Genomic DNA, 103,140 nt, shown 5'->3' with positions numbered 1-103,140 from the left:
AAGAGCTAAGCTTTTGTCTCCTGATCTAGAAGAGACTAGATCCACAATTTCGTGCATGGGCTGAGGAGCCATGTTTTGGGCTGGAAAATTGAGCCAAAAACCTCATTGCTTCAGTCCACAAAGGAATTTTCAGTTGGAAATGACTTCAACAGTATTTTCGTCCACTTTTTCTCATCTGATTGGGTCAAGGCTTGGATCATTAGAAATCTCCTTCCGAGCCGGTCATTTTAACATATGGTAAGCCCAATTTCGAGGTCTGAGTCCAAAGATATGACCCGCGGAAGTTTTGTTGACTTTATGCGTTGTTTCTACCCGCGTTGACTTTGACTTTTCAGCTTTGACCGGGCTTTAAATAGGCTTTTTCTCCTTGGATCTTGGTATTTAATCATAGAACTTCTTAGCAACCAACCCTTGCTCCATTATTCTGCAGAAGGGATGCATTTCTGCACATATCCGGCTCCAATGCCTGAAATACATAAAATCACGTAAAAAACACTAACTCTTATTTATTCATCACATAATTGGTCAAAAAGCGATATTGTTAAGGGGTTAAAACTACAGTTTTGGGCTCTTATCAAACGGCAATCGAGTGATTTGAAAATAATGTTCATATGTTGTCAATATGATATTTTGATGTAATTTGGAATAAATGTAATTTGATTTGATTTGATTTGATTTGATTTGATTTGATTTTACTTGATTTTACTCCAAACAACATGGTCAAGTCGTTTTACCTTTGAACCAAACAATGTGGGCTGGTCGTTTGACTTTTAAACCAAACGGTCTGAGCTGGTCGTTTGAGAAAAGTTGTCAGTTTTTTCAGCCAAACGATATGAGCTGGTCGTTTGACCTTTGAACCAATCGATCTGAGCTGGTCGTTTAACCTTTAAGCCAAACGGTTTGAGCTGGTCGTTTGAATAAAGTTGTCTATTTTTTTAGCCAAACGATCTGAGCTGGTCGTTTGGGAATACATAGGAACGATGTGGCTGGGTCGTTTGAGAATACAAGGGGACGACATGGCTGGGTCGTTTGGACAAAAAAAAAATTAGAATTTCATTTTGTTTTTACAATACTTTCATATCCATACAACCATATAAACATCCATTCATTCCAAAATTCATTCATTCAAATAACAACAAATTCCACTTAACATCCATTCATTCCAAAATCAAAATTCATTCATTCAAATCAAAATTCATTCATTCCAATCAAAATTCATTTATTTAATCCATCCATTCCTTCCAAAGTTACAAATTATAAAGTTAACAAAGTTACAAACCCTAAACTGAAACAAATCATGAATTATAACACCCACCACTGTACTTGCACCTAGCCAAGTTGTATGCCTATTCGAAAGAGGACCTTGCTTCCTCTAGAATATTCCCAGCCAATTGCAGAGCTCTCTCTAGCATACGACTAGTTTCATCGATGACATTGTTTTGTCGAAAAAAGGGAAATCAAGATAAGTTACCAATCGAATGCAAAAAATCACAATTAGAGAAACTCAATTAAAAATCACAATACTCACAATCGGTGTACAGTTGGGAAGTGTCTCTAGGGAAAAATGAATAGGAGCACGCTTAAGGTTTTCCAATCGAATGTGAGAATTCTTCGCATACCAAATCATGTAGTTTGGATGACACTCCCATGGATAAAATGAGATAGGTCCTCAATTGCAGGGTTAGATTACGTGATTCTGCCATAACTCCCAGTAAGTTGGCCCAATATTAGTCCATTTCACCTCATACCCGCATCTTGTTATAGTTTTTGTCCTCCAAGTTGGTGTTGGAGGATCTATGGGTATAAGATGCATGTGACCCAACTGACGCACAACCCTTGTGACAGCGTAAAGCTTGACAATGTTGAAAAAACATATCAATCTCTCAAAAAATATAATGTCATCGATCGGGTTTGTAGCTCTGACATTATTGTAGGGATGCCAATCAACCTAAAACAAAATCAAATGTGTCATTAACAACTCCAATGATCAATTACTAAAAAAATATATATAAGCAAACTTAAATACTTACAGTGATAATACTGCAATGCATGTGTTGTATCGTTATAGTGTAGAGCGACTACTATGTGTCTATGAGCACGCACCTGAGACAAGCTACAATCCTTGTTTGGGATTGGTCTGAATACCGAGAAGTACTCATTGATCCACGCCTATATATATACACACACAAATAGTTAACATACTGATAGAGTAATAAAATTAACATTAAAAATAATCTCTAAAATACTAAAGTTTTACCTGTAGAAGAGTCATATAGCATGTAACCCCTTTCACCTTCGCACATGTGGCAACCCCAAGACCTCGATACAAAAACGCCAAAATTGTTGAACCCTATGCATACTCTCCTATCTCACTGAATTTCAACAACGGCCTCAGATAACATAGAGGCACTTCAGTCCTACACTTGTCAGTAAAAATGGACATCCAAAGAAAAATAGGATAAAAGCTTTGACATCCCGTCGGACTTCCTACAAACTCGAGGCCTTCTCCACCACCTTCCCAGCAGCGTTACATATGGGATTATCATGAACTTTGTTAGCAAAAGGCTTCCGGAGGAATTCTAGCCTTACTTTTAAAGTGAACTTGCTATCTTCCATCTCCACCTTAATCAAAGATAGCAACGATAGCTTCCAAAGAAAGCTATGAAAGATCTATAATAGCGTTGTGGTGCAAGCTATTGAAGCTCCTGCTATCTTTGCTGCCAAGTCAAACATAGCATCCCTGACAAGCTATGACTGCTGAACCACTTATAGCCTAAAGTGCAAGTCATTAATAAGATGGCTCCATCAAGACGCTTATCAATCGACTTGTTATTTGATTTTTTTTGGGTCCTGCAGTGGCTTCTGAATTACCCTGACTTGTTATTTGTTTTTTTTTTTTGGTCCTGCAGTGGCTTCTAAATTACCCTGTTCACTACAAATATTGGAATTCAAATATTTGCAAAGACAACTTAAACTCAATTCTAATTGTATTCATCACTAAAACCATAATATATGGTTATACACTCATATGTATATATCCTACAATCATAACAACAACAATAACAACAAAAATCTGACTTTCAAATGCTTTTTAGTGCTTGAAAAACAATGTTTAACAGTATCTGCAACTATGTTCCTTGACACAATACTACACTTTTCCACGAACCTCCACAGTGGTCAACTTAAAATTTTAGCAAGCAATAAGTTCCATAGAGGTCAGCCTACAGTTCCAGCAAGTCACAAATCACCGAAGTGGGTCAACCTAAAACATCAGCAAGCAACAAGCTCCACAGAGGTCAGCCTATATTTCTAGCACATATCACCACAGTTGGTCAACCTGCATTCCAAACAAGAAACATAGCTCTTAAACAAATACCCATTGCACTAATTGAAAGTCCTCTTGGTTATATGCTTCATATTCTTAAACCATATAAATTCAAGCTCAAACATACTTTCGAGAGCCTCGTCTGTACGAAATCTTTCAGTTACTTTATTTCCACTATCAACGTCCCAAAGCTCCACCTAAAGCAATAAAATGAAAATAATAACTTAACTAGGACACACAATAAATAAATAAATAAATACTGCATTAGAAGGAAGCTACAAATGCACGCAAATTATCCAAAAAAAAGAAAAGAAAAGAAGCATACCCATTTTAATAATATGATCACTGGGCCATGCTATCGATCTTGTCACAGCCTGCTCCATCGTTCGTAATCCATTGGATGGTTTCCAAACTTTTGCACTAGGTTCAAGCGCATTAGTTACCCAAACCTAGCAAGCACTTGGCCCAAGTTTGACACCGCCACGATTGCATTCGATCATCTCATTAGCCATGTTCCTTCAAAGAACTATATCCTCTTTATCCATCCCGAACAACTTGCACTCAATACCTTCAAAAGATGGCTATCATAAAACAAGAGCAAGAAAAACACAATTATACACAAAAGTTCGTATAAGTAGACAATCAAACCAGTTTCAAATATAAATCAAACTTAAGTACATCAGTGAAGGTTGTATACCTGGGGTGGAGATTTATTAGCATGGACAAATGATGAAATGCCCTGTTTTAATTGTAAATCAGTAATAATGTGACAAATATCTAAAACCGAGAAACATAAATGGAACCAAACTACTTTACACACTTGCCTGACTTTGCATAACCTTAGTCATTACTTGTTGCATGTTTTTCATTTGTTCTTGCATTTCCCTCTTTTCAATTATATGGTGTTGCATGTCCTGTCTCAAAGTTTCCATGCTAGCAACCTTCTCGTTTAAAATAGAAACTACTTCTTGTAGTTAGGCCACTGTTTCGTTGTTTTGAGCAATAAGTCATAACATCGATGGACATACACCAAACCCATATCCTCTCATTCGGCCATGACATTCAGGTCCAAACAGCTGAGAAATAGCATCGTCTTGGAGAGATAAGGAAGACGACTCTGCTTGGGTTTCTCTAGATTCTTGTATCTTTTCCTGAACATCCATATTTGGCTTTACCATTAATAACTAAATAAATGAAACAATAGAAAAATTCAAGTATATATACACAGTATTATTTTACCACTTTCGCAGCAACTGCATCATTGGCGAAACATAGTTATCGATACAGAGGAATGGTGTAGTATTATTTCACCATTCTTCTTAGTATGTGCTTTCTCCCACACATCAGCTCTCGATACAGAGGAAGGGTTGGAACTCTTTTCTTTCTACATATAATTTTAAACAAGTTAAGCAGTGAACTAGACATGTTAAGCTAACTATTCTCTTAGAAATGACATAATCATAATTGAATGATCTTACCATTTCAGCCTCCAATCTATCATATCCCTTTCGACTACATGTGTGTGGAAGATTCTATTTTGCTCTCATCTTCTTGAACTTCATACTTATCGCCTAGGGAAAAAAATAGTACTCCCTCTTAAGTTTTAAAATCTTATGAACAAAACTATTAAGAACAATAAACTATACATACTTGAAATTCTTTGGAGAGCCTTTTTCTCACAAAACTTTTCCACCATTCGAGCTTAATATTCTTAGGCCTTTTTTCCATTCTTTCCTCTTCATTTGCACATGATGCTATTATCCTTGAGAATCTGGACTTTGATGATCTCCACAAGTAACCCAACTCTCTCATGGTAATATGTCTTGCACTTTCAGGAACGACAAACTTTTGCTACAAAACAAAAAAAAAATACAGTAAATTTTAAGCACTGATAATAACCATGTAACATTAAACAAAATTTAGCAATATTGCATTAAACAATACCTTTGTTATTGTCCACAATGAATCTTTCGTTTCATTTGAAACTTTCTTTCAATTGTCAATATTTATATCAACCATCAGCTGTACTTGAGCTCCCAAGAAAGACACAAGCTTCTTAGACTCTTCATGTATAGGTTGACCCCTTTCGTTGTATGTGACTTTCAACCGTTTACTTTTTTTCAGTTGGTATGATATTGCATACAGCAGGCCCCCTTTTGGTTGAATTCTTTGTTAATCCTTTTGTAGATGGGTTCAACCCGCTTTCGAAAGAGTCACCTTGGTGAGTCTCATCATTTAATCGATGATTAGAAATTCTTTCAGTTGGTCTAATATTCTGGTCTGCATCAAAATAGTATAAAAAACTTAACATGAAATCAACAGTGAGGAAAAATCGATATAAGGATGCATGTATACCTGAAGTAAAGACATCATTGCGAGGATTTGAAATGTGTACACCACCGTCTGAATGTCCAAACAGTGCAGCAAGAATTGCATGTCTCTCTTTCTTAACTCTTTTACTTGCACTCTTTGAACTCTATAAAATATAAGTCAGACTTAGATCACCAAATGTTCTTCCTAATTCAGGTTTACATTAAAAATGCTTACCTCTGCCTCTGCCTCATTGGGTTGTGACAATATACTATGAGAACCAAGACATGCTACTCCTTTCTGCAATAGAAAAAAAAAACACACAAATAACACATTGAATTAACCTCATCTTCAAAAGCAATTTCAGTAAATTAGATTTAACAAGTACGGAACATAACCTTACCTTTTCAAGTTTTCTCTTCATGTCTGCAAGTGTTTCATGATTTTCCCCATTATCAACACCCTTACCTCGTTGTTTCATCTTCATGTACATCTCCTCCCCTTTATCACCAAGAATTTGCTTAAAATCAGCTCTCTCCTTCAAAAAAACACACACAATATAATGTAATTAATTAATTAATTCCATGCATCTTCAAAAACAAAACTATATATCACATTGACAAGTACCCTTACATAAACTTACCTTCTCACGCTTTTTTCCCCTGCTTGACAAAAAAAAAAACAGGTCTCTATCATCAATATTCTTACCTTTCTTCATTTTCTTCTTGTTCTCTTCCTCCTCATTGTCATGAGCCCCATTGCGATACAGCCGAGATTTACCCATGATGTCTAATATGTGAGCAGGGAAGAGAAGTCATTAAATAAAGTTCAACCAACAACCTTTAATATATATAATACATACACAAAGTTCATCAAACATACTTGTCAATAATACAAAATAGCATATAAGAAATCCCAACAAAAAGTCGAGACATAATATTCTATTACATTTCTTAACAAAACTAAATCGACCACCAATTACATGCATATACTATTATACCCATACGCCTTCACAATCCTTTCTCACATAAGTCTCATCATCATCATCATTGACATTGCAGTTACGGCTAGAAACATCTTGTGCTTGTGGGAAAATATCAGCAATGTTCTCATGCATCACCAACTCAATGAAACCTTTCGGCGGAACCTTCAATAAAACATACTAGGCAGATAAATCACTTTCCCTAGAGTAAAAGACTTTGTTAGCTTGTGATGCTAGTATGAAAGGCTCTTTCTGTTGGCTTTGTCCTTGGTGAAGGTTAACCAAGGTGAACTCATCATCAACTTTAACACCACTGGTAACATTTTCCCAATAACAATTAAACACAGGAATTCGAAAAGTATGATAATCAAGCAAAATAATGTCTTTTATATAACCATAATACGGAACCGTCTCAAAAACTTGGTTTGTATCCTTTGAACTAGATCGGCACAATGTTTCGAATTGATGCAAACGCCGCTATCTTGAGTAGATTTCTCTCCCTCTTTGGTATGGAAGCGTTGTCCCTTGATGATATAACACGAGCATGACATTGCTTGATTGCGAGGACCATAAGCAAGCCACTTCAATAAGTTGGATATCTTGGTTTTCTTCTCTTCATCTGCGACCTTTTGCCTCAACCAACTAGAAAAACTTACTACATGTCTTGCCCACAACAAGCTTTCATTCTTTGAGAGACGTGGCTCTAAACGTTTAAGTTCATCTAAGTGCAATCTGGTCAATTCAAAAACAATCATGCACGTGTTTGATGTTAAAAATTAAATAATAGAAAAGATTTAGTTATACATACTTTACATATGGTTCCACTACAGCCATGTTAAATAGCACATAATGATGTGCACTCTCAAGCATCTCGTCTGTTAATGAAACTGGTCTCTCCTTAGAAGTAGGGCGTCCTTCAAGTATCGTTTCATTATACTCTTCATGTCGAGATTCTCTTACATCCATTTCAGCTACTTCCTTCATATGCTCACTGCAAAACCTCATAGCTTCATCTGCAACATAGTTTTCTGTTATAAAACCTTCAGGACTTGCAGGATTCCTAATGTAACCTTTAAGCATCTTCATGTATCTAAAGAAATATGTAAGATGTAACTTATAATGTTAATTTTTTTATTATTTTGACAAAATTGATCTGAGTAAAGCCAAGTAATTACCTCTCAAATGCAAACATCCAACGAAGATGAACTAGCCCACCCACTCGTGCTTCCCGTGCTAAGTGAATAGTCAAGTGCACCATTATATCAAAGAAGGAAGGAGGAAAGAACCTTTCTAACATGCACAAAGTTTCAGCAACTTCATCCTCAAGGGCTTCCATCTCTTCTCTATGTATGACTCTTTGACATAACTTGTTGAAAAAAGCACAAAATTGAAATATTGCGTCCCTTGGACCTCTTGGAAGAAGCCCTCTCAAAGATACTGGAAACAATTGTTGCATTAGAACATGGCAATCATGAGACTTGAGACCAATTATCTTGCCTTCCACCATCTTAACGCATCTTTTTCCAATGTTTGAGCTATAACCATCCGGCAACTTTAAGTCTATCAATCTCTTTAACATGATATTTTTGTCCTTCTTTGATAAAGTATGAGGTGCAGCAAGAAGAAAGGTTCTTTTACCATTATCTTTTGGATGCAATGCACACCTAATTCCCATTACTTGTAAATCTTGGCGAGAATGAAGTCCATCTTTATATTTTTCTTTCACATTCAATAATGTCCTGACAATGCTTTCACACACGTTTTTTTCCATATGCATCACATCCAAGTTGTGTAATAAAACTAGATGCTGAAAAACAGAATGAAGAACTATTTTATCACACTGCAAAATGAATATCTATTACAAACTTAGGAAAAAAACATATGGACTATATACAAATAGAAGATAGTTATTACCTCCCAATACGGCAAGTCGAAGAAAATTGATCTCTTCTTCCACATGTGCCCACACTTCTTCTTTCTCTTCATTCCTATCCTGACTTTCCCAAAATCATTTTGAATGTTCTCAACCTCTGCAAAAACTTTTGGGCCAACCAATATACTTGGCTTTTCTCCAAGTTCTTTCTTCCCGTTAAACCAACTCTTTTTCTGCCGATAAGGATGGTTACTGGGAAGAAATTTCCTACTGCCCATGTATGCAAACTTTTTACTAAAAGGCAACCAGCATGAATAGGTTTCATTGGCACACACAGGACATGCTTTTTTCCCCTTAACTGTACATCCAGCTAAATTTCCAAGAGCTGGAAAATCACTTATAGTCCACATCAAAACTGCCTTCAAACTAAAAAAGCTTTTGGTGAATGCATCATAAACTTGAACCCCTTTATTCCACAACTCAAGCAAGTCATCTATAAGTGGTTGTAAGTACACGTCTATTTCATCCCCCGGTTGCTTATCCCCTGGTATTAATAATGCCAACATCATGTATTCCTTTTTCATGCATAACCACGGTGGTAAGTTGTATATCACTAGCATTACTGGCCAAATACTATACTTAGAACTTATACCACAGTAAGGATACATTCCATCAGCAGCCAAAGCAAGTCTAAGATTTCGGGGATCATTTGAGAAAGAAGGCCAATTTTTATTGATTTTTCCCCACGCAAAGGAATCCACCAGATGGCGCATGTAGCCATCTTTACTTTTATTATTAAAATGCCACCTCAAAAGTTCAGCCTTCTCAACCGACCCAAACATCCTCTTAAACCTTGGAATTATAGGAAAGTACCTCAACACCTTTTCCAGAACTTTCTTATAAATCTTATCCGTCTTGTCATCTACTTTCCATCGAGAAGAACCACATTTTGGACATGTACTTGCAAGCAAGGCCCAAAATATCGCAGATATATCCGATATATCGCGGTAAATTGGTACACTGATATCGATATTTCTAATATATATCCACCGAATATTGAACCCCTTTTTTCTGATATATATCAGAATTTCCGATATGAAACTTTATATCGCCGATATAATCGATATTTCCGATATAATCGATATATATCGGTTGACTTTTTGACCATTTTTTAATATAAATCCGATATTTCCAATATATTTCCGATATTTCCGATATTATATTTCTGATATATCCGATATTTCTGATATTTTAAATAGTTTGAACTGGTTACCAAAAAAATGGATATATCCGATATATCCGATATATATATCGGTTTTTGGGTACATCGATATATGAACCGATATCGAAATTTTGGGCCTTGCTTGCAAGCTCTAGATCACCCCTAAAAAGAACACAATCATTCACACAAGCATGGATTTTCCTCTCCTCTAAATCAAACTCCTTTAGTAGACTTTTCACCGAATATGGAGAATCTGGTAGTGTATGGTTATTTGGAAGCATTTCACACAATATGTCCAATAGCCTATTAAAACTCTTGTTAGACCAGCCACAATCGATAGCTTTAAGTTTGTATAAAACCATCATGCTAATAATCTCGTTAATGCGTTGTACAACCAAGATATAAAGGTGATTCAACATTTTCCATGTAATTTTAAACTCATCATTGATTCGATCATCATCAATTCCTGATTTCCTCTCATTCTCATTCTCTATATAAAAATTTCTACACAAGTTATATGTTTTTGACATTTCAAAATTTGGTATGACTTTATTTGGTTTCTCCCCATGACAAACGAAAGTATCATATGTCATATCCATCCCTTTAATTATCAGGTGATCCCATACAATTTCACAACTCTGACGCCTTATGTTCTTACACTGTTTGCAAGGGCATAAGATATTATCTAGGTCTTCTCCAGTTTTCAAAGCATTCCCCCTAGTGAACAATATAAACTCTCGAACCCCAGCTTTATACTCATTGGTGTTTCTACAAGTAACAAACAGGAATCAACAACTTAACTACTTAAGAAGTGAGAAGGTACTAACACAAGGTGTTGTTTTACCTGTCATATGACATCCACTCCTTGTCCATCTTCTCACATCACTCTCTCTCTCTCTCTCTATTCAATTTTCAAAGTCAACACAACAACAAAAGATAGCAACGATAGCTTCCAAAGAAAGCTATGAAAGATCTATAATAGCGTTGTGGTGCAAGCTATTGAAGCTCCCATCTATCTTTGCCAAAGTCAAACATAGCATCCCTAACAAGCTATGGCTGCTGAACCACTTATAGCCTAAAAGTGCAAGCCATTAATAAGATGACTCCACCGCACACTATCACCGACTTGTTATTTGGTTTTTTTTTGTCCCGCAGTGGCTTCGAATTACCTCATTCACTACAAATATTGGAATTCAAATATTTGTAAAGACAACTTAAACTCAAATTCTAATTGTATTAATCACTAAAACCATAATATATGGTTATACACTCATATGTATATATCCTACAATCATAACAACAACAATAACAACAACAAAAATCTGACTTTCAAATGCAACAAGCTCCACAGAGGTCAGCCTATAGTTCTAGCACATATCGTTGCCAAATAAGAGTAGATCCCTAAAAGAACAAAGTGAGGCATTATTCCTATAATCCAAGCCATAGGCTTCTCTCATCAGCTTCACGACACGAGCTGACAATTCAGTAATTGCGACATTTGTTGGGGCACATGCAAGTGTCCGGCACCTCATTTCTAAGAGGTTGAAGAGCAAAGTACTTACAGTTTTAGTTTTCCCAGTCCCAGGAGGACCCCAAACAAGTCTTACAGGAAATATGTGCTTGCACCTTGCATTGTCAATATACAACCACGCCAAAGCCAGCAGCTTGAGATTCATTCAAGATGGACAATCTCCCACCCAAAGTTTCAAAGATGCATGTCATCAATATGCTACGAGGAGATTACAAGTACCCCTCGACACGCAAGATAGATAAGAACATCATAGGAACCATCTTTTACATAGCTTAATTTTATTACTCTATGGAAAAGTCAAAATGACTTAGCAAAACAAATGCAAAACAAATCTGAGATATAAATCAACAAAGGATGAAACACCATATACTATAAATACTAGTGCAATGCCCATACAAAAGTGGGATTAATTTAAAATGTTTCATACCGCTGAATCAGGGCACGAAACCTCCTTGAGTATCACATTCCCTAACTTGTGTAAAGATTTCCATATTCTACTATTTGTTGTTGTATTTATTAGAAAAACTGCAAAGAGTGAGTTCCTCATACTTAAATAGGCTGATGTCCTTGATTTGGGTGCGAATCTAAAGTTCTTACTTAATATCCAATCTCAATAGTTTGAGTACTAACCTTATTCAGATATAGAATTAGATATAGCAAAATGAATGCAAAATAAATCAATCATGTTATTAACAGAAAAAGACAAGCAGTTTCAGCCTTTCAGGCCTCCAAATCCATCTGTGCGTGGACTTTATCATTGAAATTTAAAACCCTAGTTCTGATTCTTTCCAACCCCAAGACATTCAATGTTCCTTAAAGAATAAAAATGTAGCCATCAATTATTTGATGATTCACTAAAGAAGGCTAAGAGAATCCATAGGTCCAATGGCTTGTGACCAGGCCATGAAAATAGAATTTTCGTCGGACAAAATAACCACAAAACCCAACTGAAAGCAAACAAAAACATTGTTGTTTAGAACTACAGCCTATAGCAAACAAAGTCTAAGATGACCAAAATAATTTCTGGTGAGAAGAGCCAGTTCAGTGATGATGATCGTCATCGTCATTGTCATGTCCAAAAAAAAAAAAAAAATGAAGCATACCCATTTTAATAATATGATCACTAGGCCATGCTATCGATCTTGTCACAGCCTGCTCCATCGTTAAGAATCCATTGGATGGTTTCCAAACTTTTGCACTAGGTTCAAGCGCATTAGTTACCCAAACCTTGCAAGCACTGCCCAAGTTTGACATCACACAGATTGCATTCGATCATCTCATTAGCCATGTTCCTTCAAAGAACTATATCCTCTTTATCCATCCCGAACAACTTGCACTCAATACCTTCAAAAAGATGGCTATCATAAAACAAGAGCAAGAAAAAATACAATTATACACAAAAGTTCGTATAAGTAGACAATCAAACCAGTTTCAAATATAAATCAAACTTAAGTACATCGGTGAAGGTTGTATACCGGGGTGGAGATTTATTAGCATGGACAAATGATGAAATGCCCCGTTTTAATTGTAAATCAGTAATAATGTGACAAATATCTAAAACCGAAAACATAACTGGAACCAAACTACTTTACACACTTGCCCCGACTTTGCATAAGCCGAGTCATTACTTGTTGCATGTTTTTCATTTGTTCTTGCATTTCCCTCTTTTCAATTATATGGTGTTGCATGCCCCTGCCTCAAAGTTTCCATGCTAGCAACCTTCTCGCTTAAAACAGAAACTACTTCTTGCAGTTGGGCCACATTTTCGTTGTTTTGAGCAATAAGTCCTAACATCGATGGACATACACCAAACCCATATCCTCTCACTCGCCACGACGTTCAGGTCCAAACAGCTGAGAAATAGAATTGTCTTGGAGAGATAAGGAAGATGACTCTGCTTGGGTTTCTCTAAATTATTGTATCTTTTCCTGAACATCCATATTTGGCTTACCATCAATAACTAAATAAATGAAACAATAGAAAAATTCAAGTATATTTACACGGTATTATTTTACCACTTTCTCGCAAAGAATCGCATCATTGGCGGGTTCACCATTCTTCTTAGTATGTGCTTTCTCCCACACATCAGCTCTCGATACAGAGGATGGGTTGGAACTCTCTTCTTTCTACATATAATTTTCAAAAAGTTAAACAGTGAACTAGACATGTTAAGCTAACTATTCTCTTAGAAATGACATAATCATAATTGAATGATCTTACCATTTCAGCCTCCAATCTAGCATATCCCTTTCGACTACATGTGTGTGGAAGATTCTGTTTTGCTCTCATCTTCTTGAACTTCATACTTATCGCCTAGGGAAAAAAATAGTACTCCCTCTTAAGTTTTAAAATCTTATGAACAAAACTATTAAGAACAATAAACTATACATACTTGAAATTCTTTGGAGAGCCTTTTTCTCACAAAACTTTTCCACTATTCGAGCTTAATATTCATAGGCCTTTTTTCCATTCTTTCCTCTTCATTTGCACATGATGTTATTATCCTTGAGAATCTGAACTTTGACGATCTCCACAAGTAGCCCAACTCTCTCATGGTAATATGTCTTGCACTTTCAGGAACGACAAACTTTTGCTACAAAACAAAATAAAAAAAAAAGTAAGAAAATTTTAAGATCGATAATAACCATGTAACATTAAACAAAATTTAGCAATATTGCATTAAATAATACCTTTGTTACTGTCCACAATGAATCTTTCGTTTCATTTGAAACTTTCTTCCAATTGTCAATATTTATATCAACCATCAGCCGTACTTGAGCTCCCAAGAAAGACACAAGCTTCTTAGACTCTTCACGTATAGGTTGACCCCTTTCGTTGTATGTGACTTTCAACCGTTTGCTTTTTTCAGTTGGTATGACATTGCATACAGCAGGCCCCCTTTTGGTTGAATTATTTGTTAATCCTTTTGTAGATGGGTTCAGCCCGCTTTCGAAAGAGTCACCTTGGTGAGTCTCATCATTTAATCGATGATTAGAAATTCTTTCAGTTGGTCTAATATTCTGGTCTGCATCAAAACAGTATGAAAAACTTAACATGAAATCAATAGTGAGGACAAATCGATATAAGGTTGCATGTATACCTGAAATAAAGACATCATTGGGAGGATTCAACCGTTTGCTTTTTTCAGTTGGTATGACATTGCATACAGCAGGCCCCCTTTTGGTTGAATTCTTTGTTAATCTTTTTGTAGATGGGTTCAGCACGCTTTCAGAAGAGTCACCTTGGTGAGTCTCATCATTTAATCGATGATTAGAAATTCTTTCAGTTGGTCTAATATTCTGGTCTGCTTCAAACACAGTATGAAAAACTTAACATGAAATCAACAGTGAGGACAAATCGATATAAGGATGCATGTATACCTGAAGTAAAGACATCATTGCGAGGATTTGAAATGTGTACACCACCGTCTGAATGTCCAAACAGTGCAGCAAGAATTGCATCTCTCTCTTTCTTAACTCTTTTACTTGCACTCTTTGAACTCTATAAAATATAAGTCAGACTTAGATCACCAAATATGTTCTTCCTAATTCAGGTTTACATTAAAAATGCTTACCTCTGCTTCTGCCTCATTGGGTTGTGACAATATACTATGAGAACCAAGACATGCTACTCTTTTCTGCAATAGAAAAAAAAAAACACAAACAACACATTGAATTAACCTCATCTTCAAAAGCAATTTCAGTAAATTAGATTTAACAAGTACGAACATAATATTACCTTTTCAATCTTTCTCTTCATGTCTGCAAGTGTTTCATGATTTTCCCCATTATCAACACCCTTACCTCGTTGTTTCATCTTCATGTACATCTCCTCCCCTTTATCAGCAAGAATTTGCTTAAAATCAGCTCTCTCCTTCAAAAAGACACACACAATATAATGTAATTAATTAATTCCATCTTCAAAAACAAAACTATATATCACATTGACAAGTACCTTCACATAAACTTACCTTCTCACGCTTTTTGCCCCTTGCCGACAAAGGTTCGTGGTCTCTATCATCAATATTCTTACCTTTCTTCATTTTCTTCTTGTTCTCTTCCTCCTCATTGCCATGAGCCCCATTACGATACAGCCAAGATTTACCCATGATGTCTAATATGTGACCAGGGCAGAGAAGTCATTATATAAAGTTAACCAAGGTGAACACATCGTCAACTTTAACACCACTGGTAACATTTGCCCAATAACAATTAAACACAAGAATTCGAAAAGTATGATAATCAAGCAAAATAATGTCTTTTATATAACCATAATACGGAACTGTCTCAAAAACTTGGTTTGTATCCTTTGAACTAGATCGGCACAATGTTTTCGAATTGATGCAAACGCCGCTATCTTGAGTAGATTTCTCTCCCTCTTTGGTATGGAAGCGTTGTCCCTTGATGATATAACACGAGCATGACATTGCTTGATTGCGAGGACCATAAGCAAGCCACTTCAATAAGTTGGATATCTTGGTTTTCTTCTCTTCATCTGTGACCTTTTGCCTCAGCCAACTAGAAAAACTTGCTACATGTCTTGCCCATAACAAGCTTTCATTCTTTGAGAGACGTGGCTCTAAATGCTTAAGTTCATCTAAGTGCAATCTGGTCAATTCAAAAACAATCATGCACGTGTTTGATGTTAAAAATTAAATAATAGAAAAGATTTAGTTATACATACTTTACATATGGTTCCACTACAGCCATGTTAAATAGCACATAACGATGTGCACTCTCAAGCATCTCGTCTGTTAATGAAATTGGTCTCTCCTTAGAAGTAGGGCATCCTTCAAGTATCGTTTCATTATACTCTTCATGTCAAGATTCTCTTACATCCATTTCATCTACTTTCTTCATATGCTCACTACAAAACCTCATAGCTTCATCTCAGAACATAGTTTTCTGCTATGCAACCTTCGTGACGTCAAGGGATTCCTAACGTAACCTTTAAGCATCTTCATGTATCTAAAGAAATATGTAAGATGTAACTTATAATGTTAATTTTTTATTATTTTGACAAAATTGATCTGAGTAAAGCCAAGTAATTACCTCTCAAATGCAAACATCCAACGAAGATGAACTGGCCCACCCACTCGTGCTTCCCGTGCTAAGTGAATAGTCAAGTGCACCATTATATCAAAGAAGGAAGGAGGAAAGAACATTTCTAACATGCACAAAGTTTCAGCAACTTCATCCTCAAGGGCTTCCATCTCTTCTCTAAGTATGACTCTTTGACATAACTTGTTGAAAAAAGCACAAAATCAAAATATTGCGTCTCTTGGACCACTTGGAAGAAGCCCTCTCAAAGATACAGGCAATAATTGTTGCATTAGAACATGGCAATCATGAGACTTGAGACCAATTATCTTGCCTTCCACCATCTTAACGCATCTTTTTCCAATGTTTGAGCTATAACCATCCGGCAACTTTAAGTCCGTCAATCTCTTTAACATGATATTTTTGTCCTTCTTTGATAAAGTATGAGGTGCAGCAGGAAGAAAGGTTCTTTTACCATTATCTTTTGGATGCAATGCACACCTAATTCCCATTACTTGTAAATCTTGGCGAGAATGAAGTCCATCTTTAGATTTTTCTTTCACATTCAATAATGTCCCGACAATGTTTTCACACACGTTTTTTTCCAAATGCATCACATCCAAGTTGTGTAACAAAACTAGATGCTAAAAAACAGAATGAAGAACTATTTTATCACACTGCAAAATGAATATCTATTACAAACTTAGGAAAAAAAAAACATATGGACTATATACAAATCGAAGATAGTTATTACCTCCCAATACGGCAAGTCAAAGAAAATTGATATCTTCTTCCACATGTGCCCACACTTCTTCTTTCTTTTCATTCCTATCCTGACTTTCCCAAAATCATTTTGAATGTTCTCAACCTCTGCAAAAACTTTAGTGCCAGCCAATATACTTGGCTTTTCTCCAAGTTCTTTCTTCCCGTTAAACCAACTCTTTTTATGCCGATAAGGATGGTTACTGGGAAGAAATTTCCTACTGCCCATGTATGCAAACTTTTTACTAAAAGGCAACCAGCATGAATAGGTTTCATTGGCACACATAGGACATGCTTTTTTCCCCTTAACTGTACATCCAGCTAAATTTCCAAGAGCTGGAAAATCACTTATAGTCCACATCAAAACTGCCTTCAAACTAAAAAAGTTTTTGGTGAATGCATCATAAACTTGAACCCCTTTATTCCACAACTCAAGCAAGTCATCTATAAGTGGTTGTAAGTACACGTCTATTTCATCCCCCGGCTGCTTATCCCCTGGTATTAATAATGCCAACATCATGTATTCCTTTTTCATGCATAACCACGGTGGTAAGTTGTATATCACTAGCATTACTGGCCAAATACTATACTTAGAACTTAGACCACGGTAAGGATTCATTCCATCAGCAGCCAAAGCAAGTCTAAGATTTCGGGGATCATTTGAGAAAGAAGGCTACTTTTTATTGATTTTGTCCCACGCAAAGGAATCAACCGGATGGCGCATGTAGCCATCTTTACTTTTATTATTAAAATGCCACCTCAAAAGTTCAGCCTTCTCAACCGACCCAAACATCCTCTTAAACCTTGGAATTATAGGAAAGTACCTCAACACCTTTTTCGGAACTTTCTTATAAACCTTATCAGTCCCGTCATCTACTTTCCATCGAGAAAAATCACATTTTGGACATGTATTTGCAAGCTCTAGATCACCCCTAAAAAGAACACAATCATTCACACAAGCATGGATTTTCCTCTCCTCTAAATCAAACTCCTTTAGTAATCTTTTCACCGAATATAGAGAATCTGGTAGTGTATTGTTATTTGGAAGCATTTCACACAATATGTCCAATAGCCTATTAAAACTCTTGTTAGACCAGCCACTGATAGCTTTAAGTTTGTATAAAACCACTGTTGTTGATAATCTCGTGTACGTTGTACAACCAAGATATTTAGGGTGATTCAACATTTTCCATGTAATTCTTAAACTCATCATTGGTTTGATCATCATCAATTACTGATTTCCTCTCATTCTCCATATAAGCAGCTCTACACAAGTTATATGTTTCTGACATTTCAAAATTTGGTATGACTTTATTTGGTTTCTCCCCATGATGATTTAAAGTATCATATGTCATATCCATCTCTTTAATTATTAGGTGATCCCATACAGTTTCACAACTCGACGCCTTTAGGTTCTTACACTTGCTTGCAAGGGCATAAGATATTATCTAGGTCTTCTCCAGTTTTCAAAGCATTCCCCCTAGCGAACAATATAAACTCTCGAACCCCAGCTTTATACTCATTGGTGTTTCTACAAGTAACAAACAGGAATCAACAACCTAACTACTTAAGAAGTGAGAAGGTACTGACGCAAAGTGTTGTTTTACCTGTCATATGACATCCACTCCTTGTCCATTTTCTCACGTCACTCTCTCTCTCTCTCTCTACTCAATTTTCAAAGTCAAACAAACAAAAGTTCGAAGTTCAAACAACTAACAATTCTACCAATGTCAATGAATCCATGCAATACTAAGCATATAGTTAAACTGTTTCAAACATGCTCTCACTACTCTTGTTTGAACTAGCAATATTAGTATCAAAATAACAAAATGAAATCAATAACCAAATGAAATCAATAATGAAATGACATAAATATGAAATATGTATATTACCTACACAGCAGAAAATCAATCAACACAAACAGCTCGAAATCTCCTCGAATTTAATGAAGAAACATATCGATCTGCCTCGAAATTCAATTTGATCTACATAAAAATGTAAGAAATTAGTAATGATCAAATCTGAAATCCCTAATTATCAATTTATCACTATTGAAATCCCAAATGATCAAATCTGAAATCCCTAATTATCAATTTATCACCATTGAAATCCCAAATAATCAAATCTGAAATCCCTAATTTTCACTCGCCTCGTTTTAAATTTCCGAAATGAGTTTTCTCTTTCCTGTGTTTTTGAGACAAAATATAAATGGGTTTTCTCGATTTTATGTGAGGAGTAAAGAGTGAAAAAGAGGGGAAAAAAATAGCGACACTTGATTTTATGGGTTTTCTCGATTTTCTGGTCTCAAGAGTTTGGAAACCCGGGGAGTGATTTGTGCTTGTGATTTCATTTTTTGGTTTCACTTGCGGCACGCTATTTTTTTTATTTGGGAAGAGTTGAAATAGCGGGCAGGTTACGTGCACTACTGTTTTAATTGTGAGCAGGTTAAGTTCGCTACTATTGCTGGTTGAAATAGCGTGCCCATGAGGTAGGCTATCATGTGGTCGCTATTGCTGCTACTTTTTGTTGTAGTGCAAACAAACAAAAGTTCGAAGTTCAAACAACTAACAATTCTACCAATGTCAATGAATCCATGCAATACTAAGCATATAGTTAAATTGTTTCAAACATGCCCTCACTACTCTTGTTTGAACTAGCAATATTAGTATCAAAATAACCAAATGAAATCAATAATGAAATAAACTAGAAATCGAAATAACATAAATAAAATGAGTTCAAACTCCAATAACTCAATCAAACATCAATGAAATTAAATAAATATGAAATATGTATGTTTCCTACATAGTAGAAAATCAATCAATACAAACAGCTCGAAATCTCCTCGAATTTAATGAAGAAATATATCGATCTGCCTCGAAATTCAATTTGATCTACATAAAAATATAAGAAATTAATAATTATCACCATTGAAATCCCTAATTATCAATTTATCACCATTGAAATCCCAAATGACAAAATCTGAAATTCCCAATTATCAATTTATCACCATTGAAATCCCAAATAATCAAATCTGAAATCCCTAATTTTCACTCGCCTCATTTCGCTTGGTTTCTGAGAAATAAGTTTTCTCTCTCCTATTTTTTAGAGACAAAATAGAAATGGGTTTTCTCGATTTTATGTGATGAGTAAAGAGTGAAAAAGAGGAAAAAGAAAATAGCGACACTTGATTTTATGGGTTTGATTTTATGGGTTTTCTCGATTTTCTGGTCTCGAGAGTTTGGAAACCCGGGGAGTGATTTGTGGTTGTGATTTCTTTTTTTGGTTTTACTTGTAGCCCCGCTATTTTTTTTATTTGGTAAGAGTTGAAATAGCAGGCAAGTTACGTGCGCTACTGTTTTAATTGCAAGCAGGTTAGGTTCGCTACTATTGCTAGTTGAAATGAGGTAGGCTATCTTGTGGTCGCTATTGTTGCTACTGGGCGCCCTTGAAAAGAATAAGAAATAAAACGAAGAGTAATTCAAAAAAGTAGACGGATGAAATAGCATCTGTTGTCATTCTAGAAGTACATCGACTTAATGGTTGATTAGCATCTGGGACAATCACAATTGCTACTGTTGTAACTGAGACACGGTGCTGTTTCATCAAAACTACCTTATGGAAAAATTACAGGATGCTGAATTTTACGGTTGTTCTACTGTCAGGAGGCTTATATTATTTTCTGGGGAACATGACTTCTTAGCTTGCATTGCAACACTAGTTCGGAGCAGATTACAGGTATTGGGTACTCGTACTGTTTATTTCCAGGGTTGTGGAAAATCCAGGTTTCCTTGCAAAAACTTGACTCCAGTTCAACGTTCAACACAGCAAACTGCGTGTATGGTTTCCGACGCTGAGCTTAGTGGGAGCATAAAAATGGGAGTTGGCGGGGAATACGGTATCGGTTCTCCATATAAACGGATTGCCATGAATGGCAAACAGCACCAAATCTGATGCAGTCCTTGATGTATATTAGCTTAACAGCAATTAGAGAAAAAACATGATCTGGAAGATCCAACCAGTTCAGCAACATTGTGTTCTTCATTTTTGGTACCATTGTCTTCAATCAGATAACAAGAAACATAACCACAACTTAAGAAGAAAACAAAAGCAGTGCCGGTTTACAAACTTGTTTGCAAGAGATTGTAGAGGAGAGACGGAAACACAATGTGACAATGCAACTCGTTGCCTCCTTGGTAACTATTCAAGTGATGGGCTCAGGCTCAGGCTCAGACCCGAGCCCGAGCAGCTGGGCTGATTTGGATGCTGCACCATTACCTGAAAACGCGAGTGTTTCATTCATGTGAATTGAGATTTCTGCTGCCTTGTATGACAGTAGATCAAGGAGCAGTTATGCTTCACCTCAGTTTGTTCCGCTGCGTAGTTAAGTGCTCACTAGTCCTCATTGTCTTCTATCATTTTAATATTTTATAACTTAGGTTATGTTTCCTAAGTCCATCACTTACACCACTATTCCTACTATTGCTCACTGACAAAATTATTGAGAGCCTTTTATAGTTAAAGCATGCTGATATGAGGCACTCCTGTCATCCTGTGGTGATCCTTTATAATGGAACCATAGGGTTTGACAATTAGCAAGTAAACGCATACTCATGCATTTGGTCCTCTGCTTTTCCGTCGTCCAGCTGATACGGATTTCATCAGCCTCCATTTAATTGTGTTAACTATCCCTATCTGCTAGACTACGCAACATACAAGTCATATACCAGTCGCGCCTTCTGTTAAATAATTGGGTTTGCAATAAACATAGAGTACATTGTAAGTTAATATCGATGTCATTTGTAAGGTATTCTTCGTGTTTAATTTCAGAAGCAGTTCTTAGTACCAACTCCCAAGTAGCTTTATCCTTGTAAGTCAAAAAAATTCAGAGCTAAAAGCAATTTTCTTTTCTTACTATCAAAGTATCACTAACCAAACAATAATGTAATACGCACTGTGGTACTTAGTCACTTACACTTGTATAACCAAATAAATAAATGATGTAAAGATAAGATCTACACAAGTGCTCCACCCTTCACAAACTCGGTAAATACCAAAGCAACCAATCCCAACATAGCAAATCTACCATTCCACATCTCAGCATCGGATGTCATCACACCATTGGATTTTGATTCGACACTGACACCCTTAATCAATGGTACCAAGGAAGCCATGGATAGCAAGACGGTGGTTCCCACGAACAAGCCAAACCCTCCATTAGCTAATTGAGCTACCACATCATCCCCTATAGTTAGTTCAGCTGCTATTGCTGAAACAAAGCCTATCATTGCTAGTCTTCCATTGATTCTTTCTGGTGCTGCTCCACTGAATGCCATCAAGTCGGACAACCTTCTGCTGGCCTGAATAGGTGTGATCAATTTCAAAGGAGTTAGGAAAAACTTCTGACTTGTTGACCACAATGTCAATTCAGCCATTGAACTTGTAAGTGTGTACCAATTTTAGGATGAATCATAGAGGAATGCTAGCAACACCTTGTGAGTCCATTCATGGCCTTGCAGGCTGCTAGCATCCCTTTAATTGTAACTTTTACCTTTGAGACTTAGCCAATTACATCCATTAATCATCTACGATTTTAGATTGCAAAATCTTGACACAAGACGTATGGTTTTCATTGTACAGTGTACTTCATTATTTTGACATACGGTATTAGACATTAACTACTTGTAAGAGTGTAAGACTACCTTCGGTGCTGGTGGAGGTGTCTGTGGTGCTGTTGTAGGCATTTCTATTGGGGTCGAAGTTTCAGGCTTCTGATCCTGTTATAAATTACCATCAGTAAAATCTAGCATTGCAAATATTTGATCATCAATTCATAACTGCATTCAAATAATTCAGCTTTACCTCACTCATGCACTGCACTCGCAAGCTATTATTCTTTTGCTGGCATGGAAAATGCAGTGTAGGAGTAAAGACATTTCTCCCACTTGTTCTACCGACACGTGTTGTTGGGATCGACAAGGTGGATTGCACATAAACAGAGGATGAAGTCATTGTGTATGAAAGAAGATGTGAAGAAACTAAGAAAGTAGAATGCGTTGAGTGCTTTGAGTGCTCAAAGATGTAATTGGGCTTGTGTTGAAGTGTAAGATCAACTCTAAAGTGATATATATAGGCAAGTGTGGTGCAACAGTTGTTTGGGTGTTCGAAGATCCACGTTAAGTTCTCAATAAAGTTGAAATGGAGACGTGGTTTCATGGTTATGGGGAATTAAATGAGAAGATTCAAAGGGCCACTATTGCTCCACCCTTATATGAGCCTGCCTCTGTACTTGGTTACGCTGTGCTGGCTGGTTATGGTTCAAAAGAATAAAAAATAAAAAGGTAGTTTAATTGGGCAGTCATCAAATTGGATTGGGCAACTCCCAAAAAAAAAAGAAATTTTACAAATTTGTCATCAAAGCCCAGGCCCAACAACCACTTCAACCGGTCTCGCGATGTCGTTTAAGTATACACACTCAAACGGTTTTGTCATATCGTTTGAGTATACACTGAAACAATTTCGCCATGTCATTTGAGTATACTATGTCATTTGAGTATACACTCAAATGGTCTCGCCATGTCGTTTGAGACAAAACTATTGGGTTTTTAGCTAGATGATATGGCGAGGTCGCTTAGGCAGTCTCCAGGACTACTTGGTGGGGTCGTTTCGGCAGTCTCCAGGACGACATGGCGGAGTCGTTTGGACTTAAAAAATTCGATTTGTTTGTCATGAGTTTATTTTAAAAATCAACTTCCACTTAATCAACCCAAACTCAAACACAAACTCGAAACGACTTCATCAAGCTTGGGCAAACTCGAACTCAAGTTTAATCAACCCAATCTTCCACCCAAACTCTAAAAAAACATCAAGTTTGAAGTCATCAAGTTTAATCAACCCAATCTTCCACCCAAATTCAAATTCATCAAGTTTGTATTGAGTTTGATATGAAGTCATCATGTTTGTAATATTTGGGTTGAAGTCATCCAAAAAAATACTTTGTATTTAGTTTGAAATCATCAAGTTTAATCAACCCAATCTTTCACCCAAACTCGAATTCAAATTTTGTATTAAAGTGGTTAGATTGGGCAACCAAACTCGAAATTTTTTGGATGCAAACTCAAATTTCTTGGATGCCAAACTCGAACTCGCAAGAGAGATGATACCGATACAAGTGGTTACAAAACAAAACTTCCAACATGCGTTGAGGTGGGGAGGTGTAACTCAATTTTTGTATTTAAGTGGTTAGATTAGGCAGCCAAACTCGAAATTTCTTTCGATCCAAACTCAAATTTCTTTGATGCCAAATTCGAACTCGTGAGAGAGATGATACCAGTACAAGCGGTTACAAAACAAAATTTCCGGTATGGGTATGGGTTGAGAGGTATTGGGCTATTTCTGTTGGACTTAGTTGTTGTGCTTGGGCCGGAGGCTGCCAATGCAATTTCATGAGTACCCAATACAGGACCCAATTTCATTCATGGACTGTTCTGCCAAGTGGGTCAAAATGTCAAATACACTCAATAAACTTCCCTGTGCTGGCTGGTTATGGGTCTTGCGCCATTGAAAAGAATAAGAAATAAAACAAAGAGTAATTCAAAAAAGTAGACGGATGAAATAGCATCTGTTGTCATTCTTGAAGTACATCGACTTTTATTGGTTATTTTGCATCTGGGACAATCACAATTGCTACCGTTGTAACTGAGACATGGAGCTATTTCATCAAAACTACTACTTTATGGAAAAATTACCGGATGCTGAATTTTACGGTTGTTCTACTGTCAGGAGGCTTATATAGTTATATTATTTTCTGGGGAACCTGATTTCTTAGCTTGCATTGCAACACTAGTTCGGAGCAGATTCCGGGTAATGGGTACTCGTACTGTTTATTTCCAGGGCAGTGGAAAATCCAGGTTTCCATGCAAATACTTGACTCCAGTTCAACGTTCAACACAGCAATGAATTTATTAGAATCGATGTAAAGTCACTGGTATAAGCCTATCCAGAAGATTTGTAAACAATCGAAAAGAAACGAGACAAAGGTCTCCAAGAACTATGAACCTGTAAATTTGTAGTGTTTTCTTGTTTTTCCGCGTAATATACACAAAAAATGGGACTCGATACTGAAAAAAAATATCTAATCTAAAGTTCTAAACCGCAAGTGTTACAGAAATACAAGGAAGTGAAGGAACACATAACGAAACCCACACCCCCCCCTTATAAATAAATGGAATATTTTTTCTACAACAGACTCTCCACTTCCTTCTATCCAAATGCTTCCAGACTGCATTTTGTAGGACAAAAAAACACCAGAGATATTAGTAACAAAACTTCTGTTTCGTGGGGACATCGCTACAGCTATATCCTTTTACTTGAAGAGTTTCTGACAAATGAACTTGCTGACCCGGTTAGAAACGATCAACCATGGTATTATCCCAACCTACATTTGTAATAGCAACACAATAAGTGAAAATTGTGAAATGACTTGCATATTCATCATACAGATTGCAAAATATTTATTCTTGCGACAACTCTACAACATGACACTGATCACAACTCAAAAATTTGATGCCAACAATGACAGGATCGCTAGTTGGCATGAGAGTAAACCTCGAATTGCTTATTAGGTATTTTGGCCCACGATCCACCCAAAAATGCCACACATCAAAATAAACACTGATGACACTAGCATGAACGTGTTGGAAGCAAACATTACCACCAAGCACAAAGTCATTTTCTTTCATAAAAACAGAAGAACTTCCAACTTTACTTCTCTTACCATAATGTGATCATTATCAAGATCTCCGGCTCCCCAAGATAGCACCTTCCCTGCTAATAGGTCAAGGGATAACTATGAGCCAGGAACATTTTTTTCCATCAAGAAAATAACAAACGGGGAAAAGAAAACAGTAATACAGGTAAGCTAAATATCTTTAACAAATACCAGATGATGTGCCATGAGGACATTTGAAACAAGTTGATATTTGGTCTAAGCACACACTCCTCCCTAGCACTAATCAAAGCTAATAAGTTTTTACATTCTAAAGCAAAACCTCTATCAAGTTTTTTTTTGTTTTTTTTGTAGACATCCTAAATCAGTCAAACCTTATCTCTGTATTTCCTTACCAGATTATTGGTCCCTGTTTCACCTTCCAGGAGACCAATAAACTCTTATCATTGTACTTTATCGAAGGCCATCGAAAATGACCAGTAGGAGCTCTAAGGATGTATCTGAGCCAAACATAACAAATTAACTAAAAAGGGAGGCAGATATGATTAGCGTATACCTCTGTGAGTAGCTTGAGATATTCAGCAGAGACCTCTATTATAACTCAAAATCCATGGGATCGGCACCATTTCTTACCATATAAGCTTATGTTGTGAGGCAGAGGAATTCCTAACATCATTCTTACACTCTTAAACTGGAAATTTAATTATTCATGTGCAATTGAGTTTTGCAAAACATATGAAACCTGGTGAAACCGTGCAACTCTATATCCATGGCTTTAGAAACATCACTGTTTTAGTAGTACGACAATAATTAACTCGTAAACTAGTTTTAAGGAGTACATTACCAAAGGGTTGCAAGAGTTGCTTAGAAACAGCAGCAACAGGATCACCCCAAAACCAGACCACCAGCATAAGATGCGTGACTACCTATTTGATGAGAAACAACAAAGGCCTTTTATCAGAATCTAGGAAACATCTATAAATGGTGAAAATGGAGCAGATGCTACCTTCAATACTGTAAGAGCTTTGAAATATGCATCGTATGACAGTTTATACTCCTTAGAGTGCATCTCCTGACCTGGGATTGCACATTTGTTAGTGATTCCATGTGTAGAAAATTTGACAAGTTGTAAAATACAATTCAATAGAGCAGAGAAATAGGTAGAAAACGGGACAGTACAGGCTGGAGAAAATGGCCCCATTCTGCAAGGTTTCTTACTTATGAACTGAATCACCATCTGCTTGAATAAAACTTAAAACGAAATAAAACATAATCCACTACTTATTAAGGCTTACAAACCACATACATTAATTTCGTTCCTTTTTTTAGTCTGTTTTAGAGATAAGCCTTGGCTCTTGGAGGGAAAGCTTTCTCTTTCGAGCTTGGTTTGACCGGTCAAATCACTCTCTTCCGATCATTTTGCTCATGGATCCTTCTCCTTGCAACATTGGTCTTCAGAAAAACCCAAGCTGTTGTCTGTGGGGTTTCCTCGATGGGCTCGACACACGAACCCCTGCATCTGTTGATGTTCAAACCACTCCTCATATTGAACAATCAAATCTTGCTGATGCTCAAGCTTTACAGGTGGTACAAGCTACTATAGCTGATGCTACACAGGTAGAACGTGCTACAATTGCTCAAACTGTTGTTGCTGAAGCGATATCCGGTAATGATGCTGCCACTAAGCAATCTTATGCTAACATGACAAGACCCAAATATGGTTGCAATGTTGATATGTCTTCATTACCTACCCCAGGTAGACAAGGTGAGTTTCCCACAATTGAGCTCATTGACGATGAGGTAGAAAAGGGTTTGGATTTCTGCAAATTTTCTCTTGTTGGTAGATTAGATTTAAAGGAAATCAAATTCGATAGAGTCAAAGAAGTGGTTAAGCACCTGTGGAAACCAACTGGGGAATGGCAAATGACTCCACTTGGTAGGGGTTATATCATGTTCAGATTTGCAGAACAGAACGATTACTCTAAAGCTTGGCTTCAAGGCACCTGGATGGTAGACAAGCATGTTCTCAGACTTAACAAGTGGTCAACCAACTTCTCAACTGAGAAAGATCTACAATCTCACACTCTCATTTGGGTGGGCTTTCCTGGACTCAGCATAGAATACTGGGAGGTTCGTAACATCCTAGCAATGGGAAGGGCTCTTGGTCAACCTTTACATGTTGATGAGACTACTGCAAAAAGAGAACTTGGTTACTTTGCAAGTGTTTTGGTGGATATTGATATGTCTGCTAAGATACCTGATAGAATTTGGGTTGAATTGAAAAAATTTGACATTGCATTTTGGCAAAATGTTAAACTGGGCAGAACCCCCAAATTTTGCAATCACTGCAAAACCGTGGGACACTCAGTAGTTGAATGTTACCCTCTGAAACAATATCTAGCTAAGGACAAAGAAAAGAGTCACAGTGAAGTTAATGCACTTTCTCATGTTGACCCAAACATGTCAAAGAACCAGAAAAAAAAGATGGAAGAAGAAGAACAAGCCTAACACTTCAACTGTTGATGAAGGAACATCGGGATCTAAAGACAACACGGAAGTGGTGGAAGTCTTAGCTGAACCTGATACATCTTTTGCTGTGGAGGGAGGAGTCCTAGAATCTATTGTTGTTGCACCCACAGTTAGCATCACTACACTGCCTCAGAATATAGCAACTCCATTGGTCACTTCTTGTGTCGGTAGTGGTTCTATTCAAAACAAGCTAGTACTACTAGTAGTATGTTTACACAGCTCCTGAACTCTTTTGCTGTTTTATCCGATGTCGCTGATGATATGGATCCTGTAATGCAAGACATTTTAGTGCCATGCCACAGGGATGCTGAACCACACGTATATGTCTCTCCATCTCCAGTGAATATGGTTGAATCACATGAGACTATCATCCCAGTTGCCTCGATTACCAGAACAGCGGAGGAAAATCCTTCGGTTACTACTAGAACTGTTGAGGAAAATCCTTTTGCAGAGATGGAAAGCTCTGAACTCCGGAATCAAGTCATTCTGGAAGCTCAACACATATCCGATTTAATTGCAGGGGAATCACCAATTCCTTTTCAACAATGTCCTTTTCAACTTATCACTACCAGAAAAAAGACAAAGAAAGGGAAAGGTGGTAAGGCATCTTCTAGCGTCTCCCCTGGTTCTATCAGCAGCAAAGACACCCCCTCCCTGCAAATTTCCCAATGAAAATCTTCTATTGGAATATTATGGGTACTAGAAAAATAAAAGCTATTGCAAGACTTAAGCATCTTTTAAAGTCTTTTAATGCTGATATCTTATGTATTTCCAAGCCTTTAATAAAACCTAACTCAATCTCCCTTAGTGAGTTAGGTCTTGATAACTATGATGTAAGTTTTTTTCATAATGATTGTGATGACAAGCTTGGTAACATTTGGGTCCTTTGGAGAAGAGGCATTAATGTCATGAAAGCTGATATATCAAGCCAACAAATCTCTATCTGGGTGGAAGATTGTTTGATTTCTTTTGTGCACGCCAAATGTTCTTACCTTCAGAGAAGAACTTTGTGGACAAAGTTACAAGATCTGTATACTGACAAGCCTTGGCTTGTTATTGGTGACTTCAATGTGGTTCTTAGAAGTGAAGAAAAGAAGGGCAGAAGACCCATATTTGCTTCAGCTACCAATGAGTTTTATTCCACAATCAATACATGTCATCTTATGGAGAGTACTTACACAGGTATTAAATATTCCTGGTGTAACAATCAACATGGTACAAGTCGAGTTCTATGCAAACTTGATAGAGCTCTACTTAATGAAGCTTGGCTTGACAAGTTTCCAGGGTGGAAATACAAAGTCCCCTGTAGACTTGGATCTGATCATGCCCCTCTTGGGTCAACACCAGGTCGTACAAAAGCCTAAGAATATCCCTTTCCGCTTCAATAAAGTCTGGATCACTCATGACTCCTTTAAAGACTTTGTTAAACGCAGCTGGTTTCAACCTCTCACTGGAACTCCCATTCTTAGATTGGTTCATAAGCTAAGGAGACTCAAACAAGATTTAAAGAACTGGAACACTGAAGTTTTTGGAGATCTTGATCAGAATATAGCCCGAGCACAAATGGATTTGATGGATGCCCAACTTGGATTCAATGAGAATCTAAGTTACATTGACACGGATACGTGTGTCCGTATCCGACACAAATACGGAGTGTCTGACACAGCGAAATATCAAAAACTGAGGTATATCACACACAATATGTGTCCGTATGTCTCCGACACAAATACGTGGATACGTATCCGACACAGATTATTTTTGAAATATAGCGTGTCCATGTAACATAGATGAGAATCATGAAGATCTAGCTATGGGTGCTCAAGTGCAGAATAAGGAGGCCCTCCTAGAACATGCGCTATCAAACAAATAAGGATTCTTCAGGCAAAAAATAGACTGAGAAACTATGAACAAGTTGACCGGTGCACAGCCTTCTTTCACAGAACATGTAAGATCAGAACTGACAAATCTATCATTACAGAGCTCAAAACTGAGGATGGAGAGCCCATTACTGAACAGGAACATATCAAGCAACACATGGTGAACTATTTTGAGGATAAGTTTCAAGCTATGCCTGTTTGTAACAACGAAGACCTCCTATCACTGATTCCTAATGCAGTTTCTGGGGAGGACAATGCTGAACTTACTCTTATTCCTTCAGAGATAGAGATACAGAAAGCAGTTTTTGATTTGGATGCATATAGTTCCCTGGGGCCTGATGGCTTTCAGGGCTGCTTCTATCAACATTGTTGGAGCATAATCAAAGAGGATGTAAGCAAAGCTGTTATATCATTCTTCAAGGAGACACACTTGCCACATGGTGTAAATACAAATTTTCTAAGCCTTATTCCGAAGAATAGAAATGCAAGAAAAGCTTCTCATTTCAGGCCAATTTGCATGGGGAATTTCTTCATCAAAATTCTCTCCAAAATTCTACAAAAGAGACTCAAAGCCATCATTTGCAATCTAGTTTCAAAGGAGCAGGCCGGTTTTATTCAAGGGAGATCGGTACAAGGCAATATAGGCATGGCTTCAGAAATGTTTAATGAGCTCAAGAAGAAAACCTTTGCAGGATCTTTGTGCATCAAAGTTGATATATCACAAACATTTGATACTTTATCTTGGGACTTTCTGCAACAAGTTCTAAAAAAGTTTGGTTTGCTGATTCTTGGATTCTTTGGGTCATGGAAATCATCAAAACCTCTAAAATTTATGTGTTGATCAATGGTGGTCCTTGTGGCTTCTTGAGTGTTAGCAGAGGTATCAAACAAGGCGATCCATTATCTCCCCTTCTGTTTGCTCTTGCAGAAGATGTTCTCAGTAGAGGCATAAACTACTTGAGAAATAATGGACTCACTAAACCACTCACTGTGGTTAAATGCCATCCTGGTCCCTCCCACTTATTGTTGGCAGATGATGTGATTATCTTTCTCAAAGGTGATATGAGAGTGGTTTGACATATAGCTACTCTCTTGGATTCTTACCAAAATGCTTCAGGTCAGCACATTAATAGAGGAAAAAGCAAGCTCTTTATGGGCCACATCTCTCTAACTAGGCACAAAGAATTATGGACCATCTTGGTATTCAGCTTGGAACTCTCCCATAAATATATCTTGGTGTTCCAATGATTCAAGGTAGAGTCAAGAGAATTCACCTTACTGGATTGCTCGACAATATCAAATCAAGAATAACTTGCATGGCGAGGAAGGCATCTCTCTCTTCAAGACAGGTGTGTTCTCATTAAATCAGTTCTCTCCAGTATACCAGTATACAACATGAGCATTTACAAATGGCCGTCCAGCATCATCATTGATTGTGAAAAAATTCTTAGGAATTTTTTGTGGACTGGAGACCCCTTTAAGGCCAAAAAGACTACAGTTGCATGGGATAAAAGTTGCAAACCTTCGAGTAAGGGTGGACTGGGTCTCTGAAGAATGAAAGAACTCAATCTTGCTCTATTAATGAAGCTTGCTTGGCAAGTATTAACTACAGATAACGAATTCTCAGTTTTTATCCGGCATAAGTTTTTTACTTACGATGGAGAACAAATTCAATACCACACATGCTCTTCTGTCTGGAATGGTATTAAATGAGCTCTCTCTGAAATGGTTCCTTATGTCAAATGGATTATTGGTGATGGTCGAAAAGCGGATCTATGGAGAAGCTGTTGGGCTGGTACTCATACTATTAAAGATGCACTTCATCTGAGAACTGAAGATCTCAAACACTGTAGAGCTAAAGTCTCTAGTCTCATTGTCAATGGGATTTGGAACATACCTACACAAGTCAAGGATCTTATTCAGCTCACTGGAGTTTGCTGTGATTCTCTCCCCGCACATGATGTTACTGTCAATGATTTAGCCGTTTGGACTCATGACCTCAAGGGTAAATTCTGTCTCATCATATTTTGATTGCGTTAGGAGAAAAGCTAATAAAGTAAGTTGGGCAACCATGCTTTGGAATTCCTACATTTGCCCGAGAACCGCAGCGCTGGCTTGGAAACTGTCACAAGGTTGCAGCCACTGAAACTTTAGCTCAGAGAAAGGGTGTTAAACTTGCATCCATGTGTCCCTGCTGCCGAAACAATTTTGAAGAAATCACTCATCTCTTATGGGAATGCTCACATGCCAAGAAACTATGGGATTGGGTCTATAACAGGTTCAACATAACTTCAACTCTTTACCGCAAGCTAAAGCCAAAATGAAAAATAGAAGCACCCTTCTTTCTCACATTTGGAATGCAGCCATCATTGGAGGCTTAGTTGGTTTGTGGAAGCACAAAAATAGAATGATCTTTGAAGACAAGAAGGAAAATTTGGATTTTTGTAAAAACGAAGTCTAGAAAAGCATTCGACAGAGTGGGCATCTCTCCAAAGGCACAGTAAAGAGCGCAATTGATAAGGCAATATTGAGGGGTTGGGGAGTTACAATCAAACTTCCCAAAACACCCCAAATCAAAACTTGCTTCTGGAAAGCCCCTAATCATTACACCATCAAAATCAACTGTGATGGTGCTGCAAGGGGAGCAACTATTGGAGTAACCTTTAGAAACTCTAATGGAGATTTTCATCTGGTTCTATGGAGGAAAATTGGTGTCAATACCAATTATTTCGCGGAATGTATGGCTATATTGGAGAGTGTAGAAACGGCAGTGGCAAGGGGATGGAGGAAATTCTGGGTAGAATCTGATTCTGGTGCAGCAGTACAAGGATTTAACTCAGATATGTTACCATGGCAGATGCAACAAAAACAATACAAGAGCTAAGGATCTCCAGCACTTGGAGAGAAGCTAATGCATCGGCTGACACAACAACAAATTATGCATTTACAATGACAAGCAATATGGCTTTCTTGTTTGAAGGGAGACCCAACTGGCTCACCAAATGGGAAATGCCTTTTATGCCAATCTATAGATTTGTAAACTAACCCAAGGGTGTTGTGCATATGATTGGTAAATGTATATAGGACCTACCTAGTAGGGAAGATATGCTATGTACAATGGTGCAGTCCTCCCCTTCAACTAACCTGACGTAGTTATGTATATTTCAACATATCAATACAATCTGCTCACTTAGCAAAAAAAAAAAAAAAACCACATACATATCCATTTTTTATTAGCGTAATCAATTAACTCTACTTGGAAATCTTTTTAAGTAATAGATCAATTAAATTGTTCATAATGTTATTAGAATGGGTTGTAAATAAGGTAGGAGGCAACACATGGATGGAACCGGTAATGAGTTAAATTGTTTAAATCTGATTCTGAACATTGGTAAAATTTGATGGTTTTTAACATACTTTTAAGAAGCTCCTTCTCCTTTGCTGCAGCCATCCTTCTGAGTTTCGCAGCTTGTGCAAATGTGGACGGACTGACAAAAAAAAAAAATCTATTAACTGGTCCAGAAAATCTATTAACATTATTGAGATAGTGTTTTATTTTGTGACTCACTTGGAGAAAGATTCCGCTTCTCTAACGAGCTCCTTTATTTGTTCACGTAATTGATTTTGCTCGGCACTCGATGATCTTCTCTATTAAGAAACAACGAGAATAATCACTAATAATTAATTAATAGTTAATAGACCCTCTAATGAATATTATAATTGGTGAGAGGAGAAGTACCTTTTTGAGACGTTGTAAGAAGATTGTAATGATTTGAAGAAAAATTGTGACTAGGAAAATTAGAGGAGGAGCAGCACCTCTAGATTTTACGAGCAAATCTTCTTTTTCCATGATTTGGTGATTCGATCTGTTGCCAACTCTTATTATTTATATTTACCTGTGAGGCCCGTGGGTTAAGGGTCTAGACTTAAACATTCGGTCCACTATAAGACGGTATTCCAAATCTAAGCCCACTCACTTAGAAAGTATACCACCAATTGAAACAAAGCACACGGATCGATGACGTGGAAACCCAAAATTTTCATATTCCCGCCAAAAACCTAGACTCAAAATTTTCACCCATTCTCGAAATTTCAATTTTGAGCTCCAGACTCAAACCTCTATAAATACCCCCCTCCTCATTTCCACACTTTTACTCTTCTCTCACAACACACTTCTCTCAATTTCTCTCTCTTCAAAAAAATTTCCTAATCCTAACAAGGTAACAATAACTAACTCTTCAACTCACCGATTTAAACCGTTTCTCACCGATTTGAAACTTTTTTTTTGCAGAAATTCATCATGAAAGCAATCAAATCAACCAAAACTGCTGATAACAAGTAAATTTCTCATTTATTTTTTGTTTTTGGTGTTTTGAATTTGTAGATCTGAGATTTTTTTTGTTTGTTTGAAGGCTTGCTGTGAATAGGAGAGCTTCGAAGAAGGAGAAAGCAGTAAAGGATCCTAATAAGCCTAAGAGACCACCAAGTGCTTTCTTCGTTTTCATGTAATTTCATACTTTTTCTCATCTGTTTTGTTTAGATTTGATTTTTTTTAAGCAAGTTTGATTTGATTTGGTTTTGTTTGTTTGATTTCAGGGAAGAGTTTAGGAAGACGTATAAAGAGAAGTTTCCACTGAACAAATCTGTTGCTGTTGTAAGATCTACAACTTCTCTACACTAATTTTCAAGTTTTGAAACATGAAATAAGTTTGATTCGTGTTTTTTCCTTTTTGTGTTGAAATTTGTAAAGGTTGGTAAAGCTGGTGGTGAGAAATGGAAGTTGTTGTCTGATGTTGTAAGTTATTTCATCTAAAAAAATGTTGTAAGAATTGAGTTGTTGTTAAAATTAGGTTGAAACTGATTATTGTTTACTTTTTTATTGGTATATTTGAAGGAGAAGGGTCCTTATGTGGCAAAAGCAGCGAAAAGGAAGACTGAATATACCAAGATTCTTCAGGCTTATAATGACAAGCTGGTATTATAACTTCTCTGTAAAGTGTTTTTGTTGAATGTGAAGTAAAATTTATTGATGAGTCATACTGTTTTCTGGAAATATATATTGCAATTCTGATGATAGTCAATCTGATCATGTTTTTGAACTGCTGTTACTATTCATGTAATTTTGGAGTAAAATTGATTGAATTATTGTCAAGTGTTAGTGAGATTTGATATTGATTTGTATCTGGTCAAGGGTTTGAGAACTGTCAACTTTTATACTGATTCATGTGTTTTTATTGGGGGGTAATTAGGCAAATGGTGGTGATGAGGAAGATGGATCTGATAAGTCAAAGTCAGAAGTGAATGATGATGAACATGATGAGGAAGCAAGTGGAGAGGTTAGTTTTTTGTCAGACCCTAATAAATCAGTTTGATTTAACTTTGATTGACTGATCTGTTTATTCAATTTTTTTTGTTTTGCAGGAAGGAGATAAAGAATAAAGAGTTAGATATACAACTAAAGTCAGAAAGTTAGATTGGAAAGCTCTGTAGGCTATTATGAAATATTAGATAGGTAGAACTTTACATTTTTCCTCATATAAGGAAAAATGTTATCTTAGGACTCTTTTGTAAGTGCAAGTTGTTGATATGTAGCAACTTAGCTTTATGTTCAGTAATTCAGACAATGTATTTCATGTGGTGTCATGTTGAATATGAAATGATAATGTGATCTTGCTTGTGAATGTTTTTTACTTGTTTGTGTGTGGAATGCTCTTTTTGTTACTTGTTTTAAGGCTTTCTTTCTGATACTCAGTTGGGGTAAGCTGTCAATTATATGGCCTAATGCTCAGTAGCTGTGTTCATTGTTGAGATAAAACCTGGTTTCCAATGTGTTTGTAAGTGTACAATGATTTGTTCTTCTAGATTGATATTGCTCAACTGAGAACATAGTCCTAGGTTGGTAGCTAATGAGTGTATGTTGTCTTTAAGCGTTTTATGAAAGCAGGTCTTAAGTTTTCATACTGGCAGTTAGTGTTCTTTTACCTTGTGCATACTTTGTCTTTTAACATGGTTTGATTATGTATGTGCTTTTGAATGGTTTTGAACCTTGAAGTCATTGTCTCCCTGTTTCTGTTGAATAGTCATTATTAAAACAATTGAGTAGAATGGAAGGTATTGTCAAGTCTCTCTGTTGTAAAGCTTTTGGGACTGACAAAGGTCAATTTGAGCTTAGTCGTAATAGTGTCAGTCATATAGTGTGGGTGTTTAGCTGAGCAGCCTAAGCCTAATGCTGCCTTGTTTTATAGGATTTGTTTTTGATTACATAAATATTTGTTTTCAAGTTACAATTAATAAAAACCACCAGTAGGGCATATTATATAGACTAGGCAATTCTTTTCAATAGGGCTCGAAGATAACACCAACTTCGCGATGTAATAGTGCTTCATCTTTGCCAAACTGAGGAAGCTACTTGGTTCCCTCATCATATCTATAGTCCTGATTGAATATTCCCTAAATATTCTCTGGCATGTAAGTATCTAACGACAATGTTTAGTTACAGAGGTCAGAGGGTACTTCGGTCAAATACGATTCTCAAACAATCACACGTTCTTTAAAAGTGAGTGCACCAAAGAACGGAAATACTTGAAAAATGGCAGCACCTGGAAAATGCATTCTCGTAACAGGTCCTCCAGTAAGTCGACTTCCAAAACTGCAATTTCAATTTAAACACAATTAATTATTGTTTACATTTATTCTTTAATTGCAATTCTGTGTATTTGTTTTAGGGTGTTGGGAAGACAACTTTAGTAATGAGGGTATTAGAAAGCCTCAGAACTTCACACCCTAATTTAAAGGTTCAAGGTTTCTACACTAGTAAGTATTAGAAAATTTTCAATCTTAATTGATATTTAATTAGTGTATATTGTTAGTGATTGTGATTGAGGGTTTGTGATTGTGATTGAGGGTTTGTGATTGTGTATTATAGGTGAGGTTAGACAAGGGGCAGAGAGGGTGGGGTTCGATGTGGTGACATTAGATGGTAGAAGAGCTACACTTGCATCCACAACTAATTTGAGGTACTTATTGTATGTGCCGGTGTTCGCAGTTTTGTTTCTTGAATATTAGTTTTATTATTTCATTTATGTGATTGTGGATAACATATGCTATTTAAGTAGTTATGATGATACAATACATGCCTAAAGTTGTTTCAATTCGAGGATGAGTTCCGACTTCTTTATGTTGATAGAAGGTCTGGACTGATGACGCTTTTGTGATTCACTGCCTTTTTGGTGTTTTGCGAAAATGACTCTACTGCCTAAGTTAGTATGTATACGGACTAGTAATGTGAGATTGAACTAAGCTCACAGTTTTTATCTATATGCTTGTTACCTTGGTATCTTTGTACACAAATTTCTCCAATTAGGCTTTGCAGCTGATGTAAGTGTTTATAATGTCCATAAACATTTTGTTGTTGTGAGATTAACTGTTGCTTTGGTTTTTGTTTGGCACTGTGACTATTGTCTGTTAAAGTACTTCAGAATGTGTCCTAAAGTCGTGTGAATTATGCAACATGTCCTCAAAGTACCATAGGATAAGTAATGGTATCTCTAAGGTTTAGTTTTCACATTGGTTAAGAAGCTGTCCATCATCTAGAGTATACAGTAATGATCTATCACATAGTCACATCGATCCTTTTCAAACACAAACACAAACAAACTTGACGCCATAGGAACTCATGAGTTAAGTATGCTTATGCAGGAGTAGTACCAAGATAGGTAACCACCTCGGTAGTCCCATTGAGAATAAAATGCAATACTGCTTGAGCAGTCCAAAGTCGGGATAGTATCAACTCGACATTATGAGTTGGATTGTTACAAGTGGTATTAGAGCTGAGCAGGGTTCGTTCCTAAGGTGGTAAGGTCTGTGAACCAATTGCAGTTTGGTATTGTATCAGGTATGGATTTTAGAAAAGGAATTCTATTCTGGCTTAAGCTAGAGGACGTGAGCTCAAGTAGTTGTTTGTTTGTTATTTATTTGTTCTTTGTTCTTTGCCCGCTGGGCTCAACTGCTCAAGTGCTTCTTTATAAAAAAAACCCCGTGGTTTCCTCAGTCACGATTATTTCTGAATAAATAGGAAGTTGACGCACTTACGTGGCATTGCTATAAAATATCCATACAACATTCAGCCAATAAATATTCCTTACTCTTAGTACATTTGAGTTTAAATAGTGCATCTATTTCTTTTCCAGCTAAAGTGTTTTTCAATAATGGCAGCCCGGAATCTCTAAAATGGCCCAGTGTCGGGAAATACATGGTTGACATAGCCTCATTCGAATCACTAGTGTTGCCTGAGTTACAGGTTAGTTCATAGATACTGACAGCAATTGGGGAGTGTGGGATATGTTATGGACCTGAATTCATTGCCCTTAGTAATACTCTATTTTTGTGTGGAACTTCCATACCCATTCATCCATCTTGGACCAATCAGTAGACCCTGTTTCTTTGTTAGTATCTAGTTCAAAGTCAGAGTTGCTATAGATTTTGAGTCCTAGCTGTAAAACTTCACCTCTCAAGGAGAGGGTCAAGAAGATTTAGGATATTTGGGTTATGGAACTAATGTTGGTGAGATAAGCACAAATGTCAAATTCAGGATGAATGGGCGGGTAAGTCCGGTTAATTGCATTATCAGGTGTAGGCGTGTAGCTAATCAAGTATTGACCATACTTGCTATCTTAGGTCAAAGAGGACACTGATCTATTCATCATTGATGAAGTTGGTAAAATGGAGCTGTTCAGTTCATCATTCTTCCCTGCAGTTCTAAAAGTGCTAGAATTCAATACACCACTCTTGGCGTCCATACCGGTTCCAAAGTTTGGTCGTGACATACCTGGAGGTACTTTCGTTCTATTCATATTTCTCTTTCCAAGTTTTCGCATTATGTTGCAAGCACATCACATTATTTGTCAATGACATGTTGATACTATTATCTTTTTAAGGCACATCCTTTCTGCCCAATGCAACCCTCGATATAACTTTTCTGCTATTGTATTTCTGAATTCACCAGTTGCAAGGTTGAGGAATCATCCAGGAGCAGCCATATTCACTCTCAGTCCAAGTAACAGGGATGCCATAAAAAAGCAGATATACGATCAGTTGTTAGAGTTGCTACGTAAGCACTAGATATCACCCATCTTTTCAATTTTAATAATATTTCAACCTGTTCGGAATTTGTTCGCATTGTAATTCCTTGCACAAGAAACCCATTTTCATTCAATCAAAGTAATCGTCAAAAGCAGTTCCTTTAACTTGAAAATTCTACAACAACGTTAGTCAATTTCATCTCATTTTATTTATAGACATTTGCAAAATGGCGATAATATAAAACATGGCGATAATTTTTTTTCCCAAATGTAAACAAAGTTCAATAAAGGGCCTGGACCCTCTCCAATTACCGATGTTTCATTTACGGGCCCGTTTCGGAGTACCCAATGGACTATCCTCTTATTCTAGAGATTAATTTTTGCCCCAACTATATCACAATTGGAACTTGGAATGCACTGATAGCCTGATCCGTTCTATAGACTCTGGCTTAAATACGTCCTGGAAACAGATGACACATTTTCCACGACTACGTCTGCACCCTGTATTAACTATTAAGCAAATGAGTTACCAAAAAACAAAACTATTAAACAAATAGATTGCAGCTGGAAAATTATGCTAATAAATTATTGTAGTTGTAGATATTTAGTTGTAACAAATTATTGACAGGCATTAACAAGAAACAGGATACTCTCGATTGCAGTTATCTAAGCTTTGGGACACAAAAGGAAAGGACCAAACGAACTATTTGACGCACATTCCTTGCACTAGAAATGCCTCAAACTTCTTTTTCACTCGTCATTTCTTCATCTCTTCATAATGATTAGAATTAACAGTTAAATGCATCAAATGGACATCCAATACAGGAAGCTATATATGTAACTCTTCAAGGCACAAGCAACACAAAAAGAAAAAATGATAATTGTAACAGGTTGTTGGCGTATGCTTGGACCAGATACTGAGATACACCATCAGGTTTGTAAAAGAGCCTAATGAAGCAAAACAATAAAAGGATATTCCAAGGTTCGAAAGGTTAAATATTCAAGTACAAGCCCACAGGCCAAGCAAAAATACATCAAACTAGCGTCGCTGGAGACCGCCCAAACTCACCCGCATTCTTCGCCTAGTCTGACCAACGTAGCGTGGCTCCGAATGGTTGCCTCTACCAGAAAACCCTCTTCCATTTTCAGAAACAACTTGTCTTACTGGCTGTCTGTTCGCTAGAGGTGGAGATTTTGGAGGATACATAACATTTGACTCGTCAACATCATATGGAAGCGGTTGAAGCCTCTGACCAAAGTAGCGTGACTCTGAACGGTTGCCTCTACTAGAAAACTCTCTTCTATTATCATAATCCACTTGTCTTACTGGATGTCTGTTCATCAAAGGTGGAGATTTTGGAGGATTCATAACATTTGATTCGTCAACATCATATGGAAGCGGTTGAAGCCCGTGCAAATCAGGTTCGGGAACAAACCTGGACATTTGCTTTCAGCCATTTTCCTGAAAGTAATAGAAATCCTGGAGCGGATAACGGCTAGGTTAGAACTTAGTAGACCTATGTAAATGTTGCCAAACCCACTAAGAATAGATAATAGTAAACTACACCCACCTTCTAGTAGGCACTGCTGGCACACAATGCTTTGCTACATCTGCTCCGTTTCTTTTTAAAACCAGCACAGACCTGAAAACAAAAGTCACGAGGAATGCCTATGAGTCTTGAAAGATAAGCACTTCAAATTAGTCATAGTCGATCCTTGCTCTAGGACTTTCTTCTGGGATATGTTCCTTCTACCTACAGAGATCTTCTACAAATACAAAAACAACATGGTGTATCCCACATTTTAAACGACAAATAGGGCAGACATGGCAAAAGATCACAACTTACAGAATCGACTACTCCCATATATTGATAAGACAGTCAAACAGGTAGAACATCAGAGACAAAAGAAAGCATACAGTGTAGTTAAAGTAGATAATACTTACCCCACGGGAAGGGGTATAGCAGCAGAACCACCGAAATCACCAGATCCCAAAGGCTTTTAAGTCGTTCCAAATACTATATTACACTCACTTAAAAAGGATACAGTGCAAAATGGTCGAACAAAATCATGGTGGCCAATATGAGGTGGTATGCAGTCTCCCTCATCGTAAATGTTGACAATGCAACTATCAGGTACACAAGTTGGAGGAACGAAGAATGTGCCATCCAACTAACCTCCTTATGACCACCTTAAAGAAAGGAGGTATAGGATCAACATGTTCATCTCGAAGAATACCTGGTTCTCTGCCATCTTTCAACTGTCACCAAAAACATATGGATGAGAATTTCTACCATATTCACTACTTTTTGCATTAACTGCATTAAATTAACTGTACTTTAATATGTTCATTGTGGTGGTCTTTATAAGATGACATGCAATAGATAAAAACTGAACAATAATAGATGAACCAGCTACTTGTCGTGCATGGATTGTCAATCCATTTTGCTGCATGTACTTGTCCATCATACCCATTATGTTCATGCATTTTGAAAAAAGAAACAAGTCAACAATGTTGTCTAATATCTTAACTTTTGCAGGACATGAACATACCACAGCATAGTTATAGCAGCAACCAAACTGGATGGTCACGCATCCCTTTCCTTTCATCCACTTCTTAGGAGCAGAAAATGTGCGAGCTGCATGTAGAGAACACAGCAGTCAGATGATGGGATAAAAAAATCTTGATCACGATTACATACGCAGAGTAGAACACATGATCTCTGGAAGTTTCTAATTCTATTATTTTTCATTGATATATAAACAAACTGGCAGTTGATCTTTCTTATACTTCAATTTCTTTTGTCATTCATGTTTAGTTTAACTTTCGATAATTGATATCAGTTTTACTTTTCTGCTTCTTTTATCCTAAGTCCCATATCTTTTTTTCCGCATATTCTGTATTACCCTTTTGAGATTTGGTGACGACAGGAATCTGCGATTAGATATATCCTAACTAAATGCCTCAGAAGATACAATATGAGACACATACTATAAAACAGTTATGAAGTTTAAGGCTGGAAACTAACATTCAGCATGGAAAATTAAAAACTGATCAATTGATAAACCATCTTCTACTTTCGTCCCTTCTCTTCAAGTGAATATATAAGATGAACAATCCGGTTCTGTTCAGCAGCACTAAAGTTGAAGCCCGTCAAGAGTATTCACGAGTTTCCCATTAATTCTTTCAAAGCAAGCAAAATCCTTCTTCCTCTTAACACTTGTAAACCGAATGTACTCTCTTTTCTCCCTTGACAATGTCTGAACCCTCCTTTCAGAATTTGCCGAATCATCAAAAAATGCTTGTCCACTTCCTCTCCTTCAACTTCACCATAATCATCCAGCTCATCTTCCTCAATATCACCCCACAACATCCGTGCACTCGGGGACTCAACAAGATTGCTGAAGGGTGTTTTTAACAGAGAAAAAAAACATAAAATAAAAACGATATGGGGACGCGAGGGCTCGATCTCGGGCTACTCGTATACTCGCTCGCAGTGGGGCCTAGGACACTGGAGCGACCAATTTACTAATGCTACGTTCCCGTCAGATTTTGCAAATTATATTATATATATCATTAATAGACTTTTGTTGGTCCTCGGCTATTATTTCAGATCCGTGGTCCGGGCTTGGTCTTGTAAAATTAAAACCCGACTCAGTGTTAGAATATTGAATTTCAGTGTTATTTACCTCTTAATTTATTTATTTAACAGTTAAAAGGCATTGAGGGTGTGTTTGGAAGTTTTCTTTAATTGTTTAAATATAATTCCAAAACTTAAAAATTTGACCAAAATTCGAATATATGGAAATCTCAACCTACCCCTATAGAAACTTACAATTCTTTGATTTTTGGATTGAAAATTCTTAAGAACCCAAACTAGGGCTTAATTTTCCAAAATATTTATAATTCCACCCTAAAATCCGCAGTGGTTGGAAACACACTCGAAGTTCTTTTTGTTTAACATTGAAACCCGAAAAATTTGACCAACCCGACCCGGCCACCCCTAGGTGGGCTTGGATTTTACTAGGGCTTTGCTTTTAACTTTCGGGTTGGACTTCTCCCCAAACATCATTCCACCCTAGGTGGGCCATGTTTGTTCTCTCATCTCACCGCCATGTTTGTTTTTCCATTTTATTGGTCAGTCAAGTGACAAATATGCATATTCCCAAGATTTGTAGGGATTATCTATAGTACAATTGAATGTGGATTAGCTGTGTTTGACTGAGAATTTTGTTGAGAGCATGTGTTTATGGTCTAGGTAGTGAGAAATGCTTCACCTGTTAGAGGGGTTCCACTGTATAATATCTCAGTGGAACCAAATGTAGATGATATTATTGATTAATGAAAATTTGTTTAGAGAAGTGTTTTCTCTTGTTTATCTCCCATATCTTGGTATTCTATTAGTTGAATCAACAAGTCTTGGATGCCTTTCGATTTCCAAGTAAGTTCTTTGTGCATGAATTTCAATTGATTCAAAGGAAGTTCATCGAATTCCAAGTAATGTTATTTTGTGACGTTTAACTGATTCGATAGAAAAACAATAGTTTAATTTGTCCACCACGCCCTGCATCAAGTTGCTAATGCCAAACACAATTGTTAGTTTGCTTGATGTCATTAGCAACATATGACGTATTGCATTTTTTAAATGACGTCATATATAATTTTTCTTACCTGGCGTGTGAATAGATGAGGTGGAAGTCAATGCCAACGTAGAAATCAAAATCCAAAATCCCCCAAATTGAAACCCTAGTTCTCAAATAAAAAATTCCCAATTCCCAAATTAAAACCAAGCCCACAAATTAAAAATCCAAGCCCGTGGGGTAGAGATGGGAATAATCAAATGTAATAGGTTCATAGAAAACATCCATTTGGTTTCTCTAACTTCTTGGGTTGTCTCGATCTCCACCGGTAGAGATGGGAATAATCAAATGTACCCAATTGCATCGGTTTTTAGACCCGGTTCGTTCTCGGTTCCTAAAAGTAAAAGGTGATGAACAACAAAATCTTAGGTTTGGTTTATGGAATTTATTGTGACCATTGATCTTAAAAGATTAAAAGAGGTAGATGGGCTTCCAATGGATCTCTCCAAATGATCTCTCTCCCACTCTCATTATCATCTATTTTCCTTACTCTCTCTCAAACAAATAAAACCTCATTTCTCTAGTTTCTTCTCTTTTTTTTATATTTTCTATGGGTGCCTCTTTTTATGTTTGGGAAAGAACAATTACAAAATGGTTTAGATGGAAACAAGTAAAATGAAGAAAATATATGTGAACTTTAGGAAGACCTTTGTTTTTTCTAATCTAATCTCTTATTCTTTTTTTTTTTGATAAAATCAAGAGTTTAAATCTTTTAGGAAACAATTGATAAAGATTCAAATTTGATCACTCCTTCCTATTTTTGAAGAAGAAAATTTGAAAATACAAAGTAAACCGATAAGGCAATTAAGGCTATTTCTGAAGATACTTTCGGTTTCGAGAATTAAAACCGACCATCTCGGTTCGGCTCGTAATTTGACCATGAACCGGACCGAACCGAAACACCCCTAGTGGATATGTTATTGCCTTTGGTAAAACCCCAAAGCAACGGTGTAGAGCATATTTTCTTAACACATCTAGATGTGATGCAGTAGAGAACAACATGAGTGAATGTTTTAATGGCCAAATCATTAAAGCAAGAAGGAAACCAATCATTCATATGTTGGAGGACATTAGAATTTATTTAATGACCAGGATACAAAAGAAGAACACGGAAATTCAAAGATGGATTGACAAGTTGGCACCAAGAATTAGGAAACTTTTAAAAGAGAACAAATTGGAGAGTAGAAAGTGGACTAGTATTTACTCTGGGGGTAATATGTTTGAAATAAGAAAGCCAAACTATGATGATTCGTATGTTGTTGACACGGGAATGAGGACTTGTTCTTGCAGAAGGTGGGACTTAAATGACATTCCATGTGCTCATGCAATATCAGCCATTTTTTTGTAGAAAAGAGAATCCTAACAGCTATGTGGCATTATGGTATACATCTGATTCGGTGTCCAAGGCTTATGAAGAGTTCATGCTTCCTTTGTGTGGTAAAAGACAAGGGAAAAAAAACACAATACCCTAAGTTATTACCTCCAAAAAAGATAAGAATGCCTGGAAGACCAGCAATGAATAGGAGGAACGAAGGATCCACATGAAGATTTGGACAAGTCAGGAAAACTATCAAGGAGAGGAAAGCAAATGTGATGCTCCAATTGTAAAGAGTATGGGCATAACAAAGCAGGGTGTAAATAACCACCTGTAGAACCAGTAAGTATGTCTATTTTGTTTATTTTATGTATATATAACAATAAATTGTATAATTTAATTTGTGCTCATACAATTTTAGGTCACTGAAGTAGATAATGCAATACCAAGCAATGATGTACCAACCAATGAAGTGTCGAGCAAAGATGTACCAGCCAATGAAGTCTCGAGCAATGATGTACCAACCGGCCAATGTACATGTTCAACAAAGAAAAATTAAAGAAAGGGCACCTATTGGATTTGGAGTGTATACATCCGAAATAACTGGGAAGAATTTGTGAAGGTATCATATAAGTTTTGATATACAAGCGTAAAAGAGTTATTTTGTGAAATATTTAGTTGGATTTAATTTGGAAATTATATTCTTCTTTTGTGCAACTTGTGGGGCAGAAAAGGGGCAAATGGTATGAGTCAGGTATGTATGACCCAAGTATGATGCCAAAAAAGAGGAAACCACCTAAGACAAGCACTGATTTGCAGACATCTACAAATGCTAGCAGCACAGCACCGTTAGACACACAATCATCAAGTGCTTCCAGCCCATCTAAGAATACAAGATCTCAGGTTGCCACAGTTTTGAAAGATGGAGCAACATTAGGAACACAATCATCTAGTGTTGGCAGCCCTTCCAAGAGTACAAGATCACAAACTGCTGTAGGGAAGAATAGTTTGTGTGCCATGGCTAACAAGAAGGGATAAACATATCGTTGGATTTATTTCTTATGATTTGGGGTTTGTTTTGCTTTTTACTTATGTTTTTGGGTATGTTTGCTAGTCTAAGACAATGTATGAATCATGTTTGATTAATGCAAAGTGTGTTCTCAGATACTTTCGATCTTGAATTCAAAATTGTATATTAAAAGAATGCTCGTTTACCTATATGTATGCATTCCTAATGAATGTAAAAGACAAATACAAAGACTGCAAGACTTTTAACTACCTTACGTACGTTGAACCTGTAAACAATGAGACTTGAATCGACCATCATTTTGCACCACATTACTGAACAATATAATGCGTGAACTGAACTGAACAAAGTTATTCACAAATTCAAGGAACATTTCATCCATTCATTGCAAGTATTCGAATACAAATTCCAACAACATTTCATTAATGAAACTCCACTACATCACCATTACAGTCACTTACAATACTCCATTACCACATTTTAAACTAAAACTCCATTACAGTCACTTAAACAAATAAAAGCATATGAAACAAACAAGAATAACAATGACCATTTTCTTCATTTCATTCGCCTTCTTCAGCTCAGAAACTTGGCTCGCCACTCTTTCCTTTTCCGTCTCAATGGCTTTGATCTTTTCATTCTCCTGCTCATCCGCCCAAGTGAAGAATTCACACATTTTCGGATAGTATCTACACCTGATAAATTTGCATTTATTTCAATTCAGGAAGGACTTGCGGCACAGTTTGTTGCACGCTTGTCCTAATTATTTGTAAAACTCGTTATCATTATCAATAAAATTTTCACTTAAAAAAAATAATAACAAACAAAACAAATTTAACAATTAATTAGGACTTATAGCATGTTTTACTTTCAATGTTAACATTGTTTAACTTAGGACAAAATTTAACATTGTTTTACTTTCAATGTTAATCTTTTATAGTTTTCTCCGTTATAAGTCTTAGTAGTCAACACACTCTTGTTTTGTTAATTGAAATAAATGCATAATTTTCTTAATCTTTATTGTTTAAACCTTCTGACAAAAAATAAAATAAAATAAAAATTGCATTTTTTTTTTTGGGTGTGAGTTCCATTTCCCCCTCTTTGTCTTCGTTTCCGTCTTCTGCTTCTCTTTCGATTTTTTCTAATATCAAATTAGTGACAACTTGTAATCCTATGTCTTAATTTCCAGTAATCATTAAATACACATTTTTTCCACTTCATTTATCTTTTCCATGTTCATAGAAATTCGCCTCACTTGTTCCGATCCCTCTTCCTCATTTGACGCTTGCGAATCACATGCCAATGCAACTTTGCCCTCGAAAAGTCATCCTACTATAATAGTTCATGTACATTGTATATTTCCAAAATAAAAAAGATGTCAAAAGTCAAAACTGATGTACACATAATATCGTAAGTCATAATGAAATAGGAATTCAACAAATTATTAATTTTCTATAATGTTATAAATCTATATAATCCTACTATAATGTGGAGAAAACTATAAAAGATTAACATTGAAAGTAAAAAATTACCTAGTTTTTTTTTTTTTTTTTTTTTTTTTTTTTAAGTGTAAATTTTATTGATAATGATAACGAATTTTACAAATAATTAGGATAAACATGTAACAAGCTGCGCCGCAAGTCCTTTTTGAATTTGTTTTTTGTTTTTTGTTGAGGTCTAATGTTTGTTTAAGAATTGAGAGTGAAAGAAATGAGGGAGAGCTTACAGGTTTGTTATGGGTGATTAAAATTATACAAACTGAACTGTTGGGCTTTGGGCCTTTGGCTATTTGTTTTAGTCTCATTAACCCATCAATCAAAGACACATTTGTCTATTTTTAATGGTTTTAGACTCAAAATAAATGATAAATGATCATTTTGTAAGGGCAAAAAGAGAAGTAAAAAAAACGTTGGTTTATTGGAATGTTTTTTTGGGGTTGTGAGTCATTATAGTTTGAAGATTTTTATAGGCAATTAGTTATGTGGTAGTATAACTTTTCTAATCTATATGGAGAATTAGAGTTTTTAAGAGTTGGGATGAATGGCACAAGTCTCTCCATTTTACGTATTGTTTGTGCATTTGCAATCTTATAAGTTATTGAGAAAAGCTAGTTTTTGTTGCTTCTGCTTATTGCTACCTAAGATTGGAATTTCAAGGGTAAACTATTTATGAAGTATATATAGTTTATGCCACGAATCCATACTGACTACTGAGTATTTGAGCAAGTCCTCAACAAACATCAACATAAAAAGGATGGAAATAGAACTAGTAATTAAATTGAAATAGGTGTTACATATTGATCTGAAAGCTCTAGCTCGGGAAGGTACAATTGCTCACTACTAACTATTTTTTTTTTTCCCCGATGAACAAACTGATTATATTAATCAAAAGATGGATTACATACGACAACTTGGAAATAAGAAAAAATAGATGAAAACAATACAAGAGAACCACAACAAGTACTGAAAATCTTGAACGGAACTCCACCTGAACCTAACGCCCAACACCGGCAGCAACTCCACATTGGAAACCCCACCACCACTTTCTCCAATTCAGCTATAACCGTACTCAACCAAAAGCCATGTTGGATCTCCCAAAGCAAAGACTCAAGAGCCTTCAAATCATGCCTAAAAGATCAAATCTATAATCCTAAGAGTTTAAACATGACTATTGAATGTCTTGAACAGGTAAAATAATTTTGATCAGACAAAAACCATACATATCCAAAGAAGACACGACTATTGAATGTCTTGAACAGTTAAAATAATTTTGATCAGACAAAAACCATACATATCCAAAGAAGAGAAAAGAACATTCATACCCAATTATTGTGCATATTTTTTGGAATAAAGACTCCCCAAGAACAAATGGCTTGAGTAGGTAATATCAAACTGTAAATGGAATAAGGAAAAGATAGTCAGAAAAACACAAAAGAAAGTCTGGGAAAGGAATTGTGTAAGAACTTATTCAACTATTACCCACAACAAATATCTCCAAAAAAGACGGAGTTCTTAATCAAATGGCTATACAATATGGAAAGATTGTATTACATATATAATAATCTGGAAGAATACAAACCTAATTAATTAAAAACTATGATTAGGCTAATATGAAAACCCAAAGAATGGATAATCGATTAATTCAATCATATGGTCAACTGGCTCACCAACACAAAAACGTTATCCATTTTAGTAAACATGATTTCATTGTAAAATTTAACCTCCAATCCAATATAACTCATACCAGTGTAGTCAAGGCGCGCGCCTAGGCGCGCTTAAAGCGCAAGGCGCACTTTTAGTGCCTCGCCTTGACCAAGGCGCGAGAGGTAATATATATGCATGCTTTTTTGCTTTTTTATGCTTTTTGTTTTCGCGCTAGGCACAAAGCCTTATCAACTTTTTTAGTTTTTTCGTTTTTACAATTTTTTGCTATCGTGACACATTTACACTCGATCCAATTGTTGTATGATATAAGAAATTGTACAAATTTAGTAAGTTTGATTGTGGAGTACACTTTAAACTTAATTTTGACTAGTTTTTGTTAAGTTGTATGGATTGAGAGAAAATACAAAGATGGATTAAATTTTAAATGAAGTTTTACGGGATTCTAAAATTGAATCAATGTGTTCTATTTTATGAAAAACTCATTTGACTCAATTCTATTGGTTCATTATTTTAGTTTATTGAAGTTGAGCTAAATTGTATTGAGAGATCTGAGTTTTATTTTGCTCTTTACTTATTGCTTAAGATTTTTCTTTTAAATGACTACAATGGTTTTATGTTTACAATCACATAAAATTAATTTTAAAGTTTGGCTAAGCAAATCAGTAATAATTCATGTCATATTTAATATTTATTTTATTTTTTATTTGATATATCTATTTTTCTATTATTACGCGCCTCACTTCGATCAAAGCGCACGCCACTTTGCGCTAATGCCTGAGGGGAGGGTGTTGTTACCTTTAGGTGCTTTTAACTTTTTACTACACCGACTTCATACTATAGAAACTTGAAACTAACACAACAACAAACATAATATGGATGAAAAGAAAACAAATCAACAAACATGGAGAATGATCGGCAGGATGAACCTTCGTTTAACTTCTCAGATTTGAACCAATTTTTGTTGAAGTTTTGAATAATAGTCTCACTGCCAATAAAATGGATATTATGTTTATTTGAATTTTTTTTCTCAGATAATGATAACTTCTCAGATTTGAACCAATCTTTTGTTGAAGTTTTGAATAATAGTCTCACTGCCAATAAAATGGATATTCTGTTTATTTGGATTTCTTTTCTCAGATAATGAAAGCTTCATATTGATCTTCTCTACAAATCAAGACTGGAACAAAAAATCATGAGAAGATGAGAGAAAGGATAATCTAGATCGAATTTTGTGTAGGCCTTTATCGAGAAGAAATGTTGGAACTCTCAAATCATCAGCACGCCATTACTTTCACACCACATTCGGTCACTTGGCTATAAATTGCAGGATAAGAGAAGCAATAGTGGACTCACAAAAGAGAAAAAATCTTTTCTCGAATCCCTATCTAACATGAACCCTCTTCTCCTAACTAACTTGCCCTTAGTCATCACTTGTTAACATCCTAACCACACTTAACAGCCTACGAAAAGTCATTATCCTACCTATTAATATGAACTCGATTATTTGTCCGAGTATAAGTTGCATGGAGTTTACATATAATGTTACAATGTTTAAAAACAAACTAAAAGACGTACAATTACCTTAACTTCCTTGTACAGCTTCTCTTCCTCAACATAAATTTTATCCAATGTAATGCCATATGCACCAGGCTTGAAAGGTTCACCAGGTTCATTAAAGTCTATAGCATCCTTGCTAGAATGGAGGGCTCTTGAAGACCAACTCCAAGAAAATGCACTAAAAACCTTAGAAAACTTGCACCACTTCCCTATAAAACGAACCACAGTCATGAACTTCGCAACGTCAACAACTACATTAAAGAAACAGTGAATGTAGCTACATTGTTGTTTGTTTGGTTTTGTTAACAAATGCTAGTAATGCTAGTAATACTAATCAAGTAACAAATGCTAGTAATACCAATCCCTGACGTCGAAGCTTCAAGAAATACTCATCAATCTATGCATTTATAAAACAGAACATCAAGAAATACCTCTTCCCATTGAAGGTGTGTTCTGAGGGTGAGTGCCAGTGGCATTGCTTGAGCACATATTCAGTATTGTTGATCTGAATTGATCCTGCCCCACCTACCCATCTCAACTGCATGCGTCACAAATCAATATGTAGCAAAGTGAGCATCAACTTTCCAAACACCAGGTTGCATATAGGGGAATTACTGGAAATGCTTCGAGGCTTGATAACATGTGAGTTGTGAGGGTTAATTACTGAAAAATAGTATTCTTAACTTCTTACCATTATATCATGGCCTCTATTCTTTATTGTTTTATTCGCTGGCTTGTAACTTCTTTTTAGTTTTCTTAAGTGCGTCCCAAAGTGACCCTTTCGTGCAACAAATCAATTGGAGACTGCATGCCTCCGCTCTTACATGCTGCCCATTCAGGATGAATCTCTCCCCATTTCTCCGGTCCATTATGACTGCCTTGTACGTAAGTAAATTCCTTTTCATCCTCTGCATCATCAACACAATTTTTTTGATAAAGAGAGTCACCATTTCTATTGATATCCAATAGCAGAATCACATTCCTCCCTGACGCCTAAGCTTTCAAGAAATAATCATCAATCTGTCTAATAATCCCAACAAGGCTTTTCTCCTTCTTACTTGGAATAACTAAAGCCATTATCTATTTTTTTGTCTCGAATTTTGTGTAGGCTTTTCTTGATTTTAGGCCAGGCGAGAAGAGAGAGTTGGGTTTCCTTCCCTTCTCCCTTCGCACTCTCTCTCTGTCTAGAATTTTTTTGTTTGTTCTATCCTCTTGTGAATTGACGATTTTGCCCCTACAATAGAAAGTAAAATGACGATTATGTTCCTGTGACGCACGTGAAAATCCTGTCCATCGACCCCCAGATTTTTCTAATATAGTAAGATGTGCTCACTTCTCAGTATCCATGGGGCGGACTTGATTTGGTAATATTGGGCAAAAGCCGAAACGAGCGTGGACTGTGGAGCCAGTTAAAACCTTTGAAAACCTGGAAGTTCATAATTTTATTCCTTGGGCCTACGCTTATCTCTACATGTTTATAGACCCACAGTAGGAGGGTCCACTTAAAGTATGGAGGCCCACTGCCTCTAGCCTATTTATCTAGGACCCATTTATCTATATGTATGTGGCTATGTGCCTAGGCTTGGCATTTTAGTTTACTCCTTAACAACGCAATGGAGTATGAACTATGGACACACAATGACCTAGATATCTATCGTAATTCATGGTCTATCTTTTCACATCTTGCACGGTCACTCGTTCAATTTGGAACAATCTACTATTCAGCCATCCCAAACTGGTAAACTCTATATAGTTGGTTGAGGTAATTAGTCAAGTTTTTTTTTCAAAATGGTCGTTACTTTCATACTAGAGGACTTGGAGAACACATATGGGCAATCATTCTTTACGCCATTGTATGGTCAATATGGTGTGTTCGAAATGAAATTATTTTCATAAACGAGACATTTGCATCAACAAGGTCATTAACAATCAAGAGAAGTGTTTGGGCATGGCTTTGCATGAAAGAAAATACATTTACAGTGTTTGGGGTTTTCAACTGGCATTTGTAATGTATCTTTTATAGTGGTGTAAATCTGAAATTTATACTATCTTTCATTGACATAGAGAGCCATACCAAATTGTAACACAACGCTATTTTACATTATATATATAATATAACACTTTTTACTAATAAAAAAAGAGGCTGGATTTGGTTAATTTAGACATGTGTCCACATATGTAACCAAACTTACGGTGTTAACTATTGCTCAAAAAGGAGACAAGAATCATCGCAAAAAATAGGAAATATTCTAAAATCTAGAAAACAAAGTGTCCACAATCTCGCCTTCTTCTCCTATAGTCCTATTCTCATATATTTCAACGTAAACCATTTTATTATTACTCCAAAAAAATAAGTATCTTTTCTTTCATTTAGTTGTTTGCATTTAAATGAACACGTACTCTGTTTTCAGGCTCTTGTGTTCTTGAATTATTAAGTAGCTATTTATAACTATGTTCATTTTCATGGTATTTTGGATAAATATGACTTGCCACATTATAGTGCTTAAAAATGAATCTAAGACAAAAATGCCAAAAAGAAATGATATCATCATAAATTGAAATTGTAAAACTTATATTTACTTAACAATTAGGCACTTTGCGATTGTGGAGATAAGCGCTTTTTTGTTTTATCTATTTATTCTGGTGTTATAATAAATTATTTTGTAAGGTGTAAAATCAACCTTTTACTAATCCGGCCTCAAAAAAATGGACTTATGTGCATCTTCGTTATAATGCACTTAGATTCTTAATTATAATGCACTTAGATTCTTACTTACGTACTTATGTGCATCTTAGTTATAATGCACTTAGATTCTTAATTATAATGTACTTAGATTCTTAGTTATGATCAAAATTCAAGATGAAGTGTATCGTTATAAGTAAAACTTGTAAGGGGAATATTTCTATTCTCGTGAGTGCACATCCTCTTGTATAAGAGAAAGTATACACTTCGTGTAAAACATATTCCAAACAGAGTCTATCTTAAAACTGTACCTGCTGGTGTATAAGTGTATAACAAGTTAACGAGTAGTGCGAGATAATGTATGTTGTTTCAAATAAATAGGCGAGTACGAAGATGCAAAATGTGGCAAAGCTATGTTTTTTTCAACTTTGGGACCACTTGTATAGTTAAGCCGTTTTAATCTAAAACACCAAAAGCTATAATAAATGTGTTTGTTTTTAGTTGATAATCATCCAAGTCTCATGTTTTAAAGCTTCAATGCACATGATACACGCTCCCTACATCATTAGGTAAAGAATGTCTTTTTAGTTTAAGAAGCCAAAAGCTCAATGAATCACCTACACGCATATGAGTTATATGAGCCTTGTTTCCCAATTATTTTTGCAAGAAGCACACTTTACAACTTCATCCAACCCCACCCTACCCCCTATAGCATTTCCCCACTTAAATTAAAATTATGATTGAGATCATCATATTAACCTCTTAACCCTTTTCAAGCTTCCCACTTTTCGAATTTCAACATGTTACTAATAAGAATATAAGATAAAGGTAGAAAATTTATTTCTTATGAAGAGTTGCATATCCTTCAATTTGATGGCAAATGGTTACTGATAATCAAACACGTCCATTATTATCAATTATTCAAAAAAAAATATCAAACACGTCCATTTTAGCTCCATTAAAGATAGGGACCGCGCATTTACACGGTAGGCAAGAATAGGTGCCATACTCCCCATGGCATTGTTATATTGAGGTTGCATTGGTGTGCTATTCTTGGTAGGAATTAATTTCTTATCAGTTTCTTCAAATATAGTGATGTAGTGCTTATCGCCCTTGTCCAATAACAGTCTCAAATTAAGAAAGTTATTAGGCATTTTGACTTATGTCATTTGTATCTCAATTTCCATGATAGTGGAGAGAAAATCGTGTTGTTGCCACTTTTTACAAACAATCACACAATAGAGATATTTCGCGAACACCACAATGCATGATGGGACTCACCATGTGCTTGTGTAAACAATTGAACATGGAATAAAGTATCAGACTGTCCTCCAACAGGTAATTAGTCAATTGAACTCCAATAACTCAACTAAGTTAGCCCCTGGCTGCTGCCCAGCTGGTCCTTCAAACTGAATTGTGCCGTCCAACTTGAAAGCATGATCAAGAAATGCAAGTTTTCATGCATCACGGATGCAATGTACTTGTAAAAATGACAAATCAAAATGCTAGAGTTCTCCTCTCTTTTTTTCGATAAACAAAATGCTAGAGATCTCAATTCATGCATATGATGAGTAATAAAAATGAATCATTTATCTATATCTATAAATTGTACAGGATTAGTACAATGTACTGAGGATGGTACATTTCTAGTTGAGCTGGTTCCGACCAGTTGATTGCGATTTGACTAGGTCAAGGCCAACTGCTTAAATTGATGATTAACTCGATTAATATGTGATAAAAAAGACCCTTACACATTGCAAAAGTTGAAATCCTCACATTCAATAGGATTTTTGGGATTTCCATAGCTTCCATCTTGAGCATGTTGATCGATGTTATGAATTTGACGAAAACTAAACCTTTTTCGAGAATGTCCTACTTATTGATGGAATCATATGATCCAACTCCATTTTTATTTTTTTTTTTTTTTTTACAGATTATGATATCAAGAAATTGGTCCCAATGCCCATTTTTTAGTGAAAATCACTCTCAAAACCAAAGAATTTTTTGAATCACTCTCAAGGACAATTTTCGAGTGAAAATAGCTGTAAATACAAATAGTCCGGATTTGAAATAAATATTTTTCGATTTTACCATTTTCTGTCGTTTTGCTATGAACAATGAGTGTTCATACCTTATATTGATGTATGAACAATGACCCAAATAGATGAACGTACTTCATACAATATATTAATGTATGAACAATGATTGTTCATATTCTAATAGGTGTTCTTACTGATCATACATTATGTTGAGATATGAACATTGATTGTTCATACCCCAAATATGTATGAACCATGAGTGTTTATAAGTTATGTTGATGTATGAACAGGACCCAATAAGTGTTATTGCTGATCATACATTATGTTGATATATGAACAATGATTGTTTATACCCCAAATAAGTATGTTATACTCCAATAGGTATTTTTACTAATCATACATTATAATCTATGAACAATGAGTGTTCATATCTCATGTTAAGGTATGAACAACCCAAATAGATATGATTGTTCATATTCCAATAGGTATTATTATTGATTATACATTATGTTGAGATATGAACAGTGATAGGTATTGTTCATACAAATTGTGAATGAACAGTGATTGTTCATATAGTTTATGTTGAGATATAAACAATGATTGTTCATACTCCAAATAAATATGAATATTTATTATTCATACTATATATACCTTAGCCTTTTTAATTTCACCTCAAGAGTATACTTACTTTTCATTTACCCGGTATTTTATGAGTGATTAAAAAAAAAGTCTTGATTCTTGAAAGTTATTTTTTTTCCCCAATCTATCCTCCAGAGTCCTCTTATTACATTAGCTTATCTTCTAAAATATATTAGTTGTAAGGGATCCCTAGTTGTAAAGATTTCATTAAGAATGGAAATGAGGAAAATGGACAAAAGTCAAAGACAGGGAAGCAACTCATCGTAGCAAAGTCACAAATTCCATGAAAGTTTTAATTCCTCTAAATTCTGAAAGAAGAATATTCTGTGTTAAGTAAGCAACTAAGCATAACGACCAAATCATAAGGAGCACATTGTGCGCAGTGATTAAAGTAGGAAAATCCAAATACAAACCGCCAAAATCCCACTTCCATTTAAGTTGCCGCCAAATGGAGGTGTCGTGGGCTGCAGTAACTGTTTCTGACCTGTTTTCTAGTGATTATTATTGACTTATTTTAATCGTAAAATCTAAAATATAATACAAGGGCATAATATCAAAAATTATTTTATCAACTAAATCAAAGGAAAAAAAAAATAAATATAGCAATGGATCAGCTGGTCCAGAGGTCATGTAAAGTTCCTATGACTCTATGACCTTTCTACACCATGGTCCAAATCATCCCAAGGAATGCGGAGTATCCTGATATATATGGAGATCATTTTGTCCACCAAACCAATCTATGAGCATATGGAATTATGGAATTTTCCTTGGGTAATGTGTAATACGTATGAGGAAGGCAATGGAATCAAAATAAAACTTCAATTAATATGAGGAAGAGAAACAGTGATCCACGTGCCTATCTACAACTGGACCTACTATGTTGGTGCTGGGTCCAATTAAATGTGATCGAAACCATTACTGGACCAGATGTCCTACGTTCAATCTATATATACTTTTCATGAGCTTGTTCTCCTCTCTATAATAGTATAATCTATATACACCTCTTTCCATGCTGCCTAAAATTGCACCTAGGATATCACATAATAAGGAAAGGACACCTGTTCAATGAATTCAGATAGTGAAATACTGAAATGGGCATGTGATTGATATCAATGCTAAAGAACATATATAGTAAACAAGCATGTTCCCTTAAATTCATTTTGTATACTCAAAAAATAATGGAAATTGAAAGAAATTTTCGTGCACTTTATGATTCTTTCCTAAAATCAAAATTACTTTGTTTAGATGGTGTATGTACATTATACTTTTGAAGCCACGATACAAAGAGCAGCACTCTAAAATTGGTTAACCTCATCCATCCACTTAAGTTTCTATAAACTTTTGGAAGTACATTTGCGTTACTAAAATTAGTGTTGTTTGAAAATGTCAACAATTTCGTAGACAGGAATACAGGATTAGTTGTCGTGGTGGTGTTTAATAACATAATCAAAACAATAGTTAATAGATCACTTGATAACAATATATATATATATATATATATAATAAAAGAAATAAGAAAAGAAAAATAGAGGGAAGCTGCCTGTGTCAGTAATCAGTATGGTAGTTATTTCCAGGCAATGGATTCTTCTGCTAACTTAAAAAAAGCAGTACTTTTCCAGCAGTTCTGCTCTCTTCTTTTAACTAAAAAGGTTTCAAATAACAACTAGAAAATGTTCCATTCATCAGCTTTAACTCTCAACTTTTCTCTGTAACCATCTTCTCTTACACTACTCCATTCTCCATTTCAGTTTACTTTCTCTGTGTTACTGTATACAGTCTACATATATAAGCATTTGGAGAAGAAGAGAAGCTTTTGATCATTGGGTTTTGTCAACAGGTATGTTGGGCTTTTAGACTTTCTTGTTTTATTGCATTTTGATTGGTTTCCTTCCAGTTTTAAGAGAGTAATGGACTTTTAAGGATGGGGAGACTTTAAAGTTTTGATATTTCGATGATGTGAAACAAAGGGTATAAGATGTTTTATGCTGTTGTAATTTGATTGTGTTTGTTTCTTTGTTTTGGTGTAATACTTTTATAAAGATCTCATTTCTCTTCATTTTTTGAACTGGGCTACTTATGAGGTTGTATTTCTAAATTCTAATCAAGTAATGCAGCTAGGGAGTTTATTTTTATCATATAACGTCACCCAAGTTTGTTTTGATGTCTGCAAATTAAACTAAACAATAACTAACTAGGCCAAATTGTAGTTGAATCCAGTTTTCTGTACATTAGCTTTACAAAAGTTATATGATTGTTTCACAGCTCCTTTTTTTCAGTTTTGATGAATGTGAAGACTCTTAGACTCCATATTTTGCAAGAAAAAAATTGTATGTGGTGATCTTTGAATGATTTGGAACACATTTTGTGAATGAATTGTGTTATTCATGAAGATTGAGGCCCGGTCAATATAGTCAATCAGAGAGAATTCTTTGGTTTTGTTCTACACATATCCATTACTGTGCAAAATTTATCCTGGTCTCTTTATGAAATTTGATTTCTTTTAGTTTCCTGATAAAGCATTTCTATATCTCACCTGCAGGTTCGTTTTGTATTCGGCTCTGTAGGGAGCACCGGAATCCTTTGCCTTGCCAAAGCTGAATGTTTATATTTTTTTCTGGGTGTAGTACCACGAGCCATCCAAGACAAAGAAGCTTCTTGTGGGGGATTGGGGATTGCTACAGCATTATACGGAATTTTGGTATGGGACAGTTATTGGTGAAGAAGGTTGTTCCTATTGTACATTTCATGATGTTAAGGTATCTGAGAACTTTTTCCAGTTTTCTATTGTTGCCTCAAATGGTTAACCATTTTTTTTATTTAGTGATTTATAAACTCTGTGCTTGGATTTCTCAGGTTCTGAGACTGGTGTCTATATTGGATACCGAGTAATATTCTTAGGTTTTTTGGACGTATAAGAAAACTGTATGAATCAAGCAAATGCAGCTTTTGGTAGGACAGAACTGAACACATGGGAGGCTTATTACACCTTTTTGACTTTAATCAGTCCGCATCTCGGAAGTCTCATACTGCTAAGAAGCATGATGGTGAGTATTGTATACTTGTATCTAGATTCTCTCTTTCCTTTGTTGCGTTTGTTGTATACTTGTATGCACGCCTATGGTATGTAAGTTGAAGAGATGGAGGGAAGGATGTGGCCAAGTGACCAATCAAAAAATAAATAAAAATAAATAAATGTTAAGGAAGGTTATGTTAAAGCGGAGCAGTTTGCAATTGCGGTTGTGATACAAGCCACAGGTTGGAGACATGGGGTCATGGTGTTATTGTTCTGTACTTCCTTACTTCTACGGCTGTACTTGGCTGCCGGTAAAAATTTCCATGGAAATTGAGCTAGAATAGGGAGGTTTTGAAGTAGTAGGGATGTTGCAAGCTGTTATGCAGTTTACAGCTCTGAAATGGCAGCAAAATTTTCACTAAATGTACATATATTTTTGTACTTTAGTGGATGGGAACACTACTTACTACTTACAACACACTCTGTTTTAGTTCAAACCTACTATGTTTCAGCTCAAGGTTACATGGAATTTTTTACAGACAAACAATGATAGCCACTGGGGAACATTATATCGTTGTTGAACTGCTGAAGTTTCCGAAGACCGCACCTAATAAGTTCTTAAATTTAGAAATAAACATTAACTTGTGTCAATAGTTAAGTCATGCATCTGGGGATCTAATCCCGTCTAAGCTAACAAATAGAAGAGAGCCAAAATGCAATTAGCTTTGATATCTTGCCATCTTCCGGTTTAAAACTAAAGAGAGAAACTGTATACCTTTGTATTGAGGTTTTAGGAATACCATTAGCAAGTTAACTCTCAAACAAGCTCCCATGGATTAGTGTTTAGGATTCTTAACGTGAAATTTTATTGATTAACAATTTTGCAGGCCTGGAAGCTCCTCGAAATAGTTTGGATTTTCCAAGGGAGACTATACAGGGCTATGATGCTGTGGGCGAGAACATACCGGTAATAAAATCTGCCTTTGTCTATAGTTCATTGAATTTCAATGTAAATGTTTCTGAATGATAAATCTTATTTTTTCTGTGGATTGACAATACCTATATTATACACTCATTCATACTACTGGTGCTGGTACTATTTGAAATCTGTTTCATGTATGATTATCCACTACTACTACTAGTAGTTTACAACTCATTTTGATTAAAAAGCTTTCATACAGCACTCATATCAGGTGATGCGGAACTCTTCTAAGAGTAAGAATGATTATCCAAGTGAAGCTCCAATGAAAAAGTTGATAGCTGAAGAAATATCAAAAGAACCAGACATTAAAAGGAATGTGCCAAGTGTTGTGGCCCGTTTGATGGGGATGGATACATTACCATCCGATACAAGGCCGGCAATCCACATAAAGACAAAGATGGATGAGATCTCTGGGAACAAATTTCCCACTAAGGAGCAGATCCAAAACGCGTCAATTCGTCGTAGCCCTCTTGGCTTAAAGCATTCAAAACAAGCAGAAGATAACTTACCTTTCCAACGCAGAGAAAAAGACCCTGACCAGTCTGGGCACAGACTTAAGTTTGAGAAACCGCGGCCTCGTGAACATCCTCAAGAGGAGCAACTGCAAAAATTTAAGAAAGAATTTGAAGCATGGCAAGCGGCAAGGCTTTGGGAGCATTCAGGAGTTGTAGAACACGGCAGTATTCCTAGACAATGGGTTGCTCGAGAAGACCTTAATAAGGAAAGGACTGCTTTCTATCAAGATCCTAAAAGGATGACACCGAAAGAGAAACCTACACAACTGGAGGGTCACACTTCTCAGCATGTCATGAAAACAAATTCACAAGAAAAAGGCAGGTTACAGCATCAAGGGTGTGATATGGAACACGTCCAAGAAGTTCGGAAAGAACCAGTTACTTTGAGGAAGAGAACCAAAAGTAACGATATTCAAGAGGTCCACCCCATCAATCAGGATGATCAGGGTAAGGCTTCTGCACCCACAAGGATAGTAATTCTGAAGCCTGGCCCTGATGCAAGTGCCAGCCATGGAGATTCTTGGGCTAGTTCTTCAGAGAATGTAAAAGACGAAGGTAGTATTGAAGATTTTCTAGAAGAGGTGAAGGAAAGGCTGAGATTTGAAGTGCATGGGAATAGTGTCAAAAGGGATGTTGTAGTTAGAGGGCTTGGTATTGAGACCCCTTTTAGTGAGAAAGCATCACACCCGAGACAAATTGCCCGCCATATAGCAAATCAAGTTAGAGAAAGTGTTACCAGGGATCTTGGGATGAACTTAACCAGGTCAGAGTCAACCAGATCGTATAGAAGTGACGTTCACGACAATGGGCCTGGATCTCCTGAGTTCATCGACAGAGACACCAGGAAAATGTTGTCTCAGAGGCTGAAGAATGTCCTGAAGGAGGAAATAAGTATAACTGAGGAGAGAACAGTAAGACCTAGAGATGTTTTAAAGGGAGAGAGCTACTGGGAAAATGTAAAGAATGAAAGTGAACTGCAATCCAGTTCATTTCGACATGGACATCAGAATGATGTGCTCCACGTGGGAGAAATGTCACCAAGGAACCTTGTAAGATCTATGTCTGCCCCAGTATCAGGAACTTCGTTTGGAAAGCTTCTTCTGGAGGACCGGCATGTTCTAACGGGGGCACATATCAGAAGGCGGCAAGAAGCCACTGAGAATTTTTCAATGGAAGTCAGAAAATCTAGGAAAGAGAGGATTGGTTTCAAGGGAAAGGTTACGAATTTGAGATACAGATTCACTTTTAAAGGAAAACTATTTGGCAGAAAGATACAATCAGTGGAGGAATCATGGGGCAATGAATCTGAGTCCATGAATGATATTATGAGCGGACCAACTGTAATGACGAATATTGGAAGTGCGCAGGTAAAAGGTTGCATTTTAGTTTGGCGTCATTCACCCTATATGTAACCTTAAACAGTTACAGGTGGAGCTCAGTTATTTTTCTTTTGCTATTCCTTTTCTCTGAAAAATTTATATTTTGCGTGTCTCAGGAAAACTCAACTGAAGTACCCCCCAGTCCTGCATCAGTATGCAGCAGCGCTCATGAGGAGTTCTACAGGACAACAGAATATCATAGCCCAATTTCCACACTTGATGTGCCTATGATTGAAGACCATGGTGTGCCCAAAGTTTTCAGAGAGATCAGCTCTAACCTTCAAGGTATAAAATGTTGCTAATGTTATTTAAATTTAAACTATTTGTTATGTGCATATATAAGGGAAAAGAGTTCTATTATCTGCATTATTAGAAGAGACACCACTAGCGTTAGGTGCATGTTATGATGGAGATGGGATTGCATGAACCATGAACTTGTGACGTGTTTTGCTAATAATAGAGAGAGTATGGAAAAAAGTAACTAGCAGTCTAACATTACTAACTCTCAATCAAACCATTCCATCTTGGCCATTGTTGTCTCTATTCCAGCTCTTGCATGATAATTTGTCAATTTGGAGTCTAGCTGGTTTTGCTACCATACCACCTGCAAAACTGGAAATACAATATTGTAATTTTTAGGCATTTGGTATATATGTATGTTAGCTATGTATTGCTAGGGCTCATATTTAAATTTATTATAGCTAATGAAGAGAAAAGTATGTGGTGAAAAGACAGTAGTACAGCTTAATTAGCTTCGGCCTTCTCTCACACTTTTTATATAGGAAAATTAGCCGGTTTACAATATAGAGAACATAAATGAGTGCCCCATAAACCTCCCGAGGGGGTGAAGTATCCCACCTATCTAATGTCTCACTTAGAACTCTAACACTCATCCATATCAAGAATGTAATGCAATAGTACAGTCATTTGTATTGTCATCTGTGTGACAGATTTTTTTTGTTATTACTGCACAGACCTCAGGAGAAAGTTGAAACAACTGGAGTTTGGGACATCTGAAGACACTAAAAAGGTAGAGGAGCCACTGGAGGTTGAAACGGTCTCTGTAGAACGACCTGCCGAAGTGTACGTTAAAAATCTTCTAGTTGCTTCTGGGTTGTACGATGGATCCTCTGATCATTCTTTTTCAAAAGGGGATCCATTTTCCAAGCCTGTTGGCAAATGGGTCTTTGACAAAGTTGAAGACCTTTATAGAAAAGGGGCAGAGGAGACTGGCGCTACCAAGGATCAAAGCGAGAGTAAGATGGATCATAAAGTTCTATTTGATCTGTTAAATGAAGCACTCTCAGTCATCCTTAAACCTTCCATGACCACGTCGATATTCAAGAGAAAGGTCGTCTGTCCAACCATGATGCCACCACTACGAAAGGAACTGTTAGACAGTGTTTGGAAGATGCTTAGTGTGTATGTTTATCCTCCAGTTGAGAGCTCCTTTTATTCATTGGATGGCATGGTCTCCCGTGATCTGTGCTTGACCCCTTGGTCAGATATGATGTATAATGATGTTGACATAATAGGAAAGGACATAGGAAACTTGATTCTAGGAAAGCTGATTGAGGAAACCGTTAGGGATATATGGTTATAGTGGTGAAAGGTGTAGAGTAGGATATTCCTTTTTTTTTCTTTTCTAGGTTCTTTAGTGGTGTGATGGCACTTATATATATACAAATCATCGAGAACTATAACTGGGAGAGTCCTGTAAAGTAATTGGCGGGGGATTCCTCATGAATGTGTGTACGTATGTATCTTTGTGAATGTACATGAATGTTTGGCTTGTATATCGATTGGTTTGAAATAATTAGAGCTTGAATTTACTTGGGGAACACTTGAAATGTATATTTGTGAGTAGGGGTGGAACTTGGGTCGGGTTAGTTCAAACCCGATGGACTAAAACCCAACTTTTGTTGGTTATGGTATAACATGATCTGTGGTCCGGATTTAGTTTTGTAAAATAAAAATCCGACTCGGTTTTGGGTTGGGCTCAGATTAGAATATAAAAAAAATGAAAAACCCGAGTCCGGATGCATATATATACGTATATCTTTCAATCATTCTATTTTTGTAAAAAAAATAAGATTGAAAAGAATAATATAATCAACAAGGTTAATTTTATTTTTTTTATAAAATATAAGGTTGAGAAGAATAATGTATTCAACAATGTTAGTTTCCTTTTCAAACAATCAAATATCTTTTATTTTATTAGAAGACTTCAATTTTAATTTTAGTGTTTTTTATCTCATAATTCAAAAAAAATATGAGAAGTTTGACCAACCTGACATAACTCGACCCAACCCGAATTTGTCGGACTAGGACTTGAGCTGAAAATTTAAGAACCGACTAAGACTTGGTCCCGAACTCGGGTCGAAACATTTGAAACTCGGGATTATACCCGAGTTCCACCCCTATTTGTGACCATTTGATATAAAAAAAAATTCAAACTTAAACGTGAAACCCGGCGAAGTTTGCAAATCTAAAATATTTTAAAGAACACGGGTGTTATCTACAGTCTCTCAACAGTATTTTAATACTTTTTTTTATGTAACTCTTGGTCTCTTCAACCATTTTATTTGGACGGAATTGTCCATACCCATTTGATTAAATTACAAAACACCCCATCAAAATATTAAAGTAAATTTATAATAATAATAAAGACAATTATGTGATTTAGACTCAATACACTTTTTCCACGCCACATAAGGGTATTTTCAATGGGGGGTGTAAATCTTATAGAGTGGAAATTTTACACTCCAAATATAAAAAAAAACTCTCTTCAATGGGGTGATATACCGTAGGTAATAGTGTATTAGCTAATAGAGATGGTGGAAAATTCTCCCTCTCGCTATTAATTAATAAAAAGCCTGGGCGACACTCGAATTGACGTCTGAGTAAAATAATTTTCAGACGTCACTTAGAGTAATGTCCTTTTCTAATTCTAAAATAATTTGTTAACTCGAAAAAGTGTCGTCCCAGTTTAAATTAAAGAGAAGCGTCACTTAAAGTGACGTCCGAGTTAAATTTTTTTTTTTTTTACACTTCTCCATTAGAGAGTATAGAGTGTGGATATTTATAAACTATATAATAGTATACAATTAGAAGTGTAAAATCCTAATAGCACCTACGTGGAGCCTAGGTGGAGGTGTAATTTTACACTCCCATTGGAGATGTCCTAACAACTACTAAACATCATGTGCGGAGCACATGCATCATGCTAGCAGAACTAATGAAAACGTAAAACAGATAAATAGTAGAAAATAGAGTCTGAACCATAATAGCCCATTAGGCCCCCATGTAGTCAGAACAACGAAACATTGGTAATTTAAGAGGGCCCAGGCCCGTTACTGATTTTATTTGTTTACATTTTGGGGAAAAAAAGAATTAGAACAAAAATTTAGGGCTTGTGCGAGGTGCGCCTTATTTCTTCTTTGTTTCTCACACTAGTGTGTCAGTTCACTGTGGAGCTCAAATTGCAGGTAATTAAAGAGTAGATTTTGGTGGTATTTGATTGCTTGTTAAGGGTTGTTGTGTGTTTAGTGGATGTGTTATTGGTTTTCTTGTTTGAATTTTTTTTATTAGGTTTTTACAATGTCAGCTAATAATAACAACCACACGACTAATATGGGAGGTCCGTCTCCGTTGGGTAATAATTCGGGGATGATGTCGTCGAATATTCCGATGAACCACCCTATGCATCCTCGTGGGCAGGATGGATCACACTTTCAGGGTCAGTTTCAGTCACCTCTTCGAACCCAGACTTTGAATCAGGTTCAGGCCCAAGCTTTGGTACAGGCTAATCAAGCGGCGCATGCTCAAGCAGCACATGCCCAATATCATGCTCAGTTTCAAGCACAAGCACAAGCTCAAGCTCAAGCTCAAGCCCAAGCTCAAGCCGGTGCCTCGTCACCTTCTCTTTCAACTCCTGGCACAGCCAGTGGTGGCGCAAAACGAGTGAATCAGAAACCTCCAGCACGGCCTCCTGGAGCTGCCAATAACAACTCCGTTTCCTCATTCAAAACCATGGAGTTGACACCCGCTGCTCGTCGGAAAAAGAGGAAGCTTCCAGAGAAACAGTTGCCCGACAGGGTCGCAGCACTTCTGCCTGAGTCAGCACTTTATACCCAGCTACTTGAGTTTGAGGCCCGTGTGGATGCTGGTTTGGCAAGAAAAAAAATTGACATTCAGGAATCCCTTAAAAACCCTCCTTGTATCCAGAAGACTCTGAGGCTTTATGTTTTCAATACGTACGCTAATCAGATACGCTCAATCCCTGAGAGGCAGAATACTGAGCCTCCTTCTTGGTCTCTGAAGATAATTGGGAGGATCTTGGAAGATGGGGTGGATCCTGATTCGGGTGGAATGATCCAGAAACCAAATGCATTGTATCCAAAGTTCTCTTCTTTCTTTAAGAAAATATCCATTGCTCTGGATCATAGTCTGTATCCTGAGAACGCTACCATTACATGGGAGAGTGCCCGATCTGCTGCACCTCATGAAGGCTTTGAGATTAAAAGAAAAGGAGATAAGGAATTCACTGCTGGCATACGTCTAGAAATGAATTATATACCTGAAAAATTCAAACTTTCACCACCTTTAATGGATGTTCTTGCCATTGAGGTTGATACACGTGCAAGAGTTATTGCTGCAATTTGGCACTATGTCAAGGCAAGAAAGTTGCAAGATCCTAGTGATCCTGCTTTTTTTAAATGTGATCCGCCTCTTCGTAAAGTATTTGGGGAAGAGAGGATGAAGTTTGCCATGGTTTCGCAGAAGATATCACCGCATTTGGCCCCTCCACAACCTATTCATTTGGAGCACAAGATTAGGCTTTCAGGGAACAATCCTGCTGGGAGTGCTTGCTACGACGTGCTAGTGGATGTTCCGTTCCCATTACAAAAGGAGATGTCTGCTTTTTTGGCCAACACAGAGAAGCATAAAGAGATTGATGCTTGTGATGAAGCAATATGTGCAGCCATAAAGAAGATTCATGAGCATCGTAGGAGGCGGGCCTTTTTTCTTGGGTTTAGTCAGTCTCCTGTTGAATTTATCAATGCTTTGATTGCTTCTCAAAGCAGGGACTTGAAGCTCGTTGCTGGGGAAGCAAGTCGTAATGCTGAAAAAGAGCGTCGTTCAGATTTCTATAATCAACCATGGTATACATTCTATGCACTTTACCTTCTCTTATCCCTTCAGTTAATGAATTCATGTTCACAATTGTGTCTACTAATTGGTTGTTTACATAGTAGTAAGTATGCACATTTTTGGAGTCTGTGAACCTTTACTGAAATTATCTGATTAACTGGATCAGCAAATCTGTAATCTGAGAAACAAAAATGAATTCCATACCTCAAATCTGGGTAGTTCATGTCATAATTTTTTTTGATTAGCAATTTAGCTTTTGTATGAGTAAAGATTGAAAACTAAATAAATTTTTTATCATTCAGTGAAAAGATGTACAAGTGAATAAACACAAAATTGTTGGTAAAATCAAGTTCACAAGGGTATTATAGGAAAGTTATACTTCTATATTCCCGTTGCCACAAACACATACCATGAGATCTCAAATAATTTGCACCATCTTATGCTTTTTTTTACTTCATTTATTTATTAGTTATGAAACTGATTGAGGGATCCCTCTGCCCTATTGGGAGTTGGATTAGCTATTTAAATAGTTGTAAGTGTTTCTTCTTGGTGTAATTTGTAATATTTGTTCTTTCTTCTTATAAAACATAACAGGGTTGAAGATGCTGTTATTCGTTATCTGAACCGCAAGCCAGCTGCAGGAAGTGATGCTCCTGGAAGCACATGATAGGACTGCTAGTCATCATTATTTGTGTTGAAGCACTGTTGGGCATTGAATGCGTTTGTTTTCAGCCTTATCGAGCTGGACAGGAATGTCTGAATCTATCGAGAAAAGCAGAATTTTAGTATCCCATCTGGGCTCTATTTTTATGGACAGACCTGTTCTGGGTTCCTAATGCACCTCATGGAAGATTCATGGTATTGTGAGGTTAGAAAGAGTAACCAATGCATCAGCCTTGAAGGGTAATGACTGTTGGCTTCTATCCAGTTTCTTCAGTGCTATTGTTCTGTAAGTTACATGGTGTACAATTATGATGCATTCCCTTGCTGTATGTCCTTCACAGAGGGAGCTCATGGTCTTTGTGTATAACAATTAGAACTAACCTGTATTACGTGTGATCTGTGAAGGACAAGTTAGCCTCTGAGTGTTCTGTTGGTATATTGAAGCCCTAGCTTGCTGCCAGTTTTTCTGCAATGTAAACGATTAGCATTTTGTTGACAAATCCATGAAAAACTCATTTTCAGTTTGCAAGATGTTTATTTACTTGTTTTTCTATGGAGTTATGCTTGAAGTAGAGGCTATTGGTATATGTCATAATCCGGATTAAAAAAAAAAATCTCGAGTTTCAATGCTTTAGTTTCTCCCAAGTTTCACAATTTATGTGTATGTGTGTAGTAGCTGACTAGCTGTGTGTGAATTTATGAACCCCCTTTTTTTTTTGTGCCAATTTATGAACTCTATAGCTTTCACAATATTAATCTGTCTTTTGAAGTGGTATATTGGTATTGCATTTATAAAGTTTCATATTGATGCAAAATGAACATGTTTCTTTTTGGTGAAGTGCAAAATGAGGTACAAATTTGTTCATATTTTGGAACCTTTTTTTGCTACTCTTTGGCTAGGTTTTTAAGATCCCAGCCAAAGTGTCACCACTCACCAGAGAACAACTAAGGATACCAATATTCCAATATTGAGTATCGTGATCGATAAGATCATAAACAAATCTAACATTTGGCATACAGCTTGGTGCCTTGGTCTAGGACCAAAGGGCTTTTTAAAAGGGATGGAACTATGGAAGGAATCCAATTATCTTCCCATTAGCATTCCGCTTTTTAAGTTTAGAAATTTTGGGTCGTGTTATGACTTTTGTCTAGGAAATCACTACTGTTGTAAATTAATTCATGTGAAATTTACAGTAGAGACGTACAGAACTGCAGGGATGCTACGACTTCTCATAGATCTTCCACAGTTCCACTATTCACAAACACGAGTATATGATTACCTTGTAAAATCAGCTGATAAATGGTACTGTAAAAGTCAAACTGTCCCACCAAATATTCCATTTAGAAAAAAAAAAAACGGAAAAAAGCTTAAGAGTGTAGAAGTGGATAAGCAGTTGATGGCTTTGTTAGGTAAAGTGGTTAGTGGTATACCGACCTGTACTGTTCATTAGATGAATCCAAAGGTAGTTGCGTTCACTTTCTAAAGTCATGGTCCTACTTGTGAGACTACTTTAATCGAAAATGTCTCTTCAAGGTGAAGCACAAGGGTCCATATCTTTGAAAAACAAACAAGTAGAATACTTGAAGAAAATTATGAGATTCGTCTATACTGGAGATAAATTTCATAGCAAGGGCCAAGGAGGTCTCCAGATCGTAAGCAAGACTCTCTCAAGATCTTACGCAAGACTATCTCAGGATTTAGCTTTCTGTGACTTGACACACATTATACAATTCTCTGTATCTTCTACTGTAGGAGTCAATCATGTGATCACACTATATAGGGAAAAAAAAAGCAGTGATGTGGTCACATGAACCCATCGATTTTGATATTTCACCAATTATGCCATGCATAGAAACTTATCCCACCGAATTTTTTAGTATAAAAAATATTCGGCGAGATCTCATTACACGATATATCATTACTGGAATCCCGAGAATATAGATATGTGATATTATCGTATCAACTTACTAAAATACGCACGCCGCATAAAGACAGGTGGACTAAAATACGCCGAATCACTTTTACTTTATTTGTTTAATTTTTTTGTCTCTGTCCTTCAAAAAAGACTTGTTCATTCTTCTTGTCTTACACAGAAACAAAATCTTAAAGTCTCAGAAATGAAGTACAACTAGATTGGCAGAGACATGGATATAAGAAGGAATAATAATGTTGAACAACAACAACAAGTACATCATGGTATAAGATCAGCTGGTGTAGGTGGAATGATTGAACAAGAAGAAGAGCAAGTGAACTATATGGAGTGGGACGACAAGCAGCAGCAACAACAACATGGACAACAGCAAGAACATGAACTAGAACAACAAGGTGGTGGGTTTGGAATGATGTACGTGAAAGTTATGACTGATGAACAAATGGAGCTACTTAGAAAGCAGATTTCAATTTATGCTACTATTTGTGAACAGCTTGTTGAGATGCATAAGTCTATTACTTCTCAACAGGATTTTGCAGGTACATACTCTCTTTCTCTCCTTTTCTGTTTTGTAGTTGGATTTAATGGTCATGGTCTAATGTATTATGGGTTTTTTTTTTTTTTTTTTTTTTTTTACCATTTTGGAATTATTCACTTAAATGAAATTTACCTCTTTTTGGGGATCTGTTGAAAGTAAATTGTCTGTTTTTTTTTAACCTTTTTATTATTAATTAATTCATGTTTTTTGTTTTCGTTATTTTGAATTGTGCTATTATGGATGGATCACATAGAATTCTCTGTTACAAGTGGTCTCGAACTAGTTGTTTTCTGATTGTGTTTCTCAATGCATTTAGACTTTGTCTAGGATGATTGGTTTAATCAATTGCAATTATATGGACGCTCGTTTATTTGATTATACGAGGCACTGGACCAATGTATAGCTATAAAACTTCAGCTAAAAATCACTGTGGAAGAACTCTTGTTTTGCTTTGCAGCAGGCCGGAACCCTGGACTACTAAGGCCTAGGCCAGTACTAATCACCAGGAGTTGATCTGTCATCTAGTGATCTGGCATTAGGAGATTATACTGCATTTCACCAGCAATATCCAAGTATTCTATTATGATTTGTATCTTCTCCTCAATGGAAAACCCGTCTATGGAGAGTTGAATTGTGCAAAAGCTGCAAATTTTAAAGACATTTAGCCTATTAAGATTCGTTGCCTTCTTAAGTTTCTCTCATCAATAAGGTTTATTTAGTCTCAGTCAACTGTGCAGCACAAGTACACAACATATCAACTGAGTGAGCCTTGAGCCATGGTTTTGAATGTGGTCATGTGGATGCTTACTTTTCTTCTGACATACGATCCTCTTTTTTCCGACTAATTAAAGTTATGCCCTTCTATTTTGTTACAGGAATGAGGCTAGGTAATGTGTACTATGATCCTCTTACGACATCTGCTGGTCACAAGATATCCACCAGACAGCGATGGACCCCAACACCAATGCAGCTCCAAATACTGGAGCATATATTTGATCAAGGCACTGGGACTCCGAGTAAGCAGAAAATCAAAGATATAACAAATGAATTGACACAACATGGTCCGATTTCAGAAACGAACGTCTATAATTGGTTCCAGAACAGGCGAGCGAGATCGAAAAGGAAGCAAACTGGTGTGGGACCAAACAACGCAGAATCAGAAGTAGAGACCGAGGTCGAGTCTCCAAAAGAAAAGAAGGCAAAGCCAGAGAACATTCTGTCTAATGAAAACCATGCTCTTGGAGAAAATGAAGTATGCTTCCAAAGTTCGGAAATAGGCTCTGAACTGCATTCCTTGGATCAACAGCATGAAAAAGGAGAAAACACATTTCCATCTGATGGATGTCCAAGGTCGTCTGGAAGTTTGGGCCACATATCTTTCTATGACACTCTATTGTCAAACCCAAGTATGTACTCTCTTTAAGTCACTTTCACTTTTTATCTTATTTGGGAGTGGTCATGTGTTTTGGTCATTTGGTGTATAGGCCTGATCAATCTGATACCTCATATGCAATAGTTGTGGTCAGGTAGCTTAAAAACGAAATGCCAAGAAGTAAAAATGAATAGCTTTAGTGATGTATTAGTAGTTAAGTTGATTAAGAGACATGGTATTCGTAGAGATTACATGACCTGTTACTGGTGTGTGTAGCTTTCAAATCATTTACATCTATTCTTCAATATCCCATTTCCATTGGAAAGCTTAGCAGGGAAGAAGGGGGATTTTGTTATTGTACGATATGTTGAAAGTTGTCAGTTATTTCCATCCCCCCCCGCCCCGCCCCACATTATATATTTTCTTATTATTTCGCTCCTTGTTTGTTAGGGTTTCATAGGAATTCATATTTTACGCAAATCTATTTTGGGTTCCCTCCAAACATTCTAAAGTTCAATTTTTCGTTCTCCCTAGTCCCTATCACCTTCACAACATGAACATATATTCAGTTTAAGCATTCCGTTGTATTCATTTCCCTCTTCTCCTTTAGGAAAATGGATACCCCAAATGCATACATCATTAATGATATTAGTCATTAGTATGTCCATGCTGACAAGCAGTGCAACAGAAAGTGTTTTCAAGTAAAAAATTATCCTTCTTTTTACCAGTTGTCTTATTATGTTCCGCTGGCCAGTGCATTAAACTGCATGGATGTTTTCATTTGGAATTTTTGAGTGCAGGAATTGACCATCTTTTGGGAAAGATGGAAGTGCCAGGAAGCTACAATGGATACCATCAGGGAGACGGCTATGAATGATTATAAGTGAGACAAAGTAATGCTGCCAAGGGAGCAAGGTATACAGATTAGTGCGTTGAAGGATTAAGTTTAAGGATGACGTTATACTGGAGTATATGAAGGACCCATAATGAAAAAAGATATTTTCACTAGGATATCGTTACAGTTAAAACAGTAAATATTGAGTGATAGTTACAAACTGAATCTGATGGAAGCTCTGATCTGGAGAAATCGTAGAAATAGTTTTGCGGCAGCATGATCCAACTTTATTGTTAGTCGCTGTGCTTGAATATTTTTTGAAAAAGGCGAGTCCTTACATATGTATGTTGATACATCTTGTTTTGGGAGTTGAATATATTTAGCAGTCTTGGTTTGTTGTGGGAATGAATTTTGTTTTTGATTTCTTACACTTGGAGCCTTTTGATCCTGATGCTTGCCAACAACTGTTAGATTTGCATCACTATTATTTGTCAAAGTGGTTCAAATGGAAGGGCGAAGGCAGGAAACTGCCTTCAGCTGCAAAAACTTGTGCCAAATTTCCTTTCTACGATAGCTGCTATGGTCACTCGCACGCACACAACAAGTAAATGTACAAGTTAAAAGACTGTTTTTGAGGGTTTTGGTTATACTCAGAACTTCCTCTGCATTTTGCTTCATAAGCCGTAAACAAAAAGACCAACAAAACTTTGTAAGATTGACAGGTATAATTTACTTCAGGAGCTCAACTCGGTAACACGGCTATAACACCCCGTGTTTTAGTTCTCTTATTTTCATAATAATAATAATAATAAATAATATATAAAATAATATAGGATAACTATCAGTTAAGGATAAGAGTCCCCTGTCCTAAGGGTTGTTTTGTTTTTCTTTTTTTCTCGTAGAGTTTTTAAAAAAAAAAAAAAAGGCGGGGTTTAGAAAAAAAAGAGTTTTATGAGTTTTTCCTGATAGCTGGTTGATAATCTGCGCTAAAGTTGAGTAGCTATTTTGCTATTTCACCGGATGTATAGTTTTCATATATCGGTGTATACTATCTAATATTTTTGTTTTGTATACTGTTCGTCGAGTTGTTAAAACTCTAGTGAAACTCGGATTTGATATAGAACTGTCGAAACTTTGTTAAAAAAATTGGTTAAACTGTCGAACTGGGATACTGTGTCTATATACTGTCGACATTGATATTGGTGTCAATACTCTTTGTTGAACTGTTGCGGCTTGGGCAGTCGAAGCTCTGTTCAAGCTTTGAACAGGCGCTAATGGCGTCGCCAGAGAAAGAAACAAAAGGGGAACGAAATCCTTTAATTTGTTTAAACTATGGTTTTATCTTGTGATGTTAAACTGTTGTATTGTGGTTTGATGTTGGGGACGTCGAGATGGAAATTTGGAGTGTGCTGTTGGAGCTTGAGAAGGCGTTAATGGCGCCGAACGCCATTGGTGAGCAGTGAGTTGTGTTTTGGATTTTTTTTGTTGGTTTGAGGTTGGGTAGTGATGTCGGATTAAATGTTAGACTTGGGTGGGGGCTGTAAGAGCTTGGAAAAGCCATTAATGGCGGTCCGAAATTGTAGATCTAGTTTGAGGAAGAGGTTGATTTACTGATATTAGAATTTGTGGTTTTTGTTAAAGTTGTATGGGTTTGTAAGGGGTTCAAAACCGTGGGCTTGAAAGGGGTGGTCGTGTGGAGGAGTGTGGTGGTCGGTTTTGGGTGGCTGGAGGAAGAGAATTGGTGGAGAAGAAGAACTGTGGTCGGTTTGGGCTTGGGCCGGTTTAGATTGTTGGGCTTTGGGTTGGTTAGTTGGGCCGAAATGTTTTAGTTTTGGTTGGGGCCTAACTTGTTTAGTTGGTTTGGTCCATTTTCTTTTAAGTCTTTGGGCCAGAACTTAGATTGTTTTGTTGGGCCGGTTTCAGTTAAATTTTCGGGCCGAACTCAATTTTTTTTGGGTTTTTAATATTGGTTGGGGCCTAACTTGTTTAGTAGGACTTAATATAGATCCAATTGGGTCAGTGGAATAAATAAGTTGGTTTTAAACTTTCGGGTCTAAGGTTTGGGGCAGCCAGGATTAGTCCGCATTCATTACCTTATATAGTCGTGAGCCCACGAAATAAATGCATTTTGACTTTAAATGTTTTGACCATGGCTATGACCGAAAATTGTTGAGCATGGAAATATGACAATTTTGACTTCGAAATGACATTTTGGTTGATGGTTGACTTTGACTTTGATCGGGATTGACTTTGACCGAGTTGATTTTTGACCGTGGTTGACTTTGACCAGTTTGACCCAATTTAACCTTTTAACTTCGGATTATGATTTGGGTTATTAAGATAGGTCTAGGGCTATTAGCATACTTGACTTTAGGCTAAGACCTCTATATATACGTGTGTATGTGTATTAACTACTTATGTGATTTTATAGTATTTTATGATATCTGGCGTTATGACACTAAGACATCCCCTCAAATTAATAACGCGTAAATCAAAAATCTGAGGAATCAAGATATTCATTCGTTCTCTGAAATGATATATAAAATAAAGTTCAGTAATGCTTAAATAAATTTACCGCACTCTTTTAAAACTCTCCATGCCTAAAGTTTTGGAATCGAGTTTTATGACTGTTGATGTCATATGTTAGGTGGACATTTATTGAATGTCCATAAATGGTCCGTTAGCATTATATAGGGGTATTCATTGAATGTGCCATGAATGACCGATTATTAGATTGAATGTGTCATGAATGACCAAATTGTTGTTTGGCCCTTTCCAGAGGAAGGTATTCGCCTTGCGGGGTTAGTGGTATTAATTTGATTATGTGAGTGTTTGGGTTTTCTTTGAATGCCTAATATAATATTTACAAAGGTTATATAGAAGTTAACTTTCTTTGCGGGGGTAGGACTTAATAACATTTTCTTGAGGACGCCGGGTCCTACCCTTATATAGCGATGGATATCGGTAAGTTTTAATTAAATGATTTAGATATTAAAACGAGGTATTTGAATGAGTTAATATAATGGAAGTCTTGCTTGGGAAGAAATTATGGCGGTTAAAATGACTAACTACATCTTCCAAGTTTGTGAATGATTAAGTTATAGGATAATATAAAGTGATTGTTTGAATAATTAAAAGTATGATAATGTTTATATGTGGTTAGTCTACTCATACCAAAGAAATTCAATTTTGTCGACCCATGTTTTTGTTTTGATTAACTTTGTTTTGGGAACACGCGTGGGTGTGTTTTGATTCTCGATAGGAGTTTAGTTTATTAAAGATCTTTTGGAATGATGAATAACGTGGATGTTTGCTTTGTTTTGATTAACGTGGGTGGATTCTTGGGAACCGGTAGAAAAGTAATGGAACGATTTGATGGGAGTTTAGTTTATTAGGTCCGATCTTTTGGAATGATGTAATAACGTAGATTCTGATTTTATATGACATGAGAATACGATGTTGGAAATTGTTATTCTTAAAGTTTGTTTATGTTTGTATTGGGATGGAAGAAAGTTTTTAATAAAGTGATAGTTGAGGAATTTGGAGATTTTTGTTGTTAAGTTGATCCGGTTGTGATGTGGGTTTTAGGTTTTGACATGTGTTGTATCCACCCCGTCATAGCCTAGGTTTTTAGACAATTGAATATAGTGATGTTTGATGTATTTATATTTCAAATATTTATTATTTTTAATTATTTAAAAATCGGGTTGTGACAACGGCAATTCACTTCTTTGAATGCACCTGAGAGATTGAAAGGCCATATGCTGATACGCCCATACTTTTAAGGTTCTGTACAGAGCGAACAATACAAGTGCAGCCATGGGTCCATAACGTCCCACAATTATTCACCATGGGCTTTTGTGAAACGAGATGGTGGTCTAGTCTAGTTTCTCTATAATAACGACCATATTAACTGACCGCCAATTTATTTTTAAGTTCTTTTTTTTCAATTTAAAATTTGCTACATCGATGGACTGGTGTGAGAATCTAACTGAGGATCTCCTAGACGATATCAGTTCTTATGCCGACTCCACGCAATTTGCCCAGTTTGGAGATCTTTTCAACCAAACATATCAAGACATATACCTTGTGCGTTACCAGGTTTGATGCTCCTTTGCAACGATACTAATATTTATATGGCGAACGGAAGAGGTTCGCAATTTGGCCTAATGTAGGTTGTGGAAAGTATCTTCAAAAGGATGGCTCGTACAATCAGAAAATAACCCATCCATTACTCTAACAAAAGTTACAGCACTGTTGAATTCAGTATATTCAAGTTGAATATTAACATGAAGTCCATTTCGACATGGTCTAAGGTTACGAGTTTAAAGGATTGGATATTGTTCATATACTGTACCGTTGCAATATTGAAAAAGACCATCTGATAGTAATCTGTAATTGAGAGGTAACAAATGTAACGAACTGAGACTAAATTACGTATCAAAAAAGAGAAGTATGGCCAACAAATGAAAGAGCTAAGGCCTGTACTGTTTTCGATGGTTTTGGTTACTCAGAACTTCATCTGCATTTTGCTTCATAAGCAGTCAAAGTGTGAGATCATCAACTGTTAATTATTATCTACTCTGACGGTTTAATTGCAAAAACCATCCACGTCCTACTCATCACCCAAAAAAACAGGGCCAAGTAAACTTTGTATACAAAATACACATGTAAGAGTTTCAGTGCCATCTATTTACAAACTAACTTCCCCCTTCTGAAATAAATACAAGCTCGAATAATATACAATGAAAGTCCCATTTCTCGCAATGATTACATGACCAATCCACATTTCTTCAGGATAGAAGGCAACTAAATACTTGTACACGTTATCTGAGGTAGGGATGGATTATAGCAGAATATTTATCCCCGAAATGAGTAGGAATGGATTAGATGTTCATTCTGAGCAAAAGTATAGCAGATGCCACACATAAATCTTTGTTAGATTGAGAAGTATGGGAGTTCAACTCGGTAACACAGCAATTCTCTTATTTGAATGGACCTGAGGGATTGAAAGGCCATACATTGAAAGCTCTCGCATCTGAACTCAATGAGCTTGGTTAGTTGTAGGTTCTTATGAGTTCAGAATTATCTTGTGTCCCACATTATTGCTGAGTAAGTAGACCTCTTTTTTGTAGCCTCAGCTGCAAAATCAAATGAAGAACTGATTGACTTCAAGCAGGCCAAGGAAACAAACAAGATTAAAAACTTCATGACTTGCACAGTATGTCTCACCTTAAATCAAATGAAGAACTGATTGACTTCAAGCAGGCCAAGGAAACAAACAAGATTAAATACTTCATGATTTGCACAGTATTTCTCACCTTAGACTTTGTAATCCTCCAGCCTTCATCATTTTGCTGGTCTGGCGAATATGAAAACTTTTCAATCGGTATTAATACTGCAACTTGTCCACTATCTGGACCATTAGAAACTTGGTTAAGGTTTGAACCACCAACAGCTTGTCCAAGGTCTGAGTTGCCACCAGGCACGGGAGCCTAAACAAGCCAAGCAGTGATAATTCAGTAGAAACTCGTGATCTTAGTTTTACAGTTTTTTTCTTGTCAAACTAGAAATATTATTTAAACAGAACTCTTTAGGATGGAACATAACTGAAATTACGTTAACAGAACAACTTGTTTACAATGTTATAATTTCTTTGTATGCACAAAAATCACCTTATCTTTAGTCTGCTTATGCTATTACTTAATAGATGTTATGCATTTCCTAAGTTAGAACTTTGTGTTTTGTGCATAGTACAAAATATCGCGATATATCTTAAAATATTGCGATATCTATCAAGATTTCAGCAATGGATACAATGTATAGAGATATATGAATATATGAGACTGCAAATATCGATGATATTTCGACAATTTCAACAATATTTTGAGATATATTGTGATATTTGGCGATATTTTGTGTAGGTAACAATTTTATTTAATACTAGGGTTTGCCCGTGCCGTACGGCACTGAACCACTCGTCATCGCGCCTTCGGCACCAGAAAATCCAATCAAGGCCAGCCTAATTTCCTATTATCTATAAGCCGTATATGGGCTAGCCCAGTGTTTAAGTCCAGCTGTAATTGTTGACTTTCTTGATAGATCATATCGATGATATTTCGACAATTTCAACAATATTTTGAGATATATTGTGATATTTGGCGATATTTTGTGTAGGTAACAATTTTATTTAATACTAGATGGACACCGAATGTTTTAACAAAACCACTAACAAGCCCCTCAATCAAGGCCGACCCTAATTTCCTCTATAAAGCCGGATATGGGCTATGTCATATTTTAAGTCCAAAGTTGACTTTCTTGATAGATCCGATGGACACTGAATGTTTTAACAAAATTGCACAAGCCCCTACATCACTTGGATTCGCCATGTCATATTTTGTTGAAAAAGATTTTGAGCCGTTGGATAGGGCCTTTCGGGCCCCACATCGTTCTGTTTTGTTAGATAGATTTACCATTATATTTCAAATAAATACAACATATATATCGTGATATATCAAGAAATATCCATAAAATCCATGACATTTATCGATATTTTGGATATATCCACGATATTAGCATGTGAAACAATGTAAAATATCTCCAAAGAGAAAGATATATCCACGTTACATATCAAGAAATTGAGTATCAATATATCCCGATATTTTGTACTATGGTTCTGTGCATCAGTACTAATACAAACAATCCAAAAGTTGAAGCTTTAGGGTCAGGGTTTGTATGAAAAGGAAAAGAAGGAAACAAGAGACTTAAACAATGAGCTAGACACCTTAGTGTTTAAGGGTGTGGACATGTTATTGTATAAGCAACTCCTCATGGATACATTACAAGCATCCTTTATACATGAAGCATAATCAAAGCAATCCATATAATTAAGCTAATACAACATAAGGGAGGGATGGAGCCACAGGCACTGTAGCCACATTATAGACACAGCCAATTCCGGCTCTTCATCAATTCCAATCCAACGGCTCAAGCAATCTCCAATTTTAAGTGAGGAAATTAGGGAGGGTATTTTGGTATTTTCGTAATAAAAATTTGACCGAAACAAACAGAAACACCATGAATAGCGCATAGCGGAGCAGCGCTCAGGAGGCAAGCAACTCCAATCATATTCAATGGGTTCAACATCAAATTATTCAAACAAGAAGTGGATGATTTTCATTTGGAAAAAAAAAAACTGCAAGACCAGTGCAAAAAACCGAAAGCCCTTATTGAATCTGTTGCACCACACCTTGCTATTCGTTTTGCACAGAGGGAATTCAATTGAGCATCAAGGAGAGTAGAGTTACGGACGAAGGAGAAAAAAGAACATTTGCTATTCCAATCCAACATCTGCTAAATGGGGTTAAGGTTGTTATCGAGTCAAATTGGAAAACTCAGTTCCCAAATTGAAACTAATTATATATATATTGGGCTTCTTAACAGTTAAGTGGCAGAAAAGTGGTATCAAGTATCAACCCAAAAAGATTAGTACGTCAATTTATTTGGGTATCTTGTCTTGTTCTTTCATTGCCTTCTTCATCTTCCCCTTTTGCTTCTCATTTGAAACTTACTCAAATCAAATAAAAGAAACTCATAATTTTCGCCCAATGCTTCAAATCCGTTCTCATTGTTCTTCTTTATTGGGTTTTGGGTGAATTCGAAAAACTGAAAATCGATCGAGCCAACAATGCAACTTCAAGTGACGATTTTGACAAATTAGAATTTATGATGACACCCATTTCTTACATTCTTTCATTTTGGAAATGTAGTGATTGGTTTTAAATGATTGATTGCTTTTAAATGATTGATTGCATCGAGCCAACAATGCAACTTCAAGTGATTGGTTTTAAACCATCGATTCTTTTGCAAATACAGTGATTTTTTTGAGAGCAAATGTTTTTTTTTTTTTCAGTTTTATTACGAAAATACCCTCTCTTATTTCCTAACTTAAAACTGGAGATTGCTGGAGCCGTTGGATTGGAATAGACGAAGGGCCGAGATTGGCTGTGCCTATAATGTGGCTACAGTGCCTGTGGTTCTATCCCTCCCCTACAACATAAATAGGAAGAAAATAACAGCTCTAATACCACTCTTTGGATCTCACCTTATCTTTAGATGCTTCAAGACTCTTGATTTCCACGTGATCAAAGTACAGTAAGATCTGTTAAAAAAAAAAAACTATATAAGGCATCCACATTAAAGTTCCAGTCAAAGCAACAAGAGTTCACAATCAGCTATAAGCATTAACTAAGATCTGCTCTAAAGGTACAGCTGCTAGGAATGAATTATAAAATAGTGTTAACATAATTTGACAACATATCTATCCATAAATTCTCACATCCAAACAGCCACACACCTTGTTTAGTAAGTGCATATTTGGTGCATCAGCTGCCATAACTCGTAGACCAAGGAACCTGTCTGAGGCAGCGCAGAAAGGACAGAAAACTGGCCGGAAAACACAACCATCTTTTTCACACCATTTATCATGTTTTGCACTATCTTCACTAGTGGGCCTCTCAAAAAGCCTCTTATCAACAGATGATGTGTCCGAAATCACGACCGGTACACTATCTGTTTTCATGGTTACATCTTCAGATCTACCTCTCAGAAAAGATGCCAAGTAAACTTTTGAAGATGAGGTTAATAAACATTCAACGAGGAACTGATTGTCAGGCAGCCCCAACGATTTTGTACAGAGCGAACAACACAAGTGGAGCCTCTTGTCCATGACAATATTGGAAGATAAACATAATGTCCCACAGTTATCCATCATGGGCTTTTGTGGAACATTTAGATTGGTGTACTCAAAGTTGTTGTGATCTACCTCGGAACTGAACTCAATTTTATGGATTGTGTCTTTTAATGTGCTCATCCTCTTACAGTCAGCACGAGGAAGTTTGGAATCAGGATTACTGTATGACTCCATTTTAGAGTAGCTCGACAGTGAAAAACTCATTGGTTTTCTTCTTTTCTCAGTATGGGAGTTGACACTCAAATTGAAGGATGGCTCTGCTTCTCGTTTTGTATCATTGGTGTAAGGTTTGATCCTTTCAGGAGTAACCATCAAAGAAGGCTTGCCTTCGCAAAGAGTTCCACTTGAAGTTTCCGCCGGTGATGAATGGAATGATAGTCGGTCAGACAAGTCATTGTGGGACTGAACAATAGTTGACGTTGAGTTGTCGTTGTTGGAAAAGACCGCAGGACTAGAAAAAATTGAGTTTTCACGCATACCAGGTGTTTCTTTGACTACAATTTGTTCTGGACTGTCAGGAACGGATGCCGTGTATATACTCTCAGACAACCTACAAAAGGAATGCACATTCACATTTATAAACTAATATAGATCTGTCCTTCTAACTGTTGAGTTAACACTTCAGGAAAAAAAACATATATAGCAGAAAAAGAGAAATATTTTTCTTTCTTTTCTTTTTTCTTTTTTTAAGTTTTGCTCTTTTAGATCAAGCTTCACCTAATTTTTGTATATTAAAAACTTGAAATTAGTTTATAATGCTTATAAGGTTTACTCGAAGAAAGAACATCAAGTTTTATTTTTCAGAAACAAGTTTTCATGGCATTGGTTCCAATGATGAAAACGGCTAATTGCATAGAGGTCAAAACAAATAAATCTAAACCATATAGAAACAATAGGCTGTGAAGTAATGGGTGGGTAGCATGTTCATACAAAAACTTATAAATTACCAGACACTATAGTCTATCTTAGTCTAAAGTTCACCTTAAATCTTTCTCAGAACTGCACTCCAAGTCAACATAATCCCTGTGTTCCCCCATAGCATTTTCATCTGTCTGTGCAAATGTGAGGTCCACAACATCTCCTCTACTGTATAAGTTGGGAAGACTAGCATCACCATTTCCTAACACTGAAGAAGCGGCACACCTGCCTGTTTTTTCAGTGCTGAAGTATTTGGAAAGTACTTTCTCTCCACAGGGAAGACCAGAGTTGTTATTTTTGTGATTTTTACATTTTCCAGTTCCTTTGTAGGCAACTTTTGGTTTCATGGAATCCTCTTTGATGTCCAAAAACTTGGGACCATCGATGTTTTTATGGCTACTTCTTTCCTGTATATGAATCAGAAACACTGTACCTCAAAAAACTGGATTTCATGGTAAACTACATAATGATATGGTAGATAAAAGACCTTTGCAACTTGGAAAAAGGATCGTAATCCCTCTAATGACATCTCAAAGCTGGTATACTGTTTAAGGGATTTCCTTAGCCACTTTGAAACATGTGCTACGTTCCTTTCTTGCTTAAACCGCTCATCTACATGCACAACAATATTATTACTAAAACCAACGGACAAAGAATAAAGGGTTTAGTCACTGCAAAAACAAATTGGAGCTTCACAAGTAAAAACTATCAACCAATTTCAGAATATTATCTATTGTTTCTAATAGGACGCCCTAGGAAGATGGCTGTAACATGAGAAATTTCCTATCATTTTTAGTTCAATGTCACTGTTCAAAAAATTTTGTTTGCTCGGTAAAAGTGATATTCCATTAATAAAAGAAAAGTAGGCTGAGAAGGCCTACATTACAAGAGAACAACCGAAAAAAATATTTACAAGCGACAAAGCAAAACATAAGAAGAAAAAAACAAAAAACCCCTGACATGCACCGTCACCCCATGTCTAAAAACATAAGACGATCCCATCTAGCAACAAAATACTCAAAGAAGCATCCTCTAAACTCTTTGAAGACTTTAGACCACCGAAATAACAAAGCTTTTATCGAGAGAACTGTCTTCTTACGCGAAATAGAAATGCCATCAAAGTGACGACGGTTTCGCTCTAACCAAATGCCCCACATGATCGCAAAAGGTAATAAGCTCCACATGCGATTTCCAGAAGAAGAGAAAGGACCATGACTCCAACCTTTAAGCAAATCCAATACCCGGCCCGGGCATACCCAAGTCATTCCAGACTCTAGAAGAAAAACAGACCATATTTTCCAAGAAAAAGGACACCAAAGAAGTACATGATTCACAGACTCACCATCTTTTCTACACAACTGACAATAATTGACCAAACACATTTTTCGACGCCTAAGATTATCAATGGTAAGGATGCGTTCCAAGGAAGCACACCATGCAAAAAAAGCAATCTTGGAGGGAATTTTGGATTTCCAAATTATAGTCCCAGGGAATTCAAGAATGGGGCTAGGACTATTAGCATTAGACAACCAAGAAATGATAGAAAAATAAAAAGACTTAACCGAGAAGATACCATTTTGTCACTGTTCAAAAATTGAGTGCACTGTAATGCATCCATCTGCCTTCACGCACTTACACAACCAGTATATTTATGAAGGAACAGAATGTAATTTTACTTCTAAAGATGATTGAGTGCACAAAAGGTAACTGTGGAAGCGAATGCTCAAGGTGCTAAATAAGCAATAACCATTCTTTCCCTTGATCATTTTTATTGTTTTAGTTTAATAAGCCATGTGGGCATACGTAATGGCACCAGTCAAATTATTTAGGTATTTAACTATTTTGTTTGTTAAATAAGTTGTTTCCTATTTATTCTGGCTACTACCCTCATTGTAGTTAGTTGCTCTCTGTGTTTAAGAACTACCAGTTTGAGCAGCCATTAGTGTTTTATCACTTTATGGTTCACGTTTTAGAGTTTTCATCCCTTTAAATGGTTGTTATTCGTTTAGTGTTATTTTAAATAATTCAATATTGGTTATTTGTTTTCGCCAATCACATCGCTCACGTTGGGCAATAGCTTAACAAACTTGTATGATTTTAACATGAACAGTCACATAGCATAGCTGGTTGAATCCACCATATTCATGAAATAAAGAACCCAGACATACAAATATTTCAAGCTACCTATCTGCTACAGTAAGTACCACCATTTTTATACAAAACGATTACCCTTGAAAATTAGCATCTTATTTTCACTGAAATTCCACATATCAATGAGGTTAAAACTTATTTGATTGTGTTTTATTGAGTCAGGTGCGAGGCGAGACGGCACGTGACAAGTTCACAAGCAAGTACGGCTACACTACCCAAGTCAAGGCAAGGGGAGGCCAAAGCGCAAGGCATGGAGCTGTAGGCTCAACAAAATGGTGCATTGAGCGCCTTTGACTGCATAGATCGTGGTGAACATATGCACAATCCCAAAAGTCTTATATGCCTTACTGTTTCAGATATTTGGATAAGGTTTAAAAGAGTGGCGTTTCCAACTTAATCTTATATTTAGATTCGCAATATACCAGTGCCGTGCAATGGTCATTGTTTATTCGAGAATACTAATTCAAAAAAAAAAATATAATCAGTTAGAGAATCAATACCCATGAAAATGATGGCTCCATAATCAAACCTATGACGTATGCAACGACCTGCAAAAACCAGAATGACATCAACATTTTGAAGGATGGTCGCATACAAATAGATGAATAAACAACACAATGATGTGGAGGCTATAGGTATCATCATGTATGTCATCAATATGTGAACCGGGAAGACAGATTCCATCAATTTTAAACATTGTGATAGGATAGACATTCACTCATAAAATGTGATCACTTTGTGCAAGATGAGCTGGTCAGCCAAGAACTCAAAAACGAAACAAATACCTTGATCAGCAAATAACCAACATAATGTGAGTTAGTCAGTCAGAACGAAACAAATGTACAAATTACAGAAGCAACCAACACGTTAAGTGCAGTATATTATTTGAACACTCAGGAACTTTTTGGAATCTATGAATGAAATGTATCAAATAAACCTTTTATGTCTAGCAATATATAAAACCTCTAAAAGAGTACATCAGGCGGTTGTCTAGGTGAGGTGAAGCATAGACCTCAAAACAGTATAAAGCTTAAGCTTCATTTTTTCCCAAAAACAACTCAAAAATGATACACTAAAAATATACTATTGAACACTGAGTCGGTCACCCTGCCATAAAAATCACAACATATGAATGAAATAGATATATCATGGTACATTTAAGCCAAACATGATGCTTGTGCCTATTTAAACACCTAGAGATGTGCGGTTCTGTTGGTGAGAGTAATCAATTATAATCGTTCTATACTTCTATCTGGAGCTGCAAGAACTAACATCAGCAGAGGTGATTGGAAGAGAAAACATACACACACACACAAAAAAAAAACTTCAACGTTTTTTTCTGGTGCAAAGATTGAATGAAATAACTGCAAAGGTATCCTCTAAGGGTATAAAGTCCTAAGCATGCGCGCGCGCATGTGTGAGTGTGTGTGAGAGAGAGAGAGAGGAGCTACCTGCAGCTTGATTCAATGCGCGAAATGCTTGCTGGCAATACCATTCATTCCCACTCAATAGATTTTTAGATGATTTATATGTATCATTAAATTTTTTCTTCTCAGCCACTTGAATATCATGTCTGTTAAGAAATGTGAATCAATCCGAAAATTAGACTAAGAACAGTGGTTATGTACTTATGTCGCATAGAAAAAACTTGGGGGAGTTTATTAGTACACTCACATGTTAGGAAATGGAATTCCCACAATAACCTAAGATAGTCAAAGGATAACTGAACAAATTACACAGAGTAAATAAACAAACTTTGAAAGGATGCTTCATACGAGTATAAATTAGGTCAACGTTGTATGTAGGTATCAATACAAGATCAGACAACAATTATATAAACCCTCATGTTTTTCCACAACAGGGTCTACTAAGTAGATTATTACTTGTCAATAGAATAGAATGAGAACTTCAATTCTCAATATAACCATCTTAGAGATTTCATAATAGAGGTCTGACATGTATAAAATATCACCCGATATTTGTGACTAAAAGGATACAACTACTCGAGCATTTTCATCAGAAAAATCCATCCCTTCAGAGACCTGCAGAAGTTCAATGAGAGTTAATTAACTGGCTACCTCAACGTCGTTTTTACTTAACTATTTCTTAGTTATATATCTAAGGATCAACAAAATAGAAAAATAGGTTTTGATTCTTTTCTTCTGAAGTTTTTACATGTAAAAGTATGTGACAAGCTTTACTGATGTAAATATATTACTTTAGTCTCCATTTCTTAAGTTATGAGGAGTTTCAACAGAAAGCATAACCTAGAAAGGTAAAACTCAGCCATAACAGAGCAACAAGTTAAACATGCAAACCTCTATATCAGAAAGGAACCATTACTACACCATTCTTTACCTGTGACAATCACTAAAAGCTAGCATCTAAAGAAGGTAACCTTCGACCCCTTTTAAACAATGACATGGAAATGGCCAAGGGGGATCCACAGAAATTAGAACCTCGGCTAGTGAATTCCTACGGAAGCTGGCATATACGAAGCTTAGCCAGGCTTCAGGTCTACTAGTCCCGTAGAAACCCTAAGCATAGAACAAGTTTAACTTGTAACTCATTCAGCCGGGATCACTCATTCTCATTTTGAATGCAGGCCAATGACACCATAGTTAACACCAAACAAAAATAAAGTACCATACACTTTATCTCCAAAGAGCCCAGCATCCGAGTCTCCTTAGTATTATACTATTATTAAAGTAAGACTGGATGTGATAGAATTAAGTAAATCAATATTAACAAAATAATTACAAACCTTTCCTCGGCAAACCGCAAGAAAAGCAGACCCACCTCTAGAGGGTTCCTGCTGAGTCTCCTTCACATCAGATTGTTTGAGGCCTCGTTTTTTACCTTTTTTCATTTTCCAAGCAGCTGATCCATTACCTTGACGAATGGAATCATAATAATCTTTTAAAGTGAGCTCAAATTCATCCTGGCTTCCTCTTGGCTCTGAAGACAGTAAGACATATTGGGATTATGGTATTGACTTCATAACCTAAAATTGATTTAACCTTTTACAGGAAGAAGGCAAATCATTTGCATAATAGACAATGATGCCAATGGTAGAGGCTGTATCTAGGCAAAGTTGGTCTTACCGACAAAAAGAGACTTTTGTGCATTTAATCGGGACCATTGACCAGTTTCGACGCCAACGAGTACACAGCTTTTCCATCAACTTGTAGCTAGGGAAAAATACAAGAGCACCACCTGGCACAATTTTGCAAATTTCCTCTAAAGAGACGCCAAGTGCATCCTTCAGATTCAGTGTTCAACTATTACTTTTGCTCAGCTGAGAGGTGATCGCACTCCCTAAATAAAAATTTTAACAGAAGCTTTGACTTATACCTGAAAATCATATGCATCAGCTGTTTTGTAGCTAGCATTTAATGGTTGATTCCCTGGACCAGTGGAGATAACAGACGCCCAGAGCTGCAATCAATCACGGGTGATAAAACTACAACTGCAGCTATAAAGCATCAAATTTTCAAGCTGCAACACACACTAGAGTTCACACCTGTGATTCCACATCTATTACATGTGGAGCTTCCATGGATGTTTCAAACTTAGCACCCAGTTCAGATGAAAAAGAGGTCATTGGAGACAGTGTCCTGGATCACCAAAGTTCAAGAAAATATCACTGAAGAATGAAGATTGCATTACAATAAACTAAATGCAACTGCAGAGCATTATAAAACGAAAGGAAGAAAAAAAAAATGAGTGAGCACAGGAATATCTGTTGTGTTAACAATCAGAGTGTTACCAAATGAACCACCAAAGAAGAAGAAAGCCTTCAAACTTCAGTTGCACAAAAAAAATATGGACTTTGGTTACAGAGCCAGGAAGAGCTTCTTTCAAAAGGATAAGCAAATACTCGAATGTTTAAATTCAGAAAGACATGACCACTACTTAGAACATGACATCAATTAACACGGGGATATGGAAACTTTAAATTCGCGAAAAATTTGTGGAAACAAGACCTGATTTTAGAATTGTCTTAAAACCATCAAAACAATAACGACCAAGTTAGCTGGAAAGAGTTCTATACTTCCTTGCTGGGTATTTGAGTATAAATATGCATATGCACATTGAGACGTGTGCCAGCATAAAAAGGTTAAAAATTTGCTGATTTAAATGAATTTTTAACTGTGAAATGCACTTACCCAGATGTGAGAATCACTGACATAGAAAGATCAGCAATTTCAGTAAAGCTAACAGCAGGGTTCATGCACCACAGACTAAAGGATTGCGTCCATATACCAGCTTTAGATCCTGCATATGGCATGCTATTATTTGAGAAGGAAAAATATATAAGCTTACTAATAGTACTATATTTGTCTAATAAACTATAATGTAGTAGGAAAACAAGATGCAAAGTATCAATGCCAATTGCAACAAACTACTGAGAATGAATGTAACACGAAGAGGATGCAACGCATCTGCCATTTTGCCTTTAACAACCTAAAAGCCATTTATTTCAGCTGTCTACTAATGCTCTGTGGTCATTGTTGTTGTAACTGAATCAAATTCTTGTTCATACATCCGATTACGTCACACTGAAAAGTGTCATGCCGAATCTTCAAATTTCAGCACATAGTGGGATATATGCGGCATTTTGTACTATAATCTGAATCATGTACAAAACTCATTAAGTTTTGGGTTCAGATCGTAGGTGTACAAAACCCTTGTAATCTTTCAATTCTATTTAAGACATTGAAAACTACAAAGTTTTCAAACAAAATGGTTTACATACAATTTTGTGCACCGGACATATACTTTGTTGTGTTTTGGTTTAACTCAAACCAGCTTAGGCCGACTTACCATATTGTCTTAATTCACTTTTATTGTCTACCCATAATTCCAAGCTATGTTACATGGACACGCCATATTTCAAAACTAATCCGTGTCGGATACGGACACATGTATCCGTGTCAATGTAACTTAGATTCCAAGAAAGGACAAGCATGAACATATGATTGTTTGCAATTGGTGCTACTCTATCAACAGTAACAATCACACTTTTGACTTTTAGAATTTAGAGAGAGATTAAAAAAGAAAAAAGAATATATAAGGGGGAGGATCAATATACAACACTTTTTGTACAACAGTTTATACAATGGCCTCCATCTCACTCTACAAATTCATTTAAGACTTCATTTTTTGTGGACCTCACCTTCTCACCATAGAGAACATCCCTACAAAATATGGGCACATTGGAAATTTCTAAATATGCCAAAAGAAGGTTACAAAATTTCAAATCTCAGCCATCAAAATAAACTCAAATTTTAAAACAACTTTTGTAAAGGGTAGAGATCTCGACATGATTTGAAAATCTGTGGATATGATCTTTATAGTAGTAAGATCATACCCACAAAAAATCAGCCATTAGTTCAGCTTGGAAAGGCACATTGTATAAATTGTTATATAAAAAGTGTTGTATATGGATCCCTCCCCTATATATAATAAGAATACAGCAAAATAAAAGCCACTTACCAGCATCCCTTTTAATGTACTTCTGTAAAACCAGATTATAATCAACTGTACAGGATCCATCTCCCGAGAAAAAATAACGAAGTGAAGTAAACAACCCTGCATGGTATTGTCAAACATAGCAAGAGTCAAAAAATTGGAGTTGAGGAAGAGACAGGGCTTGTGGGTACAATGTACTAGTACCTTCCAGTGCTATAACAGACACACCACTCAAATGTTCTCCTACTTTTGATTCAGCATCTGATGCAGCTTTGACTGCCTTGAAAGGATAAACTAAAATAAGATATTTAAAGGATTAAAGTCCAAAACCACTTTCAAGTTTCAATAAATACCTTAGTAGAACATTCAAACAAAATCATGAAGAACTGCTGTGAAATGCCAGCTTCTTGAAGCTCTCCTAAAGCCTTGTCACCACTCCAACTGGAACAATTATGTGACAAGTATTAAAAATGTGAAGAATGTTCCCAAAGTTTTGGAGAGCGTATGATCACTATATATGGTGAAACCCATACAAGAATATATTTTCGCGGATTACTGAAAGACAACTGCAACAAAAGACATTTTCAAGAAAACTTATGTGCCAAAGAAACAGTCCTACCCCGGGCACATATGGATACTCCAGGGAGGTTTATGTATCAGTTTTACAAGGGTCAGCATGTCTTTGTTAAAGAGATCATTTCTTGGGTACAACAAATAAATTATAAGGTTTTTCCATGTGTGGCTCGCTGCAAAAAAATCTACATATTTCACAAACACTGGAACAGTTCTTTGGTACTTCTAGTAAACACCAGACAAACTTTCTTTATATGGATACTTACTGAGATAAGTATATCTAATTTCTACAGTTTGTAGAATCCTTAAGACACTGAACCAATTTAACATTACCAATCTTAGCCTATATCAGAAAGCATGAAAGCTCAGTGAAATTATACCATTTTGTTTGCAACAAAACAACAAAAAAAGCCTGACAAAAATGAAGTAACTAAATCAACTTGCCATGAAAAGTAATGCTGGAACTCCCGCTTCACCAAGGTATCCGCCCTCCGGCCAATCCAACTTATGATTCCCTACACAATTGAAACCATCGATATATGACCAGCAATCATCCAAAGACCGGTAAATAGGGGAGGGAAAGATAAAACAACCTCGAGCATATCATGTAAAGGTTGGTAAACTGAAGAATCGACAAGGCACAGTTGCTCCAGTTCTCTCTTCAATGCTATCAGAAGGTTCACAGATAAATGATGCATTACAGAAATGTTTTACAAAATGGAAAGCAGTGGGTCCGTAACTTACTATCTAGGACATCATCTTCGATATCAACACTAGCAGCATCTCGTGCAATATCCTCTATATTGCTGCAAGATTGTAAGGAAAATCAGAAACAGAAAACTGTATGACTTGACCTTACTTCATTGCATTGTGCTTGGTATTTGGTAATGACATTTCTAACATCATATGTGTTGTAACTTGCAATATAAATAACTCAGTCAAGTATTGAAGGTTGCCCGTCAAATTATTTTCATCTCTTACAAAAAAATGTCCATTCTCACAATTTGGACACTCCATCTAAGTGATAGACCAAAACAGTACTTCGCACTGCAGCCTATTCAGGAGAACCCCACACCTCCTTAGGTGATTAAGTAGGGACAATATCTGCAGTATAGAGGTTTGACTTGTCAAACCCAGCCCCCATATGTTAAGGATATATTATTTACAAGAATGGAGCTAGCAACTGCATTCCCACTGAATAACAATCTGTATTTAATTGAAAATCAGAGGATGCATAGCTATGCCTAATTATTTGCAGATATCTGTACTACAAAAAAAAGAATTTTTGGTTTCACTTGGTATTTGAATTTCCACACTTAAAAAACTACACAACTTAATCAAGATGATAATTTATAGGGATCGCCACTGTTCATGGAGTTTAATCAGCCTATGTGGAAAAAGAAAAGGGGGGAATGGGTATGGGTGTGTGGGGAGGGGGGCGCGTGAAGATCTACAAATTAAAAGGAAATAAATCCTCGGTCTACGCAGTGGAATTTGAGGGGGGGGGGGAGGGGGTACTCTTTTGTTGTCTGTTGTGTTTTTGGTTGCTATCTTCCTTTGTTTGCTTTTGCTTTGTACTTTTGTAGTACAGAATATAAATACATGCAAGCACCCTAAATTATCTTGACCTAACATGGCATCCCACAATGCTCAGCTGAAACATGAATCAGCAAGAAAGCCTATGTGGAACTCTCTAAACTCCTAGCTGACCTACAAGTCAGCATGAAATCTCACGTCGTGTCTACAAACGCCTAGCTGGCACTTTAGCTAGACAGAAGAACATGGGGGTCAACAAGGATATAGTGGTCTGGAGGGTCATCAAATGCCAAACTACTCTGCTTCCAGTGAACACGTCACTGTACGCCTTATGGCACTGAGCAGAGTTGCCACATCCGGCACCGCAAGGGCAGAGACCCACACGTCACTGTATGTTAGTAGCATGTGCTTACCTGCCTACCTCAAAAGCTTCCACTACAAATCGTGGGTGAGAGAGGCACAACTAACACAAGCTCATTAAATTCACTCTCCTAATGATCTCAGCCTTTCCTTTGGCATTTCACCTTCAAACCTCAGGCAATTTTTCTTTGTCAACACTTAATTCTTTTGCCCTTCAAGTCCTTACCCATTCCTACAATAGGCCTTCTTGTATAACTCAATGTCAAATCAAGTGACAAAGAGAAAACACTTATGTAGGGTCAACCAAAGAAAAGTAATAGATTTTCATAACTCTGTGGCTGCAGTCTCAGAACTTAACAATCACATGTTGAAAAAACTTGACTCATCTTAATAACCCAAGACTAACAGAACTCAGTAAAGAAGACATTAATAACAAACTGATTACCCATAATAGCATTTCTTTTCATAATACAGAACAAAGCTAGATGACAAAATCAAGTTGCACAAGTACTTCAAGAGACCCAACATGCCCATATCCACACAATATATGACTTATGCCATTCAGTTCAACAGATGCTGCTAACTTCCTATTTTCTTTGCACTTTGATTGGATTTTAAAGAAAAAAGCTAAAAAGGGTACAAGATAACGTTTTTTAATGTCAATGTGTATATTGCCAACAAAAAGACTAAAACAGAAGGTTCCAATACTAGACATCCGATTGCCTTTATGCACAACACCTTCATGATGATCAACTTAAGAAAACTTAAACAAGAACTTGAGAAAGCTTAAATCAGATAAAAGCTGGATTTATACATGTATCAATATCGATTCACTTAGACTAAACAATGAAGTTATTCTACTCCCATTTCCTTAGTGGTGGTTATATTGTTATCCATATCTTGGCATCTTTGAACAAGCAAATTCAACATTGGATCAATATTCATGCCTATTTAAAATAAGAATCTTTTTTTTTTTTTTTTTTAATCAACAATTTGATGGTACTATATATCAGAAAAGGATAACAAAAAGCAACGCGAACATTATGGAGAGATCAAGGCTTCGAGGGATAGAGACAGCTTCCAAGAAAGGACAGAACTTTATTAATTGTTGGGAGTCAACATCAACAAAAGTAGGAATCTTTTGTTTTTGTTTATTTTTGTTAATCAACAATTTGATGCTTATCGACTACTATATATCAGCTACTTCCAAGACCGACATAAGTATAAAACCGAAGAGGATAAAGTCAACAAAACTAAGTCTCTTTCCATTTTTATGGAATCAACAATAATAATCGTAAGATTCCAATTACTATTCCTTTTTATTAATATATATTATATTTTGTATATAATAACACTGAAAAAACTTAATAATAAAAATTTAAGTTTGAGAATTAAAAACTTTACAAATAAATTGGGCTAAATTTAATACACAGGCCTGTTTTAATGGAATAATGGGCCATTTAAAATAAAATTAGTCAGCTTAAGATTCTTATATCCCAGGTGATTTTTTTTGCTAGCAATGGAGAGGTAATAAGAGCATACTGGGCTTCATCAAGAATCACAATGGATCCTTTAAGATCTACTTCCATTGCACGTCGAATTGAAGGACTTAAGATATAGCTGTATGGGCAGAAAACTAGCTGAGCTTCTTGTGCCATTGAACGTGCTGCAAAATATGAACAACCTACAAAAAGAGACTTCCTCGATAAGCTTTAATAACAAAATGAATTCAAGATCTCAATAGATTATGAAAACAAACCTTTCACAGCTCGTCCAAGTTTCACTAGATCTTCAATATCGTGAGCCTCATGGCAGCCACCTTTCTGAAGAGACGGATGACCTTTTACTTTATGCACGTTTCTGTATATGAAAGAGGTTGGGTATTCATGTTTCGTGCATAGAAAGGAAACAGAGACACTACAAAGATCCATCAACCCATAATTAAATGAACTTACCTGAATTCTGGGCATCCTTGATCTCCGTCCTTCGACTTCATAAGTGACTTGCTGCAAATGATATACACCAGCAGTTCATTGCCAGATCAAGAAAACAAGAATAAAAATTAGTTCACAGAAATAAAAGAATTGGAGTTGCGGCTTTGGATTAGAGCTGCACCACTCCTCATCAATATTCTCTCTCCCACAGACATATTTGTTGGTGCAGTAGAGTTTGCGTGATCCCTGGAAAGGAGAGGAATAGTAAAAAAATGCTAAATAAGACGACTACAAGTGAAAATGATTACAATGAGCAAGTATATACTGAGAAGGGCTCCTTCCTTACTTAATATCTCAATACTCATGGCTGGTCACTAGCAGAGTGCAGTCTACTATATAAGTGGATGTACTAAAAATACCAGAACATCTGGGCTATTTTCTCAATATGTGTCTCATCATTAAATAGACCTTAGTTACCCTGTGTTTGTACAATTTCAATTTCCAATAATGTTAAAGAGAAACTACCACTGAAAATCGCAAGAAACTTAATCTGTGCACTAATACCAACTTAAAATCAGGAATGATGGACCTATTAATATATTACAGACTTTGAGAACAACAGTTTGTTAAATTGATCCACAACTTTGACTACTAGAGAAAAAAGGGATAACAGAAAGACGGGGACGACCAGGCTGACAACAGTTAATAGTAGCTTTTTAATGTAAAATATGTAATTGATGGCCTCACAGTTAGGTTTTCTGCAAAAGAAACTCATCCCGTAGACCACTTAGGATTTTATGTTAGGCACAAGTGATGTGAGTGTCTCCTTATGCTAAAATTCTGTTTTTCTCCAAAATCAATCTCGTAAAATAGATCTTCTGTGATAGTGTAATTCAAGGTGTTCCATTGAGCATAATAGAATACTGAATACCTAGGTGTTGAAATGCAAGTCTGAATCGAGTTCACAAATTTCAAGGGTATACCAAATCACCTAAGAGCAAATTCAACTGCCTCCCATCTAATGGAGTCGTATGTTTTTCTAAGATCCATTTTTGCTGCACATCTAGGGGGGGGGAGTGTCCTTCGACCTTTTGTTTTTGGCAAACTGAACACTAATCTCTATGAAAAAAACATAACAAGGCTCCGAGCAGAGCCCTACCTGATTCCCCTTCTTTTTTTGGCTAGCTTGGCTGGCTTTCTAACCCCACCTACCTAACCTTGTCCGATCCAACCTTCCTAGCTTCGGCCTATTCTTCAGTGATAGCTTCTGCTTCCTTACTAACTACCGCCATGGAATCCAATGAATTTGCTGCTCTATCTTATCCCTCTCCACCGATATCATTCCTTTCTGCCTTTCCCGATCCAACGTCCTCAACCCATTCCTTGTTTCAAAGCTAGCTTCAAGGAGAGCTAGTTACAGCTATTCGTATGTGTAAGTTAACGAAGCACAAGCCACATGTGCAGGCGGCACAAGTGGTGTGAGTGTCTCATAGGCTAAAATTCTGTTTTTCTCCAAAATCTATATTGTAAAATAGATCTTCTGTAAAAGTGTAATTCAAGGTCTAAAACGAGATATGTCTGATCAAACAACTTCAACTGAACTGATATTATAAACTTTCATTTTTCAGTGGGCAAAAGATAAGGGATTTGTCTAATCAGCTATTGCTTTTTATTTTCCCCTCGCATGAAAAGGATACAAAACTAAAAGATAATTGTAACACATCCCTTTTGCTCTATTAAAGAGATAAATTTAGCCAGCCTCCATTTCGTCTCAGATTGTCATTGTCTACTTCACGTCTCTATTAACATAGAGTACTTCTCTGGATGCTTTATGTTCTTCCAAAGTCAGACTTTTGAATTTTCATTCTAGGTTGACCAAAACCAATAACCTCATTCTTTGGACAATGGACGTGCACAGGTTGCAACTTCAATTTTGCATTTTCACCAATCCTTAAATGTACAACCATTAAAACTTAAGTTTATAATCCCTGACATGCTTACATGTCTAAAAAATTATAATTGACTTAAACCCTTTTAACATGGCTTCAATACACATTTCGATCTCCCTCTTCCTATTCCTTCAAAATACTTTTATACAATATCAAAGTGACAAGTAGTTCACAAAAAATGAGATAAACATACCAGAACAGCCATTGGCACTCGGTAAGACGTCTTCCGATACTCACGTATTGCTTGAGTTAACTGCGAATGTGTCCTCCTTGCATAATACAACAAAATAAGTTCAAAGTATCTTAATTATATAACTACATAAGATATATATATATATACATATAACTTACGATGCATAAAATATAGTAGGTGCTGCCTTTTTCTTTTGATTTTGAACAGGTGGGCCACCCTCTGCTGTTAAATTACCTGAAAAAAAAAAGTTTATAAATGTGACACCAAATCTTAAAATTCACAATTAAGGCATTAAAAAATACTTACAGGAAGGTTCGGGTTCGGGTTCGGGTTCGGGCACGAAACCACCGCCGTGTCCGAGTGGGTCCGAAGCGGCTTCGGGATTAGGTTTATTGTTGTAAGAGAAATTGGAGAAAACATTCTTGGACTTGTAATTTTGTTGCCAAGAAAGAACAGAACAAAGTAAAGAAAGGGTTTTACCAGTACCAGTGGGTGATTCGAGTAAAGCATTGCAATGTTTTTGTTTTTGAGCTTTATCGAGTGTTGAAATTACTTTACCCATAAATGCAAGTTGTGATCCATATGGTTTGTAGGGGAATTCTACTGCTAATCCTCCTATGTGGTGTACATTTTTATTAGGGTTAGGGTTTGGTGATTCGGATTCCATTTTTTTTTTTTTGTTGTTGTTGGTGTGTTCGACAAGTTTTGGAGTGGAGGGAAAGTGGTTTTTCAGTATTATAAAGTGGTGACATTTTTTGTGTTAAATATCGATACCGTAAAAGCTGAAATTTCGGACAGTTGGGTACAGCCGTACAGTCCATACTTGGATGGCAAAATACATGTTGTTTGATTAAAACGTGTGATAAAAAGTTGAGTTATAGCCACTAAAATAATTAAAAACATAAATGAGACTTGTGAGGGGAGTAGTATTCATACCCAATGAATACCAAATATCTGTCCAATACAAACATTACTGTTGAAGTAATGGGGATTCATTTGGCCAATTTTATTTTTTTTATTGTTTGTTTAAGCTCGATTTATGTTATCGGCCTTCAAAGAGTCCCATAAATTAATCTCTAAATCAATTGCCCCGTGACTTCTTTTGTTTAAATATCATTTTGATGGGGTTCAAAATATGTCATTCCTAAAAAAGTAGCGATTGGTTTGGTTGAAGAGTCATGAGACGGAAATGAAAGTGACGTGGTGCGCGACACTTACAATGCCAACGTTATATTCACAAATTTGGTAGCAATTTTGCAATCAACAACTATTTGATACCTAATTTGTTAACACTCAAACGTTATGTTTTTTGATAAATTACTACAAAAACATTTGTTTGCTTTCCACGACTCCACGAGATGCTCTTATGCATGATACAATTTTTTTGTTATCAAGTGTATTTTCTTAATGAATTCATATATATTTTATGTAAAACAATCAATAAAACTTATGTTTGATACAATAGACTATAAAAAAAATATACCGTTGAAATTACTTCATATCAATGTTAATTGCATTTACTACATTATTATAACAAAACTCAATTAATTGCCAAAAAAAGAAAAATGTTGCATCAATGTGTATATATTCCTAAACACCCAAATGTCAAAATGAGCATAGTAATAGTATTCACTCATGCTTTCGGTGATCAAGATTTTATGACTGCTAAAAGTAGAAAGTCATTCCACCATTTTTGTTATATAACGAAAACCAGTTTGTGGAGGCCAAAGTGTTGGATGATTTGACAAAAGTACATTATCACTAGAGGAAAAAATATATATTAATAACAGTTAATTGAATATGGTCATATATTAAAAAATAACAAAATATGATAAACTTATGCGTTAGTATGACACAACTGAATAAAACAATTTAATGAATGAGAAAATGTATCAAGGCGCTAAGGGATGTGAATATATGTATTTCCAATCAGCACGAGACATAAATTCTTTGTAGTCGTTCATTAACTTTGTGATCAACTTTCCAAGTTTCATAAAGTTTCCCCTAGATTACCTAAAACAATAAAGTTAATAAAGATATATCAGTTAAGTTGGAAGTGAAGTTAAGATAAAAGGAAAAACAAATATTATTTAAGCAACTCACCATTTTCAAAGATTCGTATCAATTTCAGTGATTCGTGGTCGTGATCGTTTTGCAAAAACACAATGCCTTGTGGATCATTGCCGTGGGAGTAGTGGATTCCATTTTCAGTAAGATTACTATATCCTAAAACCAAATAATGAAATATTTATTTGATTTTTTATGTGAAGCAATAACATTCGAGGCTTTCATTATTGTAAAAAACTATCCAAAAGTCTCGTGGACATAAGTATCTAAATAACACGAGATTCCTTTAGCCACTACTCGTCTTGAACCTTTCTCAACGTAATCATAGTTAATCACATGGTCGCAAAACCTCATATTTTTCAGATTTCAATGAAAGTTCCCACAAATTTCTTTTCAACACACAATACATAACAGTTTTCTTGAGTTCTTCAAGATCATTGTGTGTGATGTTTCCATCGCCAGGAATACTGTTATGCCAATTCATCTCCAAGTTATATTCAAAATAATATATCATTCGAAAACCACATAAAAAGCCCAATTAGAAAAACTCATAACACATTCACAATCAATATCTATCTCACACCATCTCTAGAATGGGTATAAAATGTTATATAGATTTATATTTTATGAATCTTTGAATAATAGCCAAAATCATATGCTTATATATTGTTGCAGGGTGTGACACTGGATGGGTATATTATGTTATTATGCGAGATCGTATAATTATTATAAAAAAAAAAATGTAAACAAGCAATTCAGTCACAAATTTGATTGTCCTAACAAGAAACAAAAACAACTTACATGAAGTTATGTAAAACAAGCTAGTTAGTGTTGTAACACTTTTCTTCAGTTCAGCCTAGCGCCGATTTGAAAGCCCTTTTCATATCTTTCACATCCAATTTCATAAGCTCCAACTCCGACTGCAACAAATTCACCTGTTCATAAATGTTGTAGTTGTTACCATATTACAAAATATCGTGATATATCACGATAAATATTGAGATTTCAACAAAAGATATACAAATATCAAGATATGTTTAAAGATATACAAGACTACAAATATTGGTGATATTTCGACTAGATTTACAATATTTGCGATATTTGAGGATATTTAGCGATATTTTGTGTATATAACAATTTTATTTAATATTTACCATTATATTTCAAATAAATATAAATTATATATCATGATATATAAATAAGTATCCACAATATCTATGATATTTATCGATATTTTATATATATCAACGATATTTGCATATGAAATAATGACAAATATTCCCAAAGAGGGAGATATATCCACGATACATATCCATAAATCAGGAGCGATATTTTGTCATATCCTGATATTTTCTACTATAGTTGTTACTAGGTACTTGGTGGTGTTGTGCACCTGCAATCAAATACCATTAATACTGAGTAGTAGAAAATACTCCCAGTGACCCACGTCAGCCCCTTTTTCTACGGAGACTCGACACATCAGATTTTTCATAAAAAAATGAATTCTACGCTCTTTTTTGCCGATTTCAATTGTTCATAACCCAAAATAGATAAAAACCTCTCTCAAAGTTATTTTTTTAATTCTACAAAGCACTCCCAACTCTAAAAAAAAAATCATCTCTTCAAACCCTCTCTCTTATTTATCTATTATTCCAAAATTAAACTAAAAATGATAGAGTGATGTCCAAATTAAATGTCATCTTCATTATCATCAACTTCATATTGATTAATTCAAGCAAATTTTGAGGAGTTAGAGAGATGTTTGGATTTAGGAAATCACCCAATACTAAGGTTGTGAAACAAAACTCAATTGAACCTGCATTTCTTGGTTCGTCCAATTCTAGTCCATTTGATTCCGACTCGGACTCTGATGCTAAGAAAACATTTACTCCTGCAAGACGTACTTCTTCGGAACTTATACTGCCGAATCTTAACAGCAATGCTTTTAGTGATGACGAGGGAAGTGGAGCTTCTACAATTTGTTATGCTTTGAGAAACAAATACAATAATGACTTCCGTGATTCTGGAGGATTGGAGAACCAGAGCGTGCATGAACTAGAGGGCTATGCCACGTACAAGGCTGAAGAGACAACAAAAAGTGTCGATAGTTGCCTGAAGATTGCTAAGGATATTCGAGATGATGCTACTAAGACTTTGATCACCTTGCATTAGCAGGGTGAGCAAATCACAAGGACTCACGAGGCTGCTACTAACATTGGTCAGGATCTCAGTCGGGTATGGCTATTTGTCCCATTTGTTGTTGTATTTTGCCTTGTGACTGGTGAATATAAATAGTGTTGTGAATTTGTGTGTTTTGGGGTGGGAGTGAGGGGTTGAAGCGAGAATATCTACTTGCTAAATATCTGCTGATATCTTTTTTCTTAAGAACTTACTGTTAAATTGTCTAAGAAAGTTAAATTTGATATAACTGGAACCAAAACATCATTTTTGGTGACAGTATTTAACAATGTATTGCTGTTTAGCTATTATAAGATATGCAAGTAATGAGTTTTCAGTAAAGATTGTAAACTATGCGTGTGGAGCATTAAGTATATCCACTGGCTTTGGGAATAGGGTCATTTGACCTTTTGGTGGTGATTGAGTGTTTGTCATTAATGTCTCATCTTGACCTTTGCCTTTGCATGCTCGATATGCTGGAGTACTTATCCCACACTACTACACTGTAAAGAGATCCAAATTTGTTTTTTTTTTTTTTTTTTTTTTTTTATTCTTAGTTGCGCTTTCAGTTATTGATAACTTAGCTACGTGTTTCAGGGTGAGAAGCTATTGGGAAGTCTTGGTGGTATGTTTTCTAAAACATGGAAGCCTAAGAAGACTAAAGCAATTAAATGGTCAGTAATTACGAGAGGTAATTATCAGATCACATTCAATCTTTGGACTTTACTAGCTGGAAAAGTTTCTCTTTGCTTACCTGAATACATGTGTTGGGTTGTAGATGATTCATTTAAAAGAAGGGGAAATCACTTGGAGCAAAGGGAGAAGTTGGGACTGGCATCAGTTCCTAAGGGAAGATCGAACCTTCGAAAAACGGCATCTGAACCCACAACTGCACTACAGAAAGTTGAGGTTCATCTTGGTGTTGAAAGTAAAACTCACATCTAAATTCATATTGTTTCTTTTACGCTGATCTCTTTCAACTTTGATATTTGTGTATATTAAAAAGGTGGAAAAGACAAAGCAAGACGATGGACTGAATGATTTAAGTGACATATTGGGTGAACTGAAGGTTATGGCTATTGATATGGGTTATGAGATTGAAAGGTGTGTCCTCGATTCTATAGTGCACAGCTGTGGAAACAGAGCAATAAAAACATTTCCCTCTCTCCCCACTTTTCGTTCATCAACAAACGCTTTCTCTATGAAACGTACGACCGACTCTAGCATTGATATGAATCGCAAGCAGGTTATTTCTGATCATGCTTATTTAATTATTTCGGTTTATTTTTTACTGCTTGATTTTCCATTTTCTTTTAGTCTAATTGCAACTTCAGAGTCCATTTAATCAACTCTAGATTCCTGGGTGAAAACCCATTTTCTCGAGCAATTTCAGTAGAGATTTCCTCATCTTCTCTAACGTCTTGGACAACTTCCTGATAAATTTAAACTTTTGTTCCTTGCTCCATAGGTTTGTGATGATCGGCATTCTGAATTGATTACGTGCCTATATAAGAATCTAATACCAAATGAGATTGAAGCTTGATTTATCTTTGATGGAGCACTACGAGAGACATTGTCCTCTACCTGAAAGGCGCTTCAATTGCTTGATTCCTCCTCCAACAGGCTATAAGGTTAATAGCTTAAGTGAAAGATGTTTTGTTATTAATTTATTTTCCTTTGGAAATTTTAGAAGTGTCATTGTTTTTGGACTATTGTAGGTCCCAGTCAAGTGGCCAATAAGCAGAGATGAAGTATGGAAAGCAAACATACCTCATACTCACCTTGCACATGAGAAATCTGATCAGAATTGGATGGTTGAAAAAGGTGAAAAGATTATATTTCCTGGTGATGGTACTCATTTTCATTATGGAGCTGACATGTATATTGCCTTACTTGCAAATGTAAGATTTTTTCTCCTTCAGTAGTATAAAATGGAAATGTCATGAAACAGTAGCCCCCAACCCCTTCCTCCTTTAATTTGTTTTATTGCTAAGAAATAGTGTCTTAGAGGAGATGTCTCTATAGCTTTGTTTGAGACTATCTCCCTCTCTATTCTCCAGTGGTTTTACTGTGCTTAAAGCCCATTTCTTCCCTTTTTCTCAATTATATTTTGTGTAGATCAGTTTTATAATTGAATTGCAAAACCAGCTCTGCTTTGGCGCTCGAAAACGGTTAGGTTCTTTGATACCGGTTAGACATGCTGACTAATGCTGATGTCAATTAGATGGGGTTTAGGGAACATATGTTCCACATTATTTAGTACAGCTATTAATGTAGTAAGCCCGGCAAATACCGGACAAATTATCTATATAACAAAAAAAGGGGGAGTGGGATGACAAATTCCACCTCATA

General features: G+C 36.2%; 9 protein-coding genes and 1 pseudogene across 10 annotated transcripts; 6 read left to right on the top strand and 4 right to left on the bottom strand.

Moving 5' to 3' along the window:
* Positions 1–13,463: 13,463 nt before the first annotated feature.
* On the bottom strand, positions 13,464–15,351 carry LOC147491653 (uncharacterized). Its single transcript, XM_086567296.1, has 8 exons — positions 15,214–15,351; positions 14,982–15,116; positions 14,818–14,880; positions 14,624–14,744; positions 14,344–14,547; positions 13,934–14,268; positions 13,636–13,836; positions 13,464–13,556 (listed from the first exon to the last, which is right to left on the bottom strand). Exons 1-7 carry the CDS (start codon positions 15,349–15,351, stop codon positions 13,678–13,680), a joined length of 1,155 nt encoding a protein of 384 aa, XP_086423422.1. The 3' UTR covers positions 13,464–13,556; positions 13,636–13,677.
* A 6,574-nt stretch (positions 15,352–21,925) lies between these two features.
* On the bottom strand, positions 21,926–23,152 carry LOC147491652 (early light-induced protein, chloroplastic-like). Its single transcript, XM_086565461.1, has 3 exons — positions 22,904–23,152; positions 22,744–22,818; positions 21,926–22,401 (listed from the first exon to the last, which is right to left on the bottom strand). Exons 1-3 carry the CDS (start codon positions 23,051–23,053, stop codon positions 22,057–22,059), a joined length of 570 nt encoding a protein of 189 aa, XP_086421587.1. The 5' UTR covers positions 23,054–23,152; the 3' UTR covers positions 21,926–22,056.
* A 1,931-nt stretch (positions 23,153–25,083) lies between these two features.
* On the bottom strand, positions 25,084–34,077 carry LOC147491651 (tail-anchored protein insertion receptor WRB-like protein). Of its 2 annotated transcripts, none has more exons than XM_086565562.1 (7): positions 33,915–34,077; positions 33,744–33,823; positions 33,593–33,663; positions 26,776–26,846; positions 26,614–26,695; positions 25,818–25,867; positions 25,084–25,478 (listed from the first exon to the last, which is right to left on the bottom strand). In XM_086565562.1, exons 1-7 carry the CDS (start codon positions 34,023–34,025, stop codon positions 25,407–25,409), a joined length of 537 nt encoding a protein of 178 aa, XP_086421688.1. In that variant the 5' UTR covers positions 34,026–34,077; the 3' UTR covers positions 25,084–25,406. The 2 variants fall into 2 exon arrangements, with proteins under 2 accessions (XP_086421688.1, XP_086421687.1); XM_086565561.1 differs by having other exon boundaries at positions 25,818–25,870; positions 33,915–34,071.
* Positions 34,078–34,288: 211 nt separating this feature from the next.
* LOC147491650 (high mobility group B protein 3-like) lies at positions 34,289–35,856 on the top strand. Its single transcript, XM_086565378.1, has 8 exons — positions 34,289–34,395; positions 34,467–34,513; positions 34,588–34,680; positions 34,772–34,829; positions 34,926–34,970; positions 35,070–35,150; positions 35,425–35,511; positions 35,597–35,856. The coding sequence occupies exons 2-8, from the start codon at positions 34,476–34,478 to the stop codon at positions 35,612–35,614; spliced, it is 420 nt and encodes a 139-aa protein (XP_086421504.1). The 5' UTR covers positions 34,289–34,395; positions 34,467–34,475; the 3' UTR covers positions 35,615–35,856.
* A 614-nt stretch (positions 35,857–36,470) lies between these two features.
* Positions 36,471–39,422, top strand: LOC147491649 (uncharacterized). Its single transcript, XM_086568554.1, has 6 exons — positions 36,471–36,806; positions 36,901–36,988; positions 37,101–37,191; positions 38,390–38,474; positions 38,852–39,008; positions 39,180–39,422. Exons 1-6 carry the CDS (start codon positions 36,765–36,767, stop codon positions 39,293–39,295), a joined length of 579 nt encoding a protein of 192 aa, XP_086424680.1. The 5' UTR covers positions 36,471–36,764; the 3' UTR covers positions 39,296–39,422.
* An 18,425-nt stretch (positions 39,423–57,847) lies between these two features.
* TRM26 (RB1-inducible coiled-coil protein) lies at positions 57,848–64,052 on the top strand. The gene is made up of 7 exons (XM_086566650.1): positions 57,848–58,157; positions 58,860–59,076; positions 59,174–59,364; positions 60,221–60,300; positions 60,515–62,197; positions 62,326–62,494; positions 63,184–64,052. Exons 3-7 carry the CDS (start codon positions 59,289–59,291, stop codon positions 63,810–63,812), a joined length of 2,637 nt encoding a protein of 878 aa, XP_086422776.1. The 5' UTR covers positions 57,848–58,157; positions 58,860–59,076; positions 59,174–59,288; the 3' UTR covers positions 63,813–64,052.
* Positions 64,053–65,574: 1,522 nt separating this feature from the next.
* CHC1 (SWIB/MDM2 domain superfamily protein) lies at positions 65,575–68,573 on the top strand. Its single transcript, XM_086565939.1, has 3 exons — positions 65,575–65,697; positions 65,801–67,374; positions 67,958–68,573. The coding sequence occupies exons 2-3, from the start codon at positions 65,810–65,812 to the stop codon at positions 68,028–68,030; spliced, it is 1,638 nt and encodes a 545-aa protein (XP_086422065.1). The 5' UTR covers positions 65,575–65,697; positions 65,801–65,809; the 3' UTR covers positions 68,031–68,573.
* A 1,511-nt stretch (positions 68,574–70,084) lies between these two features.
* Positions 70,085–73,111, top strand: LOC147491646 (WUSCHEL-related homeobox 8-like). Its single transcript, XM_086568613.1, has 3 exons — positions 70,085–70,496; positions 71,371–71,901; positions 72,668–73,111. The coding sequence occupies exons 1-3, from the start codon at positions 70,172–70,174 to the stop codon at positions 72,742–72,744; spliced, it is 933 nt and encodes a 310-aa protein (XP_086424739.1). The 5' UTR covers positions 70,085–70,171; the 3' UTR covers positions 72,745–73,111.
* A 4,181-nt stretch (positions 73,112–77,292) lies between these two features.
* On the bottom strand, positions 77,293–97,269 carry LOC147491645 (uncharacterized). The gene is given in 29 exon segments (XM_086565515.1): positions 77,293–77,843; positions 77,935–78,197; positions 80,807–80,863; positions 81,059–82,004; positions 82,436–82,779; positions 82,860–82,984; positions 85,024–85,071; positions 85,975–86,096; positions 86,198–86,226; positions 86,521–86,565; positions 87,288–87,481; positions 87,628–87,676; positions 87,678–87,785; positions 87,878–87,961; positions 88,047–88,140; positions 88,693–88,801; positions 90,023–90,118; positions 90,203–90,278; positions 90,352–90,439; positions 91,016–91,086; positions 91,165–91,238; positions 91,316–91,377; positions 94,010–94,151; positions 94,227–94,327; positions 94,423–94,473; positions 94,583–94,647; positions 96,544–96,619; positions 96,702–96,777; positions 96,850–97,269. Coding segments are annotated over 29 exon segments (3,960 nt in total). The 5' UTR covers positions 97,211–97,269; the 3' UTR covers positions 77,293–77,839.
* Positions 97,270–100,368: 3,099 nt separating this feature from the next.
* LOC147491644 (SNAP25 homologous protein SNAP33-like) lies at positions 100,369–102,284 on the top strand (annotated as a pseudogene).
* Positions 102,285–103,140: the final 856 nt, after the last annotated feature.

Source organism: Coptis chinensis, chromosome 6, assembly GCF_015680905.1.
Source record: "Coptis chinensis isolate HL-2020 chromosome 6, ASM1568090v1, whole genome shotgun sequence".
Lineage (NCBI taxonomy): Eukaryota > Viridiplantae > Streptophyta > Magnoliopsida > Ranunculales > Ranunculaceae > Coptis > Coptis chinensis.
The sequence above is the reverse complement of the archived record's forward strand: the minus strand, read 5'-3'. Positions and strand labels throughout refer to the sequence as shown.

Coding starts and splice junctions, on each gene's coding strand:
- LOC147491653 (XM_086567296.1), bottom strand. CDS start 15,351: ATGGGTAAATCTTGGCTGTATCGTAATGGGGCTCATGGCAATGAGGAG. Junction 14,548..14,623: donor CAATGATGTCTTTACTTCAG/GTATACATGCAT, acceptor TGTTTGAAGCAG/ACCAGAATATTAGACCAACT. Junction 13,837..13,933: donor CATTGTGGACAGTAACAAAG/GTATTATTTAAT, acceptor TTTGTTTTGTAG/CAAAAGTTTGTCGTTCCTGA.
- LOC147491652 (XM_086565461.1), bottom strand. CDS start 23,053: ATGACTTCATCCTCTGTTTATGTGCAATCCACCTTGTCGATCCCAACA. Junction 22,819..22,903: donor GAGTGCAGTGCATGAGTGAG/GTAAAGCTGAAT, acceptor AATTTATAACAG/GATCAGAAGCCTGAAACTTC. Junction 22,402..22,743: donor CACCTCCACCAGCACCGAAG/GTAGTCTTACAC, acceptor ACACCTATTCAG/GCCAGCAGAAGGTTGTCCGA.
- LOC147491651 (XM_086565561.1), bottom strand. CDS start 34,025: ATGGAAAAAGAAGATTTGCTCGTAAAATCTAGAGGTGCTGCTCCTCCT. Junction 33,824..33,914: donor TCTTACAACGTCTCAAAAAG/GTACTTCTCCTC, acceptor GTTTCTTAATAG/AGAAGATCATCGAGTGCCGA. Junction 26,847..33,592: donor GGAGAAGGAGCTTCTTAAAA/GTATGTTAAAAA, acceptor GTGCAATCCCAG/GTCAGGAGATGCACTCTAAG.
- LOC147491650 (XM_086565378.1), top strand. CDS start 34,476: ATGAAAGCAATCAAATCAACCAAAACTGCTGATAACAA. Junction 34,681..34,771: donor AGTGCTTTCTTCGTTTTCAT/GTAATTTCATAC, acceptor GTTTGATTTCAG/GGAAGAGTTTAGGAAGACGT. Junction 34,830..34,925: donor TGAACAAATCTGTTGCTGTT/GTAAGATCTACA, acceptor AAATTTGTAAAG/GTTGGTAAAGCTGGTGGTGA.
- LOC147491649 (XM_086568554.1), top strand. CDS start 36,765: ATGGCAGCACCTGGAAAATGCATTCTCGTAACAGGTCCTCCA. Junction 36,807..36,900: donor TTCTCGTAACAGGTCCTCCA/GTAAGTCGACTT, acceptor TATTTGTTTTAG/GGTGTTGGGAAGACAACTTT. Junction 39,009..39,179: donor TGGTCGTGACATACCTGGAG/GTACTTTCGTTC, acceptor TGAATTCACCAG/TTGCAAGGTTGAGGAATCAT.
- TRM26 (XM_086566650.1), top strand. CDS start 59,289: ATGGGAGGCTTATTACACCTTTTTGACTTTAATCAGTCCGCATCTCGG. Junction 59,365..60,220: donor TACTGCTAAGAAGCATGATG/GTGAGTATTGTA, acceptor ACAATTTTGCAG/GCCTGGAAGCTCCTCGAAAT. Junction 60,301..60,514: donor CTGTGGGCGAGAACATACCG/GTAATAAAATCT, acceptor GCTTTCATACAG/CACTCATATCAGGTGATGCG.
- CHC1 (XM_086565939.1), top strand. CDS start 65,810: ATGTCAGCTAATAATAACAACCACACGACTAATATGGGAGGTCCGTCT. Junction 67,375..67,957: donor GATTTCTATAATCAACCATG/GTATACATTCTA, acceptor AAAACATAACAG/GGTTGAAGATGCTGTTATTC.
- LOC147491646 (XM_086568613.1), top strand. CDS start 70,172: ATGGATATAAGAAGGAATAATAATGTTGAACAACAACAACAAGTACAT. Junction 70,497..71,370: donor TTCTCAACAGGATTTTGCAG/GTACATACTCTC, acceptor ATTTTGTTACAG/GAATGAGGCTAGGTAATGTG. Junction 71,902..72,667: donor CACTCTATTGTCAAACCCAA/GTATGTACTCTC, acceptor TTTTGAGTGCAG/GAATTGACCATCTTTTGGGA.